General features: G+C 52.4%; 3 protein-coding genes across 3 annotated transcripts; 2 read left to right on the top strand and 1 right to left on the bottom strand.

The window, feature by feature from the left end:
• The first annotated feature begins 22,469 nt into the window (after window positions 1-22,469).
• On the top strand, window positions 22,470-25,652 carry TIMM10 (translocase of inner mitochondrial membrane 10). Its single transcript, XM_038764931.1, has 2 exons — window positions 22,470-22,560; window positions 25,349-25,652. Exons 1-2 carry the CDS (start codon window positions 22,490-22,492, stop codon window positions 25,548-25,550), a joined length of 273 nt encoding a protein of 90 aa, XP_038620859.1. The 5' UTR covers window positions 22,470-22,489; the 3' UTR covers window positions 25,551-25,652.
• Window positions 25,653-28,840: 3,188 nt separating this feature from the next.
• Window positions 28,841-53,775, top strand: SLC43A1 (solute carrier family 43 member 1). Its single transcript, XM_038764608.1, has 15 exons — window positions 28,841-28,919; window positions 33,515-33,672; window positions 38,735-38,909; window positions 39,069-39,124; window positions 39,268-39,344; window positions 41,052-41,144; window positions 41,339-41,472; window positions 42,251-42,429; window positions 45,771-45,917; window positions 46,009-46,044; window positions 47,640-47,778; window positions 50,290-50,431; window positions 51,374-51,447; window positions 52,837-52,960; window positions 53,146-53,775. Exons 2-15 carry the CDS (start codon window positions 33,519-33,521, stop codon window positions 53,287-53,289), a joined length of 1,674 nt encoding a protein of 557 aa, XP_038620536.1. The 5' UTR covers window positions 28,841-28,919; window positions 33,515-33,518; the 3' UTR covers window positions 53,290-53,775.
• A 9,298-nt stretch (window positions 53,776-63,073) lies between these two features.
• On the bottom strand, window positions 63,074-75,969 carry RTN4RL2 (reticulon 4 receptor like 2). The gene is made up of 3 exons (XM_038765202.1): window positions 75,819-75,969; window positions 67,346-67,827; window positions 63,074-64,565 (listed from the first exon to the last, which is right to left on the bottom strand). Exons 1-3 carry the CDS (start codon window positions 75,847-75,849, stop codon window positions 63,798-63,800), a joined length of 1,281 nt encoding a protein of 426 aa, XP_038621130.1. The 5' UTR covers window positions 75,850-75,969; the 3' UTR covers window positions 63,074-63,797.
• Between the last annotated feature and the right edge of the window lie 32,803 nt (window positions 75,970-108,772).

Raw genomic sequence — 108,772 nt, 5'->3', positions numbered from 1 at the left:
TGGCGGGGGGGGCTTGTTACCAAAAAAATAGTCCCCAAATAGGACCCTGACTGGTGACTCAGGTGGGAAATGTGTTGGAGGAATAAGGAGACGGGAGGAGGAGATGAGGTGGGCCATGCTGTCACAAGCTATAAATATCCTCTGACATTTTACCCCCCGAGAAGCAGCTTAGCGTAGTGGATAGAGCCTGGGAGTCTGAAGGTCATGGGTTCTAATCCTGACTCTGACACTTGTCTGCTGTGTGCCCTTGAGCGAGTCGCTTCACTTCTTTGGCCCTCAGTTACCTCATCTGTAAAATGGGGATGGAGATTGCGAGCCCCACGTGGGACAGACCGTGTCCAACCCATTTTGCTCGTATCCACCTCAGCACTTAGTACAGTGCCTGGCACAGAGTAAGCATTTTAAAAATACCACAATTATTATTATTATTTTACAGAAAGCTCCTCAATCAGTAGCCCTCAGGGCACCTGGAGAATTGGGCAGGAGGTCAGAGGTCAGATGGGGGGCAGAGGGTGAGGGAATACGGGCTCAGCTCCTCATCTCCCCCATCATCTATTTCCCTCCAGAACCTGAGACCCCGGGGCCGTCCTCTACCCATCAGGGGTTCAAATCCTGGCTCCACCATTTGTCTGCTGTGTGACTTTGGGCAAGTCACTTAACTTCTCTGGGCCTCAGTTCCCTCATCTGTAAAATGGGGATTAAGACTGTGAGCTCCACGCCGGACAACCTGATCACCTTGTAACCTCCCCAGTGCTTAGAACAGTGCTTTGCACATAGTGCTTAATAAATGTCATTATTATTATTATTATTATTATGATTATTACTACCCCATCCAAGGGTACGGCAGGGAATCTTGACACCTGTCCACATGTTTTGTTTTGTTGTCTGTCTCCCCCTTCTAGACTGTGAGCCCGTTGATGGGTAGGGACCGTCTCTGTATATTGCCAACTTGTACTTCCCAAGTGCTTAGTACAGTGCTCTGCACACAGTAGGCGCTCAATAAATACGATTGAATGAATGAATGAATGACTCCGCTTTTTGATGGCTTTGATCTTACACCCTTGATCAATGCACCAGTGGTATTTATGAAGTGCTTACTGTGTGCGGAACACTGTACTAACATCTTGGAAGAGTACAGCATGGAGTAGTTCATAGAGCACTGGCCTGGGAATCAAAAGGTCATGGGTTCTAATCCCACCACTACCACCTGTCTGCTGCGTGGCCTTGGGCAAGTCACTTCACTCTGCCTCAGTTCCCTCATCTGTAAAATGGGGATTAAGACTGTGAGCCCCATGTGGGACGGGGACTGTGTCCAACCTGATTTGCTTGTATCCACCCCAGAGCTTAGTGCAGTGCCTGGTTCATAATAAGCACTTAATATCCCCATTATTATTATTATTATTGTTACAATACCACAGAGTTGGGAGACACATACATGGCTCAGTGGTAAGAGCATGGGCTTTGGAGTCAGAGGTCATGGGTTCAAATCCTGGCTCTACCGCTTGTCAGATGTGTGACTTTGAGCAAGTCACTTCACTTCTCTGTGCCTCAGTTCCCTCATCTGTAAAATGGGGATTAAGACTGTGAGCCCCCTGTGGGACAACCTAATCACCTTGTAACCTCCCCAGTGCTTCGAACAGTGATTTGCACACAATAAGCATTTAATAAATGCCATTATTATTATTATTATTCCCTGCCAACAAAGAACTCACATTCTAGAGTCTTGATTCTCAGATTCCTCGGTCATCATCAATAAGCCCTGTCCCTTAAGCACTGCTCTGATATTCACACTTCCCTCAGTTCTGCAACAATCACGTCCACATCCATATGTAGTGTAGTTTAATATGTTTCCCCGACTAGTCTGTAAGATGCTTGTAGGCAGGGTTCGCCTATACCTACCCTTGTGTAGGGTACTTTCCCAAGCGCATAGTACAGTGCTCTGTACATGGTACGTGCTCAGTAAGTACCATTGATTGATTCGTTGATTAATTGATTGGTGTTCCCTGAGATCTCATGGCTTAGACCCCCTGGAGGGGGAGAAGAAGGAAGATCAAACAAGAAGGACCTCCTTCTAGAGGAGCAAGTGTGGCCTAGTGGAAAAAGCCCGGGCCTGGGGAGTTTGAGGACTTGGGTTCTAATCCCGACTCCACCTACTTGTCCACTCTGTGACTTCTCTGTGCCTCAGTTCTCTCATCTGGAAAATGGGGATTAAGACTGTGAGCCCCATGTGGGACAAGCTGATGACCTTATATCCCCCCAGCGCTTAGAACAGTGCTCGGCCCATAGTAAGCGCTTAACAAATGCCGTTATTATCCTTCTAGACTGTGAGCCCGTTGTTGGGTAGGGACCGTCTCTGTATATTGCCAACTTGTACTTTCCAAGCGCTTAGTACAGTGCTCTGCACACAGTAAGCATTCAATAAATACGATTGAATGAACGAATGAATGACCTTAGGCAAGTCAGTTCACTTCTTTGGGCCATGGTTTCTTCATCTGTAAAATGGGGATTCAATATTGCCCTCTCTCCTACTTAGATTGTGAGCCCCGTGTAAAACAGGAACTGTCTGGCCTGATGAACTTGGATCTTCTCTAGCACTTAGTACCTTGCTTGGCACAAATAAGCACTTAACAAATAACATAATAATAATTTCTTAAAAGAATATATAGGACATAATAATAACCGGTATTTGTTAAGCGCTTACTATGTGCCAGGCACTGTACTAAGCGCTGGGATGGATAAAGATAATCAGGTTGGAAAGAGTCCCTGCCCCACATGGGGCTCCCAGCCTTAATCCCCATTTTACTGATAGAGGAGTAGAGGAACAGCGAAGTTAGGTGACTTGCCCGAGGTCACACAGCAGATGGATGGCAGTGCCGGGAAGTCCATGATCCATTCCGACTCCTGGATCCCAGACACCTGCCTGCGGTGTGACCGTGGGCAAGTCACCTAACTTCGCTATTCTTCTACTCCTCTATTAGCAAAAAGGGGGCTTAAATATCTGTTCTCCCTCCCTCTGTGGGTCCCAATTTGGAAGGGGCTGTATCTGATTACATTTTATCTACCCCAGTGCTTGTTAGTGCTTAACGAAGGGCTTAGAGAAGCCTCACAGGCCTGGGAATCAGAGGACCTGGGTTCTAATCCCAGCTCAGCCACTTGTCGGTGCCTCAGTGATCTCAGCTTTAAAAAGGGAACTAAAGACTGTGAACCCCATGTGAGATACAGACCGTGTCCAACCTGATAATCCTGTGTCCAGCCCAGCAATCGGTACAATGCCTGACACATAGTAATCACTTAACAAATACCGGAAAGGCACACGCACAAAAACAGACACCATGATTATCAAATTAAATCTTCACACCTGCCAGTCAGCACCAGATATCCCCCCCAAACCAGGGCCCCACTGTCTATTGAAGCCTGTCTCTATTGATGCCTGTCTCTATTGATACCTATATACTTGTTTTGTTTTGTTGTCTGTCTCCCCCTTCAAGACTGTGAGCCTGTTGTCGGGTAGGGATTGCCTCTATCTGTTACTGAATTGTACTTTCCAAGCGCTTAGTCCAGTGCTCTGCACATAGTAAGCGCTCAATAAATATGATTGATTGAATTAATGAATGAATAGTGTCAGCCCTCCTCAGAGGCACAGTTTTCTGCAGAAGGCAGGGGAATAGGGCTGGCCCTGGATGGCTGTATTCCTGGATTCAGTCAATCAGTCGGTCAATCAATCACATTTATTGAGTCCTTACTGTGTGCAGAGCACTGTACTAAGCGCTTGGGAGAGTACAAAAGAACAATAAACAGACACGTTCCCTGCCCACAACAAGCTCACAGTATAGAGGGGGAGATAATAATAATAATAATAATGGCATTTATTAAGCGCTTACTATGTGCAGAGCACTGTTCTAAGCGCTGGGGAGGTTACAAGGTGATCAGATTGTCCCACGGGGGGCTCACAGTCTTAATCCCCATTTTACAGATGAGGGAACTGAGGCACAGAGAAGTTAAATAACTTGCCCAAAGTCACACAGCTGACAACTGGTGGAGCCGGGATTTGAACCCCAGACCTCTGACTCCAAAGCCCGTGCTCTTTCCACTGAGCCACGATGAACATGAATATACACAAATAAATTATAGATATGTACCTATGCTCCGTGGGGATGAGAGGGAAGATGAATGAAGGGAGCAAGTCAGGGTGACGCAGAAGGGAGCGGGAGAAGAGGAGAGGTGGGCTTGGTCAGGGAAGGCTTCTCGGAGGAGATGGGCCTTCAGTAAGGCACACGGTCTAGGAGGGATACCGGCGTCCTTTATCCTGTGCGAGGGACTGAGGGGCCCTTGTGGAGCAGCAGTCCAGGGTGATACCCAGGGCTTAGAATGGTGCCTTGCACATAGTGAGCACTTAATAAATGCCATTATTATTATTGGGTGCCCAAAAGGCCCAGGACTGCCCCCCACTCCTACAATGCTCAGCCCTGAAAAGGGGCAGCGTGCCTGTGTGTGTGTTTGTGCATGCCGACGCATATTGGGTGGGGGGAGATGGTCAGGATTTCACCTACCTCTTGCCGCTTTGAACCTCGCTCTGTCTCTGGAACGGGATCCTTCTTACTGGAGAGCCGCTTCTCCCTACTTCTCCCTTTAATCCCACCCTTCCCGGCTTCCCCGCCCCCCCCCACACCGGGTATCCTGCCCAGACCTCCCTAACCCCCCCACCCCACCGGGGTCCAACCAGCTGGGGCTCATTGTTTATGACCCTGTTGGTACAACACCCCCCCCCCCCACCCCTCCCCGGGCTCTGAGGCTCCAGTTTCTGACAAGGGACAGACAGGTGGCACCTTTCAATCACCCCTGCACCCCTCCCCCCCAGCACCTGCCTGGCTTTCACCTTTGGGCCTGATCCCGTCACCCCCCACAAGGCAAGACCCTCTAATCCAAAGTGCTCCTCGTGGGGAGCCAGGCCCAGTAATCTGGCCTAGAAACCCCGCCTGCTTCCCCAACCCCCTGAGGTAATAATAATAATAATGGTATTTGTTAAGCGCTTACTATGTGCAAAGCACTGTTCTAAGCACTGGGGAGGTTACGAGGTGATCAGGTTGTCCCACGTGGGGCTCACGGTTTTAATCCCCATTTTCCAGATGAGGCACCGAGAAGTTAAGTGACTTGCCCAAAGTCACACAGCTGACAGTTGGGATTTGAACCCATGACCTCTGACTCCAAAGCCCAGGCTCTTTCCACTGAGCCACGCTGCTTCTCCTTAGGTCTTCTGCAGACCCCGGCCTCCCCACCCTGGACCCCCGGATGTTTTCCCACTGCTCATCGGGGAATCTCTCTCTTCTCCTAGCCAGTTTGCCCACTTCCCAATGTGCCTCTTTTGGCAGCTGCGGAGGGGAGGCTTAGGAAAGTGGGTGGGGCAGGGAACAGGGGCAGCTGCCAATTTAGGGTCAAGGCAGAAGTGCTGGAAAACACATAGCAAGGCGGGGAGACCAGGAGGGAGAAGGGATCAGAGAACGGTTGAAGTCCTGGGCTGCCAAGTTACATCTCCTGGGTCTCGCTCCCAATCCTGCCGCTGGCTTCAGAGGGGAAAAGCGGAGAATCCCAGAATTGGAATGTCCTCTAGATCCTCTGCTTCCGGGCAGAACATCCCAGATGGTGCTCGCCTGTTTTCAGAGATCTCACGGGAAGAAGATCCCCCCTCCCCGGCCCCGACTTCCAAGCGACTCAGAAGGGAGTGAGAAAAGAGGATTGAGGGCTGAGTCAGGGAAGGCTTCTTGAAGGCCTCTTTGTCCTTCTGAAGAGGATAATACTGACCCCTGGGCTCTGAAGAGATCCAGATCTGTAGTGCCAGGCCATAGCCAGGTCGATATTCCCTCCAGGGCCCGGCCGTGGGGACTGAAAAGAATCCAGCGCTCCAAGTGGTGGAGGGAATTGCCCCGTTGAGTCCCCTGGGCATTTACCGTCATGATGATGATGGTATTTGTTAAGCACTTACTATGTGCCAAGCACTGTTCTAAGCACTGGAAGAGCTACAAGATGATCAGGTTGTCCCCCGTGGGGCTCACAATCTTAATCCCCATTTTACAGATGAGGTCGCTGAGTCACAGAGAAGTGAAGTGACTTGCCCAAAGTCAGCATTCCAGGGACCAGGCCTCTCGTCCCAGGATGACCCAGTTTTCACTACACATAGTGGACGGAACGTGATACACTGTCAATTCTGCTATAACATTCCCCCTCCTACCTCACCTCCCTTCTCTCCTTCTCCAGCCCAGCCCACACCCTCCACTCCTCTGCCACCGCTAACCTCCTCACTGGGCCTCGCTCTCGCCCGTCCCACCGTCGACCCCCGGCCCACGTCCTCCCCCTGGCCTGGAATGCCCTCCCTCCGCACATCCGCCAAGCTAGCTCTCTTCCTCCCTTCAAAGCCCTGCTGAGAGCTCACCTCCTCCGGGAGGCCTTCTCAGACTGAGCCCCCTTTTTCCTCTCCTCCTCCCCATCCCCCCCGCCCTACCTCCTTCCCCTCCCCACAGCACCTGGATATATGTTTGTACAGATTGATTACTCGATTTATTTTACTTGTACATATTTACTACTCTATTTATTTTGTTAATGATGTGCATTTAGTTTTAATTCTATTTGTTCTGACGACTTGACACCTGTCCACATGTTTTGCTTTGTTGTCTGTCTCCCCCTTCTAGACTGTGAGCCCGTTGGTGAGTAGGGACCATCTCTCTATGTTGCCGACTTGTACTTCCCAAGAGATTAATGCTCTGCACACAGTAAGTGCTCAATAAATACGATTGAATGAATGAATGAATGAATGAATGAATGAACTCATTTTCATTACACATTTTGGTTCTCCGCAAGACAGACAGTAAGGTCATCGTGGGCAGGGAAGGCCTACTGACTCTGTTGTATTGTACTCTCTCCCAAGTGCTTAGTACAGTGCTCTGCACACAATCAATCAATCAATCAATCAATCGTATTTATTGAGCGCTTACTATGTGCAGAGCACTGTACTAAGCGCTTGGGAAGTACAAATTGGCATCACATAGAGACAGTCCCTACTACCATTGACAATAAGAGTAACAATAACAATTAAGGTACTTGTTAAGTGCTTACTATGTGCCAAGCAGTGTTCTAAGCACTGGGGACGATACAAGTTGATCAGGTTGGACACGTTCTCCATCCCACATGAGGCTGACACTCTTAATCCTCATTTTACAGATGAGGGAACTGAGGCCTAGGGAAAGTAAGTGACTTGCCCAAGGTCCCACAGCAGATAGAGAAGCAGCGTGACTCAGTGGAAAGAGCCCAGGCTTTGGAGTTGGAGGTCATGGGTTCAAATCCCGGCTCTGCCAACTGTCAGCTGTGTGACTTTGGACAAGTCACTTAACTTCTCTTTTAGACTGTGAGCCCACTGTTGGGTAGGGACTGTCTCAGTATGTTGCCAACTTGCTCTTCCCAAGCACTTAGTACAGTGCTCTGCACAGAGTAAGCACTCAATAAATACGATTGATTGATTATCTGTGCCTCAGTTCCCTCACCTGTAAAATGGGGATTAAGACTGTGAGCCCCCCGTGGAACAACCTGATTACCTTGTAACCTCCCCAATGCTTAGAACAATGCTTTGCACATAGTAATAGCTTAATAAATGCCATTATTATTATTATTATTATTATTATTATATATTATACAACTATTATCACCAACAAGAAGCAGCGTGGTTTAGTGGAAAGAGCATGGGTTTGGGAGTCAGAGGTCGTGGGTTCTAATCCACCTCAGCACTTAGTACAGTGCCTGGCACAGAGAAAGCATTTAAAAAATACCACAATTATTATTATTATTTTACAGAAAGCTCCTCCATCAGTAGCCCTCAGGGCACCTGGAGAATTGGGCAGAAGGTCAGAGGTCAGATGGGGGGCAGAGGGTGAGGGAATATGGGCTCAGCTCCTCATCTCCCCCATCATCTATTTCCTTCCAGAACCTGAGACCCCGGGGGCCGTCCTCTACCCGTCAGGGGTTCAAATCCCGGCTCCACCACTTGTCTGCTGTGTGACTCTGGGCAAGTCACTTAACTTCTCTGGGCCTCAGTTACCTCATCTGTAAAATGGGGATTAAGACCGTGAGCCCCCCATGGGACAACCTGATCACCTTGTTTCCCCCCAGCACTTAGAACAGTGCTTTGCACATCGTAAGCTCTTAACAGACACCATCATTATTAGATAATGAAAGATAAGTGGCAGAGTCCGAGTTAGAACCCAGGTCATTCATTCGTTCATTCATTCAATCGTATTTAATGAGTGCTTACTTTGTGCAGAGCACTGTACTAAGTGCTTGGAAAGTACAATTTGACAACAGAGAAAATTCTTGCCCAACAACGGTCTCACAGTCTAGAAGGGGGGAGACAGACAACAAAACAAGTAGACAGGCATCAATAGCATCAATATGAAATAAATAGAATTATAGATTCATTCATTCAATCGCATTTATTGAGCACTTACTGTGTGCAGAGCACTGTACTAAGCACATTAATGTGAATAAGGAATTTATAATATAAAACTTAAAGATGTGTACATAAGTGCATAATGTTGGGGTTGGAGGTGGGGCGAATAGCCAAATGCCCAAAGGTCACAGATCCAAGTACATAGATGACACAGAAGGGAGAGTGAGCTGGAGAAAAGAGGGCTTAATCAGGGAATAATAATAACAGTAATAATAATAATAATAATAATAATAATAATAATGGCATTTGTTAATCACTTACTATGTGCAAAGCACTGTTCTAAGTGCTGGAGAGTTTACAAGGTGATCAGGTTGTCCCACGGTGGGCTCACAGTCTTCATCCCCACTTCACAGATGAGGTAACTAAGGCACAGAGAAGTTAAGTGACTGGCCCAAAGTCACACAGCTGACAAGTGGTGGAGCCAGGATTTGAACCCATGACCTCTGACTCCAAAGCCCGGGCTCTTTCCATTGAGCCATGCTGCCTCTTGGAGAAGATGTGACCTTAATAATGCTTTGAAGTCTTCTAGACTGTGAGCCCACTGTTGGGTAGGGACTGTCTCTATATGTTGCCAACTTGTACTTCCCAAGCTCTTAGTACAGTACTCTGCACACAGTAAGCGCTCAATAAATATGATTGATTGGTTGATTGATTGATTGAATGATTTGAAGGTGGACAGAAGGGTGGTCTGGTGTATATGGGGGGGGGGGGGGAGGGAGTCCAGGCTAGGGGGAGGATCTGGAAGGGGGTCAGTGGCAAGACAGAAAAGACTGGGGCACAGTGAGTAAACTGGTGCAAAGGAGTGGAGTATTGCCAGCTGGGCTGTAGCGCTTAGTACAGTGCTCTGCACACAGTAAGCGCTCAATAAATATGACTGATTGATTGATTGATTGATTTAGTGAGGTGAGCTAGGAAGAGGCCAGCTGATTGAATACTTTAAAGTCAATGGTAAGGAGTTTCTGTTTGATATAAAGGTGGATGGGCAGCCATTGGAGGTGCTTGAGGTGTGGGGAGACCTGGATTGAAGGTTTTGGTTGAAAAATCATCCAGACAGCTGAGTGAAATATGGACTGGAGTGGGGAGAAGTCAGTAGTCTAGACTGTGAGCCCGCTGTTGGGTAGGGACCGTCTCTATACGTTGCCAACTTGTACTTCCCAAGCGCTTAGTCCAGTGCTCTGCACACAGTAAGCGCTCAACAAATACGATTGAATGAATGAATGAATGAAAGTAGTCAAGGCGGGATAGGATAAGTGCTTTAACCAGTCTGGTAGCAGTTTTGATGGAGAGGAAAGGGTGAATTTTAGCAATGTTGTGAAGGTAGAACCAGCAGGATTTGGTGACAGATTGAATATGTGGGTGGAATGAGAGAGATGAGTCCAGGACGTCGCCAAGATTAAGGGCTTGTGAGATAGAAAGGAGAGTGGTATCGTCTGCAGAAAAGGGAAGGACAGTGAGAGGACAGGGTTTGGGTGGGAAAATAAGGAGTGCAGTTGTGGACATGCTCAGTTTGTGGTGTCGGCAGGACAGCCAGGTAGAGATGTCCTGAAGGCAGGAGGAAATGTGAGATAAAGGAGAGAGGTCAGGGCTGGGGATGGAAGATTTGGGAATCATCTGCCTAGAGGTGATAGTTGAAGCCACAGGGGTGAATGAGTCCTCCAAGGAAGTGTGTGCAGATGGAGGATAGAAGACGACCCAGAACTTGAGCCTTGAGGGACCCCCACTGTCAGAGGTTGGGAGATAGAGGAGGAGCCAGCAAAAGAGACCGAGAAGGAGAGGTGAGAGAGAGAGGAGGAGAACTAAGAGAGGGCAGTGTCAGTGAAGCCAGATTGTCTTTGTCCAGAAACGCTCTGGGCATGTTACTCCCCTCCTCAAAAATCTCCAGTGGCTACCAATCAATCTGCACATCAGGCAGAAACTCCTCACCCTGGGCTTCCAGGCTGTCCATCCCCTCGCCCCCTCCTACCTCACCTCCCTTCTGTCCTTCTCCAGCCCACCCCGCACCCTCCGCTCCTCTGCCGCTAATCTCCTCACCATACCTCGTTCTCGCCCGTCCTGCCATCGACCCCCGGCCCACATCATCTCCCAGGCCCGGAATGCCCTCCCTCTGCCCCTCCGCCAAGCTAGCTCTCTTCCTCCCTTCAAGGCCCTACTGAGAGCTCACCTCCTCCAGGAGGCCTTCCCACACTGAGCCCCTTCCTTCCTCTCCCCCTCGCCCCCCCTCCATCCCCCATCTTACCTCCTTCCCTTCCCCACTGCACCTGTATATATGTATATATGTTTGTACATATTTATTACTCTATTTATTTATTTATTTATTTTACTTGTACATATCTATTCTATTTATTTTATTTTGTTAGCATGTTTGGTTTTGTCTCCCCCTTTTAGACTGTGAGCCCACTGTTGGGTAGGGACTGTCTCTATATGTTGCCAATTTGTACTTCCCAAGCGCTTAGTCCAGTGCTCTGCACACAGTAAGCACTCAATAAATACGATTGATGATGATGATGATGATTCATTCATTCATTTGTTCGTTCATTCAATCGTATTTATTGAGCGCTTACTGTGTGCAGAGCACTGGACTAAGCACTTGGGAAGTACAAGTTGGCAACGTCTAGAGCCGGTCCCTACCCAACAGTGGACTCACAGTCTAGAAGGGGGAGGCGGATGACAAAACAAAACATATTAACAAAATGAAATGAATAGAATAAATATGTACAAATAAAACAAATAAACAGAGTAATAAATCCGTACAAACATATATACATATATACAGGTGCTGTGGGGAGGGGAAGGAGGTAAGGTAGGGGGATATGTTTGTACATATTTAGTACTCTATTTACTTATTTATTCTACTTGTACATATCTATTCTATTTATTTTATTTTGTTAATATGTTTGGTTTTGTTGTCTGCCTCCCCCTTCTAGACTGTGAGCCCGCTGGTGGGTAGGGACCGTCTCTAGATGTTGCCAACTTGGACTTCCCAAGCGTTTAGTACAGTGCTCTGCACACAGTAAGTGCTCAATATATACGATTGATTGATTGATTGATCGAGGGGGAGAGGAAGGAGGGGGCTCAGTCTGGGAAGGCCTACCTGTATATATGTTTGTACAGATTTATCACTCTATTTATTTGCCTTGTACATATTTACTATTCTATTTATTTTATGTTGTTAATATGGGTTTTTTTGTTGCCTGTCTCCCCCTTCTAGACTGTGAGCCCGCTGTTGGGTAGGGACCGTCTCTCTATGTGGCCAACTTGGACTTCCCAAGCGCTTAGTACAGTGCTCTGCACACAGTAAGCGCTCAATAAATACGATTGAATGAATGAACTTGTACTTCCCAAGCGCTTAGTCCAGTGCTCTGCGCACAGAAAGCGCTCCATAAATACGATTGAATGAATGAATGAATGAATGAACTTGTACTTCCCAAGCGCTTAGTCCAGTGCTCTGCACACAGTCAGTGCTCCATAAATACGATTGAATGAATGAATGAATGAACTTGTATTTCCCAAGCGCTTAGTCCAGAAAGCGCTCCACAAATACGATTGAATGAATGAATGAATGAATGAACTTGTATTTCCCTAGCGCTTAGTCCAGTGCTCTGCACACAGTAAGCGCTCCACAAATACGATTGAATGAATGAATGAATGAACTTGTATTTCCCAAGCACTTAGTCCAGTGCTCTGCGCACAGTCAGCACTCCATAAATACGATTGAATGAACGAATGAACTTGTATTTCCCCAGCGCTTAGTCCAGTGCTCTGCACACAGTAAGTGCTCAATAAATATGATTGAATGAATGAATGAATGAACTTGTATTTCCCAAGCGCTTAGTCCAGTGCTCTGCTCACAGTCAGCGCTCCATTCAATCAATCGTATTTATTGAGCGCTTACTGTGTGCAGAGCACTGGACTAAGCGCTTGGGAAGTACAAGTTGGCAACATAGAGAGACAGTCCCTACCCAACAGTGGGCTCACAGTCTAAAAGGGGGAGACAGAGAACAAAACCAAACATGCTAACAAAATGAAATAAATAGAATAGATAGGTACAAGTAAAATAAATAAATAAATAGTGTAATAAATCTGTACAAACATATATACATCTATACAGGTGCTGTGGGGAAGGGAAGGAGGTAAGATGGGGGGATGGAGAGGGGGACGAGGGGGAGAGGAAGGAAGGGGCTCAGTTTGGGAAGGCCTCCTGGAGGAGGTGAGCTCTCAGCAGGGCCTTGAAGGGAGGAAGAGAGCGAGCTTGGCGGATGGGCGGAGGGAGGGTATTCCATAAATACGATTGAATGAATGAACTTGGATTTCCCAAGCGCTTAGTCCAGTGCTCTGCGCACAGTCAGCGCTGCATAAATACGATTGAATGAATGAATGAATGAACTTGTATTTCCCAAGCGCTTAGTCCAGTGCTCTGCGCACAGTCAGCGCTTCATCAATACGATTGTATGAATGAATGAATGAACTTGTATTTCCCAAGCGCTTAGTGCAGTGCTCTGCGCACAGTCAGCGCTCCATCAATACGACTGAATGAATGAATGAATGGATTTCTAAGGGCCTTCTGCCCCCTGGTGGACGTCCGGCGTACTCGCGCTGTCGGTCGGTCGGTCGGCAGGGGGCGCCGTGCCCCTCCCGGCCGGAGGGGGGGGGGGCCGCTCTGCGGTGGCGGCTGCTGGCCGGGAGGGGGCAGCCGGGAGCCGGCCCGCCGCGCGCCCAGACAGGAAATGACGTATATGGGGCGGGGCCTGCGGCCGGAAGTGCTCCCCACGTGCTTCCGGCGGCGGCACCACACCCCCCCACTTCCACCGGCCCCGGGGAGCCGACAGGTGAGTTCATTCATTCATTCATTCATTCATTCATTCATTAAGTCCTATTTATTGAGCGCCTACTGTGTGCAGAGCACTGTACTGAGCGCTTGGGAAGGACAAGTTGGCAACATAGAGAGACGGTCCCTACCCAACTGTGGGCTCACAGGCTAGAAGGGGGAGGCAGACAACAAAATAGAACCTATTATTAACAAAATAAAATAAATAGAATACGTAGGGGCAAATAAAATAAATAAATTGAGTAATAGAGTGACCGGGAGGGGGAGGAGGGGGAGGGGAAGGGAGGACCCCCCCCCCCAGGGCCATTCGTTCAGTCATCCATTCATTCACTCATTCATTCAGTCGTGTCTGTTGTTATAATAATAATAATAATGATGGCATTTATTAGGCGCTTACTATGTGCAAGGCACTGCTCTAAGCGCTGGGGAAGTTACAAGGTGATCAGGTTGCCCCACGTGGGGCTCACAGCCTTCATCCCCATTTTACAGAGGAGGAAACCGAGGCACAGAGAAGTTAACTTGATGATGATGATGATGGCATTTATTAAGCGCCTTCTATGTGCCAAGCACTGTTCTAAGCGCGCCGGGGAGGAGACAAGGTGATCGGGTTGTCCCACGTGGGGCTCCCAGTCTTCAGCCCCATTTTACAGAGGAGGAAACCGAGGCACAGAGAAGTTGTTACTTGATGATGAGGGCATTTATTAAGCGCCTTCTATGTGCCAAGCACTGTTCTAAACGCGCCGGGGAGGAGACAAGGTGATCGGGTTGTCCCACGTGGGGCTCCCAGTCTTCAGCCCCATTTTACAGAGGAGGAAACCGAGGCACAGAGAAGTTAAGTGACTTGGTGATGATGATGATGATGGCATTTATTAAGCGCTTACTATGTGCAAAGCACTGTTCTAAGCGCGCCGGGGAGGATACAAGGTGATCAGGTTGTCCCACGTGGGGCTCACAGTCTCAATCCCCATTTTACAGATGAGGGAACTGAGGCCCAGAGAAGTGAAGTGGCTTGTTGATGATGATGGCATTTATTAAGCTCTTACTATGTGCAAAGCACTGTTCTAAGCGCGCTGGGGAGGATACAAGGTGATCAGGTTGTCCCACGTGGGGCTCCCAGTCCTCATCCCCATTTTACAGATGAGGGAACTGAGGCCCAGAGAAGTGAAGTGACTTGATGATGATGATGGCATTTACTAAGTGCTTACTATGTGCAAAGCACTGCTCTAAGCGCTGGGGAGGTTACAAGGTGATTAGGTTGTCCCATGTGGGGCTCACAGTCTTCATCCCCATTTTACAGATGAGGGAACTGAGGCACAGAGAAGCGATGTGACTTGGTGATGATGGCATTTATTAAGCGCTTACTATGCGCAAAGCACTGCTCTAAGTGCTGGGGAGGTTCCAAGGTGATCAGGTTGTCCCATGGGGGGCTCTCAGTCTTCATCCCCATTTTACAGATGAGGGAACTGAGGCCCAGAGAAGTGAAGTGACTTGATGATGATGATGGCATTTATTAAGCGCTTACTATGCGCAAAGCACTGCTCTAAGAGCTGGGGAGGTTACAAGGTGATCAGGTTGTCCCACGGGTGGGGCTCACAGTCTTCAGCCCCATTTTACAGATGAGGGAACTGAGGCACAGAGAAGTGAAATGACATGATGATGAAGGGATTTATTAAGTGCTTACTATGTGCAAAGCACTGCTCTAACTGCTGGGGAGGTTACAAGGTGATCAGGTTGTCCCATGGGGGCTCTCAGCCTTCATCCCCATTTTACAGATGAGGTCACTGAGGCACAGAGAAGTGAAGTGACTTGATGATGATGATGGCATTTATTAATCAATCGTATTTATTAAGCGCTTACTATGTGCAAAGCACTGTTCTAAGCGCGCTGGGGAGGAGACAAGGTGATGAGGTTGTCCCAAAAGGGGCCCGCAGTCTTCATCCCCATTTGACAGATGAGGGAACTGAGCCCAGAGAATAATAATAATAATAATGGCATTTATTAAGCGCTTACTATGTGCGCAGCACTGTTCTAGGCGCTGGGGAGGAGACAAGGTCATCACATTTTCCCCGGTGGGGCTCACAGTCTTCAGCCCCATTTTGCAGATGAGGTCACTGAGGCCCAGAGAAGAATAATAATAATGAGGATGGTATTTTTAAGCGCTTACTATGTGTGAAGCACTGTTCTAAGCGCTGGGGAGGAGACAAGGTCATCAAGTGATCCCCCGTGGGGCTCATGGTCTTCATCCCCATTTGACAGATGAGGGAACTGAGGCCCAGAGAAGGAGAATAATAATGAGGATGGCATTTGTTAAGCGCTTACTGTGTGCGAAGCCCTGTTCTAAGGGCTGGGTGGGATTCATGCAGAGAAGCAGCGTGGCTCAGTGGAAAGAGCCCGGGCTTGGGAGTCAAAGGTCATGGGTTCGAATCCCGGCTGCGCCACTTGCCTGCTGTGTGACCTTGGGCAAGCCACTTCACTTCTCTGGGCCTCAGTTCCCTCATCTGGAAAAATGGGGATGAAGACTGTGAGCCCCCCCGTGGGACAACCTGATCACCTTGTAACCTCCCCAGCGCTTAGAACAGTGCTTTGCACATAGCGCTCAATAAATGCCATCATTATTATTATTATTATTCAAGGTCATCAGGTTGACCCACGTGGGGCTCCCAGTCTTCATCCCCATTTTCCAGATGAGGTTGCTGAGGCCCAGAGAAGCGAAGTGACTTGCCCAAAGTCACCCAGCTGACAATTGGCAGAGACGGGATTTGAACCCATGACCTGTGACTCCAAGGCCCGGGCTCTTTCCACTGAGCCACGCTGCCCATGATGGTGTTTGTTAAGCGCTCACTATGCGCAAAGCCCTGTTCTAAGCACTGGGGGGGACACAAGGTGATGAGGTTGTCTCACGGGGGGCTCACAGGCTTCATCCCCATTTTACAGAGGAGGTCACTGGGGCTCAGAGAGGTGAAGGGACTTGCCCAGGGTCACCCAGCAGACAAGTGGTGGAGTCAGGATTAGAACCCATGACCTGTCTCCCAGGCGTGTGCTCTATCCACTCGGCCAAGCTGTTTCCCTAAACGCTTAGTCCCCAAGGCCATTCATGCATTTAATCATATTTATTGAGCATTTACTGTGTGCAGAGCACTGTACTAAGCGCTTACCTCCAGGGGAGGGATTCCCCCAGGTACAGGCCCCCCACCAGGGCCATTCATTCATTCATTCATTCATATTTATTCATCATCAACATCATCAATCGTATTTATTGAGCGCTTACTGTGTGCAGAGCACTGTACTAAGCGCTTGGGAAGTACAAATTGGCAACATATAGAGACAGTCCCTACCCAACAGTGGGCTCACAGTCTAAAAGGGGGAGACAGAGAACAAAACCAAACATACTAACAAAATAAAATAAATAGAATAGATATGTACAAATAAAATAAATAAATAAATAAATAGAGTAATAAATATGTACAAACATATATACATATATACATATATTTATTGAGTGTTTACTGTGTGCAGAGCACTGTCCTAAGCGTTTAGCCCCCAGGGGCAGGGACCTTCAGGGGCATCATCATCATCATGATGGCATTTGTTAAGCGCTTACTCTGTGCGAAGCACTGTTCTAAGCCCTGGGGTGGATACAAGGTAATCAAGGTTGTCCCACGTGGGGCTCCCAGTCTTCATCCCCATTTTACAGAGGAGGGAACTGAGGCCCAGAGAAGGCCCAAGGTCACATAGTTGACAAGTGGCGAAGGCGGGATTAGAACCCACGGCCTCTGACTCCCAAGCCCCGGATGTTTCTTCGGAGCCACGCTGCTTCCCACGGGGAAGGACCCCCATAGGCAGGGACCTTCAGGGCCATCATCATCATGGCATTTGTTAAGTGCTTACTCTGTGCGAAGCACTGTTCTAAGCGCTGGGGTGGATACAAGGTAATCAAGGTTGTGCCACGTGGGGCTCCCAGTCTTCATCCCCATTTTACAGAGGAGGGAACTGAGGCCCAGAGAAGGCCCAAGGTCACATAGTTGACAAGTGGCCAAGGCGGGATTCGAACCCATGGCCTCTGACTCCCAAGCCCCGGATGTTTCTTCGGAGCCACGCTGCTTCCCACGGGGAAGGACCCCCATAGGCAGGGACCTTCAGGGCCATCATCATCATCATCATGTTGGCGTTTGTTAAGCGCTTACTCTGTGCGAAGCACTGTTCTAAGCGCTGGGGTGGATACAAGGTAATCAAGGTTGTCCCACGTGGGGCTCCCAGTCTTCATCCCCATTTTACAGAGGAGGGAACTGAGGCCCAGAGAAGGCCCAAGGTCACATAGCTGACAAGTGGCGAAGGCGGGATTCGAACCCACGGCCCCTGACTCCCAAGCCCGGGCTCTTTCCACCGAGCCACGCTACTTCCCATGGGGAAGACCCCCAGAGGCAGGGACCTTCAGGGGCATCATCATCATCATCATCAGCCTGGCATTTGTTAAGCGCTTACTATGTGCCAAGCACTGTTCTAAGCGCTGGGGGGTGGGGGGGGAATACAAGGTGATCAGGTTGCCCCACGTGGGGCTCACAGGCTTCATCCCCATTTTACAGAGGAGGGAACTGAGGCCCAGAGAAGGGAAGTGACTTGCCCAAGGTCACACAGTTGACAGGTGGCGAAGCTGGGATTCGAACCCACGACCCCTGACTCCCAAGCCCGGGCTCTTTCCCCTGAGCCACGCTGTTCCTCCTGGGGAAGGACCCCCAGGTGCCGGACCCCGAGGGGCAGGCCGAGCACGGGGACGTGGGGTAATCAATCAATCAATCAATCGTATTTATTGAGCGCTTACTGTGTGCAGAGCACTGGACTAAGCGCTTGGGAAGTACAAGTTGGCAACACACATAGAGACGGTCCCTACCCAACAGTGGGCTCACAGTCTAAAAGGGGGGAGACAGAGAACAAAACCAAACATACTAACAAAATAAAATAAATAGAATAGATATGTACAAGTTAGATAAATAAATCAATAAATAGAGTAATAAATATGTACAAACATATATTCATATATACAGGTGCTGTGGGGAAGGGAAGGAGGTAAGGAGGGGGAAGCCCTTTCCCGTCCTATCGACTAGCTAGAGCCCGGGCCTGGTTGCCAGAAGGTCGTGGGTTCTAATCCCGACCTCCGCCACTTGTCTGCTGTGTGACCTTGGGTAAGTCACTTCACTTCTCCGGGCCTCAGTTCCCTCATCATGATTTATTACCCTATTTATTTTTCTTACTTGTACATATTTATTCTACTTATTTTGTTAATATGTTTTGTTTTGTTGTCTGTCTCCCCCTTCTAGACTGTGAGCCCACTGTTGGGTAGGGACCGTCTCTTCACTTCTCCAGGCCTCAGTTACCTCATCATGATTTATTACCCTATTTATTTGCTTTACTTGTACATATTTATTCTACTTATTTTATTTTGTTAATATGTTTGGTTTTGTTGTCCGTCTCCCCCTTCTAGACCGTGAGCCCACTGTTGGGTAGGGATCGTCTCTGTAGGTTGCCAACTTGTACTTCCCAAGCGCTTAGTACAGTGCTCTGCACACAGTAAGCGCTCAATAAATATGATTGAATGAATGGTACATATTTATTCTAATTATGTCTTAACATATTCATATAATTAATAATTATAATTATAATCAATATTAATAATTAATATTAATTGGCATATTTTGTTAATATGTTTTGTTCTCTGTCTCCCCCTTCTAGACTGTGAGCCCACTGTTGGGTAGGGACTGTCCCTATATGTTGCCAACCTGTACTTCCCAAGCGCTTAGTACAGTGCTCTGCACACAGTAAGCGCTCAATAAATATGATTGATTGATTGATTGATAGCGGGGCCTGAGAGTCAGAATAGTAACAATAATAATAATTGTGGTCTGTGTTAAGCACCAATAATGTGCCAAGCGTGGCTCAGTGGAAAGAGCCCGGGCTTTGGAGTCAGAGGTCATGGGTTCAAATCCCGGCTCCGACACTGGTCAGCTGGGTGACTTTGGGCAAGTCACGTCACTTCTCTGGGCCTCAGTTCCCTCGTCTGTAAAATGGGGATGAAGACTGTGAGCCCCCCGGGGGACAACCCGATCACCTTGTAACCTCCCCAGTGCTTAGAACAGTGCTTTGCACAGAGTAAGCGCTTAATTAATGCCATCATCAAGTCACTTCACTTCTCTGGGCCTCAGTTCCCTCATCTGGAAAATGGGGATGAAGACTGTGAGCCCCCCGTGGGACAACCCGATCACCTTGTAACCTCCCCAGCGCTTAGAACAGTGCTTTGCACATAGTCAGCACTTAATAAATACCATTATTATTATTATTAAGCACTGCTGTAAGCACTGGGGTGGATACAATGTAGTCTGGTTTTTCAGACTACCCATTTTCCAGAAAGTCATGGGTCCTAATCTCTACTCTGCCACTTGTCTACTTGTCCCTTGGGCAGGGCCCTTCGCTTCTCTGGGCCTCAGTTATCTCATCTGTAAAATGGGGGTTGAGACCGCGAGCCCCACGAGGGACCCGAATTGCATCCAGCCCGATTTGCTTGTATCCACCCCAGTGCTTAGTACAGTGCCGGGCACATAGTAAGCGCTTAACAAATGCCACCGTTATTATTACCGGGAACCCCACATAGGACAGGGATTGGGCCCAACCCGAGTTGCTTGTATCCACCCCGGCGCTTAGTACAGTGCCTGGCACGTAAAAAATGCCGTATGTTTTTCTTTCTCTGTGCCTCATTTGTAAAAGATGGAGATTAAGGGCGTGAGCACGGTGTGGGACAGGGACTACGTCCAACCTGGTCAACTTGTGTCCGTCCCAGCGCTTAGAACAGTGTTTAGCACACAGGAAGCTGTTAACAAGCCCGCTGTTGGGCAGCGCTTAGAACAGTGCTTTGCACATAGTAAGCGCTCAATAAATACGATTGATGATGATGATGATGATAAGCGCTTAATAAATGCCATCATTATAGGGGCCGTCTCTGTACGTTGCCAACTTGTACTTCCCAGCGCTTAGTCCAGTGCTCTGCACACAGTAAGCGCTCAATAAATACGATTAAATGAATGAAGAGAACAGTGCTTGGCACACAGTAGGCGGTTAACAAGTACTCTAATTATCGTTATTATTCGGGGTGGGGCTGAGCACCGCAGCGAGAGAGCTCTTGCCGGGTTTATTTTTAATGCTATTTGTTAAGCGCCTACTAAGTGTCAGACACTGTTCTAGATAGACGCTTATTCCGTTGGGCATATTCCCTGCCCCATATGAGGTTCCCGGTTTAAACCGGAGGGAGGAGGATTTAATTCAAGAGCTTAGTCCATTCATTCATTCAGTCGTATTTATTGAGCGCTTACTGTGTGCAGAGCACTGGACTAAGCGCTTGGGAAGTACAAGTTGGCAACATATAGTCCAGTGCACTGCACACCGTTAAGTGCTCAATAAATACGATTGAACGAATGAAATTCCAATTTTATAGATTCTGGAACTGAGGCTCAGAGAAGTTAAATTCACTCATTCATTCGATCGTATTTATTAAACGCTTACTGTGTGCAGAGCACTGTACTAAGCGCTTGGGAAGTACAAGTCGGCAACATATAGTCCAGTGCTCCGCACACCGTAAGCGCTCAATAAATACGATTGAATGAATGAATGAAATTCCAATTTTATAAGGTTCAGGAACTGAGGCTCAGAGGAGTTAAATTCACTCATTCATTCGATTGTATTTATTAAGCGCTTACTGTGTGCAGAGCACTGCACTAAGCGCTTGGGAAGTACAAGTCGGCAACATATAGTCCAGTGCTCCGCACACCGTAAGCGCTCAATAAATACGATTGAATGAATGAATGAAATTCCAATTTTATAAGATTCGGGAACTGAGGCTCAGAGAAGTTAAATTCACTCATTCATTCAATCGTATTTATTGAGCGCTTACTGTGTGCAGAGCACTGGACTAAGCGCTTGGGAAGTACAAGTCGGCAACATATAGTCCAGTGCTCCGCACACCGTAAGCGCTCAATAAATACAATTGAATGAATGAATGAAATTCCAATTTTATAAGGTTTGGGAACTGAGGCTCAGAGAAGTTAAATTCACTCATTCATTCAATCGTATTTATTGAGCGCTTACTGTTGCAGAGCACTGGACTAAGCGCTTGGGAAGTACAAGTCGGCTACATATTGTCCAGTGCTCTGCACACCGTAAGTACTCAATAAGTACGATTGATTGATGAATGAATGAAATTCCAATTTTATAAGGTTCGGGAACTGAGGCTCAGAGAAGTTAAATTCACTCATTCATTCGATCGTATTTATTGAGCGCTTACTGTGTGCAGAGCACTGGACTAAGCACTTGGGAAGTCCAAGTTGGCAACATATACTCCAGTGCTCTGCACACTGTAAGCGCTCAATAAATACGATTGAATGAATGAAATTCCAATTTTATAAGATTTGGGAACTGAGGCTCAGAGGAGTTAAATTCACTCATTCATTCGATCGTATTTATTGAGCGCTTACTGTGTGCAGAGCACTGCACTAAGCGCTTGGGAAGTACAAGTTGGCAACATATAGTCCAGTGCACTGCACACCGTTAAGTGCTCAATAAATACGATTGAACGAATGAAATTCCAATTTTATAAGATTCGGGAACTGAGGCTCAGAGAAGTTAAATTCACTCATTCATTCGATCGTATTAAGCGCTTACTGTGTGCAGAGCACTGGACTAAGCAGTTGGGAAGTCCATGTCGGCAACATCGAGCGACGGTCCCTACCCGACAGCGGGCTGGCAGTGTAGAAGGGGGAGGCGGCCGGCAAAACCAAACGTGTGGACGGGTGTCAAAACCGTCAGAATAAATGACTTTCTCAAGGTCAAACAGCAAGCCCTTGGCCGAGTTGCCCGACTCCCTTCCCCGCCCCGTGGCCCTTGGTTTCACTTTCCCGCTCCCGCCGCCCCCGCAGAGCGACCCGGGGCCCTTGCATTCGTTCATTCATTCATTCAGTCGTACTTATTGAGCGCTTACGGCGTGCAGGGCACTGGACTGAGCGGTTGGGAAGTAGAAGAGCCCTGCCGTCGGAGGGGGAGGGAGGGGCCGGGGTCTGACGGGCGCCGACTCCCCCCCAGGTCCGGAGGCAAGTGAGGGCCGACGGTGACGGTGGGCTCGCCCGCCCGCCGCGATGGATCCGCTGAGAGCCCAGCAACTGGCGGCAGAACTGGAGGTGGAGATGATGGCGGACATGTACAGCAGGTACCACTACTGGCACCGGGATGGCGCGGGGCACGGCCTCCCTGCCCGCTTCTGGGCCTCCCCGCCACGAGCCCTCACGTCCCGGGGTGAAGACTGGAGAATTCGGGCCCCGGGGTGGGAGGCGGGAGCCCTGGGCTCAAGGGCAGACTCCGCTACTAACAATTTGACCCCGAGCGAGTACCTTAATCAATCGATCAATCGTATTGATTAATAATAATAATAAGGGTGGCATTTGCTAAGCGCTTACTATGTGCAAAGCACTGTTCTAAGCGCTGGAGGGGGGGATCAGGTTGTCCCCCGTGGGGCTCACAGCCTTCATCCCCATTTTCCAGATGAGGGAACTGAGGCTCCGAGAATAATAATAATGGCATTTGTTAAGCGCTTACTATGTGCAGAGCACTGTTCTAAGCTCTGGAGAGGTTACAAGATGATCAGGTTGTCCCACGGGGGGGGCTCACCGTCTTCATCCCCATTTTACAGGTGAGGGAACTGAGGCCCAGAGAAGTGAAGTGACTTGCTCAAAGTCCCACAGCTGACAGTTGGAGGAGACGGAATTTGAACCCACGACCTCTGACTCCAAAGCCCGGGCTCTTTCCCACCGAGCCACGCTGCTTCTCTAAGTGAAGTGACTTGCCCCAGGTCACGCAGCAGACATGTGGTGGAGCCGGGACTCGAACCCATGACCTCTGACTCCAAAGCCCGGGCTCTTTCCACTAGGCCATGCTGCCCCTCTATTTATTGAGCGCTCACTGTGTGCAGAGCGCTGTACTAAGCGCTCGGGAAGTCCAAGTTGGGAACATATAGAGGCGGTCCCTACCCAACAGCGGGCTCACAGTCTAGAAGGGGGAGACAGAGAACAAAACCAAACATACTAACAAAATAAATAGAATAGATATGTACAAGTAAAATAAATAAATAGAGTGATAAATATGTACAAACATATATTCATATATACAGGTGCTGTGGGGAAGGGAAGGAGGAAGCTTAACTTTTCCAGGCCTCAGTTTCGTACCCATTCCATACCTCATGGGGACATTGTGAGGCCTGACGATGTTGCACTTATGAAAGCTCTTCAAGGGCTTCCAAAATAAGGTATTTCAAAAAACTAGTTTATTGTGCGTGAGAGAGAGAGAGAGAGAAGGCTCTGAAGTAGCTACGGAGGGGTTAGGTTGGAAGGGGTGACCCCTGTCCCAATATTCCTCAGACAGAAGGGACCGGTTTTGAAAGAACAGTGCTCTACAAGCTCAATAAAGTGCTTTTTTATTTATCATCATTTTTGTAAAATGATTATAAAATCTGAGATTTAAAAAAAATGATTTTTTTAAAATGGTATTTAATAATAATGATAGTGCTAGGTGCCAAGCACTGTTCTAAGCACTTGGGGGGAATACAAGGTGATCAGGTTCATTCATTCATTCAGTCGTATTTATTGAGCGCTTACTGTGTGCAGAGCACTGTACTAAGCGCTTGGGAAGTACAAGTTGGCAACATATAGAGACGGTCCCTACCCAACAGCGGGCTCGCAATCTATTGTCCCACGTGGGGCTCAGTCTTAATCCCCATTTTCCAGATGAGGGAACCGAGGCCCGGAGGAGTGAAGTGACTTGCCCAAAGTCACATCTGACAAGTGGCGGAGCCGGGATTAGAACCCGTGACCTCCGACTCCCAAGCCCCTGCTCTTTCCGCTGAGCGACGCTGCTTCTCTAATCAATCAATCGTATTTATTGAGCGCTTACTGTGTGCAGAGCACTGTACTAAGCGCTTGGGAAGTCCCAGTTGGCAACATATAGAGACGGTCCCTACCCAACAGTGGGCTCACAGTCTAGAAGTCTCTAAGGGCTTTCGTGTCAGGCATTGTACTAAGCACTGGGGTGGATGCGACCTAATTAGGCTGGATACGGTCAGTGTCCCACACGGGGCTCAGTGACTTAATCCCCATTTCACAGATGGGGTAACTGAGCGAATTGCCCAAGGTCACCCAGCAGACAAGCGCGCGGCCTAGTCCCAAAGCCAGCTCCATCCCCTTCTAGACTGCGATCCCGTTGTTGGGTAGGGACCGTCTCTCTGTGTTGCCGACTTGTACTTCCCAAGTGCTTAGTACAGTGCTCTGCACACAGTAAGCGCTCAATAGATACGGTTGAATGAATGCTGTGCGACTTTGGGCAAGTCACTTCACTTCTCTGGGCCTCGGTTTCCTCAACTGCCAAGTGGGGATTCAGTATCTGTTCTCCCTTCTACTTTCACCGGGAGCCCCTTGTGGGACGGGGACCGTGTCCGACCTGATGAATTTACCCCAGCGCTTAAAACGGCACTTGACACAGAGTCAACACTTAACAAATATCATTCATAAGCAGCGTGGCTCCGTGGAAAGAGTCAGAGGTCATGGGTTCAAATCCCGGCCTCGTCACTTGTCAGCTGTGTGACTTGGGGCAAGTCGCTCTACTTCTCTGGGCCTCAGTTCCCTCATCTGCAAAATGGGGATGAAGACGGTGAGCCCCCCCAGGGGGACAACCTGATCACCTTGTAACCTCCCCAGCGCTTAGAACAGTGCTTTGCACGTAGTAAGCGCTTAATAAATACCATTATTATTATTATTATTTAAAAGAAAAAATGGCGGAGCCGGGATCGGTAGGCCACAATTGATGAGGGAGGGTGGGGAGGGAGTGCAGATTGGGGTGATTATGGCCAGGAACGAGGCCCGTGGGCCAAACGGGAAGGGCGGCCCGGGGCCGGGGAGGGGGACCCCCGCCCCGTTTGCCGTCGCGATGCCAACTCTGGCTGCCTTCAGGATGACCAACGCCTGCCATCGGAAGTGCGTGCCCCCTCACTACAAGGAAGCCGAGCTCTCCAAGGGCGAATCCGTGTGTCTGGACCGCTGCGTCTCCAAATACCTGGACATACACGAGCGGATGGGCAAGAAATTGACAGAGCTGTCTGTGCAGGACGAGGAGCTGATGAAGCGGATGCAGCAGGGCACGGGGCCCGTGTGAGGCCTCCTCCTCCTCCTCCTCCCCCGGCCAGAGACAGAGGCGGGCCCCAGGACTCTATCCCCTCCCCTTCTGTGTGAAAATAAAATATCGTTGATTGTGTAACGAGCGTGGTGGACCTTTGCAGTTCCCCTGCCTTGGAGCAGTCCCCGATGTCCGACGGGGCCTGCTCCGCCGGTCAGGGTGGTCCCCGGACTCCGGGTTGACGCTGGATGTGTGGTGTCTTCTTGCTCCCTGACAAGGGTTTTATGAGATCATTGGTGGGATGGAGAGAGCCAAGAAACTCGATGGGATGAGGGGGTCAGCGAGCTCCCTGGAAGGGTCACGGAATCAGTGGCGATTTAATCGTGGGTGATGACATCTCCCCGAGCCGATCGGCTCCGGGCCTCCTTTACGTCACTGAACAGGACGGGCGGCGCCTCCAGTTTTGTTCCCGATCCCTTTTGGTCTGGAAAGCGTTCAGGGGAATAACGAAGCTAGCTTTGATTTGGTTAACTGGTGGTTGAGGGCGGCGTTGACCTCCCCTGCGGCGGGACCCCGACTGGAGCCGGGGGTTTTGTTGAGGTGAAGAGCAGGCCCAGGGGAGCCCCCGGCCCAGGCCTGGAGCCCGGAGCATCTCAGGATTGCTCCCCTTTGGGAAGTGGTGGGGAGCCGCGGCTCTCCCCAGGATCAAAGTCTCTGTTCCTCTAGCTTTCGGCCACATCTGCAAAAAGTTGAGGACAGCGGGACCTGCGGGCTGATTTTCGGCTGCAGCGAATCCAGCTCTTAAAAGCGAGACTGAGGTGGGGTGCTACCTTTGTCCCCTGACAAATCACCCCCAATCCTAAGGGGCCCTTTAGGGAGACGAGTCAGGCAGGGAGTTATGTTTCCCGGGAACCCATCCACTGTTTTCACTCCCCCGGGTTTGTGTTCTCTCTCACTTGGGAAGAATAAAAGGACCGGACGAAGACAAGGTGTACCAGGGGCCCGGTGTCTCCAAAGCGGGATGGGGATAAAAATAATAATGGCATTAATTAAGCACTTATTATGTGCAAAGCACTGTTCTAAGCGCTGGGGAGGTTACAAGGTGGATGCACAAGCTACGAGGGGGAAAAAGGGGAGGCCACGGGTGACTTGTCGGCTCACTGGAGAGCATGCCAAGTGCGCGTGGCTCAGTGGAAAGAGCCCGAGCTTCGGAGTCGGAGGTCATGGATTCAAATCCCCGACTCCACCGATTGTCAGCTGTGTGACTTTGGGTGGGTCATTTAACTTCTCTTTGCCTCAGTTCCCTCATCTGTCAAATGGGGATGAAGACTGTGAGCCCCCCGTGGGACAACCTGATCACCTTGTAACCTTCCCGGTGCTTAGAACTGTGCTTGGCACAGAGTAAGCGCCTAATAAATGCCATCATCATCATCAGGCTGTCAGGTTGCTTGTTGTTTTGTTGTCTGTCTCCCCCTTCTAGACTGTGAGCCCGCTGTTGGGTAGGGACCGTCTCTATATGTTGCCAACTTGGACTTCCCAAGCACTTAGTCCAGTGCTCTGCGCACAGTAAGCGCTCAATAAATACGACTGAATGAATGAATCAGGCAGGGGAGGAGGGGGATCTCGGGGTCCGTGGGGCCCCAGTGAGCGTTAGGACGATGCCAGGTGGATGGGGCAGGGGTGTGAACCCCCTGGTCTATCGGGGCCGTGCCTAAGGCTCCTGGGCCGGCCAGGGGTGGGTTTGATAAACCCTTCCAGGGGAGGCCCCAGATTAGAGAAGCCGCATGGCTCAGCGGAAAGAGCCCGGGCTTTGGAGTTAGAGGTCATGGGTTCAAATCCAGGCTCCGCCAATTGCCAGCTGGGTGACTTTGGGCAAGGCACTTAACTTCTCTGGGCCTCAGTTCCCTCATCTGTGAAATGGGGATTAAGACTGTGAGCTCCACGTGGGACAACCTGATCACCTTGTATCCCCCCAGCACTTAGAACAGTGCTTTGCACATAGTAAGCACTTAACAAGTACCATTATTATTATTATTATCTCATCCCCAGCAGCTGTTGAGGGAGGTCGGGTGGGCCTGGGGCTATAAAGGGGCGAGCCCGGGGCCCGGTGGCACAGCCGGGACCTCGGAGGCCAATTCCTGCGGGAAAAGGACTGGCCAGTGGCTTCATTCGTTCAATCGTATTTATTGAGCGCTCACAGTGTGCAGAGCACTGGACTAATCAATCAATCAATCCAATTGATTGAGCGCTTGCTGTGTGCAGATCACTGGACTAATCAATCACTCAATCAATCGTATTGATTGAGCGCTTACAGTGTGCAGAGCACTGGACTAAATCAATCAATCGTATTGATCGAGCGCTTACAGTGTGCAGAGCACTGGACTAATCAATCAATCAATCCTATTGATTGAGCGCTTCCCGCGTGCAGAGCACTGGACTCAGCGCTTGGGAAGTCCAAGTTGGCAACATCTAGAGACGGTCCCTTCCCGCTCACAGTCTAGAAAGAGGAGACAGGCAACAAAACCAAACCTATTAACCGAATAAAATAAATAGAATGGATATGTACAAGTAGAACAAATCAATAAATTGAGTAATAAATCCGTATATACAGGAGCTGTGGGGGAGGGAAGGCGGGGGAGAGGAAGGAGGGGGGCCCCTGGGGACCCTCCCCTGAGTTGAGGCCCGGCCCTCTCAGTCCCTTCCTGCCCCCCCGCCCCATTTCCCTTCCCTTCCCTTCCCGGCCGGCCAGCTGCCCTTTCATTCACTCGAGCGTATTTATTGAGCGCTTCCTGTGTGCAGAGCGCTGCACTAAGCGCTTGGGAAGTCCAAGTTGGCAACACAGAGCCCGTCCCTACCCAATAACGGGTCGCGCTTAGTACAGCGCTCTGCACACAGTAGGCGCTCAATAAATACGATTGATGATGAATAACGGGCTCACAGTCTAGAAGTGGGGGGGGGGGGAGACAGACAGCAAAAGAAAACATATTAGCAAAGTAAAATAAATAGAATCAATCTGTACGAATAAAATAGAGTAATAAATAATAAATAAACATATATAGAGGCCTAGGCCCCTCTTCCCAATTCCCTTTGGCCCTCTCCCCTCTCCATTCCCCTCCCTCCTCCCAGGGGTTGGGGCCGGCTGCCTTTTCAATCAATCGATCGTATTTATTGAGCGCTTACTGGGTGCTCTGCACACTGTACTAAGCGCTTGGGAAGTCCAAGTTGGCAACATAACAGAAGATTTCCTTCTCCCCTTCTTCCCCTTCCCCTTGTCCCAGGCAGCCGGCCTCCCACCCTGGACCCACCCCCTCCCCCGCCCTCCGGGCCCGGCCCTTATAAAGTGTGCCTGCGGCGCCCACCTCTCCTGGCCCTGTCCGGTCCTCAGCAGGCAGCTTGGTGCCCCTTAGGGTGAGTGAGGGGGACCACTTGGGCTTCCCCGGCGCTTAGTACAGTGCTCTGCACCCAGTAAGCGCTCAATAAACGCGGTTGAATGGATGAATGAAGGGGAAGGGGGAGGGGGCAGAGGGAAGCGGGGCACCCTCATCCACGTGGCAGCCTCGCGTCTGGGCTTGGGATGGACTTGGGGCGGGAAGGGACCGGCTGCCAGTCTGGTTGCCCACTGGGTGCCAGTCTGGTTGCCCACCGGGTGCCAGTCTGGTTGCCCACCTGATGCCAGGCTGGTTGCCCACCGGCTACCAGGGTGGTTGCCCACCTGGTGCCAGGCTGGTTGCCCACCTGGTGCCAGGGTGGTTGCCAACCTGGTGCCAGGGTGGTTGCCCACCGTCTGCCAGCCTGGTTGCCCACCGGCTGCCCGGCTGGCCCGGGAGGGCTTGGGGCAGCACAGCCGGGAGGGCCAGGCCGGGGGCCACCGGGGTGGACAACAACTCTCCCCCCGAGGAGCTGCAGAAAGAGGGGCCTAGGCCACACATTTATTACTCTATTTTATTCGTACAGATGGATTCTATTTATTTGACTTTGCTAATATGCTTTCTTTTGCGGTCTGTCTCCCCTCCTTCCAGGCTGTGAGCCCGTTATTGGGTAGGGACCGTCTCCATATGTTGCCAACTTGGACTTCCCAAGCGCTTAGTACGGTGCTCTGCGCACAGGAAGCGCTCAATAAATATGATCGAATGAATGAATTTATTACTGTGTTTTACTCTTACAGATTGATTCTATTTTACTTTGCTAATATGTTTTCTTTTGCGGTCTGTCTTCCCCCCCTCCTTCTAGGCTGTGAGCCCGTTATTGAGTAGGGACCGTCTCTATATGTTGCCAGCTTGTACTTCCCAAGCGCTTAGTACAGTGCTCTGCACACAGTAAGCGCTCAATAAATATGATCGAATGAATGAATTTATTACTCTATTTTATCGTACAGATTGAATCTATTTATTTTACTTTGCTAACGTTTTCTTTTGCGGTCTGTCTCCCCCCCTTCCAGACTGTGAGCCCGTTATTGGGTAGGGACCGGCTCTAGATGTTGCCAACTTGGGCTTCCCAAGCGCTTAGTCCAGTGCTCTGCACACAGTAAGCGCTCAATAAATATGACCGAATGAATGAATTTATTACTCTATTTTATTCGTACAGATTGAGTTTATTTATTTTACTTTGCTAACACGTTTTGTTTTGCGGTCTGTCTCCCCCCCCCGCCCCCCCCCCCCCCAGACTGTGAGCCCGTTATTGGGTAGGGACCGGCTCTAGCTGTTGCCAACTTGGGCTTCCCAAGCGCTTAGTACAGTGCTCTGCGCACAGTAAGCGCTCAATAAATATGATCGAATGAATGAATTTATTACTCTATTTTATTCGTATAGATTGAGTCTATTTATTTTACTTTGCTAACATGTTTTGCTTTGTGGTCTGTCTCCCCCCCCTTCTAGACTGTGAGCCCGTTATTGGGTAGGGACCGTCTCTATATGTTGCCAAATTGTACTTCCCAAGCGCTTACTACAGTGCTCTGCACACAGTAAGCGCTCAATAAATACGTTCGAATGAATGAATTTGTTACTATTTTTTTTTTTATTCATACAGATTGATTCCATTTATTTTACTTTGCTAATATGTTTTGTTTTGTTGTCTGTCTTCCCCCCCTTCTAGACTGTGAGCCCGTTATTGGGTAGGGACCGTCTCTAGATGTTGCCAACTTGGGCTTCCCAAGCGCTTAGTACAGTGCTCTGCACACAGTAAGCACTTTGCTAATATGTTTTCTTTTGCGGTCTGTCTCCCCCCCTCTTCAAGACTGTGAGCCCGTTATTGGGTAGGGACCGGCTCTATATGTTGCCAACTTGGACTTCCCAAGCGCTTAGTCCAGTGCTTTGCACACAGTAAGCGCTCAATAAATACGCTTGAATGAATGAATTTATTACTCTTATTTGTACAGATTTATTCTATTTACTTTACTTTGCTAATATGCTTTGTTTTGTTGTCTGTCTCCCCCCCCTTCTAGACTATGAGCCCATTATTGGGTAGGGACCATCTCTATATGTTGCCAACTTGGACTTCCCAAGCGCTTAGTCCAGTGCTCTGCACACAGTAAGCGCTCAATAAATATGCTCAAATGAATGAATTTATTACTCTATTTTATTCATACAGATTTATTCTATTTATTTTACTTTGCTAATATGTTTTGTTTTGTTGTCTGTCTCCCCCCCCCTTCTAGACTGTGAACCCGTTATTGGGTAGGGACCGTCTCTATACGTTGCCAACTTGGACTTCCCAAGCGCTTAGTCCAGCGCTCTGCACACAGTAAGCGCTCAGTAAATACGCTCAAATGAATGAATTTATTACTCTATTTATTTTATTCATACAGATTTATTCTATTTATTTTACTTTGGTAATATGTTTTGTTTTGTTGTCTGTCTCTCCCCCCCCCCCCCCCCCCTTCTAGACTGTGAACCCGTTATTGGGTAGAGACTGTCTCTATATGTTGCCAACTTGGACTTCCCCAGCGCTTAGTCTAGTGCTCTGCACACAGTAAGCGCTCAATAAATATGCTCGAATGAATGAATTTATTACTCTATTTTATTCGTACAGATTGATTCTATTTATTTTATTTTGCTAATGTGTTTTGTTTTGTTGTCTGTCTCCCCCCTTCTAGATTGTGAGCCTGCTGTTGGGTAGGGACCGTCTCTATATGTTGCCAACTTGTACTTCCCAAGCCCTTAGTCCAGTGCTCTGCACACAGTAAGCGCTCAATAAATACGATTGAATGAATTAATTTTATTTGTACATATTTATTCTATTTATTTTATTTTGCCAATATGTTTTGTTTTGTTCTCTGTCTCCCCCTTCTATTCATTCATTCAGTCATTCAATCGCATTTATTGAGCGCTTACTGTGTGCAGAGCACCGGACTAAGCGCTTGGGAAGTCCAAGTTGGCAACATATAGAGTGTAGACTGTGAGCCCGTTGTTGGATAGGGGCCGTCTCTAGATGTTGCCAACTTGGACTTCCCAAGCGCTTAGTCCAGTGCTCTGCACACGGTAAGCGCTCAATAAATACGATTGAATGAATTTCCAGCCTCCTTCTCCCCCCTCTGTGCCTCGCCCTCCGGGCCAGGGGCGCCCACTCGATCCCCACTGCCTCTCAGCCGGCTGGTGCCCCTCCTGGGGGGCTTCCATTTATTTATTTATTTATTTTACTTGTGCCTATCTATTCTATTAATTTTATTTTGTTAGTACGTTTGGTTTTGTTCTCTGTCTCCCCCTTTTAGACTGTGAGCCCACTGTTGGATAGGGACTGTCTCTCTATGTTGCCAACTTGGACTTCCCAAGCGCTTCCTACAGTGCTCTGCACTCAGTAAGCGCTCAATAAATACGACTGATTGATTGATTGATTCCCTTCCCTCCCCCGTGGGCCCCGATCCCCCACCTCAGGGGAGGCCGGTCCCTCCAGAAAGGGGAAGGGAAAGCCCCCAGTGACCCTGTGCTCCATCTGCGCCCACTACGGTTCATTCACTCATTCAGTTGTATTGATTGAGCGCTTACTGTGTGCGGAGCACTGGACTAAGCGCTTGGGAAGTACAAGTTGGCAACATAGAGAGACGGTCCCCACCCAACAGCGGGCTCACAGTCTTGCCATCCTTGGGACGGTGGGTCGGGGCTGGGGCCGAATCCGACTTTTTACCTGGGGGTTGGGTGGACTGGCCAGGGTGGTCTTGGCTTGTCAATCAATCAATCAATAGTATTTATTGAGCACTTACTATGTGCAGAGCACTGTACTAAGTGCTTGGGAAGTACAAATTGGCAACATATAGAGACAGTCCCTACCCAACAGTGGGCTCACAGTCTAAAAGGGGGAGACAGAGAACAAAACCAAATATACTAACAAAATAAAATAAATAGAATAGCTATGAACAAGTAAAATAAATAAATAAATAGAGTAATAAATATGTACAAACATATATACAGGTGCTGTGGGGAAGGGAAGGAGGTAAGATGGGGGGGGGATGGAGAGGGGGACGAGGGGGAGAGTCTTGCCATCCTTGGGACGGTGGGTCGGGGCTGGGGCCTAATCCGACTTTTTACCTGGGGGTTGGGTGGACTGGCCAGGGTGGTCTTGGCTTGTCAATCAATCAATCAATAGTATTTATTGAGCACTTACTATGTGCAGAGCACTGTACTAAGCGCTTGGGAAGTACAAATTGACAACATATAGAAACAGTCCCTACCCAACAGTGGGCTCACAGTCTAAAAGGGGGAGACAGAGAACAAAACCAAATATACTAACAAAATAAAATAAATAGAATAGCTATGAACAAGTAAAATAAATAAATAAATAAATAGAGTAATAAATATGTACAAACATATATACAGGTGCTGTGGGGAAGGGAAGGAGGTAAGATGGGGGGGATGGAGAGGGGGACGAGGGGGAGAGTCTTGCCATCCTTGGGACGGTGGGTCGGGGCTGGGGCCTAATCCAACTTTTTACCTGGGGGTTGGGTGGACTGGCCAGGGTGGTCTTGGCTTGTCGCCCCCTTGCCCGCCGTGTGACGGCCCCTTCCCTGGCAGCCGCATGGCACCGTCCCTGGAGCAGGCCTACCGGAGGCGCTGGTGGATGGCGGGCACGGCCGTGGTGGAGAACCTCTTCTTCTCAGCCGTGCTGTTCGGCTGGGGGTCCCTGCTCATCATGCTCAAAGCCGAAGGCTTCTACTCGCACCTCTGTCCCGGTGAGCGGGGAGGGAGGTTGAGGCGCGGGGGCTTGGCGAGGGCGGCTGGGCGGCCGGAGGTGCGAGGCGTGGGGGACCAAAGCGACGATCCAGCAGCGGTGTTTGCCGGGTGCTTACGATACCCAGGCCGCTGGACCGAACGCCCGGGGGAGGACAACACAACAGTGTTCGTAGACAGGCTCCCTGCCCGCAACGGGCCGACAGTCAAGCAGAGGGCCAGGGCGGGGCATCTTTGGTGTCCCCAAACTCTTGCCCACTGTTGGGTAGGGACTGTCTCTCTATGTTGCCAACTTGTACTTCCCAAGCGCTTAGTACAGTGCTCTGCACACAGTAAGCGCACAATCAATACGATTGATTGATCCGGAAGCCCAGAACTTCAGCTTCTTCCTGGACCATCTCCCCTTCACGGAAGCCACCGCCACCCAGATGTGGGCTTCCTTGTGAATCAAGCAAGCGCTTAGTACGGTGCTCTGCACACAGTCAGCGCTCAGTAGATACGATTGAATTGAATGAATGAATGAAGTGGAGGTATTTATTGGGGAAGCAGCGTGGCTCAGTGGAAAAGAGCCCAGGCTTTGGAGTCAGAGGCCGTGGGTTCAAATCCCGGCTCTGCCACTTGTCAGCTGTGAGACTTTGGGCAAGTCACTTCACTTCTCTGGGCCTCAGTTCCCTCATCTGTAAAATGGGGATGAAGACTGTGAGCCCCTCGTGGGACAACCTGATTACCTTGTATCTACCCCAATGCTTAGAACAGTGCTTTGCACATAGTAAGCGCTTAACAAATACCAACATTATTATTATTTTTATTATTATTATTGAGCGCTGACTGTGTGCAGAGTGCTATCCTCAGCGCTTGGGAGAGTACAGTACTGCAGAATTGGTCGGCACATCCGAATGACACCGGGCCACCAGAAGCCAGCCGGGACGTGACCGCTGATTGTCCAGCCCAGGGAATAATAATAATAATAATAATAATATAGCATTTATTAAGCACTTACTATGTGCAAAGCACTGTTCTAAGCGCTGGGGAGGCTACAAGGTGATCAGGTTGTCCCGGGGGGGGTTCACAGTCTTCATCCCCATTTTACAGATGAGGTATCTGAGACCCAGAGAAGTGAAGTGACTTGCCCAAAGTCACACAGCTGACACGTGGCAGAGCCGGGATTTGAACCCATGACCTCTGACTCCAAAGCCCGAGCTCTTTCCACTGAGCCACGCTGCTTCTCCAGTGTCGGTTGGTGTCCGTGAAGACAGAGCCCGAAAGGGGAGAAGGGACCTGTGAGCCCGCTGTGGGGTAGGGACCGTCTCGATATGCTGCCAACTTGTACTTCCCAAGCGCTTAGTACAGTGCTCTGCACACAGTAAGCGCTCAATAAATACGATTGAATGAATGATTGAATGTCCCTCAGCCCCTGCACCTCAGTAGACAGTAGAGCCATCTGGTCTGGGGAAGAAAGTCTAGAGGCGGCCCCATCTTTTTCCCCGTTGACTCCTTCCAATCCTCATGATCTCCAAGTCCCTGAAGGAAAATGCTCTTTAACGCCAAAGTCAACACCAGCCAGCTGGGTTTGCTGCCCGGTCATCGTCCCTTGCCAGCCGTGCCCCACGTCCCCCTACAATAATAATAACAATGATGGCATTTATTAAGCGCTTGCTATGTGCAAAGCGCTGTTCTAAGCGCTGGGGAGGTTACAAGGTGATCAGGTTGTCCCCCGGGGGGCTCACAGTCTTCATCCCCATTTTCCAGATGAGGTCACTGAGGCCCAGAGAAGTGAAGTGACTTGCCCAAAGTCACCCAGCTGACAATTGGCGGAGCCGGGATTTGAACCCGTGACCTCTGACTCCAAAGCCCGGGCTCTTTTCCACTGAGCCACGCTCCTTCTCTAAAAAAAAAACCCCAAACCATTTGGGAGTGTGGGGGCCACCATGAAACAGCATGGTGTAGTGGATGGAACACGGGCTCGGGGGTCGGGAGGTCATGAGTTCTAATCCCGGCTCCGCCACTTGTCTGCTGTGTGGCGCTGGGCAAGTCGCTTCACTTCTCTGGGCCTCAGCTACCTCACCTGTAAAATGGGGATGAAGACTGCGAGCCCGGGGTGGAACAACTGTGTCCAACCCGACGTGCCTGTATTCACCCCAGGGCTTAGTATAGGGAGAAGCAGCGTGGCTCAGTGGAAAGAGCCTGGGCTTTAGAGTCAGAAGTCATGGGTTCAAATCCCAGCTCCGCCGCTTGTCAGCTGTGTGACTTTGGGCAAGACACTTCACTTCTCTGGGCCTCGGTGACCTCATCTGTTAAATGGGGACCGTGGGACAACCTGATCACCTTGTAACCTCCCCAGCGCTTAGAACAATGCTTTGCACATAGTAAGCGCTTAATAAATGTCATTATTATTATTATTATTATTATTATTATTATTATTATTATTATTATTATTATTATTATTGCAGGGCCTGGCACAGAGTAAGCACTTACCAAATTCCACAATGATTATCATTATTTGGGTCCTGTGGGTCACCTCTGGCCTTATCACTTTCACCCAGATCTGCCACAGCTGCACTTTTAGCCTGTGAGCCCACTGTTGGGTAGGGACTGTCTCTAGATGTTGCCAACTTGTACTTCCCGAGCGCTTAGTCCAGTGCTCTGCACACAGTAAGTGCTCAATAAATACGATTGATGATGATGATGATGATGCACGCTCACCCTGAAAAAGTAGGATGAGGATTCGTACCCAAGGGGTCTTTATCAAGTAACCTCTCCAAGCCTGGCCGGCTTCCACCTGATCCTGGAGGCTGGGGGCTCATAGAGATAATAATGATAATAATAATAATAATAATAATAATAATAATAATAATAATGGCATTTGTTAAGCGCTTACTATATGCAAAGCACTGTTCTCCCGCCCCAGCACCCGGCGGGGTGTCTATGTGGGAGAAGCACGTGGCCAGGGCAGGCGGAGTGAACGATCTTACTCCGGCCAACTTGGCTTCAACTCCCGGTGCTAATTACTAGATAATTGAGGGAGGGAGATTAGCTTTGGCAGGCTGCCCGGGTTGCAGTTAGGGCAGCGCAGAAGGCCGAGGTGGCATAGGGAGGGACCGGGATGGGGAGAGCGATAGCAGCTGAGCGGTGGCTCGAAATTCATTCCTTCATTCATTCAGTCGTATTTATTGAGCACTTACCATGTGCAGAGCACTGGACTAAGCGCTTGGGTACTTGTTTTGTTGTCTCTCTCCCCCTTCTAGCCTGTGAGCCCGTTGTTGGGTAGGGACCGTCTCTATCCGTTGCCGATTTGTACTTCCCAAGCGCTTAGTCCAGTGCTCTGCACGCAGTAAGTGCTCAATAAATACGATTGAATGAATGAACAAGTCGGCAACATATAGAGACGGTCCCTACCCAACAGCGGGCTCACGGTCTAGAAGGGGGAGACAGGCAACAAAACAAAGCATGTGGACAGGTGTCAAGTCATCAGAATAAATAGAAACAAGCGCGCAGTAGGCGCTCAGTAAATATGATTGAATGAAATAAAGCAAGATGCACATCATTAACAAAATAAATAGAATAGTAAATATGTACAAGTAAAATAGAGTAATCAATCTGTACAAACATATGTACAGGTGCTGTGGGGAGGGGAAGGAGGTAGGGCCCGGGGGGCATTGGGAGGAGGAGAGGAAAAGGGGGGCTCAGTGTGGGAAGGCCTCCTGGAAGAGGTGAGCTCTCAGTAGGGCTTTGAAGGGAGGAAGAGAGCTAGTTTGGCGGATATGCGGAGGGAGGGCATTCCGGGCCAGGGGGAGGACGTGGGCCGGGGGTCGACGGCGGGGCGGGCGAGAACGAGAAATGTCAGAGAAAGGGGAGAGGGAGAGTCCGGGTGTGAAAACCATGAAGAGGCAGCCCCTCTGCGTATTCTCGATGACTCCGGGGGGCAGATTCCTCATCCCCCGTGAAGCCTCCGAGGCCGCGCTCTGCTTTCAGCCTGCCAGGGCTGGCTCCCGGCCAGGGCTGGAGGGCTCTTTCCTATTTCCTCTCTCCACCTGGTGCCTCGTGACTCCGGCACCCTAAAGCCAAGGGGTCCCAGCCCAGCTCCGAAACGCCAAACAGCTCAGGGGTCAGCAGAGGTAGCCCCCGGCGAGCCCACACGGCCTCCCGCCTCCTCATTTGCCTTAATTCGCCCCTCGCTTGTTGGACTCCCGAAACGCATGCAAGCACGGGCTCTGGCCCTCTGGGGCTCCGCACCCCTCCTTCCCGCCCCTGCCCCTCCACCTAGGACATTTTCATTCTAAATATAGCTAAAACGGCAATTCTCTGAACTAACCTGACTGAGACTACAGCAAGCAGCCCGAAGTTTGGGTAACCAAGCAATGCGGGGTTGGGTCAACTAGGCAGATAGGCCCGATTTTGTTCGGATTTCTAAATTTTTCTTCAGCGACTCCAGTTGTCTCCGTTCAGATAACCGATCCGCCAGGGAAGCAACTCTCGAGGAGCAGAGTGGCTCAGTGAGTAGAGCAGCAGGCCGGGAGTCGGGAGACCCGGGTTCTGCTGCCATTTGCCTGCCTCTGCTCCCTCATCTGTAAAATGGGGATGCCGTGCCCGTTCTCCCGCCTCCTCAGAGTGGGAGACCCAGCTGGGGCGGGGAATGCGTCTGATCTGATTTCACCGTACCTACCCCAGGGCTTGGTACAGTGCTTGGCACGTGGAAAGTGCCCGACAAACACCAATGGTTATTATGATTATTTTTCTGCTGTTCTGACGCCTCATCCACTTGCAGCTCTCGCTGGTGAACAACACAAGGAACTCCCAGGGCTGTCCCACTCCTCTGCTCGTGCTGCTGTAACCTGGATGGAGTAGAGCCCGCTCTGCCTCAGTTTCCCCCACTAAACCGTTTGGGAATCACCCTCCCCAGCTCCCCCCCGGGTCAGAGGGTAGGGGTGGGGGGCTCTTGGGGTCAGGCCTCGTCCCCAGGTGCCCTGTAGTCCACCCGGGCTGTTGAAGGGTGAGGCTGGAGCTCTGCCAGGGTGAAGGATCTGGGCTCGGTGGCGATAGCGGGCCATCTTTCTCCTTCTCCAGGTGAGAATGGCACCAACGTGACGGAGGACAAGTCCCCGGGGGTGACCTGTGCCCAGCAAGAGGAGATGCTGAACCTGGGTTTCACCACCGGCTCCTTTGTGCTCAGCGCCACCACCCTGCCCTTGGGCATCCTCATGGACCGCTTTGGTCCTCGCCCGTTGCGCTTGCTGGGCAGGTAGAGGCAGGGAGGAGGGCGAGGGGCATGGGAGAGCGGGGAGGGTGGCGGGAGAGGGTGTCATTGGGGGGGGGAGGGTGTGTTTGTGTTTGTGTGTCTCCCACCCCCCTCTTTTCCCGTCATCCCCTCAGCCCAGCCTCCCTCCCTTCTTCCCCTCAGCTCCTGCTTCGCCATCTCTTGGGCGCTGATGGCCCTGGTCGCCCGGGACCCCCCAGGTGAGAGGCGGGAGGCCTAGCTTCTGCTTGCCCAGTCTGGGCTCTCCTGAGTGAGGGGTGGGTTGGGATGGAGAAGGCGGCCGGGGGTCAGGGGTCGGGGTTTGGGGCCTTCCCGCTCAGTGAGGCCCCGTGTCTGCCCTTAGTGCTGTCCCCAGTGACTTTTCTGGCGCTGTCCCTGAATGGTTTCGGCGGGATCTGCCTCACCTTCACCTCCCTCACCGTCAGTAATGGCCGGACGGGAACAGCGGCTGGGGATGGGACGGGGCTGGGGCTGGGGGGTGGGGGCTGGGCCTGGGATGGGAGGCTGGGCCTGGTCTGGGGAGCTGGGTCTGGGGTCTGAGCTTGGTCTGGGGGGCTGGGCCTGGGGGTTGGTCCGGGGCCGGGCTGGGGTTTCTCACCGTCCTTGCCCTGTTTGTCCCTGTGGTGGTCGCGGGCCCTGAGCTGCCAGGCCTTGGGTGGGGGGCTGCATTGGCCTCCGTGAGGCTCCCGCCCTCTCCCCCTCCCCTCTCCCTCTCTCCCACTTCCCCCCCAGCCCAACATCTCCCAGGCTGTGGTCTGGGGCTGGCCCAGAGTCCTGGTGTTTAATTCTCACTGTGAGACGTTTCTCAACTCAGGGGAGGTGCGGGGAGGCAGCCTGGGCCCCCCACTTCCCCTTTCTTGCCCCCCTCTCTCTCCCTCTGCCCCCCCACCACCGCTTTCCCTTTCCCTAAGCCTCCACAGCTCCTGCCCAGCCCCTGCCCAGGCCCCCAGGCTCATTGGGGTCGGCCCCCTGTCCCCCCAAGTCCGGGCATTGCCGCGGGGTCAGGCCCCTTCCCCGTCCCCCCTGCCCTGGTTTTGGCAGAGGACCAATGGCTGGGCCCCACCCCGCCCCCAGACAGCCCACCCCTTGCCCCCGCTGCCAGGACCGCCGCCTCTCTCTCCCGGGACGGCCTGGGCCTCGGGCCTGCCACTGGCCTGCCCGCCCGAACACGTGGCTGGCCTGGACCGGGCTGGGCCGGGCCGGGATGGGACAGGACACCCCCCTCCCTCATCCCCACCCTCCTTCCCTCCATCCCAACCCCCCCGGGCCTTCCTGCCAAGAGGGGGAGGATCCCCGAGTGTCCACCCTCTGCCTCGGGCTCAGGTTCCTCTTGGGATTGGCTCCTTCTTTCATGCCCCTGGCATCCTGCCTCTGCCTGCCGGGCCCCGGGTGGGAGCCAGCTGCCCAGGGGAATATTTACCTCAGGGCTGGAGGCCAGGCTGCCTCTGAGCTCTCCTCTGCAGAACCATTTTGCAGGACTAGAGTCTGCTTTCCGTCATGCCACACGGCGTGGGGTGCCCCTGAAATAGGGCACGGCTTTGCGGAACAGGTGCGCCCCGATGCCCGCTGCCCCTTTAAAAGGCCTTCGGGCTTTGTGTTGGGTCGGGGGCCGTTGTGTGGTGAGGTTGGCACCGAGGGCACCGTGACTTTGCTCCGTCCTCCCCAGAGGGCCTGGCCCCTGCCCAGTCCGGGCAGAGTTGAATAAGGCACGCGATTAATTAATTCATTAGCATGCACTCTCCTCTCCCAAAGTCAAAAAACATACCCTTCCCCCCACATCGCTGGGCTGGGCCTTGCCTCCCTCCCGCCCTTTCCCTGCCCTCTCCCTTTCCCTTTCCCTTTCCCCACCCTGGGTTTGTGAAAGGCAATTAATCAGTCAATCCATAGTATTTATCGAGCGCTTACTGTCAGTGCAGAGCACTGTACTGAACGCTTGGGAGAGGACAATAAAGCAGTGTATCAGTCGGCAGACACCTTCCGTTCCCCGTCAGCGGACCGGGCGGCCCCGGGTCGGGGCATGTCAGAGCCCCAATCAAGGTGGGCAGGAGGTTGCTCCAGCAGGGGCTGGGACGCCCCGGGTCCAGGACCCTCGCGGACTCTCGTATCGTGCCGCTTCTCCCCGGCCAGCTGCCCAACATGTTCGGAAACCTGCGGTCCACTTTGATGGCCCTGATGATTGGCTCCTACGCCTCTTCCGCCGTCACGTTCCCCATTGTCAAGGTACAGAGCTGGCCCTCGGGGGAGCCGGGTCTGGGGACGCTGGCCCCGAGGTGGGGGAACCGGTCTGGAGAGAGCCCGGCCCTGGGGGAGCACCCCTCTATATGGGGGATGGGAAGGGGGCCTGTCTCCCACCTCACCTGCCGTTCCCCCGTCTCTCTGGGCCCACCCTCTCCCTGGACCGTGGCCTCTTCCAGCTGATCTATGACGGGGGAATATCCTTTGTGGTCATCATGCTCACCTGGTCCGGCCTGGCCTGCCTCATCGTCCTCAACTGTGCCCTTAACTGGCCCAAGGAGGCTTTCCCTTCCCCAGAGGAGGCCAACTACACGTGAGTAGTCGAGGGGGGACAGGGGGACGCCTGTCCACGGGCTTTGTTTCGTCGTCTGTCTCCCCTTCCTCGACTGTGATCCCGCTGTTGGGTAGGGACCGTCTCTATACGTTGCCAACTTGCGCTTCCCAAGCGCCTAGTCCCAAGCGCTCAATAAATGCGAATGAATGAATGACGCGCCGACCAAAGATCCCGTGGCTCTGAATCAATCAATCAATCGTATTTATTGAGCGCTTACTGTGTGCAGAGCACTGGACTAAGCGCTTGGGAAGGACAAGTCTTACCTTGTCCTTACCTTGTCATCTTACCTCCTTCCCTTCCCCACAGCACTTGTATATATGTTTGTACATATTTTTTACTCTATTTATTTATTTTATTTGTACATATCTATTCTATTTATTTTATTTTGTTGGTATGTTTGGTTTCGTTCTCTGTCTCCCCCTTTTAGACTGTGAGCCCACTGTTGGGTAGGGACTGTCTCTATGTGTTGCCAATTTGTACTTCCCAAGCGCTCTGCACATAGTAAGCGCTCAATAAATACGATTGATGGTGATGATGACAAGTCGGCTGAAGCAACCAAGCCTCCGGTTTTGTGCTCCCGGGATCTTTCCAGGTGGAAAGATCAGGCTTGTCTTGTGGCTTCTTTTGGGCTCCCTGGGTCCACGCGGGTCTGTGCGCGTTACCCTCCCACCCACCCCGGGCGATTTTCTGCGTCAGAGGCCGGGGGCTGGGGAGTTGTAGGAGATTCTCAGTCCCGCTGTGCCTCGCCCCCACTCAGGAAGAAGATCAAGCTGAGTGGGTTGGCCCTGGATCACAAGGTGACGGGAGACCGCTTCTACACGCACGTCACCACTGTGGGCCAGCGGCTGAGCCAGAAGGCCCCGAGCCTGGAGGAGGGCCGGGAGTTCTTCCCCTCATCCCAGGATGTGCGGGGCAACTTTCCCAAGGATCCCGAGAGTAAGGGCCGGACCTGGGCTCGGTTTGGGGCCCGAGGGCTCAGTAACACACCGCCCCCGCCTTCCCGAAGGGCTCCTCCTACGGAAGCAGCGTGGCCTGGGGGAAAGAGCCCGGGCCTGGGTTCCAATCCCGACTCTGCCGCTTGTCCGCCGTGTGACCTTGGACTGGTCGCTTCACTTTGAGAAGCAGCGTGGCTCAGTGGAAAGAGCCCGGGCTCGGGAGTCAGAGGTCGTGGGTTCTAATTCCGCCTCCTCCACTTTTCGGCCGGGTGACTTTGGGCAAGTCATTTCTCTGGGCCTCAGTTACCTCATCTGTAAAATGGGGATTAAGACTGTGAGCCCCCCCGTGGGACAACCCGATCACCTTGTATCCCCCCCCCGTGCTTAGAACAGTGCTTTGCACATAGTAAGTGCTTAACAAATACCATCATTATTATTATTATTCACTATACCTCAGTTACCTCATCTGCAAAACCAGGATTAAGTCCTCCTCCTTGGACCATGAGCCCCACATGGGATAGGGACTGCGTCTGATCTGATTTCACGGTATCTACCCCTGTGCTCAGTAATAATAATAATAATGATGATGGCATTTACTAAGCGCCTACTATGAGCAAAGCATTCATTCATTCATTCAATCATGTTTATTAAGCGCTTACTGTGTGCAGAGAACTGTACTACGCGCTTGGGAAGTACAAGTTAAAGCAGTGCTCTAAGCACTGGGGAGGTTACAAGGTGATCAGGTTGTCCCACGGGGGGGCTCACAGTCTTCATCCCCATTTTCCAGATGAGGGAACTGAGGCCCAGAGAAGTGAAGTGACTTGTCACACAGCGGATGATTGGCGGAGGCGGGATTTGAACCCACGACCTCCGCCTCCAAAGCCCGGGCTTTTTCCACTGAGCCACGCTGCTTCTCTAGTCCAGTCCAGTCTAGTCCAGTCCAGTGTCTGGCGCTTAATAAACACGGAAATACCATTACATAAAGAAATCGGAAGGGTTTTCCCATGACGAGGGGGGTGGGAGGGTGGTGAGTCAGCCCTAGGATGGAGTGGCTTCCATTGCTAGTGTCGACAGCTGCTTTGTACCCATGCAGCTGCATCCCTTCCCACCACCCTCCGCAATTCCTGAACATCTTGCATCAGTTGGACGCCCTGGGAAGCTGGGGACCAGGGACCTTGTTTTCCAGCCAGCTCTCTCCCTCTGGTTGGGGGAAATAATAATAATAATAATAATAATAATAATGATAATGATAATAATAATAGTATTTATTAAGCACTTACTATGTGCCAAGCACTGTTCTAAGCACTGGGGGGGATACAGATTAACAGGTTGTCCCTTGTGGGGCTCACAGTCTTAGTCCCCATTTTACAGATGAGGTAACTGAGGCACTGAGAAGTGAAGTGGCCTGCCCAAAGTCACCCCGCTGACAATGCTTTGCACATAGAGCCCGGGCTTTGGAGTCAGAGGTCAGGGTTTCGAATCCCGGCTCCGCCACAGGTCTGCTGTGTGACCTTGGGCAAGTCACTTCACTTCTCTGAGCCTCAGTTCCCTCATCTGTAAAACGGGGATTAAGACTGTGAGCCCCACGTGGGACAACCTGATCACTTTGTATCCCCCCAGCGCTTAGAACAGTGCTTTGCACATAGTAAGTGCTTAACAAATGCCATCATCATTATTATTATTATTATTAATAAATGCCATCATTATTATTAAGTGGCGGAGTTGGGATTAGAACCCACGACCTCTGGCTCCCAAGCCCGGGCTCTTTCCACTGAGCCACCCTGCTTCCCGAATTCTCTGGCAGGGTGTCTGGTTTACCACAGTAATTATGGTATTTGTTCATTCATTCATTCAATCGTATTTATTGAGCACTTACTGTGTGCGGAGCACTGTACTAAGTGCTTTAAAGTACAATTCAGCAATAAGGAGAGACAATCCCTGCCCACAACGGACGTACGGTCTAGAACGGGGGAGACAGACATCAAAACAAGTAAACGGGCATCCATAGCATCAATATAAACAGAATTATAGATATATACACATCAAAACAAGTTAACAGGGATCAATTTAAATAAATAGAATTATAGAGATCTAGGTAAGCATCGACTAAGGGTCAAGCGCTGTGCTAAGCACTGGGAAGTGTGGCGTAGTGGACGGAGCACGGGCCTGCGAATCAGAAGGTCATGGGTTCTAATCCCAGTTCCACCACTCGTCTGCTGTGCGGCCTTGGGCAAGTCACTTCGCTTCTCTGGGGCTCAATGATCTCATCTGTGAAATGGGGATTGAGACTGTGAGCCCCCCCCATGGGACAGGGACTGTATCCAACCCGATTTGCTTGTATCCATTCCATCGCTTAGTACAGTGCCTGGCACAAAGTAAGCGCTTAACAAATACCATCACGATTATTATTATTAGATACCTAATAGATCAGACACACAGTCCCTGTCCCATATGGGGCTTGCAGTCTAAGTAGGAGGGAGAACAGCTATTGACTCTCCATGGTACAGATGAGGAAACTGAGGAACAGAGCAAGAGATGGAGTGGAGATTAGTTGGTCAGTTGAATTTATTGAGTGCTCACTGTGTGCAGAGCACTGTACTGAGAACTCGGGAGAGCGCTTGGGAGAGTACAATAGCTCGTAGTCGCCAGGGAATGTCACTGCTTATTGTTGTATTTTCCCAAGCACTTAGTACAGTAAGTGCTCAATAGCAGCGTGGCTTAATGAGAAGCAGCGTGGCTCAGTGGAAAGAGTGTGGGTTTGGGAGTCAGAGGTCATGGGTTCTAATCCCGGCTCCGCCACTCGTCAGCTGTGTGACTTTGGGCAAGTCACTTTGCTTCTCTGGGCCTCAGAGCCCACTGTTGGGTAGGGACTGTCTCTCTATGTTGCCAACTTGTACTTCCCAAGAGCTTAGTACAGTGCTCTGCACACAGTAAGCGCTCAATACATACAATTGATGATGATGATGATGATGAAAATGAGGATGAAGACTGTGAGCTCCAAGTGGGACAACCTGCTTAGCCTGTATCTACTCCAGTGCTTGGCACAGAGTCAGCGCTTAACAAATACCATCATCTTATCATTAGTATTAATCAATCAATCATATTTATTCATCATCATCATCATCAATCGTATTTATTGAGCGCTTACTGTGTGCAGAGCACTGCACTAAGCGCTTGGGAAGTACAAGTTGGTATTAATGATACGACCAGCCCCTGCCCACAACGCGCTTACACTCTAGAAGGAAGCCAGGTCCTCTGATGCTGTTGAGGGGAGGGGAAGAGGGGCCCGAAGGGGAGTGGGATGGGCGCTGGCGCTCAGCGGCTGCTCTGTCCTCCCCACAGCGTCAGTCCCCTTTCGGAAGAGCCTGTGTTCCCCCATCTTCCTGTGGAGCCTCGTTACCATGGGCATGACCCAGCTGCGGATTATATTCTACCTGGCCGCCATGACGAAGATGCTGGAGTTCGTCGTCACCGGAGGCCCGGACCACGGTCGGAGGCCGGGCGGAGGAGGGAGGGAGGAAGGAAGGAAAAGCAACCGCCCTGACTGACCTCTCTGGTCGTCTCTTTCCTCTGCTTTCAGAGACCGAGGAGCTGAGAAAGCAGGCGGATGAGACGGGTAGGTGGGGGGTGGTTTGATCTTCCCCCGGCATCGCGTGCCCACCCCTCGGGAGGGCAGACGGTCCCCACGCCTGGCTTCCGAAAGCAGCCTCCATCCTCCCCGCTGACCCCAATCAATCGTATTTATTGAGCACTTACTGTGTGCAGAACACTGGACTAAGCGCTTGGGAAGTCCAAGTTGGCAACATATAGAGACAGTCCCTACCCAACGGTGGGCTCACAGTCTAAAAGTCTAAACCCCAGAGCTTTAACGACAGCAGTGGTACGATAATAACGCTAACGGTAATGATAACAGTAGTATTTATTTATTTTCCTTGTACATATCTATCCTATTTTATTTTGTTAGTATGTTTGGTTTTGTTCTCTGTCCCCCCCTTTTAGACTGTGAGCCCACTGTTGGGTAGGGACTGTCTCTATGTGTTGCCAATTTGTACTTCCCAAGCGCTTAGTACAGTGCTCTGCACATAGTAAGCGCTCAATAAATACGTTGATGATGATGATAGTATTTGTTAAGTGCTTGCTCTGTGTCGAGCCCTGAACTAAGCGCTGAGGTGGACACCAGATAATCAGGTCCCACGTGGGGCTCGCAGTCATCATCATCAATCGTATTTATTGAGCGCTTACTGGGTGCAGAGCACTGCACTTGCAGTCAAAGTTGGAGGGAGGACAGGTATTGAGTCCCCATTCTGCAGATGAGGAAACCGAGGCGCAGAAGAGTTAAGTGACTCACCCAGGGTCACACAGCGGGTAAGTGGCGGGGCCGGGATTAGAACCCAGGGCCTCTGGGTCTTTCCATTAGGCCACGCTGCTCTTCTGTCTTACCTCTTCTCTAGACAAGCTTCTCAGAGAAGCAGCTTAGCTCAGTGGAAAGAGCCCGGGCTTTGGAGTCGGAGGTCAGGGGTTCGAATCCCAGCTCTGCCAATCGTCAGCTGTGTGACTTTGGGCAAGTCACTTCACTTCTCTGGGCCTCAGTTCCCTCATCTGTAAAATGGGGCTTTAGACTGTCCCTGTGGGACAACCTGATCACCTTGTAACCTCCCCAGTGCTCAGAACAGTGCTTTGCCCATAATAAGCGCTTAATAAATGCCATCATTATTATTATGATTAGACTGTAATCTCTTTGTGGGCAGGGAATGTGTCTGTTTATTCTTTTATTGTACTTCCCCAAGCACTTAGTACAGTGCTCTGCCTACAGTAAGCGCACCATAAATACGATCGAGTGGATGAAGGAAGGAATGAATGTATTTCTTTCCCAATCACGTTTATTGAGCGCTTTCTAGGGGCAGAGCACCGTAGCAGGCGCTTGAGAGAGAGTACACTACAGAAAAATGAGCAAGGCAGAATCCCTGCCCATAACGAGCTTACGGGGCTCGGGACAGTGCGTCGCACGTAGTAAGCGCTTAGCGGGTACTATACTATTACTCCCCCAGCAGTGCTCAAGCGCTTAGTACAGTGCTCTGCACATAGTAAGCGCTCAATAAATACGATTGATGACGACCTCTCGGCCCGTTGACTTGCTCCGTCTCGGGGGCCGAGGCTGTGGGAGCAGCGACCCTCGTCCTCACGCCGAATCTCCGCCTCCGCCCCCATCAGTCGGCTTCTACTCCTCCATCTTCGGGGCCCTGCAGCTCCTCTGCCTCCTCACCTGCCCCCTCATCGGCTACATCATGGACTGGCGCATCGAGCAGTGTGTGGACGGACCTTCTGACGGCGGCGCCCCGGGAGACGGCAGGTGACCCCCGGGCGTCCGCGGTGGGGACTGTGAGCCCAATGTCGGGTAGGGACTGTCTCTATACGTTGCCAATTTGTCCTTCCCAAGCGCTTAGTCCAGTGCTCTGCACATAGTAAGCGCTCAATAAATACGATTGATGATGATGGGGAAGGAGCGAATTACCAAGTAGGCCCGAGAGGCCCTTTGACCCTTTGGTCACCCGGAGCCTGAGCTCGCTGCTCAGTGTAAGGGGCAACTTTACAGAGCCGGAGAACGGACTTCGGCTACTTGTTTTTGGAAATGCTACCAATAGGGCCCGGGGCACTCTGAGAGGGAGAGAGCAAGGGATTTTCCTTTCCGCCTGGCAACAGAGATGGAAATCCTAGCGATCAGGATGTTTTCATGATCTTGCCTTGCTAGCCCGCTTTCTCGTCCCCCCTCCACACCACCTCCGTACCTCACAGGGGACGTCAGCGGGGGCTTGGGTGAGAGAGGTGAGGTAAGGTCACCCCGGGGACCAATCAATCAATCAATCAATCAATCGTATCTATTGAGCGCTTACTGTGTGCAGAGCACTGGACTAAGCCGCTTGGGAAGTCCAAGTCGGCAACATCTAGAGACGGTCCCTACCCAACAGCGGGCTCACGGTCTAGAAGGGGGAGACAGACAACAAAACAAAACATATTCACAAAATAAATAGAGTAAATATCTACAGGTAAAATAAATATGTACAAATGTGTATACATATATACAGGTGCTGTGGGGAGGGCAAGGAGGTAAGGCGGGGGGGTGGGGAGGGGGAGAGGAAGGAGGGGGCTCAGTCTGGGGCACAGAGCACTATACTAAGCGCTTGGAAAGTACAATTCGGCTACAGATAGAGACAATCCCCACCCAACAACGGGCTCCCAGTCTAGAAGGGGTGGAGCCCACTGTTGGGTAGCTCTGCACACAGTAAGTGCTCAATAAATACAATTGATTGATTGGACAGACAACAAAACAAGTAGATGGGCATCAATAGCATCAAAACTGATAAGTAGAATTATAGGTATATACCACCCATCATTAGAAGGGTCTCCCCCTTCTAGACTGTGAGCCCGCTGTTGGGTAGGGACCGTCTCTAGATGTTGCCAACTTGTACCTCCCAGGCACTTAGTACAGTGCTCTGCACACAGTAAGCGCTCAATAAATACGATCGATTGATTGATTGATTGATTGGACTGACGACAAAACAAGTAGACAGGCATCAATAGCATCAAAACTGATAAATAGAATTATAGGTATATATCCATCATTAGAAAGGTCTCCCCCTTCGAGACTGTGAGCCCGCTGTTGGGTAGGGACCGTCTCTATGTGTTGCCAACTTGTATCTCCCAAGCACTTAGTACAGTGCTCGGCACACAGTAAGCGCTCAATAAATACAATTGATTGATTGATTGGACAGACAACAAAACAAGTAGACGGGCATCAATAGCATCAAAACTGATAAACAGAATCATAGGTATATACCCATCATTAGAAGGGTCTCCCCCTTCTAGACTGTGAGCCCGCTGTTGGGTAGGGACCGTCTCTAGATGTTGCCAACTTGTACCTCCCAAGCGCTTAGTACAGTGCTCTGCACACAGTAAGCGCTCAATAAATACGATTGATTGATTGGACAGAGAACAAAACAAGTAGACGGGCATCAATAGCATCAAAACTGATAAATAGAATCATAGGTATATACCCATCATTAGAAGGGTCTCCCCCTTCTAGACTGTGAGCCCGCTGTTGGGTAGGGACCGTCTCTAGATGTTGCCAACTTGTACCTCCCAGGCGCTTAGTCCAGTGCTCTGCACACAGTAAGCGCTCAATAAATACGATTGATTGATTGATTGGACAGAGAACAAAACAAGTAGATGGGCATCAATAGCATCAAAACTGATAAATAGAATCATAGGTATATACCCATCATTAGAAGGGTCTCCCCCTTCTAGACTGTGAGCCCGCTGTTGGGTAGGGACCGTCTCGAGATGTTGCCATCTTGTACCTCCCAAGCTCTGCACACAGTAAGCGCTCAGTAAATACGACTGAATGAATGAATGAATCATTAATAAAACAGAGTAATAAATATGCACAAATCTACACCTAGAAGCAGCGTGGCTTAGTGGAAAGAGCCCGGGCTTTGGAGTCAGAGGTCATGGGCTCGAATCCCGACTCCGCCACATGTCTGCTGTGTGACCTTGGGCAAGTCACTTAACTTCTCTGAGCCTCAGTTACCTCATCTGCAAAATGGGGATTAAGACTGTGAAGCCCACATGGGACAACCTGATCACTTTGTATCCCCCCCCCAGCGCTTAGAACAGTGCTTCGCACATAGTAAACGCTTAACAAATGCCAACGTTATTATTATTATTATTATTACACCGGTGCTGCGGGGAGGGGAAGGGGGTAGAGCGGAGGGAGGGGAGGAAAAGCGGGGGCTGAGGGGTGTCCGAGGGAATTTACGGGGAGGGGGCCCGGGGGCAGCCTGGCGGGACTGGCCGTTCTTGACAGCGCCGGGATCGCCAAGAGGCCGGGCAAGCCGCGCCACCGGAAGATCCAGAAGATCACCAACGCCATCCGGGCCTTCATCCTCACCAACGTCCTGCTCGTCGGCTTCGGCATCGCTTGCCTCGTCGGCAACCTGTACCTCCAGGTACTCCGGACCCGCCAGCTTGCCCCCCGGCATTCCCCACCCCGACCAGGGTCAACCGGTCTCTTCTCAGCGTGGCTCGGTGGAAAAGAGCCCGGACTTTGGAGTCGGAGGGCATGGTGTCAAATCCCGGCTCCGCCGACTGTAATCCCCATTTTACAGATGGGGTCACTGAGGCACAGAGAAGTGAAGTGACTTGCCCCAGCTCATCATCATCAATCGTATTTATTGAGCGCTTACTGTGTGCAGAGCACTGGACTAAGCGCTTGGGAAGTCCAAGTTGGCAACATAGACAGTTCCTACCCAACAGTGGGCTCCCAGTCTAAAAGGGGGAGACAGAGAACAAAACCAAACATGCTAACAAAATAAAATAGAATAGATATGTACAAGTAAAATAAAAAAAGGTCACACAGCAGACGACTTACGTTGCCAACTTGTACTTCCCAAGCGCTTAGTACAGTGCTCTGCACACAGTATGCGCTCAATAAATACGATTGACAAGTGAGAAGCAGCGTGGCTCACTGGAAAGAGCCCGGGCTTTGGAGTCAGAGGTCGTGGGTTCAAATCCCGGCTCCGCCAACTGCCAGCTGGGTGACTGTGGGCGGGTCACCTCACTTCTCTGTGCCTCAGTTCCCTCATCTGTAAAATGAGGATGAAGACTGTGAGCCCCCTGTGGGATAACCTGATCATCTTGTAGCCTCCCCAGCGCTTAGAACAGTGCTTTGCACATAGTAAGCGCTTAATAAATGCCATCATTATTATTATTCTCTGGGCCTCAGTTCCCTCATCTGTCAAATGGGGATGAAGACTGGGAGCCCCCCGTGGGACAACCTGATCACCTTGTAACCTCCCCAGCGCTTAGAACAGGGCTTTGCACATAGTAAGCGCTTAATAAATGCCACCATTATTACTATTCTTATTATTCTCTCCCTTTTTTGGTTTCAGTTTCTGACGTTCATCCTGCACACCATGGTCCGGGGCTTCTTCCACTCCGCATGCGGGGGACTCTACGCCGCCGTGTGAGTCGTCGGGGGCCGTACATGTGTGTGTGTGTGCGCGTGTGCACGTATGTGTATCGAGGTGGGGAGTTCAAGGGCCCGGGATCGCCTCCTCCCACCCTATCTCTGGGAATCCCCTTCCTTTCCCCAGGCGTCTAGTACAGTGTTCTACACCCAGTAAGCAGCCCGGCACCGTGGATTGAGCACGGGCCCGGGAGTCAGACAGTCGTGGGTCCTAATCCCGGCTCCTCCGCTTATCTGCTGTGTGAGCCTGAGCGAGTCACTTCACGTCTCTGGGCCTCAGCTACCTCATCTGTAAAATGGGGATTGAGTCTGCGAGCCCCCCGCGGGACAGGGACTGGGTCCCACCCGATCTGCTTGAGGAGCAGCGTGGCTCTTAGTACACAGTAAGCGCTCAATAAATTCATTCATTCATTCAGTTGTATTTATTGAGCGCTCACTGTGTGCAGAGCACTGTACTAAGCGCTTGAGAAGTACAAGTTGGCAGCATATAGAGATGGTCCCTACCCAACAGTGGGCTCACAGTCTAGAAGATACGATTGAATGAATGAATGAATGAATGAATGAATGAATGAATGAATGGAAAGAGCCCGGGCTTTGGAGTCAGAGGGCATGGGTTCGAATCCCGACTCCACCAACTGTCAGCTGTGTGGCTTCAGGCAAGTCACTTCACTTCTCCGGGCCTCAGTTCCCGCATCTGTAAAATGGGGGTGAAAACTGTGAGCCCCCCGTGGGACAACCTGATCACCTTGTCACCTCCCCAGCGCTTAGAACAGTGCTTTGCACATAGTAAGCGCTTAACAGATACCATTATTATTATTATTATTATTATTATTATTATTATTATTATTATCCACCCCCACACTTCTAGGAGAAGCAGCGTGGCTCCGTGGAAAGAGCCCGGGTTTTGGAGTCAGAGGTCATGGGTTCAAATCCCGGCTCCGCCAGTTGTCAGCTGTGTGACTTTGGGCAAGTCAGCTTCTCTGGGCCTCAGCGACCTCATCTGTCAAATGGGGATGAAGACTGTGAGCCCCCGGTGGGACAACCTGATCACCTTGTAACCTCCCCAGCGCTTAGAACAGTGCTTTGCACAGAGTAAGCGCTGAATACATGCCATTATTATTATTACAGCGCCTGGCCCCCGGTGAGCGCCTGACAAATTCCAAAATGGTTATTATTATTATTATTATTATTATTATTATTATTATTATTACCACCGATTGATTGATCCAGGAGGAGGAGTGGGGGGTGGAGGGAGCCACCCCTTCCCACCTCTGCCGAGGCAGGAGGAGCCCCATCTTCAGCGAGGTGATGGAAATCCAGCCAAAAATCGCGGAAGAGAGGTTGGGGCCGGGAGCCGTGGCCTCAGACGGATCTCTGTTTCGACAGTTTTCCCTCCAATCACTTCGGGACCCTGACGGGCCTGCAGTCCTTGTTCAGTGCCATCTGCGCCCTCCTCCAGCACCCGCTCTTCATGCTCATGGTGGGACCCTTGCGGGGGGACGCCTTCAAGGTCAGAACCCGAGCCCGGCAGGGGGGCAAGGGAGGAGGGAAGGAGAAGCGGAGAGGAGGGAGAGCGGGCGGGCTTTGGCCACCGCAAGTTCTGCGGGACCATTTCCGAATTGGGGGCGGAGGGGAAACTCTCTCGGACGAGGCTCGCGGCCCTGACCGTCTCTGGGGGTCACGTTCTCCGGCCAGGTGAACCTGGGCCTGCTCCTGTTCTCGCTGCTGGGATTCCTGCTCCCTTCCTACCTCATCTACTACCGGTCGCGCCTCCGGAGAGAGAGCACCGCCTGGGATGCCCCGCCGAAGGGGCCCGACGGCCAGGAGGCCTCCGCGTAGCGAGGAAGCCCGGCTGCCCGGCCAGCGGGAACGGACCCGCCTGCCTTTCCTACCTGAACGTGCGCACGGAACCGAGGGACGCGGATTTATAAATACGACGAGAGGTTCTATTTTTGTAGGGATTTGCCCAAACTCTCCGTTGACCAAAAGCAAACGCAAGTACTTCCCGAGCCAGGGGCAAAGACGCCTCCCGGCCTTCCTCGCTCCCTCCAGGAAGCTGGGCCCGGGGCCACATTTCGGGTGGCTGCGCGGCCCCGGAGTCGACGGGGCCCGTTTCCCGTGGAGCCTGCCTGCTAAGTGATGCGAAGGCCGCATCCTCCAGGAAGGGGAGAGCGGTCGGGGTCTTCCCTGCCCCCTGTGTGGAGCAGGAGGGGCTGGTTGGGGCAGAGGCTATGCTCTGGGGGTGAGCGGTTTGGTGCCCTGATTCCTGGGAGGGAGGGGGGCGGGTTCTCCCTCTCCCCTCATGCTTTCGTCACTTATCTTAGAGGAAATAGAAAGGGAAGTGAGAGACTGGCTCGCGTGTGTCTGTGGCTAGGGAAACTGTTGCTAGCCAGTCCCCTGCTTCCACGCTGCCCTTGCCCGGTGACACATCCCTTAAGAGCATTAAAGCCCAGCGCTTAGTACAGTGCTTCGCCCAGGGGAAGCGCTCAAGAAATGCCATGGATGATAAGGGGACTCCAGGGGAGGGGTGGAGACGTGACACATCCCTTAAGAGCATTAAAGCCCAGCGCTTAGTACAGTGTTCCGCCCAGGGGAAGCGCTCAAGAAATGCCATGGATGACGAAGATAAAGGGGACCCCAGGGGAGGGGTGGAGACGTCACACTGGGCTTCCATTCCCTCGTTCCAGGGGGCCTTTCTTGAGCGCTGACTGTGTGCAGAGCACTGTACTAAGCACTTGGGAGAGTCCACTCTAACAGAGTCGGTTGGACCCATTCCCCGCCCACAAAGAACTTATAGTCTAGAGCGGAAAAGAGACATTACCGTAAATAAAGGAGATGTACACAAGTGCTTGGGGGGTGGAGGGCGGGGTGATTATGGGGACAAATCCATGGGCAAGGTTGATGGGGGAGGGAAAGAGCCCTGCCTGGGATCCCCCCCCCCCCCCCCACCACTGCTTAGAACAGTGCTTGGCACATAGTAAGAGCTTAACAAATATCATTATTAGGATTATTATTAGTATTGTAAAGTAAAGAGCAGGGGTGGGGGAAGGAAGGAGTCCTCTCAGGGTGTGGGAGGGGGATATCGGAGGATGCTTGGGTGTGTCGGGGGGCGGGCGGGCGCCCTCCCTGCGGCCCAGCGGGAGGCAGTCCAACCAGACCCGCACCGCACCGCCCACCGGGGGGCGCCAAAGAGCCGCAGCTAAGCCCGGCCCGTCCACCAGGAGGCGCCGCAGAGCCGCGACCCACCCACCAGGTGGTGCCGCAGAGTCGCGGCCCGCCCATCAGGAGGCGCCGCAAGGCCCCGGCTCGGCCACCAGGTGGCGCCGCAGAGCCGCGGCCCGCCCATCAGGAGGCGCTGCAGAGCCGCGGCCCGCCCACCAGGTGGCGCCGCAGAGCCGCGGCCTGCCCACCAGGTGGCGCCGCAGAGCCGCGGCCCGCCCATCAGGAGGCGCTGCAGAGCCGCGGCCCGCCCACCAGGTGGCCTCTGCGGCCCGGCCATCAGGAGTCGCCGCAAAGCCCCGGCTCGGCCACCAGGTGGCGCCGCAGAGCCGCGGCCCGCCCATCAGGAGGCGCCGCAGAGCCCCGGCTCGGCCTATCAATCAATCGTATTTTATTGAGCGCTTACTGTGTGCGGAGTACTGTACTAAGCGCTTGGGAAGTACAAGATGGCAACATATAGAGACAGTCCCTACCCAACAGTGGGCTCATAGTCTAAAAGAGGGAGACAGAGAACAAAACCAAACATACTAACAAAATAAAATAAATAGAATAGATATGTACAAGTAAAATAGAGTAATAAATATGTACAGACATATATACATATATACAGGTGCTGTGGGGAAGGGAAGGAGGTAAGATGGGGGGATGGGGAGGGAGGCGAGGGGGAGAGGAAGGAAGGGGCTCAGTCTGGGAAGGCCTCCTGGAGAAGGTGATCTCTCAGTAGGGCCTTGAAGGGAGGCCCGCCCACCAGGTGGCGCTGCAGAGCCGCGGCCCGCCCACCAGGAGGCGCCGCAGAGCCGCGGCCCGCCCACCAGGTGGCGTTGCACAGTCGCGGCCCGGCCATCAGGAGGCGCCGCAAAGCCCCGGCTCGGCCACTAGGTGACGCTGCAGAGTCGCGGCCCGCCCACCAGGTGGCACTGCGGAGTCGCAGTCAAACCCGGCCCGCCCACCAGGTAGTGCTGCAGAGCCGCAGCTCGGCCACCAGGTGGTGCTGCCGAGCCGCAGCCAAGCCTGGCCCGCCCACCGGGTGGAGCTGCAGAGCCCCGGCTCGGCCACCTGGGGGCGCCGCAGAGCCGCGGCCCGCCCACCAGGTGGCGCTGCAGAGTCGCAGCCGAACCCGGCCCGGCCACCAGGTAGCGCTGCAGAGCCGCATCCCGGCCAGCAGGTGGCGCTGCCGAGCCGCAGCCAAGCTCGGCCGGCCCAGCAGGTGGCGCTGCCCCGGACCCTCCCCAAGTCCGCCTCCCCGGGGGGTCTCCGCCCGCGGGGCTCTGGGCGAGAAGGGGCCCACAACGGGGAGGGCGGAGGCCCGAGCCGGGGGCTCCCCATCCCCTCCCCTCCCCTCCGGGCAGTCTGGGGGAGGTGGGGGTCGGGGTCGGCGGGGGGGGGGGGGGGGGGGGGGGGCGTCGTGTTCCTGTCTGCAAACCGGAGCAGTTGGCTGGGCGGGGAGGGGGAGGGGCCCGGCGGGGAGGGGGCGGAGCCTGGAGGGGAGGGGATGACCGGAAGGGGCGGGGCCGCGGAGGAAATAGGGGCGGGGCCTGGAGGAGAGGGCGGGGCCGGAATGAGGGGGAGGGGCCCACGGGGAGGGAAGAGACCGGAAGGGGCGGGACCGTGGAGGGAATGGGGGCGTGGCCTGGAAGAGAGGGAGGGGCCCACGGGGAGGGAAGGGACCGGAAGGGGCGGGGCCGCGGAGGAAATGGGGGCGTGGCCTGGAGGAGAGGGCGTGGCCTGGAGGAGGGGGGCCGAGGGGAGGGAAGGGACCAGAAGGGGAGGGGCAGTGGAGGCAATGGGGGCGTGGCCTGGAGGAGGGGGCGTGGCCGGAGGGGGCGGGGCCCTCAGGGGAGGGGCGGGGCCGGAAGGAGGAGGTGGCGGGGCCGGAAGGGGAGAGTCAGGGCGGGGGAGGGCGCGGTCGGCGGCCACAGCGCGGAGGTGAGAGGGCGGGTCCGGCCGGCCCAACAAGCCGCGTGCTCACCATTACTACCGTCGTAGCTGCGGGCCTGAGCGGGAAGAGCTCCGGCCTGCCTGCTAATCCCGCCGTGTGACTTCCCTTCTCTGGGCCTCAGTCACCTCACCCGGAAAATGGGGATTAAGATCGAGGCTGTCTGCCCCATGATGACCTTGGATCTCCCCCAGCGCTTAGAACAGTGCGGGGACCCATAGTAAGCGCCTAACAGATCCCGTCATTAGTATGGGGGGATGCGGGGGTGGCTGAGGGAGGGGCGGGGGGAGGGGAGAGGGAAGGCGGGGCCTGACGGGAGGGGCGTGGTCAGCGTGGAGAGGGCGTGGTCTTTGTAGGGCGGGGCCGAGGGATGGGTGTGATTGGCTGAGGGTGGGGCGTGGTCAGCATGGAGAGGGCGTGGCCAAGGGATGGACGTGATTGGCTATGGGGAGGGGCGTGGCCAGCACCGAGCGGGGGGTGGCCGAGGGATGGACGTGATTGGCTGAGGGTGGGGCCTGAGGGGAGGGGCATGGCCATCGTGGAGAGGGCGTGGTCCTTAGAGGGCGGGGCAGAGGGATGGGCATGATTGGCTGAGGATGGGCCTGAGGGGCGTGGCCATCGCGGAGAGGGCGTGGTTTTCAGAGGGCGGGGCAGAGGGATCGACATGATTGGCTGAGGGTGGGCCTGAGGGGCGTGGCCATCGCGGAGAGGGCGTGATTGGCTGAGGGCGAGGCCAGGGAGGGAGAGGGCGGGGTCGCCTGGGCAACAGGGCGTGGTCAGCGCAGGGCGGGGCGGTGGCGTGATTGGTCGGGAGAGGGAGAGGGCGTGGTCGGCGCAGGGCGGGGCCCGGATCTCGGGAAGGCAGGAGCTTCTTCGGCCGGCCGCCAGGGGGCGGCGGGGCGTAGCGAGCTCCGTCCCGGGCGTGTGCCATTCATTCATTCAATCGTATTTATTGAGCGCTTACTGTGTGTAGAGCACTGTACTAAGCGCTTGGGAAGCACACGTTGGCAACGTATAGAGACGGTCCCTACCCAACAACGGACTCACAGTCTAGAAGATAGCGATGGTATTTGTTAAGCGCTTACTCTGTGCAAAGCAGTGTTCTAAGCACTGGGGAGGTTACAAGGTGATCAGGTTGTCCCACGTGGGGCTCCCAGTCTTCATCCCCATTTTCCAGATGAGGTCACTGAGGCCCAGAGAAGTGAAGTGACTTGCGCAAAGTCACACAGCTGACAAGCGGCGGAGCTGGGATTTGAACCCACGACCTCTGACTCCAAAGCCCGGGCTCTTTCCACTGAGCAGCTCACCTGTGCACACACGTGTTCCCCTAAGTGTGTGTGCGTGTATGTGTCTCTGTGCGCTACACACGTCTCTGCCCTCGTTCATCTGTGCCTGTGTCTGGACGTGTATGATTCTACCCCGGGGGTGGGGGCCATCCCGCCCCTCGCCTCTGCTTCTGCTGTGTACTTGGCTGGGTACCTCTTAAGCAGCGTGGCTGAGTGGAAAGAGCCAGGGGGTCATGGGTTCGAATCCCGGCTCTGCCAATTGTCAGCTGTGTGACTTTGGGCAAGTCACTTAACTTCTCTGGGCCTCAGTTTCCTCATCTGTAAAATGGGGATGAAGACTGTGAGCCCCCCCATGGGACATGAGCCCACTGTTGGGTAGGGACTGTCTCTATATGTTGCCAACTTGTACTTCCCAAGCGCTTAGTACAGTGCTCTGCACAGAGTAAGCGCTCAATAAATACGATTGATGATGACAACCTGATCTCCTTGTAACCTCTCCAGCACTTAGAACAGTGCTTGGCACATAGTAAGCGCTTAATAAATGCCATTATTATTATTAAGCATTTGGATAAACTCACCCCGTCACCCCATCCCCGCAAAACTTACATAAACATTCTTATAGTTTGCTCTTCACCCTATCCCTAATCTGTTGCCTTTCTCTGCCTCAACAGACTATAAGCTCTTTGTAGGCAGGCACCCGGCTAAACAACTCTGTTGTGTGGTACCTTGGCAATCCCTTAGTACAGTACTTGACGTACGGTAAGTACTCAGTAAATACGACTGATTGATATCGTTTGATGTTCTGGGGACTTCTTTGGCTTAGTAAATGAGGTGCACGGAGGGGACACTGGTGCAAGGATGGGACCCAGCCAGACTGGGGCTGGAGTGGTAGGTTTTTCTCCTCTTCTGTCTTAATTTCTCAGACAGAATCTCCCAGTGTCACCCCCCCCTCCCCCACATTGGTATTTTCCTTATTTACAGCCCTTCCACCTCTCCGGAGTGTTGGTCTCTGTCTCTCTCCCTCCCTCTCACCTTCTCCCTCTTTCCCCTTGGCTCTCTCCCATCTCTGTCCGCCTCCTCCTCTTCTCCTCCTCCCTCTCTCCTCTAAACCTCCTTCCCCTTTCTCCCTTGTCCTTCTGCAACATTTCTCATCTTTTCCTTGACTCCCTCTCTCCTTTTATCCCCTTGCCGCTTCCTCTCGGCCGGCCGGCCGGCCCTTTGGACAGCGCCGCTGGGCCCGCTCCAAAAGCTTGCAGTGCCGTGGGTGACTGGCGAGGTTCGCAGAACTCTTGGCTGGGAGGGCTTGGGAGACAGAGGGAGGAAAGATCTCGGAAACCTCTTGCCCAGTTTGCTGCCCTCTCTTCTGGGAGCCAACGGCAGGGACCGGAGCGGATCGGATTCTCCTTCCCAGCTCTCCACGTCTCCACAACTGCCGGGCCTCTACAATTAGTGGCTGCTGCCTCTGCTCTCCCTTTCCTTTGGTCTCTGCTTTATGCCCCCTCTGTGGGTCTTTCTCCTCCTCCTCCTTTCTCCCTTCCCTCTCTTCCTCTCCCCTGCTCTCCCCCTCCCCGCCCCAGTCCCCCACAACCCATCTCCATTCCTCAGTCCCGCGTAAACAAGAGCTGCGTACTCTGCCCAGGCCCTGAGGGGAACATCTTGAAGAGGAACAGCCAGCATTCTCCCATCTGACACATCTCAGTTCCACCTCACCCTCCCCGCTGCACCTCCCACCCTCCCTGGCCAGGGAAAATGGCTTTCCTCAGCGCTCAGTACAGTGCTCTGCACACAGTAAGCGCTCAATAAATATGATTGATGGATTGATGGATGGTGTAGACTGTAGGCTGTAAGCCCTTTATGGGCAGGGAGCGCGTCGACTAATTCTGCGGTAACTACTCTCCCCAGCGCATAGTACAGTGCTCTGCACATAAGTGCTCAATAAATACCGTTGATTGATTGACTGATCGGGTGGGAATGGGGAGCTGGAGACGGACACCGTATCAGGGGTGGGGGATGAGAGAGCCATGTTGGGAGAAGCAGTTGGGTTGCGGGGGTAAGCGATGGGAGAGCCACGTTGGGGGAATCAGCCTGGGTTGGTGGCGACGGAGGCAAATGAAACCCAAGGCGCGAATCCCCTCTCAGGTTTCGGAACATCTGACGGGGCTGGACGACGGCATTAAACATTCAGTTTCGGAAACCTAACCCAGCCTGGCCCTGTGGCTCTTGCCCGGAAAGTCCCCGCGTCCCAACCGAAAGGTAGCGGCGCCCTCCGCTCTCGCCCCGGCCCGGGGGAACTCTCAATGGGGCCCTGGGGTCCCCAGTACTTCCTCTGACTGGTTTAGGGGGGTCACGGAGGGAAATAGGACCTGGTGTGGTGGTGGAAGGGGGTTCCCATGCCCCAATTTTAGGGGACTTCAGTACCAGGGAGCAGGGTTGAGGAAGCCCCCGTCTCTGTTTGTGTCTAATAGCCTTATGGTTTAAGAGCCAAACCCCATGAGTTGGTTTATCTCTCCCATTCCTCGGCCTAATCCCTCTAATCCTGCCCCGACAGATGTTTCTCCTTGGTCCCCAGGTGCCAGATCTCTGTCCCTTTCTAGGATTGGATCTTCCTTCTCACAGGGACCAGACTCTTCAGGGATAGGGAGCCGGGGGCGGGGTGGGGAGAGGGAGGACGGGCTCTTAGGGACGAAAGCCAAGTAAATGCGGGGACTGGCTCTCCGGGTCGGGTGGGAGTTCCTCACTGCATGTCTGGCAGGTGGGTGGTCCGCATTTGGAGCTCGGAGTCTCTGCAGGGGCGGCTGGGGGGAGGGGAGAGGAAGGGAAGCGGGAGGGAAAAGAAGAAGAAGCAGGAGCTGGGGGAGATGTCTTTATAGGATGTGCGAACTAGTTGTAAGCATTTGTGTGTCATGTGTTAGTCTGTGTCTTCACCGAGAATCTGTTAAGTGAATATGTGTGATCTGCAGCTGTGCATTTGAATAAATGGGCAGAATCTCTGTGGGCGGCCAACATGGCAATGACTGGAGTATGTGGTTTGTGTGTCAGTGTGTGATCTGGGTGTTTGCGGATACCGTAACTCACGTGCGCGCAGATGGGCCCCGTGCACACGTATGTCCGTGCGGGCGCCGAGGGCGGTTCCCGCACGGGAGCCCTGGGTGTGCGTTCGAGGAGGGTGCGAGCGCCCGTGAGGGGTGAGGGGTACGTGCAGTCAGTCTCCTTCCCGAGTCCCCTTCGCTCGTCTTGCTCTTACTGCTGTTCGGAAATAGCATCTGGGCTGGAGGTCCATGAATATTTCACAAGGATAATTATATGACCTGGAAAGGCTGAGCCCCACGGCTGCCTGCTTGACATTTCCCAGCACCTTTCCCATGAGGTAGCCCCACACGGTAGCCCCACGTAGTAGCCCCAGCCGGCCCAAAGCCACCTGCTGATCTTCCAGTCTTTACCGTCCGGCCCTAATCCCACCTAATGCCGTCCCCCTAGTAAACCTCCGCCCGTAACCCCCGACTTTGCCCAAGCCTGACCCCAAGTTCAGCGTCCCGCAGCTCACCCTGTCCTTACCGAGTCCACAGCCCACTGAGACTGTGAGCCCACTGTTGGGTAGGGACCGTCTCTATATGTTGCCAAGCTAGTACAGTGCTCTGCACACAGTAAGCGCTCAATAAATACAATTGATTGATTGATTGATTGAGGTCTCCCGCCCTGGATCCTCCTTCAGCATCATCTAGGCTGATATGGGGCTCCTCACCCCCATCGGGCTGACGCCCTCCGACCCCACCAGTGGCTCCCGTGCGGTCGCCCGCCGGAACCCGGAGCTCGCCGCCCTCCGCACCCTCTCACTGACCTGATCCCTCGCCCGATACCCCCGCCGAGGTCTTCCGAGCCGACATCCCGACTCTGGCCCCTGGTCTCCGTCTTGAATTTTAGCAGAACGCATTCGGGTGAAGGGAAGTCGGAAACTCCGATCCAAACTGGAACCCAAGTCCCACCTTGGCTGGCCGGCGAGGGACGCTGGGAAGCGGCCCCCAGCCCGGTTGCCAGTTCCAGCTTTGCCCCCCTGCCACTTTTGGGGCTGGGAGGGTGGGGAGTGGGATGTTTGGGGAGCAGCAGGCTGTGGGGAGGGGAGGGGGAAAAAGTGCTTGAGGGGGAAGGGCCATCTGTTAGCGCTGGCCCCTCTCCCACTTCACTCCAGACTTAACCCCCCATGTTCCGGATAACATCATCACATCCTTGTTTAACCCATCGAATTGGGTTAAATTGCTCTGCACACAGTAAGCGCTCAATAAATACGATTTGAATGAACGAATGAATGGGTTCTGGGGAGAAACCCCAACCCCCATCCTCCGGGAGAAGCCCCCTCCACTCCCGGGAGGGAGGAGAGAAACCTCCACTAACTGTCCCTCCGTTCTTAGGATGGAACAGTCCATGCCAGGACTCCTGCCGCATGAGAATAATAAAAATGACGATGGCATTTATTAAGCGCTTACTATGTGCAAAGCACTGTTCTAAGCGTTGAGAAGCAGCGTGGCCTAATGGAAAGGGCATGGGCCTGGGAATCGGAAAGACCTGGGTTCTCATCCCGGCTCTGCCACGTGTCTGTCGGGTGACCTTGGGCAAGTCATTTAACTTCTTCGCTCCTCAGTTATCTCATCTGTAAAATGGGGATGAAGACTATGAGCACCACGTGAGACAGGGACTGGGTCCAACCATATTAGCTTATATAATATAACAATGATAATGATGGCATTTATTAAGCGCTTACTCTGTGCAAAGCACTGTTCTAAGTGCTGGGGAGGTTACAAGGTGATCAGGTTGTCCCACCTGGGGCTCACAGTCTTCATCCCCCTTTCACAGATGAGGTAACTGAGGCCCAGAGAAGTGAAGTGACTTGCCCAAAGTCACAAAGCTGACAATTGGCAGAGCCGGGATTAGAACCGGCCCGTGCTCGTTCCACTGAGCCACGCTGCCTCTCTAATATCTACCCCAGCGCTTAGTACAGTGCTGGCATAGAGTAAGCGCTTAAAAAAACACCATTTAAAAAACAAGAAAACAAAAAGGCAGTTCCGCCCACGCCTCCACGGGGTCCTCTCTTTCTCCTTCCGTACCCCGAAGGCTCAGTCTGGGCCCCGCTGGGCATGCCCTCTCCGTCCCTTGGGGGCTCCAAGCGAATGACTGCCACAGGCGGAGCTAAAATAATATAATTTTTTAATAAATTTTTTCTCAACCAACATTTTGTTCTTTGCCCGGTGGGCGGGCTGGGGACAGGGTGGAGAGGGATGATCTCTGGGGAGACCCGGGGGGCCCCAAGAGTCTCTAAGGAAACAGGCTGGGGAAGCCCCCCTTCTCCTTCCCCGGCCGTGGGGAAGAGGAGGGCGGGGGGGCATCAGAAGGTGGGCTCGGGGGACACAGCCCTGTTCCCCTAGCCGGGGTCAGAATGGTCTGCAGTTTGCGGCCCCCCGGGGGAGGGGGGCCTGCTGCAGTTTGGAGCCCTTTCTCCCAGTCCCGGGACCCCCCCGCGCTGGGCCTTCCTGCCCATCGACCCTCAGGTCTCATTCCTGGCTCTGATCCGAGGGGGCCGGGGGCAGGCCCACCGCCCCTCTGGGAACCGGAGGCGGGGGGACGGATGGAGCCAGAGGCAGGGAGCCCCCACCCCCAGATCCCAGGGGGTGGGAGGGTAAGTCCCAAGACGAAGCACCTGGAGGGAGGGGAGAGCGGGGGTCCGGAAAGGAGAGTTCTGGGGGACGCCCCATGTCCCGGGGGGGCCGCGGTCCCGGTGGGCGGAGGAGGGCCGGCAGCCAGGGGCAGGCGGTTGGGATGGTGGGGAAGGGGCCTCGTCCCCGTGGGCCGCGGCATCCGGACCACCCTCCCTACCCCTGCCCCGATGGTCGGCAGCCCCCGGCCACAGCCCCCGGTCAGAGGTGGTAGGGGAGCAGGAGCAGGAGGCAGAGCAGGAGGGCGGGCGGCCCCGGGGGCCGGGCCGAGCCCCGGGAGTCCAGCGGAGGCGGGCAGGCCGGGCCCGGGCAGCCGTCCCCCAGCCGCCGGTCCTCTCCGCCGTAGCCGGCCCAGTAGTCGTCCTCGGTGGGCGCGTCGCCGCCACCCTGGGGCCCCCGGGGGTCCTGGGCCGGCACGTCCCGGTACAAGGTGGAGGGGTCTGCGGGGGGCGCCCCGGCCTCGCCCAGCCCGTACAGGTGGTTGGAGGAGCTGTTGGCGCGGGAGCCCTCCCAGCGGGCCCGAGGCCCAGGCCCCGTCGGGGCGGCGGGCGGGCAGGCCTGGAAGTCGGCCTCCCGCAGGGCCCGCAGGTCCTGGCCGCGGCGCTCCGGCGGGGTGGCGCAGGGGACGTCCGAGCTGGAGACCCGGGCCCGCTGGAACCAGGCCCACAGCGGCCGGGCCCGGCAGTCACAGGCCCAGGGGTTGGCGTTGAGGCGCAGGAACTCCAGGGCCGGCAGGTCGGCCAGGGCCTCGCCGGGCAGCGAGGCCAGGCTGTTGTTGAACAGGTAGAGGATGGTGAGGCGGTCCAGGCCCCGGAAGGCCGCCCGGTGGACGCCCTGCAGCCGGTTCCCGTGCAGCAGCAGCCGGTCCAGGCTGGCCAGCCCGCGGAACACGTGCTCGGCCAGCAGCCGCAGACGGTTCCCGTGGAGGAAGAGGTGGCTCAGGTTGGCCAGGTCGGCGAACAGGTCATCCTGGCGGGAGCGGGGAGGAGGCGGCCAAGGCCCGGGGCGGAAGGGGAGAGGCCGCTCGTCGGGGAGCCCTTCCTTCCTTCCCTCCCTCCTTCCCTCGAGGGAAGGCCCCGTCGCCTTCGGAGTACGGCTTCCCTCTGAAGGCGACGGGGCCGATCCGCGGCCGCCCGAGGAGACCCTCCCGGGAACCCCCTTCGCTCCACCTCGACACCTCGACGCGATAGCTAGATGTACCCGACCGGCAGACACCGGACCGTCAGCTCCTTGAGGGCAGGGAGCGCGTCGACCGACTCTAGCGTGCTGTGCACACGGTCAGTGCTCAGTAAATACCATCAATCGATCGGTCGATAGACGGCAAGGCGGGGGAAGGAGGGGCCTCTCCTCCACGACTCCACGCAAGAGGAAAATCCCCGGAGATGCAGCTCACCGGCCCCCCCCCACCCTGAAGAGCTTGGGGATGAAGAGTCATTCCCCTGCCTCCACTTCCCGTCTTCCTGACTTCTCCCCTTCCCCCCTTCCCTCCCCGCCGCCCATCTGGCTTCCGCCTTCTCCTTGCTACAGAAATCGCTCCTCTCGGTTCCACCCAAGCCTCGTCCCCCTCATCCTCCCTGCCGGCTCGGAGACCTGGGGCTCGCCTTCTCTCGGCCTAGGGTTTCCAGGTCTCTGTCCTCCCTGTCTTCTCCCCTAATTCTCTGGGCTTCGATCAGTCTCGCCTCCTCCCCGCCTACTTCTCCCTTCCACGGAGTTCTGTGGCTTCACGGCAGTCTCTCCTCTCCTCTCTTCCGTCTGTCCTTCGCTCAATGGCTCACCTTGGTCTGCCTCTCCTTTCCCTGTGGTGACCCTCAGACCATCCTGGCTTCTCCTCCTTGGGCACTTAGATGCTCTCTGGGGGTGGGGGGATGGCGGGATTCCCAATTTCCCCCCTTTCTTCACTGCCAGGAAATCATCCTACCTCCCAGGCACACAATCTTGGTGTCGCCTCTGATTCCTAAATCGTTCCCTCCGTCTCTCCCACCCTCCCTCCCTCCCCCAACCACCCAAGCTGTTGCCAGATCCTGCAGCTTCTTTCTCCACCGCATCTTTAAGATCCGCTCCTTCCTCTCTCCACGGCTAAAACCCTTCTCTGCATTAATCAGCTCTTGACTTTTACAGCCCTCTCCTCCCCATCCTCCTTGTCTCTCTCCTCTCCTCAGTTGAGAGCATCTCCCATTTCTACGGCCAGATTTCCCCCCTTTCCCCACTGACCCGTACCGCTCCACCTCCGTTTGAAAAGTCCCTTTCCTCACCTAACTCCAGATTTCCCCCTTTCAAGTCAACCCCTCTTTCTTCTCTTCTTCTTCACAGCCTGGATCTCAGCCCTGTCTCCTCTTTGTTCCCCTTTCTCCTTCGCCTTCAAATGGCTCCTTATGACCTCTGGCTTCAGGGAAGACGACCCAGGGGTTGGGGCTTCCCGCCTTGCTACCCATCCAGTCTTGGGCTCTCGTATTCTCTCACCAACTCGGATCCTTGCCCCGGCCTAGTTCGGTTCAGCGGTCAGTTTTCTGGAATTCACAGGGACCTCCCTCCCCACCCTCCTCCCCGACTACCAAACACCCTGCTTCCACCCCAGCTCCAAGACATTGAGCAGAGTTGGGGCACAGGAGGTGACTGAGAGGGTAGGGACCGTCTCTATGTGTTGCCGACTTGTACTTCCCAAGCGCTTAGTACAGTGCTCTGCACACAGTAAGCGCTCAATAAATACGATTGAATGAATGAATGAACAAGTACCGTTAAAAAAAAAAAGAAACATACGCGAGGCATCACCCCAAGGCCTTAGGGATTTCTGAGGAACCTTGGGGATTGGGTGGGAACACAGAGGGGCTGAACCTGATCCTGCCATGGGGACGGCAGGATGGGGCAGGAGGGAAGGTTGCCACCGAGTCACAGGAACGTGTCCTGGAAAACCAGAGAGAGCCACAGCCAGAGCCAGCCAGGGAGCTAGAGAGGGGCGGGGGGGTGGCTGGCAATTTTACTTGTCCATATTTACTATTCTATTTATTTTGTTAATGATGTGCGTTTAGCTTTAATTCTATTTGTTCTGACGACTTGACACCTGTCCTTCCCAGACTGAGCCCCCCTCCTTCCTCTCCCCCTCCCCCCCGCCTTACCTCCTTCCCCTGTATATATGTTTGTACGTATTTACTACTCTATTTTATTTGTACATATTTATTCTATTTATTTTATTTTGTTAATATGTTTTGTTTTGTGGTCTGTCTCCCCTTTCTAGACCATGAGCCCGCTGTTGGGTAGGGACCGTCTCTATATGTTGCCAACTTGTACTTCCCAAGCGCTTAGTACAGTGCTCTGCACACTGTAAGCGCTCAATAAATACCACTGATTGACTGATTGATTGATTGGACTGGAGTGGGGAGAAGTCAGTAGTCTAGACCGTGAGCCCGCTGTTGGGTAGGGACCATCTCTATATGTTGCCAACTTGTACTTCCCAAGCGCTTAGTGCAGTGCTCTGCACACAGTAAGCGCTCAATAGATACGATTGAATGAACTGAATCAATGAACGAATGTCCACACGTTTTGTTTCGTTGTCTGTCTCCCCCTTCTAGACCGTGAGCCCGCCGTCGGGTAGGGACCGTCTCTAGACGTCGCCGACTTGTACGTCCCAAGCGCTCAGCCCAGACAGTAAATACGATTGAGTGAACGAAAGGAGAGGGGAGAGGGAAGGGGTGGGAGGCTGTGGGGGACGGGGATCCCCCCCCGAGCGGATCACCCGGAGACAGATCACTCACCTGGAGATAGAGCAGGCTGTTCTCCTGGAGGTAGAGGTACTGGAGACTGACGAGGCCCCGGAAGATGGAGCCGGGCAGGCTGCTCAGCTGGCAGCGATACAAGTGCAGGGACTGCAAGCGCTCCAGGCCCTGGAAAGTGTCCGGGTCCAGGGAGCGCAGGTGTCGGTTGTCCCCGAGGTCCAGCTCCTCCAGGGCCTGGAGGCGGCGGAAGGTCCCGGGGTGGATGACCGACAGGTTGTTGGAGTAGAGCCACAGGGTGAGCAGGCCGGGCCCGAAGGTGCCGGGCCGCAGCGAGCGGATGAGGTTGTTCTGCAGGAAGAGGCGCTGGGTGTCGGGCGGCAGGAGCAGCGGCACGGCGGAGAAGTTGTTGGCCTGGCAGCTGACCGTGGGCGGGGAGAAGTAGCAGGTGCACAGCACGGGGCAGGTCGGGGCGCCCGGCTGCGGGCTCAACAGCAGGAGCAGCAGGCAGGCTGACGCGGGACCTGGAGAGAGAGGGAAGCGCGCGCCGCACGCGCGCACAAAACACACACACGCCCTGTGAGGACCGGCGACCCTAACGGCAATCGGCGGCGTGGATCGCTGGAAAAGAGCCCGGGCTTTGGAGTCGGAGGTCCTGGGTTCCAGTCCCCGCTCCGCCAATTGTCAGCTGGGTGACTTGGGGCAAGTCACTTCCCTCCTCTGGGCCTCAGTCGGCTCATCTGGAAAACGGGGGTGAAGACTGGGAGCCCCCCGTGGGACAACCTGATCCCCTTGTAACCGCCCCGGCGCTTAGAACGGTGCTTTGCACACAGCAAGCGCTTAATAAATGCCATCATTATTATAATGATGATGCTATCAGACAATTCTCCTATCAGATGGATAATTGCACTCCCCCACTTCAAAACCTTACTGAAGGCCCGTCTCCTCCAAGAAGCCTTCCCTGACTAAGCCCTCCTCTCCTCTTCCCCCGCTCCCTTCGGTGCCGCTCTTACTTGCTCTTTGATTCATCCTCCCTCCCATCAATCAATCAATCAATTGTATTTATTGAGCGCTTACTGTGTGCAGAGCACTGTACTAAGCACTTGGGAAGTACAAGTTGGCAACATATAGAGACGGTCCCTACCCAACAGTGGGCTCACAGTCTAGAGGAAAATGGAGATGTGCTCCAGGTGAGGCACGAACTCACAACCTCGGCATTATAAGTACCATCCCCACAGCACATATGTACATAGCTGTAATTTATTTAGCTACTTATTCATTTATATATATTATTGTCTGTCTGCCCCTCTAGACTGTGAGCTCATTGTGGGCAGGAATGTGTCTGTTATATTGTACTCTCCCAAGCGCTTAATACAGTGCTTTGCACACAGTAAGCACTCAAAAAATGCCGTACTGAAGGCCCATCTCCTCCAAGAAGCCTTCCCTGCCTAAGCCCTCCTCTCCTCTTCCCCCACTCCCTTCGGTGCCGCTCTTACTTGCTCTCTGATTCATCCTCCCTCCCATCCCCACAGCACATATGTACATAGCTGTAATTTATAAAGCTACTTATTTATTTATATATATTAATGTCTGTCTGCCCCTCTAGACTGGGAGCTCATTGTGGGCAGGAATGTGTCTGTTATATTGTACTCTCCCAAGCGCTTAATACAGTGCTTTGCACACAGTATGCACTCAATAAATGCAATTGAATGATTATTTGTTAAGCGCTGACTATGTGCCAGGCACTGTACTAAATGCTGGGGTGGGTGCAAGCAAATTGTGTTGGGTACAGTTCCCATCCCACATGGGGCTCGCGCTCTTAATCCCCATTTTACAGATGAGGTAACTGAGGCACAGAGAAGTGAAGGGAGACTTGCCCAAAGCCACAGAGCAAACAGGTGGCAGAGCTGGGATTAGAACCCACGAGAGACCACGACGGCCCATCAGGGCGACTTTCACCGGCCAGAAGTCATTCTTCCCTCCTCCTTCCAGAGGGCCTGTAACCTGCAGTGAGAGGGCTCCTGGGCAGCTTCTGAACACAACCTACCCTGCTGCTTCTCCTGCCTGTCATTTATCTTCACGTTCGTCTCCCCCCTGCAGACTGTAAGCCTCTTGTGGGCAGGGATCACGCCTACCACCACATCCAGTGAATCGATTGATCGCTTCCTGTGACCAGAGCACTGTAGTAAGCGCTTGGGAGAGTACAATACGACAGACGCCTTCTCTGCCCACAACGAGCTTGCAGTCTAGAGGTGGAGACGGCCACTGATATAAATAAATTATGGACAGTCGTTCACTCAGTCGTATTTATTGAGCGCTTACTGTGTGCAGAGCACTGGACTAAGCGCTTGGGAAGTACAAGTCGGCAACAGATAGAGACGGTCCCTACCCAACAACAGGCTCACAGGCTAGAAGGGGGAGATGTACATAAATGCTGTGGGGCTGGGGGGGGGGGATGCAGAAGGGCGTCGAAGAAACTTAAAAAGAGGGTCTAGTCCGGGAAGACCTCTTAGAGGAGATGTGCCTTCAAAAAGAGAAGCAGCGTGGCTCAGTGGAAAGAGCCCGGGTTTTGGAGTCAGGGGTCATGGGTTCGAATCCCAGCTCTGCCAATTGTCAGCTGTGTGACTTTGGGCAAGTCACTTCACTGGGCCTCAGTTCCCTCATCTGTAGAAAAGGGATTAAGACTGTGAGCCCCCCGTGGGACAACCTGATCTCCTTGTAACCTCCCCAGCGCTTAGGACAGTGCTTGGCACATAGTAAGCGCTTAGTGAATGCCATCATTATTATTATCAATAAGGCCTTAAAGTGGGAGAGAGTGACTGTCCGGCGGATATGAAGAGGGAAGGTGTCCCAGGTCAGGGGCAGGATGTGGGGGAGAAGTCGGCAGCGAGACAGGTGAGGCGGAGGTGCAGTGAGTAGGTTGTATTGTCCTCTCCCAAGCGGTTAGTGCAATGCTCTGCACACGGTTGGTGCTCCCTGAATAACCTGGCATTCCCGGCCACATCCATATGTCTTATGAGCAGGAACGGTAGCCTGGGGTTACTCTGGGCCCGTGTCTTTGGTGCGCACGTGGTTGCCTCGAGAACAGTGCTGGGAGTCAGAAGACCTGGATTCTAATCCTGCCTCCACCGCTCGCCTGCCCCTGTGACCTCGGGCAAGCCACTTGACTCCTCCAAGTCCGTTTCCTCTTCTGTAAAACAGGGATTAAAGATCCGTTGTGCTGTACTTTCTCGGGGGCTTAGCACAGTGCTCTACACACAGTAAGCGCTCAGTAATACAGTTGAAGGAATGAATGAATGAATCTGTTCATTCTCTCCCCTGGGACTGTGAGCCCCATAAGGGATGAGGACCGTGCCCGATCTAACTGTATTTACCCGAACATTTGGCGCGTAGTAGATGATTAACAAATGCCACAGTGATCATTACTGTGAAGCTGCACGTCAGCTCCGATGCCCACTCATACGGTATCATGAGCAAATGTGAGGTCTCTGACCAGGCGTGGGCCGCACGCGTGCGTGTGCGCGCACCATCCATCCCGGTGTGCGTGATACCACCGATCCACCCGCGTGCCGCATCCACGGGCGGCGGACGGCGTTGTCCGTCAGGCCACGGAGTCACCCAGCGGCTGCCCCCGGTGCCACCCGGGGGATCCCTCCGGTTCCCTCCCCGCGCGGGACCGCGTCTGCGTGTTATGTGTGTGCGCCGGCCTGCCCCTCGTGAGCGGGTGAGCCTGCGTGCGTGCGTGCCGGGCCCCGTGCACGCGTAGGCCGGGTGTGATGTAATACTCAGTGACACAGGCGGCTGCTGTTCCATTCGTTCACACCGCCTCCGCCGTTCTCGGCCCTTCTCACCCCTCCCCCGTGCAGCGTTTCCCGGTCGCTCTCTCCTCCCCAGCGCTCCGGGGCCACGTGGCCCGGGAAACGGGTCGCCCTCCCGGGACCAGAGCCGCCAGGAGTCACACCTTCGGCCTGGGAGGCCGAGATCCTTGGCGATCTTAGGCGGCCGCGGGCCCCTCCCAGACCCGGGGCTGGCTCTACCTCTTGGGTACCAGGCTCTGCGATGGCAAATTCCTTTCCTGATCCCTTAATCCTGGCCAGATCCCCGGGCTTCCCCAGGGTCCCTGGGATTAGAGGCCCGGCTGCTCGGCCCCAGGGACTGGGAAAGACTGGAGACGGGAGAGGAGGGAGGCTGATGTTCCAATCCGGGCCCGACCCTATGCTGGGCCTCAGTGCCCCCTCAGCTTTCTCCTTCTGTCCCCGGCAGGAGCGGAGATGGCCGGGGCCCAGAACTCCCCAGCCACCCTCCAACCTGCCGGCCGCCTCCACAGATCTCCTCTCCAGCCCCCCTAAAAGAAAACTCTTTTCCTCTTTCCCTCTTCTCCGGCAGTTGAAGCGGGAAGGGCGTTCCTGGCCTCGCCGCTTCCCCACCGACCCAAGGCCGAGGCGCAACTGTGAGCCCGCTGTTGGGTAGGGACCGTGCCCGTATGTTGCCGACTTGTACTTCCCAAGCGCTTAATACAGTAAGCGCTCAATAAATACGATTGAATGAATGAATGAGGGGGAGGCTGGACCTGGGGATATGATGGGGGTGGGGAACGGGGGGACACGGTGGTGGGGGAACCGGGCGAGGCTGGGGGAGGGGCGTCCAGGCCCCTGCTGTGTAATGGTGACTCTGTTGCCATTTCTGGCCCTTGCCGTGCGGAGCAGCTGTAACCCAAGGAGCCTCATCCATAATTCAGGCTGTGGCTCTCACTGGAGGCGAGGGGGTGGGGAAGGGGGTGTGTGCAGGGTGGCTGGAAGCTTCTCTACCCCCAGGCCTGGCTGAGCACTGCTCCAGGGCAGAAGCAGTTGGGTCTGGGGTGCCGTTCCTCTTCTGGCCTAATCTATAACTAACCCCCTCTCCTTCCCGTTTAGCCTCCACAATTCCCCCAAGCCACCTCCTCTCTGGCTGCTCCCTGCTTTCTTATTTCCACTTCCCACTCATGACCACCATTTCACCCAAGCACCTCTCTCTCTCTCTCTCCCCCCCACACACACATATACACACACATTCCTCTTTTTCTTGAGCTGAGGTGGTCTCCTCAATACCTCCCTCCCTCTTCTTCCCCCTCAGACTAAGCCCCGGATATTGGCGAGAGTCTTTCAACCTCCCTATGGATAGGGCATCCAGTTCAGCTGGCTCTAGGAAGGATGGGCAGATCATCCCTTCTCATTTTTGTTATTATTACTTATCATCACCATCAATTTATGTCTACCGTTTCTCAATTATACGCTCCCCGGGGGCAGGGGTGACATCCTCCATTCCTTTAAGTCCCTCAAGCGCCTGGTACAGTGCTCAGCACACATTAGGTGCTCAATAAATACTGTCGCTATGGTTACTAATACAGGAGACTCCTACTCCCTCCTGCTCAGAGTTAGGGCTGGGCTCGAAGGCTCCAGCATCTCGGAGCTGTCAGCTAGGCTGGGGAGGTTTCCACTGTTAGCAGGAAAGGGCCACGGAGGTTCTCGGTTCTGGCTCTCACTCTGTCCTGAGCGACTCAGGGGGAACCATCAAAAAAGCCAGAATGGGCTACGGGAATAGCAGGTGGGCCCAGGCAGAGGAAAGGTCTGGAATCATGGGCGGATTCTCTCAGGGTGATCTTCGAAGGTCGAAAATCCCATTTCCACCCGGGGAGGTGGAGAGTGGGGGAAGCGTGAAAAGGGAGAACGGGAGAAGAGGGGGTGCTGGGCCTTGAGGAGTCCAAAACAGACCCCCTGAGACAGATTTGGACGGACCCCGGTCACCGAAGGCACAGGACGGCTTGGCTCTGGAACTGAGTCCTAGGCTCCAGAATCCCCATTGCCCAGCTCTGAATGTAGGAGTCAGAAGCCATCAGCAGAAAGAGAGGGCCATGGCAGAGTTCGCAGTGAGGCCCAAGGCAGGACCTCCCACCGACGGGGCCCAAAAGAAACGGGACGTGAGAGGCTCAAGAGAGGAGAGGCCGATGATGGGCCGCGGCCCTGAGCCCGGAGAAGGCCGGGAACCCGGGGGGAAATCCGGGAGCCCTAAGAGCGGCCGGGGAGGGGCGGTTTCCGAGCAGAAGCGGGAGCGGGCAGGGGTGCCGGGTGCGGCGGTTCGGGGCCGGGGGGCAGAGGGGATGGAGGTGGCCGTGGAAATGCCGAGGCCCGGGGTGGCAGCGACGTCGGGTGACGGAGGTACAGAGCTTCTGCAAACAAGTTCGCACCCTGCCAGAATGTAACACCCCAAAATAAGCAGCCGCCTGAGCAATTCTCCGTGCAATTCGACGGGGGCCGGGGATAAAAACGGCAACGGGGAACCAGCCAGACGGGGGCTCGGCCTCCCGGGGTGGGGTGGGGGGGGGGCTCCACCCTCACCCTGCTGCTCTGCCCCAGAGCAGCCCCCCGACCGCTCTGGGGCCTGTCCGCCTGCCTGCCCGGCCCTAGTGGGCACAGCCTCTCTGACCCGTCCCCTCTGCTCCCCAGCTTTCTGCTCCTGACCACTCTTGGCTGGTCCCTCGATTTCTCCTCTTGGGGTCCTCCGACTCTGTCCAGATCCCTCTCCCTCTCTCATCAACTCTGTCACTCTTTTCCAGTTCCTCTTGTTCGTCCTTGGCCCCGACCCCCGCCTCCCCTACACCTGTGCCCTTTCCCTCCCCAGCCCCCGGGCCCCTGTCCCCATTTCAGCTCCCCGGTCCCTCTGGGCCCGACCCCTGGGGCCTGCTGAGGTGCCGATTAAGCCGCCGTGCCCCGGAGCAGGTGCTGGCGGAGGAAGAGCGGGACGGCCAGGCCGGGCCCCTCCGCTCCAGCGTCCCTGAACCCGGCCCGGCCCCTCAGTCGCGAGCCCTCGGCCGCTGCCAGGCCCTGATGGGACCCAGCCGTGCAGCCCCGACCCCCAACCAGAGCCTGGGGAAAAGGAAAAGGGGTTCTGGGCCTCAGGGGGGCTTGGTGAGATTGGACGGAGGGTGGGAAAGGGAGCAGATAGCAAGCTCCTCTGTCCTCATCCTCTGCTTTCCCCTCCTATCTTTCTTTTCCCCGCTCTCCCCAGACTCGTTCCCCTAACCCCTCCTGCTCCTTCCCTCACCCTTCTCTCTTCTCCTTCTTCCCTCATCTTTCTCTTTCCACTTCCCTCATCCTTCTCTTTCCTCGTCTTCCCTTACCCATTCTTTCCCATTCCCTCACACTTCTCTTCCCCCCAACCCCTCCTGCTCCTTCCCTCACCCTTCTCTCTTCTCCTTCTTCCCTCATCTTTCTCTTTCCACTTCCCTCATCCTTCTCTTTCCTCGTCTTCCCTTACCCATTCTTTCCCATTCCCTCACACTTCTCTTCCCCCCAACCCCTCCTGCTCCTTCCCTCACCCTTCTCTCTTCTCCTTCTTCCCTCATCTTTCTCTTTCCACTTCCCTAATTCTTCTCTTTCCTCGTCTTCCCTCACCCATTCTTTCCCCTTCTTCCCTCACCCTTCTCTTTCCCCTTCTTCCCTCACCCTTCTCTTTCCCCTTCTTCCCTCACCCTTCTCTCTTCCCCTTCTTCCCTCACACTTCTCTTCCTCCTTCTTCCCTCACCCTTCTCTTCCCCCTCCTTCCTTCACCCTTCTCTTCCCCCTCCTTCCCTCACCCTTCTCTTCCCCCTCCTTCCCTCACCCTTCTCTTCCCCCTCCTTCCCTCAACCTTCTCTTCCCCCTTCTTCCCTCACCCTTCTTTCCCCTCCTTCCCTCACCCTTCTCTATTCCTCCTTCTTCCCTCACCCTTCTCTTTCCCCATCTTCCCTCACCCTTCTTTTTCCCCATCTTCCCTCACCCTTCTCTTCCCCCTTCTTCCCTCACCTTTCTGTTTCCCTTTCTTCCCTCACCTTTCTGTTTCCCTTTCTTCCCTCACCCTTCTCTTTCCCCTTCTTCCCTCACCCTTCTCTATCACCCTTCTCTTTTCCCATCTCCCCTCACCATTCTCTTCCCCCTTCTTCCCTCACCCTTCTCTTCCCCTTCTTCCCTCACCCTTCTCTTCCCCCTCCTTCCCTCACCCTTCTCTTCCCCCTCCTTCCCTCACCTGTTTCCCTTTCTTCCCTCACTCTCCTCTTTCCCCATCCTCCCTCACCCTTCTCTCTTCCCCCTTCTCCCCTCACGCCCCTCTTCCCCCACCTTCCCTCACCATCTCTCTTTCCCCCTTCTTCCTCCACCCTCCTCTCTTTCCCCTTCCCTCCCCTTCCCTCCCCATCCTTCTCCCTTCTCCCCACACCCCTGTCTTTCCTCCTCTCCCCTCCCTCTCCCTCCCCTCTCCCGTGCCCCCTCTCCCGACTTCTCCGGGCGGCCGTTCCTTCCCTCTCCCGTTCCCTTTCCCCCCCCCCCCCCCCATCCCGCGCCCACCCTTCCCGTCCTTCCCGGTGTGTGTGTGTGTGTGTGTGTGTGTGTGTGTGTGTGTGTCCGTCCTTGCCGGCCCTTTTCCCCCCGCCCTTTGTCCGGCGGCGGGTCCCGGCGCCCCGGCGCCCCGGTGCCCGTCCCTCCGTCTCCCGGTCCCCCCTCACCTTGCAGCAGGCGGCGGAGGCGGGGCAGCATCTTGGGGCGGGAGCGGGCCTCCCCGCCGCTGGCCGGGCCCTCCCGACGCCCGCGCTGGGCGCCCTCGGTCCCGTCCGGGGGTCCCGTCCGGGGGTCCCGTCCGGGGGTCCCGTCCGGGGGGCCCGGGGGTCCGGGGGTCCCGTGGTCCGGTGGCCCGGGGGTCCGGGGTTCCCGGGGTCACTACCCTGCGGGCCCGGGGCTCCCTGTGTCCGGAGGGGCCATCAGCCCCGACGGGCCGCCCACCACGCGGCCGCCCGCCCGCCCGTCCTCCCGGGGGTGGGTCCCCGGTGTCCCGGCCGCCGGCTCGCCCGGAGACAGTGAGGACGTTGGGAGGGGGGGGGGGCAGGGTTTTCCTGGCCGCCCCCTCCTCCCGCTGACTCCTCCCTCCGTGGCTGGACGATTTAACCCTGTCCTGGCCCGTCGGCTCCGCCCCGTCCCGGGGCCTCCTGTCCCCGCGGCAGGGGGGCTGCCCCGGTGGGCCTGGCCTCGGGGCGGGGACCGGCCCCGGCGGGTGGGGGTGGGGGTGGGGAGCCCCGCCCCAGCCAGCCCGGACGGACACACCTGCCCGGCACCTTTCTGCCTCCCACCGGAGGACGCCGGAGGGGGAAGAGGCCTTGGGGGGCGGGGACCGATTCGACGGCCCCTCCTTCCCTCCCTGCCTTCCTTCCCCCTTCCCTTTCCCCTTCTTCCCCCTTCCCTTTCCCCTTCTTCACCCTTCCCTTCCCGTTTCCTTCCTTCCTTCCTCCTCCCTTCCCCTTTCCTTCCTCGCCCCTCCCCTTCTTCCCCCTTTCCCTCCTTCCCCTTCCCTTCCCATCTCTTTCCCCCTTCCCCTCCTTCCCCCTTCCCCTTCTTCCCCCTTTCCCTCCTTCTCGCTTCCTCTCCTTCCCTTCCCCCTCTTCCCTTCCTTCCTTCCTCCTCCCCATCTTCCCCCTTTCCCTCCTTCCCCTCCTTCCCCTTTCTTCCCCTTCCCCTTCTTCCCACTTCCCTTCCCTCTCCTTTCCCCTCCTTCCCTTCCCCCCTTCCCCCTTCCTTTCCCCTCCTTCCCTTCCTTCCTTCCCCCTCCCCTTCTTCCCCCTTTCCCTCCTTCCCCCTTCCCCTCCTTCCCTCCCTTCTTCCCCCTTCCCTTCCTTCTCCCTTTTCCTCCTTCCCTTCCCCTTCTTTCCCCTCCTTTCCCCTCCTTCCTTCCCCTCTCCCGGGCCTGGAGGGAACAGTGTGGGCCGGGGGTGGCTGCCGGCCGGCCCCCTCCCTGGGCCATGGTGGTTGGGCAGTTGGGCAAGCGGTTGGGCGGTTCCCTTGCCCATTTCAGAACCCGCCTGCCCAGTCTGTTGGGGTGTCCTCTCCCCACAGCCCTCAGTCCCGGGCCCAGTGGGTGCCCAGTAAATCTGCCTGACCGGTAGCCAGACGGGCTGGCGCAGGACCCGCAGGAGCCGGGGTTGGGGGGGGGACACACGTTCATTCCGGGTGGGTGGTCTGCCTGTGCCCACCCCCGGCCCCGGGGCCTTTGTGGGAGGAGGAGGCTGGGCTCTCCGACCACCCTGGGCCCAAGCCGGGCCCCCAAGCCCGTCGGTCGGTGCCCCTCGGCCGGGCCGGGCCGAGGAAAGCTGGAGGGCTCACGGGAGGACCAGAGGAGGCCCCCTTCCCCCTGAGCTGGGAGGGATGGGGGCTGGGGGAGCCAATGCCAAAATGCGCAGGGAACGGGAATGGGCACGGGCTGGGGACGGATGGCGGTGCCAGGGCCCCATCTGCCAAACAGCCCCACGCTTTCAGCAACGAAGAAAGCAGGCGAGGCTGGCAGCGGCCCGCTCCCTCGGGCACTTCTACTGTATCTCTCCAACCCTCCGTCTGCCCCCCGGGGCCTCTTCTCAGCCCATCGATCCGTCGATCAGTCATATTTATTGATCGTCGTATTTATTGATCGTTTCCCGGGTGCCGGGCACTGTACTAAGCGCCGGGGAAAGCACAACAGCGGAAAGAGCCCGGGCTTTGGAGTCAGAGGTCATGGGTTCAAATCCCGGCTCCAGCAATTGTCGGCTGGGTGACTTTGGGCGAGTGACGTCACTTCTCCGGGCCTCAGTTCCCTCATCTGGAAAATGGGGATGAAGACTGTGAACCCCTCGTGGGACAACCTGATCAGCTTGTAAACTCCCCAGCGCTTAGAACAGTGCTTTGCACATAGTAAGCACTTAATAAATGTCATTATTATTATTATAAGAGAAACAACGGCTGCCCTAGTTCTCCTTAGGCAACGTGGCCTCGTGGGAGGGCGCCCCCTGTCGGCCATGAGGGGAACGGCCTCTGCCCGCTCGCCCTTTGACCCCATCTGCTCGCCCTTTGGCCCCACTTGCTCGCCCTTTGACCCCAACTGCTCGCCCTTTGACCCCAACCTGCTCGCCCTTTGACCCCGGCGCGGAGCCCGGAGCAGCCCCTTCCCTCCGGAGGGCGGGAAGGAGGGACGGAGGGGAGGAAGAGGAGGGGGAGGTGGGATTTGGCGCCTTTTCCTGGCCTGAGCTTTGGCGTTGGCACAATCTGTCGCGGGGTTTGTTTGCCGAGCTGCCTCCGGAGCCGGCTCCCGGGAAGCGAAATATCACAAGATGGGGAGACAGACGCTGAGGGGCGGGTGGGCGGCGGGCGGCTGACTCAGGTGTGCCTGTCATCGGCGAGGCTGGCCCAGGCCTCTTCCAAGAGGAGAGGGGAGGGGAGAGGAGAGGGGGGAAGCCCACCGCCCCCCACCCTGAGGAGACCCCTCACTTGCCTCCATTCCCCCGGGGACTCCCCCTTTCCCCACGCCTGGACACCCCTCCTCTCTCCCGGGGCCCAGGCCTCGAGACTGTGAGCCCGTTGTTGGACAGGGACCATCTATGTTGCCGACTTGTCCTTCCCAAAGCGCTTAGTCCAGTGCTCAGCACGCAGTCAGCGCCCAATAAATACGATTGAATGAACGAATGAACTCGGCCCCTGCCTCTCCCCCTCGGCGGCCTAGATGGCCGCCGAGGGGGAGAGCAGCAGCGTGGCTCAGTGGGAAGAGCCTGGGCTTTGGAATCAGAGGTCAGGGGTTCAAATCCCAGCTCGGCCAATTGTCAGTTGTGTGACTTTGAGCAAGGCACTTAACTTCTCTGGGCCTCAGTTACCTCATCTGTAAAATGGGGATGAAGACTGCAACCCCCCCTTGGGACAACTTGATCACCTTGTAACCTTCCCAAAGTGCTTAGTCCAGTGCCCTGTACACAGTCAGCGCCCAATAAATACGATTGAATGAATGAATGAACTCGCCCCCCGTCTCTCCCCCTCCGTGGCCCCGTGCCTAGGCCGCCGAAGGGGAGAGCAGCAGCGTGGCGCAGTGGAAAGAGCTTTGGAGTCAGAGGTCACGGGTTCAAATCCCGGCTGCGCCAATTGTCAGCTGTGTGACTTTGGGCAAGTCACTTCACTTCTCTGGGCCTCAGTTACCTCATCTGGAAAATGGGGATGAAGACCGTGAGCCCCCCGTGGGACGACCTGGTCACCTTGTATCTCTCCCAGCGCTTAGAACAGTGCTCTGCACATAGTAAGCGCTTAATAAATGCCATCATTATTATTATTATTATTAGGGGATGGAGTAGGACCAGCACCCCAGAGGGAGGTCCACCAGGCCCAGCACTTTCCCCCCACCCCACAACCCTCGCTTTGAGTTCTTTAAATGGTCAAAGCTGAAAGGCTTGGAGCTGGTGTGGGGTCGGAGCAGAGGCTCGAGGCGGGGCGGCCCTGCGGTCCGGCCTGGGCCCGCACGCACCCAACTGACGGTTGGGTTCAAATTCTAGACTGTAAGCCCACTGTTGGGTAGGGACCGTCTCTCTATGTTGCCAACTTGGACTTCCCAAGCGCTTAGTCCAGTGCTCTGCACACAGTAAGCGCTCAATAAATACGATTGAATGAATGAATGAAGGACGGGAGGCGCTAGGGGTGGGAAGGGCGTGGCCATTGGGGGGGTCCGGCGGTCTCCCTAATGAGCGTCGGAGGGGTAGTGGCCCTGGAGGTAGATGGACATGGCTCTAGAGAAGCAGCGTGGCTCAGTGGAAAGAGCCCGGGCTTTGGAGTCAGAGGTCAGGGGTTCAAATCCCGGCTCCTCCAGCCGTCAGCTGTGTGACTGGGCAAGTCACTTCACTTCTCTGGGCCTCAGTTACCTCATCTGTAAAAAATGGGGATTAAAACTGTGAGCCCCACGTGGGACAACCTGATCATCTTGTAACCTCCCCAGCGCTTAGAACAGTGCTTTGCACATAGTAAGCGCTTAATAAGTGCCATTATCATTATTATTATTAAAACTGTGAGCCCCATGTGGGACAACCTGAACATCTTGTAACCTCCCCAGTGCTTAGAACAGTGCATTGCACATAGTAAGCGCTTAACAAATACCATAATCATTATTATTATTATTATTAGAGGGGGAGGGGGCGTGGTCCTGGACGTGAATGGGGGTGGCCTGGGGTGGAGGGGCGTGCCCCTGGAGGTGAATGGGTGTGGAATGGAAAGAGCGCAGGCTTTGGAATCAGAAGGCTGTGGGTTCAAATTCCAGCTCTGCCAATTGTCAGCTGGGTGACTTTGGGCAAGTCGCTTCTCGTCTCTGGGCCTCAGTGACCTAATCTGTCAAATGGGGATGAAGACTGGGAGCCCCCCGTGGGACAACCTGATCAATGGGTGTGGAATGGAAAGAGCCCGGGCTTCGGAGTCAGAGGTCATGGGTTCAAATCCTGACTCTGCCAATTGTCACCTGGGTGACTTTGGGCAAGTCACCTCACTTCTCTGGGCCTCAGTGACCTCATCTGTCAACTGGGGATGAAGACTGGGAGCCCCCTGTGGGACAACCTGATCAATGGGTGTGGAATGGAAACAGTGCGGGCTTTGGAGTCAGAGGTTGTGGGTTCAAATCCCATCTCCGCCAATTGTCAGCTGGGTGACTTTGGGCAAGTCACCTCACTTCTCTGAGCCTCAGTGACCTCATCTGTCAAATGGGGATGAAGAATGTGAGCCCCCTGTGGGATGACCTGATCACTTTGTAACCTCCCCAGTGCTTAGAACTGTGCTTGGCACATAGTAAGCGCTTAATAGATGCCATCATCATTATTATTATTATTATTATTCCGAAGGGGCACAGCACTGGATGTGAATAGGCATCGCCTGGTGTGGTGGGGCGTGGCCACGAGGATTCATTCATTCATTCATTCATTCAATTGTATTTATTGAGTGCTTAATGTGTGCAGAGCACTGTACTAAGCGCTTGGGAAGGACAAGTCGTTAACATCTAGAGACGGTCCCTACCCAACAGCGGGCTCACAGTCTAGATGGGGGAGACGGACAACAAAACAAAACATGTGACTAGGTGTCAAGTCATCAGAATAAATAGAAGTAAAGCTAGATGCACATCATTAACAAAACAAAATAAATAGAATAGTAAATATGTACAAGTCAAATAAATAGGGTAATAAATCTGTACAAACATATATACAGGTGCTGCGGGGAGGGGAAGGAGGTAAGGTGGGGGGAGGGAGGGAAGAAGGAAGGGGCTCAGTCTGGGAAGGCTTTCTGGAGGAGGTGAGCTCTCAGTAGGGCTTTGAAGGGAGGAAGAGAGCTAGCTTGGCGGATGTACGGAGGGAGGGCATTCCGGGCCAGGGGGAGGACGGGGGCCGGGGGTCGATGGCGGGACGGGCGAGAACGAGGCCCGGTGAGGAGGTTAGTGGCAGCAGAGGAGCGGAGGGTGCGGGCTGGGCTGGAGAAGGAGAGGAGGGAGGTGAGGTAGGAAGGGGCCAGGGGATGGACAGACTGGAAGCCCAGGGGGAGGAGTTTCTGCCTAATGCATAGGTTGACTGGTAGCCACTGGAGAACCACGCCCCTCCACCTCCAGTGCTACACCAATCTAGAGAAGCAGCATGGCTCAGTGGAAAGAGCCCGGGCTTTGGAGTCAGAGGTCAGGGGTTCAAATCCTAACACCACTACCTGTCCGCTGGGTGACTTTGGGCAAGTCACTTCACTGCTCTGGGACTCAGTTACCTCATCTGGAAAGTGGGGGTTAAAACTGTGTGCCAATCGCTGTTCTAAGTGCTGGGGAGGATACAATAATAATAATAATAATAATAATGGCATTTATAGCCCACTGTTGGGTAGGGACCGTCTCTATATGTTGCCAAATTGTACTTCCCAAGCGCTTAGTACAGTGCTCTGCACACAGTAAGTGCTCAATAAATACGATTGAATGAATGAAGCACTTACTATGTGCAAAGCCCCGTTCTGAGCGCTGGACAAGGTGATCACGTAGTCCCACGTGGGGCTCCCAGTCTTCATCCCCATTTTCCAGATGAGGTCACTGAGGCCCAGAGAAGCGAAGTGACTTGCCCCAGGTCACCCAGCTGACAATCGGCAGAGCGGGGATTTGAACCCATGACCTCCAACTCCCAAGCCCGGGCTGTTTCCACTGAGCCACGCTGGATGAAGGTGGCCTGATGTGGAGGGGGCATGGTCCTGGATGTGGGTGGGCTTGGCATGGGTGGAGGGGGCGTTGTAGAAGACCGGCCACCCACCCGCTTGGGCTGCGCCTGCCTCCTCTTACAAGAGTTGGGGGGCAGCAGGACAAGGGGGGGGGTGACGAGGAATGGGGACCCCCCACCCCCCCTTCACCCCGGTCCCGGCCTCACCCTTCCTTCCATGCCCCCCTGTCCTTAGAGCCTCGTCCTGCCCCAACAGCCCTTCCCCTCCCATGTAGTGTTCAGCCAATCCATCAATGCCACTTATTGAGCGCTCTGCACTAAACGCTCGGGACAGTACCATAAGGTGATGATGATGATGATGATGATGGCATTTGTTAAGCGCTTACTATGTGCAAAGCACTGTTCTAAGCGCTGGGGAGGATACAAGGTGATCAGGTTGTCCCACCTGGGGCTCACAGTCTTAATCCCCACTTTACAGAAGAGGGAACTGAGGCACAGAGAAGTTAAGTGACTTGCCCAAAGTCACCCAGCTGACAGTTGGCGGAGCCGGGACTTGAACCCATGAACTCTGACTCCAAAGCCTTTGGAGTAATTGAATGTACAATTATGTAAATGTACTCGTGTTCAAAAGTGCTGGGGATAAATATAAAATGCATAGGTGCTAAGGGTGACTACTGCGTTTATGCAATTTGGGGGTTGTGAATTCATCGGGGCTCCGTAGACACGATCCCTGCCCACAAGAAACTGATGTTCTAATAACAATGGCATTTCTTAAGCGCTTACTATGTGCTTGGCACAAAGTAAGTGCTTAACAAATCCCATATTGTTATTATTATTTTATGAATAGTAGTAATAATAACGACATTTATTATTAAGCGCTTACTCTGTGCAAAGCACTGTTCTAAGCGCTGTGAAGGTTACAAGGTGATCAGGTTGTCCCACGGGGGGCTCACAGTCTACACCCCCATTTTACAGATGAGGGAACTGAGGCACGGAGGTGGGAAGTGACTTGACCCAAGCTGACAATTAGCAGAGGTGGGATTTGAACCCATGACCTCTGACTCCAAAACCCGGGCTCTTTCCACTGAGCCTGCCCCACTGTTGGGTAGGGACCGTCTCTATATGTTGCCAACTTGTACTTCCCAAGCGCTTAGTACAGTGCTCAGCACACAGTAAGCGCTCAATAAATACGATTGATTGATTGATTGATTTCCCTGCTTCCTCTCTGGACAGGGAGACAGACATGAAAATAAATTAATAATAATAATAAATTTGATATTTGTTAAGGGCTTACTATGTGCCAAGCACTGTTCTAAGCGCTGGGGGAGATGCAAGGGAATCGGGTTGTCCCATGTGGGGCTCACAGTCTTAATTCCCATTTTCCAGATGAGGGAACTGAGGCACAGAGAAGTGAAGTGACTTGTCCAAAGTCACACAGCTGATAAGTGGCGGAGCCGGGATTAGAACCCATGGCCGATAGATGAATACGGATAAATTACAGATAGTCCTACTTAACCTGATGCCCGTCGAAATCTCAACCCTCTTCCATTTGGGTCATGCCACCTGGATCTGTATTCATTCATTCATTCATTCATTCATTCATTCGTTCAATCGTATCTATTGAGCGCTTACTATGTGCAGAGCACTGTACTAAGCGCTTGGGAAGTACAAGCTGTACTGTGTGGGCTGCTGCAATTTTTTTATTCTGTGGGACGGAGTCAACATACGGCCGGATGTCAAATCTAAACTCAATCAATCAATCATTGGTAATTATTGAGTATAAAGCACTATCCCGAATACTCTGGAGAGTTCAAACAGAATTAAGGCACACATTCTCTGCCCTCAAGTAGTTTACATTCAAATCGTCATCAGTGGTACCTGTTCATCATCAATCGTATTTATTGAGCGCATACTATGTGCAGAGCACTGTACTAAGCGCTTGGGAAGTACAAATTGGCAACATACAGAGACAGTCCCTACCCAACAGTGGGCTCACAGTCTAAAAGGGGGAGACAGAGAACAAAACCAAACATACTAACAAAATAAAATAAATAGATATGTACAAGTAAAATAAATAAATAAATAGAGTAATAAATATGTACAAACATATATACATATATACAGGTTTCAATAGGCTTTGAAGGGGTGGGGGAGGGAAGGAGGTAAGATGGGGGGATGAAGAGGGGGACGAAGGAGAGAGGATGTGGGGCTCACAGTCTTAATCCCCATTTTACAGATGAGGGAACTAAGGCTCAGAGAAGTGAAGTGACTTGCCCAAGGTCACACAGCAGACATGTGGCAGGGCCGGGATTCGAACCCACGACCTCTGACTCCCAAGCCCGGGCTCTTTCCACCGAGGGGAGAGCAGGGCCGTGGCCACCTTCCTGCCCGTCCCTAGGGGTGGGCGCTACATTGAGCGCTTACTGTGCACAGGGCACAGTGCTAAGCGTTTGGGCGAGTACAATACGACAGAGTCGTCGAGCTGATCGACAGGGTGCCTGCCCACAGAGAGCTTAAAGTCTAGAGAACGGGGGAGACGGGGCCAAAAATGATCCACAAATCATGGGAACGGGAGTGGGGACGGGAATGTAAAAGGTGGCAGTAGGAAACATCAGAACGAAATAACTAACTAAATAATTGAAAGTGCAATTATGTAAATGTACTCATGTACAAAAGTGCTGGGGATAAATATAAAATGCATAGGTGCTGAGGGTGACTACTGCGTTTATGCAATTTGGGGGTTGTGAATTCATCGGGGCTCCGTGGGCAGGGATCGTGTCTGCCCACTGTGTTGTATTGGAATATTAATAATAATGACGGTGGTTTTCAAGCGCCTACTTTGTGCGTCGAGCTCTGTTCTAAGCGCAGGGGTAGATTCGAGTGAGCCCGCTCTTTTAGACTGTGAGCCCGCTGTTGGGTAGGGACCGTCTCTATACGTTGCCAACTTGTACTTCCCAAGCGCTTAGTACAGTGCTCTGCACACAGTAAGCGTTCAATAAATACAATTGATTGATTGATTGAGCAGGTTGGACGCAGTCCCTGTCCCGCATGGGGCTCCCTGTCTGAGTACGGTGCTCTGCACACAGTAAGTGCTCAATAAATACGATTGCTGCTTCTCCAGTTATAGAATCTATAATTCTATTTATGGATAAATAGAGAAGCAGTGTGGCTCAGTGGAAAGAGCCTGGGCTTGGGAGTCAAAGGTCAAGGGTTCCCTCTCCTTCCTCTCCCCACAACACCTGTATATATGTATATATGTTTGTACGGATTTATTACTCTATTTATTTTATTTGTACACATTTATTCTATTTATTTTCTTTTGTTAATATGTTTTGTTGTCTGTCTCCCTCTTCTAGACTGTGAGCCCGCTGTTGGGTAGGGACCGTCTCTGTATGTTGCCAACTTGGACTTCCCAAGCGCTTAGTCCAGTGCTCTGCACACAGTAAGCGCTCAACAAATGCGATTGAATGAATGAGTGAATGATTGAATGAATCGAAGGGAGAGTGGATAACGCAGCCCCATTTTACAGTTGAGGAAACCGAGGCAAAGATAAATGAAGTGACTTGCCCAAGCTCACACAGCAGACACGTGGCCAAACCAGGATTAGAACTCATGTCTGCTGACTCCCACACACCTATACTCTTTTTAATTAGGCCACGCTGCTTCTCTGTTGTACTCTTTCAAGCGCTTAGTCCAGTGCTCTGTACATTCATTCATTCATTCATTCATTCATTCATTCAGTCGTATTTATTGAGCGCTTACTGTGTGCAGAGCACTGGACTAAGCGCTTGGGAAGTACAAGTTGGCAACATATAGAGACGGTCCCTACCCAACAGCGGGCTCACAGTCTAGAACATAGTCTGTACATAGTAAGTGCTCAATAAATACCCTTGGTTGATTGATTGATTGATAGTAGATGGGCAACGAAGGCTGTCTATAATATAATTAGGATGATAATAATGGTGGCATTTATTAAGCGCTTACTATGTGCAAAGCACTGTTCTAAGTGCTGGGGGCACCACAACGTGATCAGGTTATCCCACGGGGGGCTCACAGTCTTCATCCCCATTTTACAGATGAGGTACTGAGGCCCAGAGAATCAATCAATCAATCAATCAATCGTATTTATTGTGTGCTTACTGTGTGCAGAGCACTGTACTAAGCGCTTGGGAAATACAAGTTGGCAACATATAGAGAGGGTCCCTACCCAACAGTGGGCTCACAGTCTAGAAGGGGGAGGCAGAGAACAAAACCAAACATACTAACAAAATAAAATAAATAGAATAGATATGTACAAGTAAAATAAATAAATAAATAGAGTGATAAATATGTACAAACATATATACATATATACAGGTGCTGTGGGGAAGGGAAGGAGGTAAGATGGGGGATGGAGCTAGATAATAAAAATAATAATAATGGCATTTATTAAGTGCTTACTATGTGCAAAGCACTGTTCTAAGCACTGGGGGGTTGCAAGGTGATCAGGTTGTCCCACGGGGGGCTCACAGTCTTCATTCCCATTTTACAGATGAGGGAACTGAGGCACAGAGAAGTGAAGTGACTTGCTCAAAGTCACCCAGCGGACAGTTGGCGGTGCGGGGATTTGAACCCCTGACCTCTGACTCCAAAGCCGGGGCTCTTTCCGCTGAGCCACGCTGCTTCTCTCAAGGGAGATCAATCAGTCAATCAATCAATCATATTTACTGAGCGCTTACTGTGTGCAGAGCACTGTACTAAGCGCTTGGGAAGTACAAGTTGGTAACATATAGAGACAGTCCCTACCCAACAGTGGGCTCACAGTCTAACAGATGATCTCAATCAACCAATCAATCGTATTTATTGAGCGCTTACTGTGTGCAGAGCACTGTACTAAGCGCTTGGGAAGTAGACTGGCCTACGTGGCCCTTCTTCTCCCATCCTTCTTTCACTCTGCCCTGATTTCTCCAATCTGTAGTTCTCCCTCTGTCTCCACTTTATGAGCACCATGGCGTAGAGCACAGAGCACGGGCCCGGGAGTCAAGATGGTCACGGGTTCTAATGCTGGCTCCGCCACTTGTCTGCCGTGCGACCTTGGGCAAGTCACTTGGCTTCTCTGCGTCTCAGTTACCTCATCCGCACAATGGGGATTAAGGCTGAGAGCCCTGAAGCAGCGTGGCTCAGTGGAAAGAGCCCGGGCTTTGGAGTCAGAGGTCATGGGTTTGAATCCCGGCTCTGCCACTTGTCTGCTGTGTGATCTTGGGCAAGTCACTTAACTTCTCTGAGCCTCAGTTAGCTCATCTGTAAAATGGGGATGAAGACTGTGAGCCCCACGTGGGGCAACCTGATCACCCTGTATCCTCCCCAGCGCTTAGAACAGTGCTTTGCACATAGTGAGCGCTTAACAAATGCCAATTATTATTATTATTTGGTGTCAGAGGTCAGGGGTTCAAATCCTGGCTCCGCCAATTGTCAGCTGGGTGACTTTGGGCAAGTCACTTCAATCAATCAATCAATCAATCAGTCGTATTTACTGAGCGCTTACTGTGTGCAGAGCACTGTACTAAGCGCTTGGGAAGTCCAAGTTGGCAACGTATAGAGACGCTCCCTACCCAACAGTGGGCTCACAGTCTAGAAGACTGTGACTTCACTTCTCCGGGCCTCAGTTACCTCCTCTGGAAAATGGGGATGGAGACTGTGAGCCAACCCGATCACCTTGTCACCTCCCCAGCGCTTAGAACAGTGCTTTGCACATAGCAAGCCCTTAACAAATGCCATTATTATTATGCGGGACCGGGTCCAACCTGATTCGCTTGAATCATCATCAATCGTATTTATTGAGCGCTTACTGTGTGCAAAGCACTGGACTAAGCGCTTGGGAAGTCCAAGTTGGCAACACATAGAGACGGTCCCTACCCAACAGTGGGCTCACAGTCTAAATCCACCCCAGCACTTAGTACAATGCCTGGCATGTAGTAAGCACTGAACAAATACCATAATAATAATAACAATACCTTATTATTATCTTCTCTCTCATCTCCTTACCTCTCCAGCTCCTCCTGGTTATCAATCCTCTCTCTCCCGGACCTCTCCACCCCCCCTAGTAGAGTCTAAATGACCATTTTCCGTCCCCTTCACGGCCTCCTCACAAGCCTCCCTGCCTCCAGTCTCTCCCCTCTCCGGTCCATACATCGCTCCGCTGCCCGGATCACTTTTCTAAAACATTATTTGAAACACGTCTCCTGCCTCCTCCAAAACCTCTAACGGTGGCTCATCCGTCGGGGGGCCAGCTGGAGACCTGAGACATTTGGGGACCTGTATATATGTATATATGGTTGTACATATTTATTACTCTATTTATTTATTTATTTCACTTGTACATTTCTATCCTATTTATTTTATTTTGTTGGTATGTTCGGTTCTGTTCTCTGTCTCCCCCTTTTAGACTGTGAGCCCACTGTTGGGTAGGGACTGTCTCTATGTGTTGCCAACTTGGACTTCCCAAGCGCTTAGTACAGTGCTCTGCACATAGTAAGCGCTCAATAAATACGATTGATTGATTGATTGATTGGGGAGGGACGTCACGGTCTTCGGAAGACGGAAGGGCAGCTGGGGACCACTCCACCGCCACCCGGTGCCATCGCCCCCGACACCTCCAAACCCCCGTGGCCCAGTGACCCGTTATCGCCGGGACTTCCCCTGCCTCCTGGCAGAAGGAGAAAGTCCAAGCCCCATTTATTTTATTTTGTTAGTATGTTTGGTTTTGTTCTCTGTCTCCCCCTTTTAGACTGTGAGCCCACTGTTGGGTAGGGACTGTCTCTATATGTTGCCAATTTGGACTTCCCAAGCGCTTAGTCCAGTGCTCTGCACACAGTAAGCGCTCAATAAATACGATTGATGATGATGATGATCCCTCTCCGCATGGAGCAGAAACTCCTGACCGTGGGCTCTAAGGCGTTCAATCAGCTCTCTCCCTCCCACTGCTCCTCGCTCCTCTCCCACTCCATCCCGGCTCACGTGTTTCCCTCCCCTCACTTGTCTCTTGTCTTTCTTTCTCCCCCTCCCTCTCGCCTCCCTCTTCCCATCGGATGGACCCACCCTCTCCCTCTCTTCGAAAGGAAGTTCTGCCTCCTCCTCCAGGAGGGCTTCCTTGATCAATCTCTCCCCGGCTTTGCCGGGTGTCAGCCGTGTGACTTTGGGCGAGTCGCTTCACTTCTCTGGGCCTCAGCGACCCCATCTGTGAAATGGGGATTAAGACCGCGAGCCCCACGTGGGACAACCTGATCACCTTGTATCTACCCCAGCGCTCAGAGCAGTGCTTGGCACATAGTAAGCGCTTAACAAATACCAACATTATTATTATCTCCCATCCTATTTCTGTTCCCCCCCAGCCCAACATCACAACCCCGGCACTCCTGTGTCACCTTAGCCTTTGGGTATCCATCCTAACAATCCATAGGATCCCCCTAGCCACAGTTTATTAATATTATTAATTTATGAGCTACATCTCATTAGTTTGCAAGATCCCTCGTGCCTCAGTGGAAAGAGCGCGGGCTTTGGAGTCAGGCTACGGGTTCAAATCCCAACTCCGCCAATTGTCAGCTGAGTGACTTTGGGCAAGTCACTTAACTTCTCTGGGCCTCGGTTACCTCACCTGTAAAATGGGGAGGAAGACTGTGAGCCCCCCGTGGGACAACCTGATCACCTTGTGACTGTAGCTCAGCGCTTAGAACAGTGCTTTGCACATAGTAAGCGCTTAATAAATGCCATTATTATTACTGTAACCTCCCCAGCGCTTAGAGTAGTACTTTGCACATAGTAAGCGCTTAATAAATGCCATTATTATTATTGTAACCTCCCCAGCGCTTAGAGCAGTGCTTTGCACATAGTAAGTGCTTAATAAATGCCATCATTTAGACGGTTAGCCCCCTCTAGACTGTAAGCTGGTCGTGGACAGGGAACCTGTCCGCTAACCCTCTTGTTTGGACTCTCCGGAGCACCTACTACAGTGTTCGGCACACAGTGAGCACTCAATAGATACAACTGACTGACCGATCAACTCGGTGGAAAGAGCCCGGGCTTTGGAGTCAGAGGTCATGGGTTCGAATCCCGGCTCCGCCACATGTCTGCTGTGTGACCTTGGGCAAGTCACTTCACTGGTCTGCGCCTCAGTTACCTCATCTGGAAAATGGGGATTAAGACTGTGAGCCCCACGTGGGACAACCTGATCACCTTGTTACCTCCCCAGCGCTTAGAACGGTGCTTTGCACATAGTAAGCGCTTAACAAATGCCAACATTATTATTATTATTACTTCTGGCTCTTCCGCTTGTTGGCTTCGTGACCTCGGGGAAGCCACTTAAGTTCTTGGGGAGGTCTCAGTTTAGCGCTTAGTACAGTGCTCTGCACATAGTAAGCGCTTAATAAATACGATTGATGATGATCTATAAAATGGGAAGTATAAATGGGAAGTATGTTGCCAATCTGTACTTCCCAAGCGCTTAGTACAGTGCTCTGCACATAGTAAGCGCTCAATAAATACGATTGATTTACTGATTTTATAAATTTGATTGATAAATTGATTATATATTGATTTATTATAAATTATAATTGATTATAAATTATAATTGAAATTATAAATTGATTTATAATTTATAAATTTTATAAATTTATACAATAAATTGATTTTATAGAATGGGAAGTATAAATGGGAAGTATGTTGCCAATTTGTACTTCCCAAGCGCTTCGTACAGTGCTCTGCCCATAGTAAGCGCTCAATAAATACGATTGATGATGATGATGATGAAGTAATACCGATTTTCCCTCTCCTTTAACCCCGTGAGCCCCCCACGTGGGACAGGGATTGCGTCCGACCGGATTATCTCGAATCTACTACAGTCCTTGGCACGTAAAAAGCGTTTAACAAGCCCCGCTGTTGTTGTTCTTATTGTTTTTATTATTAGTCCTCTTCCAGCAACTTCTGGAAAGCTCCCAAATCCCGCCGCTGCCGCCGGGCCGCATTTCATCCTGCTTTTTCCTTGCTCCCCTGGGTTTTTCTTTGCCCGGCCTCTTGAGCCCAGGTCTCTAATAGGCCCTGCCTGGCTTTCCTCTTTAACAAACTGGCAGAGGAGACGTGGACCCTGCGGCATCTTTCTGGAGCTCATTTATTCTTTATTAGAATTTCCCAACTAAAACCTCCTTTCCCCCTCCGTCCTCCCCTCCTTTCCCTCTTTTCCCCCTCCGTCCTCCCCTCCGCACGACCTCCGCATTTCCCTGTGCACCCCTGACACTTTGCTAGGCAGTCAGCCAGTCAGTCCGCCGTATTAATTGAGTGCTCACCGCGCGCGGAGCACCGTGCTAAGCGCTTGGGAGAGTACACTATGGCAACAGAAGGAGCAGGGTGGCTCAGTGGAAAGAGCAACGGGCTTCGGAGTCAGAGGTCGGGGGTTCAAATCCCACTTAGCTGGGTGACTTTGGGTAAGTCACTTCACGTCTCTGGGCCTCAGTTCCCTCATCTGGAAAATGGGGATGAAGACCGTGAGCCCCCCCCGCCGTGGGACAACCTGATCGTCTTGTAACCTCTCCAGCGCTTAGAACAGTGCTTTGCACATAGTAAGCGCTTAATAAATGCCGTTAAAAAAAAGTCACTTCACTTCTCTGGGCCTCAGTTCCCTCATCTGGAAAATGGGGATGACGACTGTGAGCCCCCCCCCGCCGTGGGACAACCTGATCGTCTTGTAACCTCTCCAGCGCTTAGAACAGTGCTTTGCACATAGTAAGCGCTTAATAAATGCCGTTAAAAAAAAGTCACTTGACTTCTCTGGGCCTCAGTTCCCTCATCTGGAAAATGGGGATGACGACTGTGAGCCACCCCCACCGTGGGACAACCTGATCGTCTTGTAACCTCTCCAGCGCTTAGAACAGTGCTTTGCACATAGTAAGTGCTTAATAAATGCCATTAAAAAAAAGTCACTTCACTTCTCTGGGCCTCAGTTCCCTCATCTGGAAAATGGGGATGACGACTGTGAGCCCCCCCCCGCCGTGGGACAACCTGATCGTCTTGTAACCTCTCCAGCGCTTAGAACAGTGCTTTGCACATGGTAAGCACTTAATAAATGCCATTAAAAAAAAGTCACTTCACTTCTCTGGGCCTCAGTTCCCTCATCTGGAAAATGGGGATGAAGACTGTGAGCCCCCCCCACCCCCATGGCACAACCTGATCATCTTGTAACCTCTCCAGCGCTTAGAACAGTGCTTTGCACATAGTAAGCGCTTAATAAATGTCATTAAAAAAAAGTCACTTCACTTCTCTGGGCCTCAGTTCACTCATCTGTAAAATGGGGATGAAGACTGTGAGCCCCCGGTGGGACAGCCTGATCACTTTGTAACCTCCCCTAGTGCTTAGAACAGTGCTTTGCGCATAGTAAGCGCTTGATAAATGCCATTATTATTATTATTATTAGAACAGATTTGTTCCCTGCCCACAAGAGTTTACAGTCTATCTACAGTCTAGTGGATAGAGCCCAGCCCGGGGTTCTAATCCCAGCTCCGCCACTTTGCTGCTGTGTGACCTCGGGCAAGTCACTTCACTTCTCTGGGTCTGTTATCTCGTCTGTAAAACGGGGCTTGAAACTGTGAGTCCTACGTGGGACAGGGACTGTGTCCAACCCGATTTGCTTGTCTCCACTCCAGCATTTAGTACAGTGCCTGGCACATAGTAAATGCTTAACAGATACCACAATTATTATCATTATTCTTTCCTGTCCAACTTTGAGGGTTTCTGTTCCTTTGTTTCTACAGTGGCACCCACCCATCTTCACAGATATTAGGTAGAACTCACTAACCTCAGAAGCAATTCATTCATTCAATCGTATTTATTGAGCGCTTACTGTGTGCAGAGCACTGTACTAAGCGCTTGGGAAGTACGAGTCGGCAACATATAGAGACGGTCCCAACCCAACAACGGGCTCACAGTCTAGAAGGGGGAGACAGACAACAAAACAAAACACGTAGATGGGTCATGAGTTCCAATCCCAGCTCCGCCACTTGTCAGCTGTGTGACTTTGGGCAAGTCACTTAACTTCTCTGGGCCTCAGTTACCTCATCTGCAAAATGGGGATTGACTGTGAGCTCCACGTGGGACAACCTGACAATCTTGTATCTATTCCAGTGCTTAGAACAGTGCTTGGCACATAGTAAACGCTTAACAAATACCATTATTATTATTATCATCATTATTAATGAAGCCCCATTCTACAGATAAGGAAATTGAGGCCCTCCTAAAAGTTCAATGACTTGCCCAAGGTCATACAGTAGGCAAGTACAGTGCTCTGCACACAGTAAGTGCTCAAGTCACTTAACTTCTCTGTGCCTCAGTTACCTCACCTGTAAAATGGTGATTAAGACTGTGAGCCCCCCGTGGGACAGCCCGATCACCTTGTAACCTCCCCAGTGCTTAGGACAGTGCTTGGCACATAGTAAGCACTTAATAAATGCTATTATTATTATTATGATTGAATAAATGAATGAAAGCGGCAGAGCCAGGATTAGAACCCCGGTCCTCGGCCTGAGGCCCTTCCACTATTTCCTAAGGGTTTGAGGGCCGGGACAATATACGCTCAGTCTATTGGGCTCTCCCAAGCTCTTAGTGCAGTATTAATTAACTAATTATGGCATTTGTTAAGCGCTTACTGCGTGCCAGGCACTGTACTTAGCGCCGGGGTGGAGGCAAGCAAATCGTGTCGGACACAGTTCCCTGTCCCGCGTGGGGCTCCCAGTCTCAATCCCCATTTTACAGCTGAGGGAACTGAGGCACAGAGAAGTGAAGTGACTTGCCTGAGGTCACACAGCAATCAATCAATCGTATTTATTGAGCGCTTACTGTGTGCAGAGCACTGTACTAAGCGCTTGGGAAGTACAAGTTGGCAACACATAGGGACAACACAGCAGACAAGTGGCGGAGCCGGGATTAGAACCCATGACCGTCTCACTCCCCGGCCCATGCTCTATCCACTAGGCTGCTGTTCTGCACAGACTAAGCCCCCCGATGGCTAGTAATAATAATAATAATAATAATAATAATAATAATAATAATAATAATGATAATAATAATAATAATGGCATTTATTAAGCGCTTACTATGTGCAAAGCACTGTTCTAAGCGCCGGGGAGGTTACGAGGTCATCAGGTTGTCCCACGGGAGGCTCACAGTCTTCATCCCCATTTTGCAGATGAGGTAGCTGAGGCCCAGAGAAGTGAAGTGACTTGCCCAAAGTCACACAGCTGACAAGTGGCGGAGCCGGGATTTGAACCCATGACCCCTGACTCCAAAGCCCGGGCTCTTTCCACTGAGCCACGCTGCTTCTCTAGTATTGATTGATTGATCAATCGATCGATCGGCTGCGGTCTGTGCAAGGGGAAGAGTGAAAGAGCGCAAGGGCGCTGAAGAGCGTGGAGACCAGAGGGGCTATTCAGAGGGGAAAGGACACACAGAGACGCATAAGAGGCAGCGTGGCTTAGTAGATAGAGTGTGGCCTGGGAGACAGAAGGCCCTGGGTTCGAAACCTGGCTCGCCACCTGCCTGCCCTTTACATTGGGCAAGTCGCTTCACTTCTCTCTGCCTCATTTATCTCATCTGTAAAATGGGGATTCCAATACCGTCTTCTTTCCCACTTAGATCGTGAGCCCCGCTTGGGACAGGGACTGCGTGCGTCTGCCCTGATTATCCCGCATCTTCCCCAGCTCTTAGTAGAGTGCTTGACATAGTGAGTGCTTAACAAATACCACAGTTCATTCATTCGTTCAATCGTATTTATTGAGCGCTTACTGCGTGCGGAGCACTGGACTAAGCGCTTGGGAAGTACAAGTTGGAAACATATGGAGACGGTCCCTACCCAACAGCGGGCTCCCAGCCTACTTGTCTGCTGTGTGGATCTTGGGAAAGTCATTTCACTTCTCCAGGCCTCAGTTCCTTTTTCTATACAGTGGGGATGAAGACCGGGAGCATTTTGTGGAACAGGGACTGTGTCCAACCTGCTTTGCTTGTATCCATCCCATCACTTGGAACAGTGCCCGGCACATAGTAAGTGCTTAACAAATACCACGATGCTTATTATTATTATTAAGAAAATCTATGCCCTCTTTAAGTTTTCCCCAGAAGACTACGGGACCTGGGGGGAATTTCCTGCACCAGAGGCCAAAAGGGAGGGAAACTATGGAAAGCTGAAAAGGCGGGGGTATTAATGCTTATTATTATTATTATATACCGGGCAGAGACCTGTAGGGAGATGGAAAACGAAATCTGACTGGGCCATAAGGCCAGAGGAAAGACGTCTAAACATAGAAATGAGTGGGGCGGGGGGAGGGAGGAGAGTAGCAGGAGACGTTGTCAAGTGCCATCGATGGATTTTGGCAGAAAGAAGACAAAATCCCACTCATTTCGTGCCTTCCGTTTGGGAACTGAAGAACCCTATTACTTCACCTCTCCAGGGGCTTATGGGAAGAGGCTTCCTTTCTCCTTCCACCTTGGAGACTGATAGTGGAGAGCGGAAGGACCTCAGGCCGAGGACCGGGGTTCTAATCCTGGCTCTGCCGCTTTCATTCATTTATTCAATCATAATAATAATAATGATGGCATTTGTTAAGCGCTTACTATGTGCCAAGCACTGTTCTAAGCGCTGGGGAGGTTACAAGGTGATCAGGTTGTTCCACGGGGGGCTCACAGTCTTCATCACCATTTTACAGGTGAGCTAACTGAGGCCCAGAGAAGTTAAGTGACTTGAGCGCTTACCGTGTGCAGAGCACTGTACTTGCCTACTGTATGACCTTGGGCAAGTCATTTAACTTTTAGGGGGTCCTCAGTTTCCTTATCTGTAGAATGGGGAGTCATTAATAATTATAATAATAATGATGGTATTTGTTAAGTGTTTACTATGTGCCAAGCACTGTTCTAAGCGCTGGGATAGATACAAGGTTATCAGGTTGTCCCATGTGGGGATCACAGTCAATCCCCATTTTGCAGGTGAGGTAACTGAGGCCCAGAGAAGTTAAGTGACTTGCCCAAAGTCACACAGCTGACAAGTGGCGGAGCTGGGATTGGAACTCATGACCCATCTACGTGTTTTGTTTTGTTGTCTGTCTCCCCCTTCTAGACTGTGAGCCCGTTGTTGGGTTGGGACCGTCTCCATATGTTGCCGACTCGTACTTCCCAAGCGCTTAGTACAGTGCTCTGCACACAGTAAGCGCTCAATAAATATGATTGAATGAATGAATGAATGACCTCTGACTCCCAAGCCCGGCAGCTGACAAGTGGTGGAGCTGGGATTAGAACTCATGACCCATCTACGTGTTTTGTTTTGTTGTCTGTCTCCCCCTTCTAGACTGTGAGCCCATTGTTGGGTAGGGACCGTCTCTATATGTTGCCTACTTGTACTTCCCAAGCGCTTAGTACAGTGCTCTGCACACAGTAAGTGCTCAATAAATACGATCGAATGAATGAATGAATGACCTCTGACTCCCAAGCCCGTGGCTCTTTCCACTAAGCCATGCTGCTTCTCTACCTGTTCTACCAGTATTTGTTCTCCCTCCTATTTATCAATCAATTTATTGTATTTATTGAGCGCTTACTATGTGCAGAGCACTGCACTAAGCACTTGGGAGAGTTCAATACAACAGAATTAGCAGACACATTTCCTGCCCATAACACACTTACAGTTTAGAGGGGGAGGCAGACCGTAATATGAAGAAATAATTTATAATAGCAGCGTGGCTTAGTGGAAAGAGCCTGGGCTTGAGAGTCAGAGGTCTTGGGTTCTAATTCCGCCTCCGCCATTGTCAGCTGTGTGACTTTGGGCAAGTCACCTTCTCTGTGCCTCAGTTCCCTCACCTGTAAAATGGGGATTAAGCCTGTATATATGTATATATGTTTGTACATATTTATTACTCTATTTATTTTACTTGTACATATCTATTCTATTTATTTTATTTTGTTAGTATGTTTGGTTTTGTTCTCTGTCTCCCCCTTTTAGACTGTGAGCCCACTGTCGGGTAGGGACTGTCTCTAGATGTTGCCAACTTGGACTTCCCAAGTGCTTAGTACAGTGCTCTGCGCACAGTAAGCGCTCAATAAATACGATTGATTGATTGATTGATTGACTGTGAGCCCCATGTGGGACAACCTGATTACCTTGTATCCACCCTAGTGCTTAGAACAGCGCTTGGCACATAGTAAGTGCTTCACAAAAACCACCATTATTATTATTATAGGATATAATTTAAAGATATGCCCCTAAGTGGTTTGGGGTTGGGGCAGGGTGGATATCATCAATCGTATTTATTGAGCGCTTACTATGTGCAGAGCACTGTACTAAGCGCTTGGGAAGTACAAATTGGCAACATATAGAGACAGTCCCTACCCAACAGCGGGCTCACAGTCTAAAAGGGGGAGACAGAGAACAAAACCAAACATACTAACAAAATAAAATAAATAGAATAGATATGTACAAGTAAAATAAATAAATAGAGTAATAAATATGTACAAACATATATACATATATACAGGTCACAGATCCAAGTGAATAGACGACGCAGAGTGGAGAGCAAGATGGGGAAAGGAGGGTTTAATCGGGGAAGGTTTCTTGGAGTCGTGACCCGAATAATGCTTTGAAGGTGGGGAGAGTAGTGGTGGTCTGGCGTATATGGAGGGGGAGGGAATTCCAGGCTAGAGGGAAGAAGTGGGAAAGGGGTACATGGCGAGATAGATGAGGTTGGGGCCCAGTGAGTAAACTGGAACTAGAGAAGCGGAGTGTGCGGGCTGGGTTGGATTAGGAGATCAGTGAGATGAGAGCGGATGGGGTGAGCTGAATGAGTACTTTAAAGCCGATGGTAAGGAGTTCCTGTTGACTGAGCCCCCTTTTTCCTCTCCTCCTCCCCATCCCCCCCCGCCCTACCTCCTTCCCCTCCCCCGCAGCCCCTGTATATATGTTTGTACAGATTGATTACTCTATTTATTTTACTTGTACGTATTTACTATTCTATTTATTTTGTTAATGATGTGCATATAGCTATAATTCTATTTGTTCTGACAATTTTGACACCTGTCTACATTTTTTTTTTGTTGTCTGTCTCCCCCTTCTAGACTATGAGCACGTTGTTGGGTAGGGACCGTCTCTCTATGTTGCCGACTTGCACTTCCCAAGCGCTTAGTACAGTGCTCTGCACACAGTAAGAACTCAGTAAATACGATTGAATGAATGAATGAATGAATATCCCTCCCCACCCCCCCGCCCTACCTCCTTCCCCTCCCCGCAGCCCCTGTATATATGTTTGTACAGATTGATTACTCTATTTATTTTACTTGTACGTATTTACTATTCTATTTATTTTGTTAATGATGTGCATATAGCTATAATTCTATTTGTTCTGACAATTTTGACACCTGTCTACATTTTTTTTGTTGTTGTCTGTCTCCCCCTTCTAGACTATGAGCCCGCTGTTGGGTAGGGACCGTCTCTCTATGTTGCCGACTTGCACTTCCCAAGGGCTTAGTCCAGTGCTCTGCACACAGTAAGCGCTCAGTAAATACGATTGAATGAATGAATGAATGAATATCCCTCCCCATCCCCCCCCGCCTTACCTCCTTCCCCTCCCCACAGCACCTGTATATATGTATATATGTTTGTACGGATTTATTACTCTATTTTATTTGGACATAATTATTCTATTTCATTTTGTTAGTATGTTTTGTTTTGTTGTCTGTCTCCCCCTTCTAGACTGTGAGCCCGCTGTTGGGTAGGGACCGTCTCTCTATGTTACCGACTTGTACTTCCCAAGCGCTTAGTACAGTGCTCTACACACAGTAAGCGCTCAATAAATACGATTGAATGAATGAATGAATGAAATACGATTTGAATGAATGAATGAACAGAGAAGCAAAGTATTTGCCCAAGGTCACCCGGCAGACAAGTGGCAGAGCCGGGATTAGAACCCATGACTGGGCTCTCTCCACTAGGCCATTTGTTTAGCACATCAGTTCAGATAAGGTCCCTGCCCTCCAAAAGTTGAAATAGTGATAATGATAAGAATAGTGGTACTTGTTAAGCACTTCATTCATTCATTCATTCATTCATTCATTCAACCGTATTTATTGAGCGCTTACTATGTGCAGAGCACTGAACTAAGCGCTTGGGAAGTACAAGCTGGCGACATATAGAGATGGTCCCTACCCAACAACGGGCTCACAGTCTAGAAGGGGGAGACAGACGACAAAACAAAACATGTGGACAGGTGTCAAGTCGTCAGAGTAAATAGAATTAAAGCTAAGTGCACATCATTAACAAAATATATAGAATAGTAGATATGTACAAGTCAAATAAATAGAGTAATAAATCTGTACATACATATATACAGGTGCTGTGGGGAGGGGAAGGAGGTAGGGCTGGGGGGGATGGAGAGGAGGAGAAGAAAAAGGGGGCTCAGCCTGGGAAGGTCTCTTGGAGGAGGTGAGCTCTCAGTAGGACAGCATCATCATCATCATCAATCGTATTTATTGAGCGCTTACTATGTGCAGAGCACTGTACTAAGCGCTTGGGAAGTACAAATTGGCAACATATAGAGACAGTCCCTACCCAACAGTGGGCTCACAGTCTAAAAGGGGGAGACAGAGAACAAAACCAAACATATTAACAAAATAAAATAAATAGAATAGATATGTACAAGTAAAATGAATAAATAAATAAATAGAGTAATAAATATGTACAAACATATATACATATACGCAGGTGCTGTGGGGAAGGGAAGGAGGTAAGATGGGGGGATGGAGAGGGGGGCGAGGGGGAGAGGAAGGAAGGGGCTCAGTCTGGGAAGGCCTCCTGGAGGAGGTGAGCTCTCAGCAGGGCCTTGAAGGGAGGAAGAGAGCACTTACTATGTGCCAAGCACTGTACAAAGCGGTGAGGTAGATACGCTAATCAGTTTGGACACAGTCCCTGTCCCACATAAGGCTCACAGTTTAAGTAGCATCAAGAAAAGAAGCAGATGCAGAAGCAGGGGGCCTCAGTGGAAAGAGGGTTCAAATCCCGGCTCTGCCAATAGCCAGCTGTGTGACTTTGGGCAAGTCACTTCACTTCTCTGGGCCTCAGTTCCCTCATCTGTAAAATGGGGATTAAGACTGTGAGCCCCCCGTGGGACAACCTGATCACCTTGTAACCTCCCCAGCGCTTAGAATAGTGCTTTGCACATAGTAAGCGCTTAATAAATGCTATCATTATTAAAGAGCCCGGGCTTTGGAGTCAGAGGTCATGGGTTCAAATCCCGGCTCCACCACTTGTCAGCTGTGTGACTTTGGGCAAGTCACTTCACTTCTCTGGGCCTCAGTTCCCTCATCTGTAAAATGGGGGTTAAGACCGTGAGCCCCCCGTGGGACAACCTGATCACCTTGTAACCTCCCCAGCGCTTAGAATAGTGCTTTGCACATAGTAAGCGCTTAATAAATGCTATCATTATTAAAGAGCCCGGGCTTTGGAGTCAGAGGTCATGGGTTCAAATCCAGGCTCCACCACTTGTCAGCTGTGTGACTTTGGGCAAGTCACTTCACTTCTCTGGGCCTCAGTTACCTCATCAGGAAAATGGGGATTAAGACTGTAAGCCCCAAGTGGGACAACTTGATCACCTTGTAACCTCTCCAGCACTTAGAACAGTGCTTTGCATGTAGTAAGCGCTTAATAAATGCTATCATTATTAAGCAGTGTGGCTCAGTGGAAAGAGCCCGGGCCTGGGGGTCAGACGGCGTGGGTTCTAATCCCCGCTCGGCCACCTGTCTGCTGTGTGACCTTGGGCAAGTCGCTTAACTTCTCTGGGCCTCAGTTACCTCATCTGTAAAATGGGGATGAAAACTGTGAGCCGCCCATGGGACAACCTGATTACCTTGTATCTACCTCAGGGCCTAGAACAGTGCTTGGCACATAGTAAGTGCTTAACAAATACCATCATTATTATTGTTATTATAAAAGGCATTGAATTCCCCCTCCAGACCGTGAGCTCGTTGTGGGAAGGAATGTGTCTGTTGTCATATTGTACTCTCCCAAGTGCTTAGTACAGTGCTTTGCACACAGTAATAAATACGATTGAATGAATGACTGAATGAATTCATCCCCCTTTGACAGATGAGGAAACTGAGGCACAGGGAAGCAAAGCGACTTGCCCAAGGTCATGCAGCAGCCAAGTGGCAGAACCAGGACTAGAACCCAGATTCTCTGACTCTGACACTGAGGGGAAAGCAAGGCAAGATATGTGGGCATCTTTCCTTGTTTTTTGTCTCTTTTTCATTGGCTCTAGGGTGACTTGTTGGGAAGTTCAGTCGGGCTCCTACGCTATCCTAATCCTCCTCGACCTCTCAGCTGCCTTTGACACTGTGGACCATTCCCTTCTCCCCAAAACGTTATCCAACCTTGGCTTCACGGACTCTGTCCTCTCCCGGTTCTCCTCTTATCTCTCCGGCTGTACATTCTCAGTCTCCTTCGCGGGCTCCTCCCCCCACCCCCCATCCCCTTCCTGTGGGGGTTCCTCAAGGGTCAGTTCTTGGTCCCCTTCTGCTCTCCGTCTAAACTCACTCCCTTGGTGAACTCATTCACTACCATGGCTTCAACTATCATCTATATACAGATGACACCCAAATCTACGTCTCCTCCCCTGTTCTCTCTCCCTCCCTCCAGGCTCGTATCTCCTTCTGCCTTCAGGACATCTCCACCTGGATGTCTTCCCACCACCTACGACTCAACATGTCCAAGACTGAGCTCCTTATCTTCCCTCCCAAACCCTGGCCTCTCCCTGACTTTCCCATCATTGTGGACAGCACTACCTTCCTTCCTGTCTCACAAGCCCGCACCCTTGGTGTCATCCTCAACTCAAAAATCTCCAGTGGCTACCAATCAACCTACGCATCAGGCAGAAACTCCTCACCCTGGGCTTCCAGGCTGTCCATCCCCTCGCTCCCTCCTACCTCCCCTCCCTTCTCTCCTTCTCCAGCCTGGCCCTCACCCTCCACTCCTCCGCCGCTAATCTCCTCACCGTGCCTCGTACTCGCCTGTCCCGCCATTGACCCCCGGCCCACGTCCTCCCCCGGGCCTGGAATGCCCTCCCTCCACACATCCACCAAGCTAGCTCTCTTCCTCCCTTCAAAGCCCTACTGAGAGCTCACCTCTTCCAGGAGGCCTTCCCACACTGAGCCCACTCCTTCCTCTCCCCCTCCTCCCCCTCTCCATCCCCCCATCTTACCTCCTTCCCCTCCCCACAGCACCTGTATATATGTATATATGTTTGTACGTATTTATTACTCTATTTATTTATTGATTTTACTTGTACATATCTATTCTATTTATTTTATTTTGTTAATATGTTTTGTTTTGTTCTCTGTCTCCCCCTTCTAGACTGTGAGCCCACTGTTGGGTAGGGACCGTCTCTATATGTTGCCAACTTGTACTTCCCAAGCACTTAGTAACACAGTAAGTGCTCACTCAACAAATATGATTGAATGAATGAATGAATGAATGAATGAATGACTCCGCACTCTCGTTCACCCTAAACATCCAATCCGTCACCAAAACCCGCCGTTCTCACCTTCACAACCCCGCCAAGATCCGCCCTTTCCTCTCTATCCAAACCGCTTCCTTGCTGGTTCAGTCTCTCATCCTAGCCCGACTGGATGACTGCATCGGCCTCCTCTCTGATCTCCCAACCTCCTGTCTCTGCCCGCTTCAGTCTATACGTCACTCTGCTGCCCGGATTACGTTTCTACAGAGATGCTCTGGGCATATCACTCCTCTCTTCAAAAATCTCCAGTGGTTGCCTATCAACCTGCACATGAAGCAGAAACTCCTCACTATTGGCTTCAAAGCTGTCCATCCCCTTGCCCCCTCGTAACTCACCTCCCTCCTCTCCTTCTCCAGCCCAGCCCGCACCCTCCGCTCCTCTGCCGCTAACCTCACTGGGCCTCGTTTTCTCCTGTCCCACCATTGACCCCTGGCCCTCGTCCTCCCTCTGGCCCGGAATGCCCTCCCTCCTCACATCCACCAAACTAGCTCTCTTCCTCCCTTCAAACTCCCTACTGAGAGCTCACTACCTCCAGGAGGCCTTCCCAGACTGAGCCCCACCCCTTTTCTTCTGCTCCTGCTCCCCTCCCCACAGCACTTGTGTATATTTGTTCATATTTATTACTCTATTTTATTAATGATGCATATATATCCATAATTCTATTTATCTATTTTGATGGTTTTGACGCCTGTCTACTTGTTTTGTTGCCTGTCTCCCCCTTCTAGACTGTGAGCCCGTTGTTAGATAGGGACCGTCTCTACAGTTGCCAAACTGTACTTTCCAAGTGCTTAGTCCAGTGCTCTGCACACAGTAAGTGCTCAATAAATACGATTGAAAGAATGAATGAATGAATGCAGCCTCCGTGAGTTTCTCCGACGGATGTGGTTTAGGAGTTTTGGAATCGAGGCTGTTTTTCCAAGTACAAACTGCCAGGGTGCCTGACTTGTTTGTTCTGGGGAGGTCAAGGCATGCACGGAAGGGTTGTCGGGATTTCAGATCACTTTTAATAAAGGAAAACCTCAGTGTTTGCTCAATGTTTATCCGTGCAGAGACAACACTGCCCTGGGTCAGATTCCCCTTCAGGGGTGTAGCCTTTACCGGAGGTTTCCTGGGGGGCCACCCTGCCGCTCAGCCCCGAAGTCAGAGGTCAGTCAATTAGTCAATCGTATTTATTGAGCGCTTACTGGGTGAAGAGCCCTGTATTAAGCGCTTGGGAGAGTACACTATAATGATAAACAGACATATTCCCTGCCCACAATGAGCTTACAGTCTAGAGGGGGACAAGCCCGGTTGGATCTCATCCAGAAATCAGTCAGTCAGCCGTATTTATTGAGCTCTTGGTGCAGAGCACTGTACTAAGCACTTGGGAGAGTACAATATAACAATAAACAGACACATTCCCTGTCCTGAGGAGCTTGCAGTCTAGAGGGGGAACAAGCCCAGTTGGATCTCATCTGGAAATCCATCTGTCAATCATATTTATCAAGCTCTTACTGTGTGTAGAGCACTGTATTAAGCGTGGGGGTGTACAATATAATAATACACACACATTCCCTGACCACAGTGAGCTTACAGTCTAGAGGGGGACTAGCCCAGTTGGATTTTGTCCAGATATCAGTCAGTCAGTGGGACAATCGTACTTATTGAGCGCTCCCCCTTCTAGACTGTGAGCCCACTGTTGGGTAGGGACCGTCTGTATAGGTTGCCAACTTGTACTTCCCAAGCACTTAGTACAGTGCTCTGCACACAGTAAGCGCTCAATAAATATGATTGAGCGATTGATTACCTATTGCTGATTGAATGCAGAGAAGCAGCGTGGCTCAGTGGAAAGAGTCCAGGCTTGGGAGTCAGAGGTCATGGGTTCAAATGCCGGCTCTGCCAATTGTCAGCTGTGTGACTTTGGGCAAGTCACTTAGCTTCTCTGGGCCTCAGTTCCCTCATGTGTAAAATGGGAATTAAGATTGTGAGCCCCACGTGGGACAACCTGATCACCTCGTATCCCCCCAGCGCTTAGAACAGTGCTTTGCACATAGTAAGTGCTTAACAAATGCCGTTATTATTATTATTATTATTATTATTATTATTACTGTGTGCAGGGCACTGTACTGAGCGCTTGGGAGAGTACAATGTAATGATAAGCAGAGGCGTTCCCGGAGTCATCGGCCCGTAATGGAGTCCACGCCCGCGGGGGTGAAGCCATGGTCGTTTCCTGGTGATGAATGGCCATTTTGTACCTGCCAAGCTGTGCTTCACTGGGTCTCTGGAACATTTTGTCGTGTCCCACCGTGGCTCCATCGTCTTCCTGCCTCCCTCCTCCCCCTCAGCATCAACTACGGCCTGTTCTCCTTACAGCTGGCCCTGGGGGTCCCACTGTGGGGGTGTGGGCTCAGTAGTATTACTAGAGTATAGATTAAGCATTTACTCTGTGTCAAACACTCCCCTGAGTGCTAGGCTAGATAGAAGATATTCAGGTTGGACAAATACTAATTAATAATAATTATGGTACTTGTTAAGCGCTTACTACGTGCCATGCACTTTTCCAAGTGCCGGGATAGATTCCAGCTAATTGGGTTTGGACACAGCCCCTGTCCCCCATGGGGCTCCCACTCTTAAAGTGCTAAGCGCTTAGTACAGTGCTCTGCACGCAGTAAGCGCTCAATAAATACGATTGAATGACTTTTGCATATGAGGTAACCGAGCCCAGAGAAGTGAAGTGGCTTGTCCAAGGTCACACAGCAGACATGTAGAGGAGCCGGGATTAGAACCCAGGTCCTTCTGACTCCTGGGCCCCTGCTCTATCCGCTAAGCTGCTTCTCACCACCTATCCTCACTCCTCTCCCACTATTCGTTCATTCGATCGTATTTATTGAGCGCTTACTGCGTGTAGAGCACTGTACTAAGCGCACGGAAAGTACAATTCGGCAATAGAGAGAGACAATCCCTGCCCACACCAGGCCTGTTAGTATGTTTGGTTTTGTTCTCTCTCTCCCCTTTTTAGACTGTGAGCCCACTGTTGGGTAGGGACCGTCTCTATATGTTGCCAACTTGTACTGCCCAAGCGCTTAGTACAGTGCTCTGCACACAGTAAGCGCTCAATAAATACGATTGATGATGATGATGATGATTGAGGGCTTACTGTGTGCAGAGCACTGTTCTAAGCGCTTGGAAAGTACAGTTCGGCAACAGATAGAGACGGTCCCTATGCAACAACGGACTCACAATCTAGAAGGGGGACATAGACAACACGACAAGGCTCCCCCACTTGTCATCATCATCGTCAATCGTATTTATTGAGCACTTACTATGTGCAGAGCACTGTATTAAGCGCTTGGGAAGTACAAATTGGCAACATATAGAGACAGTCCCTACCCAACAGTGCTGGGCAACTCTCTTCACTTCTCTGTGCCTTAGTTACCTCATCTGTATTTATTTATTTATTTATATTAATGTCGCTCTCCCCCCCCAGACTGTAAGATCACTGTGGGCAGGGAATAGCTGTTTTACTGGTATACTGTACTCTTCCAAGCACTTAGTAGTCTGCACACAGGAAGAGCTCAATAAATATGACTGACTGTGTGCAGAGCACTTGTTCAGAGGGGTTGGGAAAGTACAAAAACAACGATAATAATAATAATAATAATAATAATAATAATTTTGGTACGTATTTTATTAAGCACTTAGTGTGTTGCAAGCACTGTTCTAAGTGCTGGGGATGATACGAGTTAATCAGGTTTGACAAAGTCCCGATCCCTCCTGAGGTTCACACTCTTATCCCACTGTTGGGTAGGGACTGTCTCTATGTGTTACCAACTTGTACTTCCCGAGCGCTTAGTACGGTGCTCTGCACACAGTAAGTGCTCAATAAATACGACTGATTGATTGATAGGAGGCCTTCCCAGACTGAGCCCCCTCCTTCCTCTCTCCCTCCCCATCCCCCCGCCCTACCTCCTTCCCCTCCCCACAGCACCTGTATAGATGTTTGTACAGATTTATTACTCTATTTATTTTATTAATGATGTGCATATAGCTATAATTCAATTTATTCTGATGGTATTGACACCTGTCTACTTCCCTCATCTGTAAAATGGAGATTAAGACTCTGAGCCCTACATGGGACATGGATTATGTCCAGGCAAATGATCTTGTATCCCAGACTGAGCCCCCCTTTTCCTTTCCTCCTCCCCATCTCCCCCGCCCTACCTCCTCCCCCTCCCCACAGCACCTGTATATATGTTTGTACAGATTTATCACTCTATTTTACTTGTATTTTACTGTTCTATTTATTTTGTTGATGATGTGCATTTAGCTTTAATTCTATTTGTTCCAACGACCTGACGCCTGACTACATGTTTTGTTTTGTCGTCTGTCTCCCCCTTCTAGACTTTGAGCCCGTTGTTGGTCAGGGACCGTCTCTCTATGTTGCCAACTTGTACTTCCCAAGCGCTTAGTCCAGTGCTCTGCACACAGTAAATGCTCAATAAATACGATTGAATGAATAAATGAATCTTGTATCTACTCTAGTGCTTAGAACAATGCTTGGCACATACATATTTATTACTCTATTTATCTTACTTGTACATATCTATTCTATTTATTTTATTTTGTTAGTATGTTTGGTTTTGTTGTCTGTCTCCCCCTTCTAGACTGTGAGCCCACTGTTGGGTAGGGACTGTCTCTATGTGTTGCTGACTTGTACTTCCCAAGCGCTTAGTACAGTGCTCTGCACACAGTAAGCGCTCAATAAATACGATTGATTGATTGATTAACAAATACCATCATCATTATTATTATTATCACTATACAACTCTATTGTATTGTACTCTCCCAAGCACTTAGCACAGTGCTCTGCACCCAGTAAGTGTTCTTAAAGTACAATCGAGAAGCAGCGTGGCTCAGTGGAGAGAGCATGGGCTTGGGAGTCAGAGGTCATGGGTTCTAATCCCGACTCTGCCGCTTTTCCGCTGTGTGACTTTGGGCAAGTCACTTCACTTCTCTGGGCCTCAGTTCCCTCATCTGTAAAATGGGGATGAAGACTGTAAGCCCCATGTGGGACAACCTGATTAGCTTGTATCCCCCCCCCCCCCACAGTGCTTAGAACAGTGCTTGGCACATACTAAGCACTTAACAAATACCATCGTCATTATTATTGATTGATTCTACATGAGCAAGCTGCTCTAGATGGCCCAACCTGTGAGCCTCTAGACTGGGAGCCCGTTGTTGGGTAGGGATTGCCTCTATTTGTTGCCTAATTGTACTTTCCAAGCGCTTAGTGCAGTGCCTCCTTCTCACCTGTCCCGCCATCGACCCCCGGCCCACGTCATCCCCCGGGCCTAGAATGCCCTCCCTCTGCCCATCCGCCAAGCTAGCTCTCTTCCTCCCTTCAAGGCCCTACTGAGAGCTCACCTCCTCCAGGAGGCCTTCCCAGACTGAGCCCCTTCCTTCCTCTCCCCCTCGTCCCCCTCTCCATCCCCCCCATCTTACCTCCTTCCCTTCCCCACAGCACCTGTATATATGTATATATGTTTGTCCATATTTATTACTCTATTTATTTATTTATTCATTTTACTTGTACATTTCTATTCTATTTATTTTATTTTGTTAGTATGCTTGGTTTTGTTCTCTGTCTCCCCCTTTTAGACTGTGAGCCCACTGTTGGGTAGGGACTGTCTCTACGTGTTGCCAACTTGGACTTCCCAAGTACTTAGTACAGTGCTCTGCACACAGTAAGCGCTCAATAAATACGATTGATGATGATGATGATGCTCTGCACACAGTAAGCGCTCATAAATACGATTGAATGAATGAATGAACCCGGGCTCAGTCCCAGGTGGATGACGACCCCTTTCCCGCACCCTCTCTCTGGCTTAGATCTCCCTCCCACTCCAGACCACCGCTCTCCCCACCTTC

The sequence above is a fragment of the Tachyglossus aculeatus genome, chromosome 22, assembly GCF_015852505.1.
Source record: "Tachyglossus aculeatus isolate mTacAcu1 chromosome 22, mTacAcu1.pri, whole genome shotgun sequence".
NCBI classification, from domain to species: Eukaryota; Metazoa; Chordata; class Mammalia; order Monotremata; family Tachyglossidae; genus Tachyglossus; species Tachyglossus aculeatus.
The sequence above is the reverse complement of the archived record's forward strand: the minus strand, read 5'-3'. Positions and strand labels throughout refer to the sequence as shown.

Coding starts and splice junctions, on each gene's coding strand:
- TIMM10 (XM_038764931.1), top strand. CDS start 22,490: ATGGATCCGCTGAGAGCCCAGCAACTGGCGGCAGAACTGGAGGTGGAG. Junction 22,561..25,348: donor ATGGCGGACATGTACAGCAG/GTACCACTACTG, acceptor GGCTGCCTTCAG/GATGACCAACGCCTGCCATC.
- SLC43A1 (XM_038764608.1), top strand. CDS start 33,519: ATGGCACCGTCCCTGGAGCAGGCCTACCGGAGGCGCTGGTGGATGGCG. Junction 41,145..41,338: donor TCACGTTCCCCATTGTCAAG/GTACAGAGCTGG, acceptor GGCCTCTTCCAG/CTGATCTATGACGGGGGAAT. Junction 41,473..42,250: donor CCAGAGGAGGCCAACTACAC/GTGAGTAGTCGA, acceptor GCCCCCACTCAG/GAAGAAGATCAAGCTGAGTG.
- RTN4RL2 (XM_038765202.1), bottom strand. CDS start 75,849: ATGCTGCCCCGCCTCCGCCGCCTGCTGCAAG. Junction 67,828..75,818: donor CCTCCGCCGCCTGCTGCAAG/GTGAGGGGGGAC, acceptor CTCTCTCTCCAG/GTCCCGCGTCAGCCTGCCTG. Junction 64,566..67,345: donor ACAGCCTGCTCTATCTCCAG/GTGAGTGATCTG, acceptor CGCTCCCGCCAG/GATGACCTGTTCGCCGACCT.